At 41.5% G+C, this 130,850-nt stretch overlaps 1 protein-coding gene, 1 long non-coding RNA gene and 1 pseudogene across 7 annotated transcripts; 2 read left to right on the forward strand and 1 right to left on the reverse strand.

The window, feature by feature from the left end:
• Positions 1–2,016: 2,016 nt before the first annotated feature.
• LOC130707416 (uncharacterized) lies at positions 2,017–41,863 on the forward strand. Its single transcript, XR_009007313.1, has 6 exons — positions 2,017–2,221; positions 3,563–3,673; positions 7,100–7,142; positions 38,317–38,394; positions 38,653–38,708; positions 40,884–41,863. It is a non-coding gene; the product is annotated as an uncharacterized LOC130707416 (long non-coding RNA).
• On the forward strand, positions 11,493–12,425 carry LOC103004482 (olfactory receptor 56-like; annotated as a pseudogene).
• A 3,007-nt stretch (positions 41,864–44,870) lies between the features above and the next one.
• On the reverse strand, positions 44,871–66,731 carry BTNL9 (butyrophilin like 9). 6 transcript variants are annotated; one of them, XM_057541763.1, is made up of 13 exons: positions 66,537–66,731; positions 65,556–65,626; positions 63,307–63,493; positions 60,602–60,736; positions 58,526–58,873; positions 56,632–56,913; positions 54,009–54,137; positions 53,794–53,826; positions 53,494–53,514; positions 51,950–51,970; positions 51,690–51,716; positions 49,291–49,317; positions 44,871–48,345 (listed from the first exon to the last, which is right to left on the reverse strand). In XM_057541763.1, the coding sequence occupies exons 4-13, from the start codon at positions 60,708–60,710 to the stop codon at positions 47,720–47,722; spliced, it is 1,623 nt and encodes a 540-aa protein (XP_057397746.1). In that variant the 5' UTR covers positions 60,711–60,736; positions 63,307–63,493; positions 65,556–65,626; positions 66,537–66,731; the 3' UTR covers positions 44,871–47,719. The 6 variants fall into 6 exon arrangements, with proteins under 6 accessions (XP_057397746.1, XP_057397745.1, XP_007173541.1 ...); XM_057541762.1 differs by lacking the exon at positions 65,556–65,626; XM_007173479.2 differs by lacking the exons at positions 63,307–63,493; positions 65,556–65,626.
• Between the last annotated feature and the right edge of the window lie 64,119 nt (positions 66,732–130,850).

Here is a 130,850-nt window from a genome sequence, read left to right on the forward strand (position 1 = left end):
TTCATCTGTCGATGGACACTTAGGTTATTTCATGTCCTGGCTATTGTAAATAGTGCTGCAGTGAGCATTGTGGTACATGACTCTTTCTGAATTATGGTTTTCTCAGGGTATATGTCCAGTAGTGGGATTGCTGGGTTGTATGGTAGTTCTATTTTTAGTTTTTTAAGGGATCTCCATACTGTTCTCCATAGTGGCTGTATCAATTTACATTCCCACCAACAGTGAATGAGGGTTCCCTTTTCTCCACGCCCTCTGCAGCAGTTATTGTTTGTAGATTTTTTGATGATGACCATTCTGACATGTGTGAGGTGATACCTCACTGTAGTTCTGATTTGCATTTCTCTAATAATTAATGATGTTGAGCAGCTTTTCATGTGCCTCTTGGCCATCTGTATGTCTTCTTTGGAGAAATGTCTATTTAGATCTTCCGCCCATGTTTTGATTGGGTTGTTTGTTTGTTTGTTTTGTATTGAGCTCTTTGAGCTTTTTATATATCTTGGAAATTAATGCCTTGTTGGTCATATCATTTACAAATATTTTTTCCCAGTCTGTAGGTTGTCTTTTTGTTTGTTTGTTTATGGTTTCCTTTGCTGTGCAACAACTTATAAGTTTAATTATGTCCCATTTGGTTATTTTTGCTTTTATTTACATTACTCTAGGTGACAGATCCAAAAAAATATTTCTGCGATTTATGTCAAAGAGTAATCTGCCTATATTTTCTTCTAGGAGTTTTATGGTCTCTGGTCTTACATTTAGGTCTTTAATCCATTTTGAATTTATTTTTGTATACGATCTTAGAGAATGTTCTAATTTTATTCTTTTATATGTAGTTATCCAGCTTTCCCTGCACCACTTATTGAAGAGAGTGTCTGAATGAGAGCCTTGCTGAGTAGTATATTCTTGGTTGTAGGTTTTTCCCTTTCATCACTTTAAGTATGCCAAGCCACTCCCTTCTGGCCTGCAGAGTTTCTGCTGAAAAGTCAGCTGATAGCCTTGTGGGAGTTCCCTTGTATATAACTTCTTGCTTTTCCCTTGCTGCTTCTAATCTCTCTTTATCTTAATTTTTGCCATTTTAATTACATTGTGTCCTGGTTTTTTCCTCTTTGGGTTAATCCTGTGTGGGTCTCTCTGTGCTTCCTGGACTTGGACGTCTGTTTCCATTCCTAGGTTAGGGAAGTTTTCATCTATTATGCCTTCAAATATGTTCTCAGCCCCTATTTTCTCTCTGTCTTCTCCTTCTGGGACCCTTATAATGGGAATATTAGTGCACTTGATGTTGTCCCAGAGGTCTCTTAAAATGTCCTCATTCTTTTCTTCTTTTTTTTTGGTTCAGTTCCAGTGATTTCCACTACTCTGTCTTCTAGCTCACTGATCCGTTCCTCTGTATCATTTAGTCTACTGTTGATTCCTTCTAGTGTAATTTTCATTTCATTTATTGTGTTCTTCATCTTTGGTTGTTCTTCATATTTTCTAACTCTTAAAAACTTCTAACTTCTCACTCTGTGCTTCCATTCTTCTCTTGAATTCTTTCATCATCTTTATGATCATCACTCTGAACTTTTTCTTGTGTAAATTTCCTATCTCCACTCAATTTGTTTTTCCTCACAAGAGTTTTATCCCATTCCTTCATTTGGAACATGTCCCTGTCTCATTTTGCCTAAATTGCTATTTTCTATGTATCTCCTAAGTTAGTTATGTTTTTTGACCTTGGATAAGTGGACTTTTGTAGGAGATGTCCTATGCATCTCAGCAGTGCACTCCTGTCTTGTCAACAGAGCTGTATCTCTAGGGGTCCCCCTGTGTGGGCTGTGTGGGTTTTTCTGTACTGATGAACTGACTACTGGGTCTGGTAGTCTTGGTTCACTCCTGGCCTGGTTGGTTGCCAGACCCTGCTTTGTGCAGATGCTGCATGCTGCTGGTTGGCAGGGCCAGGTCATGAGGTGGCTGGTGCATAACCTCAAGGGACCCCAGGGCTATTTCTGGTTAACTGGTGGGCAGAGTCAGTGTCCAGGAGATCCCAGGGCTGGTGTCTGTTCACTGGTGGGTGAAGCCAGGCCCTGGGGCTAGTGCTGGCCCACTGGCAGGCAGAGCTGTGTCCTGGGGTCTTGCTGCAAGGCCCAGGGGTCCCAGGGCTGGTGCCAGACAGCTGGTCATTGGGGCTGGTTCCTGACACAGCTGCCTGTAAGGTCTGGGGTGTCCCAAAGCTTGTGTTGGCTTGCTGGTAAGTGGGGCCAGAGCCCAGCTAGTCCCTGAGCAGGATCTGGCCTGCTGATGGGTGGGCTGGGTCCACAGGCTGCAGGGCTGCGATTGTCCTGCTGATGTTGTTCCCTTGCTCTTGGGTGAGGCTTGTCCTGAGGCTAGAGCAGGCTTGCTGTGTTAAGTATCCTTTTTATCTTTATGCTTCAGTCTGAATATTTTCTACTGGTGCTAATCCTATATTCAGCTGTGTCTATTCTGGAGGTAAATTCATATGTTGGGTTTGCAATTTTATTTAATGTATTTTTCAGTTCTCAAATTTCCATTTGATTTTTTTTTATTGATTCCAAGTATCTAGTAAAATTCTCCACTATGTGATTTTCTCCCTTGAATATATAAATAATGGTTATTTCAAAATCCATTTCTTATAACTCCTAAGCCTGAATCTCCTTTATGTCTGCTTCTATTACCTATTTTGTTTGTTTGTTTGTTTATTTGGTCTTATCTTCTGAGATGCCTGGTAATTTTATAAACCATAGAAATAATTTGAAGGTTGTTACTTCCTAAAGAGAGGGTTTGCTTTTGATTTTGCTTTTGGATTTTGCTCTAAGGTGGACATTCACCTTAATATGACCTATGATTGAACTGATTTAAAGCTGCATTATGGTCTTTGTGAGAGCTCATCTCTTTCCAGCCCACCATTGCTTCTAGGGTGTGTTCTTTTCAACATTCCACCTGAAAAGTCTCTTTTCTTTTAAAAAAAATTTTAGAGGAGAATAACTTCCCATTGCTAAGCCCTAACACCTATTTTTGGATCTCCAGCACATCAGACTACCAAAAGGTCTACTCGACGCCTAACCTTTTCGTCTCTGTTTTATGCTGAGTTTCTCACCCTCTGAGCCTTATGCTACTTATTAATCAACAGACATCTCAAGGGGAAAAGGTCAGATAAAACTGAGTTCACCTTAGCATGCTTCCTTTTTCTCTGTGATTCTGGCCTCTAAGTCTTGGCTGTCATTTCTTTCTGATGCTTTCAAATTTCTCTTTTATCTTATCCAGGTCTTCCTATTTTTTTTGACAAACAGAAAGCTTCAACATGGAAAAAATTTTTAATTTAATTTTACTTAATTCTGTTAAACATTTATTTGATACCAAAGTTAAAAGTATCATTGGTGCCTGTAATTAAATGAATGTTTGTCTTCCCCAAATTTTTGAGTTATGCCATAATACCCAGTGTGACTGTATTTGGGGTAAGGAAGTAATTAAGGTTAATGGAGTTTATAAGGATGGGGTCCTTATCTGATAGGATTAGTGTTCTTATGAGAAGAGACACCAGAGAGCTCACTCTTTCCTTGCACATTCTCAGAGGAAAGAACACACGAGGACAAAGTCACTGTCTACAAGCCAGGAAGAGAGCCCACACCTGAAACTGAATCCTGCCAGAAACTTGATCTTGTACTTTCCAGCCTCCAGAACTGTGAGTTAATTAGTTTTTGTTGTTTAAGCCACACAGTCTTTGGTGGTTTGTCATGGCAGCCTGAGCAGATAAATACAACGTGCATCACTCAGAGACCATCAGGAACACATCTGTTGTCAAACAGAGTAGGAGGTTGCATTTTTGATCAAGAATTGATGTGTTTGTTAGGATTTCGTGTGCCTCAAGTTAACAGAAAACCATTCAACATCAAAATAGAAGTCATCTTATGTGACAAGTTTCATAACAATTTTATAACAAGCTCCTCTTACACCCTCCCACTAAACATCCCTTTTTTCTCCATGCTGCATCAAACATTAACTAGTCTAACTCAGTTTGACTATAGTGACATTTTACTTCTCTGCTGCCTGATTGATAAGGGATTCAAAAGTTCCCCTCCTTACACCCCTAGAAAGGGGACTGGCCCCTCAACTTCTGGATGGAGGCTCACTAACTACAGACACTTGTGGGCCTCATTGCATGGAGTTGACCAGATGAGGGATCGCCAAGGAAAGCCTGGCATGTGTTTCCAAGGAGACTGTATATGTAGGTGAATGTAGAACTTGTGCTTGGAGAATTCTGCAGTTGTGAGACACGATGGAGCAGCTCATGCTGGCAAGAAAAGAACAAAGTGCAGCAACAGTCCAGGGTCAAGATGACTAGATTGTTTGTTTGTCAAGTAGATGCTTTGTGAGACTACCATCTTAAGCCTTCTTGGAAAGCCCTCTCTTGAGAGTGGTCTGTGTGAGGGGCTGAAAGCAAAATGCCAGGGTCAGGAAATGAGGGGGTCACAAGAGGTCAACTGGAGAGAGCCTGCCCTTGTCAGGGAATTGTCACTGCAGAGTTCTCAGAGGGTGGGGAGGGCATTCAACTTCCATCAACATGCAGGGATGATAGATAGATAGATAGATAGATAGATAGATAGGTAGGTAGATAGATAGATAGATCACACAATGGAATTTGGATATCTCACTGCAGATGACACTGATATATACTACTCAACAGGGTGCCCCATTGCCCCCCACATCCATAATCCTTCCTTAAATCCTAGAAAACCAAAGAAGGAAGAGAGATCTCTAAGTATCAGAATGAAAGGAGCAGGAGAAAGAGTGAAAAGACAGAATCTTTCACCCTTCCCTGTGATAGGTCCCCAAACTCCCAAACAGATCTGAACTAGGCAGAGGCCACAGGGGAGATTTTGAATTTGGTGAGAGATTTAAGTCATGACTTGTATCAGGCTGGATCTTATCCTACCTGAAAGCTGATCTTGATTAGCTAAGTAGGAATAGACTTACACCTGAAGCAGACCAGACAGCTCTGAGATCAGCCTGATCTCCATCAAGGTGGTGAAGGATTTTTCAGGAGTGAAAGTGGTCCTAGCTAAACATAAAGCTCTTGCTTGGTTGTATGCGATCAAGTTTCACCCAATCACTATGTAGGTTAAATAAATAGTAATGTAACAGATTTCACACAGCAGAACAGAATAAATTGTCAATTGTACAGACAGTAGACTGTAGGAACTCACAGAGGCTGAAGGGATGTGGATTGAATCTTTGGAAGGTGAGAATAGTAATGATGAGCTTTAGATGGGTCTTTATAGAACAAATTGAGTTTCAGTAGGAAAAGACAAAGTAGGCAGTGCAAGTTTTAGTGGGAGGTTAACTTGAGAAAAATGTGGAAGTGGAAAAACTTCAAGTACCTATAGGGAAGCAGAGTATGTCAGCGGGTTGCAGGGAATGACAGAGAAGGAGGCTGGAGCAGAAGAGTGTGAGGTGGCTGTAAGGAGTTTCTTCAAAAACCTGTTTGTTGTGCCTGGAACTAATTTGACAGAGGCCTATTTTTTCTAGGTCCCTCTGTCTCCACCTCCTTGTGTTTTCCTGCCTCTCCTCTCAAGTCCCCTTCTCTCAGCCCTCTGATCTAATCTGTCCTCTCTGAGCATCAGTCTCCAACTGAAGGCCCCAAGAGCTTTGTATGGCAGGAAAACATGTTTTATTGCTGCTGTGAAAAAAAAACAAAAACCAGTCATATATCAAAGAGTTAAAAGAACAACATAAGTTGATGATCTGGCCATTTGGTTTCCAATGAATTGGCCATTTTGAAAATTGACCTCTTTCCATGGGACATAAAGCCAAAATTAAAGTGACTATTAAATTATCATCAAATCCAGGATGGGACTTCCCTGGTGGTCCAGTGGTTAAGACTCTGCACTCCCAATGTAGGGGGCCCGGGTTTGATCCCTGGTCAGGGAACTAGATCCCACACACCACAATGAAGATCCCGTACGCGGCAACCGAGATCCTGCGTGCCACAACTAAGACCCGGTGCAGCCAAACAAACAAACAAATAAATAAATATTTTTTAAAAATCCCGGGACATCCTTGAGAGTGAAAGGGAGTGTTATCCATGCTTACACTGGGATGAGGGGCATAACTGAAGGCCACAGGACTGTCCATAGCAAACTGTGAAAGGCACTGAGCTTACAGAAATGACTGACAGGGTTTGGGATGACACCCAGTCCCATGCCACCCTCTGAGTCTCGTGAATGTGGGTGCTCTTCTTTCCCTCCCATCAGGTTATAAGCTTCTCAGGGGCAGGATTGTGTTCAGTCTCCACCTGTGATTCAAGCATAACAGCCTCACCCAGTGCTCTATATATCATGGGTTCTCAATAAATGTATGTTGACTTCATGGGGCCGGCAAAAAACATGTGTAGATTGTAGGTGCAGACAAAGCCTATCAGGGAACCCAAGGGTGGAGACCCCATGAAGGCCCTTGGGGTCACTGGGGAAGTGTGGAATTTGTTTGTGGTGAGGGGTAAAGCACCAAGAAACTTGTCCCACTTCCTGTGCCCTGGCTGCTCTGTGCCCCTCCCATGACCAGGTTTCCCCACACTGTCCCACTGGCCCTTCTTCTGGTCCTGTCCCCAAGCTCCCTGCTTTAAATTTCTTTAATTTAAACTTGGGAGATTCTGCTCCAGGGCTAGAGTTTTTTGGGCTCCCCTGGGACTTCACAGCTTTACCTTCCTCACTCAGGTTCAGTGTTAAGCACCTGCATGGGCAGCGGGAGACAGTTCTGCAACCCAGGCTGGGAGGCAGCCCATGGAAGGGGGACGGGCATCAGGGGGTGGGCTCAGATACACGGATCCCGGCTCTGTCCCCATCTGCCCACCACCGTCTCCTTGGCTAAGTTCACTTTCTCCCCACCCCTTTTGCTGAGAGGAGGTTGTTGTCTGTCTGAGGCCCATTGTCTGAGCTAGAGAGTCACAGGGAGGCTGAGGGTGACGTGGACACCCACAGCTGGGCTGAGAGGTTGGTGGGAGCTGAGGAAGAAGGTCAGAGTCGGGGGGCTCCTCCCTTACCCTGCTGATCCAGTAAGTGCACACACATGGAAGGATGAAGAAATGATTTTGATGCTGGAATCTCCTCCACAGGGTATCTGCTGAATTGGTTTTCCTTCAGGGAACCCACTTAAAGGTGAGTGAGGGTCATTTCCTGTCACCCCCTTCTCACCTCTTTGCTGCATCTATTACTGGTTGCTGGACATTTCACATTTATATTTAATTATCAGCATTTCTACTGTTGGTGGGAATGTAAATTGATACAGCCACTATGGAGAACAGTATGGAGGTTCCTTAAAAAACTAAAACTAGAACTACCATACGACCCAGCAATCCCACTACTGGACATATACCCTGAGAAAGCCATAATTCAAAAAGTGTCATGTACCACAATGTTCATTGCAGCTCTATTTACAATAGCCAGGACATGGAAGCAACCTAAGTGTCCATTGACAGATGAATGGATAAAGAAGCTGTGTCACATATATACAATGGAATATTACTCTGTCATAAAAAGAAATGAAATTGAGTTATTTGTAGCGAGGTGGATGGACCTAGAGACTGTCATACAGAGTAAAGTAAGTCAGAAAGAGAAAAACAAATACTGTATGCTAACACATATATATGGAATCTAAAAAAAAAAAAAAAGGTTCTGAAGAACCTAGGGGCAGGACAGGAATAAAGACACAGACATAGAGAATGGACTTGAGGACATGGGCAGGGGGAAGGGTAAGCTGGGACAAAGTGAGAGAGTGGCATGGACATACATACACTACCAAATGTAAAATATATAGCTAGTGGGAAGCAGCCACATAGCACAGGGAGATCAGCTCGGTGCTTTGTGACCACCTAGAGGGGTGGGATAGGGAAGGTGGGAGGGAGACACAAGACGGAGGAGATATGGGGATGTATGTATATGTATAGCTGATTCACTTTGTTATAAAGCAGAAACTAACACACCATTGTAAAGCAATTATACTCCAATAAAGATGTTAAAAAAATTATCAGCATTTCTTCTTCCTGTTGTTGTCTGCCTCTTTCAGCCTTTTTTCTTTTTTTTTGGAGTAGGTGATGGGCACATACCTTTTAGTGTTATGTGTCTTTCCTTTCTTTCTTCTAGTCCTTTTCATTTGATCTATTTCTCTGTTTTTCTTTCTAAAGAAAAAAAAATGTATCATTGACCTTTTTCTTTCCTCTTTCCCTCTGTTTGGATTGGAGGCCATAGTGTTGGGTTCCTGGGTTGAAGAGTGGTTTACAGGAGGAAAAAAGATGAGTGGGGAGACATGGAGGTAAAGGAGCAGGAAGGAGAGGGCTGATATGTGACATAGAGTCACCTTGTCCCCCAAAGTATATTTTAGATACAAGGTGGCTTCTTTATGGTGTCATTTCTAGGAAGAAAAATGCAGCCATTAACTAGTCAGCAGAAAGGAATGAAGTTAATGAGCAGGAAATGAATATGTGAGATGCTAGAATAGTTTCTTGAGTTGTTTGCATATTACAATCAATCATTTGACAGTATTTACTGAGAGCATAATACATGCCAGTCACTGCTCTAAGAGCCGGGGATCCTCCCATGAGAAAAAGTGGAATCGGGGGATATAGGTTCTAGTTGGAAAGCAGAAAACAAATTCATATGAATTAAATGTAGCATGCCCAATGGTGTTGAATGTTAAGAAAAACATAAGGCAGGGAAGGAATGGGGAGGGAAGAGGGATTTCAACTCCAAATAGGTGTGAGGAAGCCCTGGCTGAGAAAGTTAGTTAAGAGGTGAGCGGACAAAGTGGAGCATATGTGGGAAGAGATTTCCATGAATGGGCAAGAGCAAGGACCAAGGCCTCCGAGGCTGCTGTGGGAGGAAACACAGGATGCTGGTGAGACGAGAATCATGGGAATTCTGGGGAGAGCGGAAGAAAAGGAGGTCTGGGTGGTGATGGAAGGTCTGCTGATAAAAGCATTCCTTTATTCTGCTTCAAGAACCCATCTTCTTATAGAGATGGGCTCACTTTAGTGCTGTGTGCAAAGAGACTGGGATGGGGGCAAGGATGGAATGAATGATGAGGCAAGTTCAGTTAGGGGCCACCATCAACCAGGGGAGTGGTGATGACAGTGTGGCCAGGTGAGATGGGCAAGATCGGGAAGTGGTCAGGGTTAGATACACTTCGCAGGAAGAACCAGCAGGGATTTATGACGTTGGGATGTGCGCGGGAAGGAGAGGTTCAATATGACCCATGTGTTGTATCTTTGGAAGCTGGACAGACCTGCCCTTAATTTACCTGGGAAGAAGGTTAGACCAGGTGTTTCTCCAGAGGAGACCAAGGACTCTATTTGGTCACTTTAGGTAGCATAAGCCCATTGCACAGCCAAGTGGAGGTGATGAGTACACAGTGGTATAAGAATTAGAATTCAAAGGAGCTTAAATGTCATTAATCAACTCTATGGTATTGTAGTATAAGGTGGTGGGAGTGTGGGGGGAAGAAGAGGACGTGTAGAGTGCATGTCTTTGAAGGTGCATGTAGCTGAATGATTCTGCACACAGTACGTCCTTAGCACAAGAGGAGGAATTCTCGTGTGAGGTCTATGGGACCTGGTTGGTTCAGTTGATTGGTTTAGTCTGGGGCTGATATGGCCAATATGGTATTTGAAGGCTGTAGGAACAGTGATTTGCTCCTGTAGGACCTCCCCGCTAGCTTCAACATCACAACTTTGTGTTGTTGTTGGCAAAGACACCTGGGCATGTCTTTTTTGGGCGTGAGTCAGGATGTGCTCCATTCTGTAAGATCTCAGCTCACAGAGCCTGCCTCCCTGGTGGTGGATCTGGGCAGGACTATCCTAGTTTTTGAAATTACTCTGTTTCTTCACACAAAGAGTGTGTTCTGTGGGGTTGACTTGTTTCCTCTTTGCAAGGAGGTGAGGTAGACATGAATACACCCCAAACAAATGTCTCCTGGATGCCACTATCATCCATTTGCAGAGAAGTCCTGTTCTTTTTTAAATACCTCAATATTGTTCTTACTATATCACTCACTGTCCCTCAGAGGAAGAAATATAGCAGTGAACTAGTATATTGAGGTCAAGAACAAGAGCTCCCATCAATTAAAGAGGGAGTCTCTCTACTTTCAGAAAATGGAAGCTGCAGCCATGTATTACTTCATCATGATTATTTTATTCAATCAACACATGTACTGAGGTTATACTATGAACTAGGCAACATTTCTAGGGGCTGCCAATGTCACGGTGAATAATAAATGGTGCTCTTATTCCAGTGGGATGAGACAGATCATAAAAGTTTTAAAATGTAAGCATGTGTGTGTTAAATGTTATAAGTGCTGTGGAGAAACCAAGAGCAGGGGAGGGCTTGAAAATGCAAGACATTTATAACTTCAGTGACTTTCACAGAAGCCATTTCTAAAGAGGTTGGCATTTGAATAAAAATCTGAAGCAGATGAGAGACAGAAATCTTAGGAAAGAGCATTCCAAAGAGAAGAAAATGCAAAGGTCCAAAGGTGGGTGTTTGTCCAGTTTGTCCAAGGAAATTCAAGGAAGCACAGTGAGTGAAGGGGACACGGTAGGAGATGAGGTCAGAGGTATCGGTGTATATGAGTGTGTGTGTGTGTGTGTCTGTGTGTGTGTGTCTGTGTTTGTGTATCATGTAGGGCCTTGTGTGCCACTGCAAGGATTTGGGCTTTATTTGGAGTAATTTGGGGAGTCACTGAGTTACTTTCAGCAAGAGAATTACATCATATGACTTACATTTTAAGCAGACTCATTTGAATAGTTATGAGAACAGACTCAAGGGATTCAAAGATAGATGTCAAGAGGCTGGATAGAAGCCTATAATAGTCCATCTGAGAGAAGATGGTGGCTTGGACCAGGGCAGTTGCAGTGGGGATAAGCATTCATTGGATTCTGAGGTATTCTGAATGTGTAGCCAGGAGGCTTTACTGATGGTTTGGATCTAGGGAATAAAAGACAGAGGAATTCAAAAATGATTCCAAGATATTTGGCCTAAGCAAAATAAAGAACATCTCAAGTCTCCATTACTTTCCTTTATTGTAACATATATGAATTATGTCTTGGGGATGAAATGGTCCAAGTCCTGCTAGAGATAGTTTACTGAGTCCATTTAATCCCAGCTAAAAAGAGTCAGTGCCTTATGGGAAAGCCGATATTTTGCCTATTGAAGAAGGATTGTCCAACAGTCCTGTGACACATAAAATAATTCAGTTTCTATTCTTCTTGGTATGGATATGTACAAATGTAGATAAATGGTTCAATTCTATTAGCTAGCAAAGATCCTATCATCTGTGTCATGGGAAAAATGAAAGTATATCCTCTTGTATGTCCCTAGGCATATCCTGTTGTGCTCTAATAAATTACAAAAGATACAGATGACTGAAGAATAATAATCCAGAGATAAATAAAGACATGTCACTCAATCTTAGAATTTCTCTGTCCATGTTCTCAGGTGACTGTGAACAACTGAACCATGGGGATATGGTTGAACCAATCATCTATAGATGGCTTCATCCTCTTGGGAATCTTTTCTCATAGCCAGGCTGATCTTGCCCTGTTCTCTGTGGTTATGGTGGTCTCCACAGTTGCTCTCTGTGGGAATGTCCTCCTCATCTTCCTCATCTACATTGATCCTCTTGTACACCCATGTACTTCTTCCTCCGTCACCTCTCCCTCATGGACCTCATGTTGGTCTGTGCCATTGTGCCCAAGATGGCAGTCAACTTCAGTCTGGCTGAAAATCCATCTCCTTTGTGTGTTGTGGTATACAAATTGTTTTTTTCATCTCTCTTGTGGGATCTGAAGGGCTCTTGCTGGGACTCATGGCTATGTGGCCATTAGCCACCCACTTCACTATCCCATCCTCATGAGTCAGAGGGTCTGTCTCCAGCTTGCTGGGAGTTCATGGACTTTTGGGATAATAGATGGAAAGATGCAGATGGCAGGAGCCATGAGCTTACCCTACTATGGCTCAGGGCATGTGGCCCACTTCTTCTGTGAGGTGCCAGCTTTATTGAAACTGGCCTGTGCAGACACATCCATTTTTGATACCCTGTTTTTTGCTTGCTATGTATTCATGCTGCTCCCGCCCTTCTCCATCATCGTGGCCTCTTATGTTCACCTCCGGGGATCTGTGCTCCCCATGCACTCTGCTCAGGCCCATAAAAAGGCTCTGGCCACCTGTTCTTCCCACCTGACAGCTGTGTCCCTCTTCTGTGGGGCAGCCATGTTTATCTATCTGAGACCCAGGCGCTACCAGACCCCAAGCCATGACAATGTGGTCTCTATCTTCTCCACAGTCCTTACTCCTATGCTCAACCCTCTCATTTATAGCTTGAGGAACCGGGAGGTGATGGGGGCCCTAAAGAAAGGGCTGGATCGTTGCAGGATTGGCAGTCGGCACTGACGGCCAGGGCATCTGGTACCTGGTGCTGCCACCTCCTGGTTGCATAATGTTGCAAAGTCATTCACCCTTTGGGAGTGTCTGTTTCCTCATCAATAAATGGGAATCATGACACCTGCCTTAACCTCACAGGGATTCTGTAGGGATCACTACATGTAAATCTAAAGCCCCATGAAGAAGCAATGCATTGTCATTTTTGTCATTATTGATCATTTATGAAGTCCTTGAAGTAAATTCACTCTATTTCTTAATTCTTCTTGGTTATAACTGTGTTTTGTTGAAGGCTTACTATGTGCTGGGCACTGTCCTTTTTCCTTTATGTGTCATCTATATTATTAAATTGATGATTTTACCTAATAAATATGGATATTTTAAATAAAAACTTTCTAGATGGCAGAAATTGAGTCTCTATAATTCTTTCTTGGGTGGTCCCTAGTCTTCTCCCATTAGAGGCTTTATAAAACTTCCTTTAAGAGATATAAATATACCCTTTACTGCTTAGAAATTATTTGTGTATTTCCAGTACCTGGCTCTGTGCCTTATAGACAGCAGTTGCTTAATAAGACTTTATTGAATGAATGCAGGAAGAGGCATCTAATGGGATAATATATATGAAAGCATTTTTAAAAGCACTATTCACATACCAAATTTGCTGTGGCAACTGTGATTACTTCTGTACTTCAAGTTCTGCAAAAGTAAAACTATATGTTTTGGAAGTTGAATATTAGAACAGAAATAAAGACAGAAATTGAGCCATTATTTTATATCTTATATATCAGACAGGGTCCAGCCAGGAATAAAACCATATCTATTATTTTAGCAGAAAAAAATGTAGTGTAAAGAGTTGTTAACCAGATATTTGAGATCTGAAATGACAAAACAAGAACACTAAGGATTGAAGAGGAATAAACAACCTGCAGAAAGAAGCTACTATTCCTAGGCCTGGGGATGTAAAGGGAGAGGTTAGAGTCATTAAAACCCGAAGTCTTAGAGTCCAGATGTCTGAGGAGTGAGCACTGACCAGCTGGTATTCATATCTCAGAAGGTACCTATGGAGGTGTCTCCCACAGGAGACATAGAGAAGCCTGCTCTGCCCTGACTTATGATGGTTCCTCCAGAGCCTAGAGGAAAAAGAGGGGATTGCAGAGCTCAGTCCTAGCCTTCTGACAAGTGGGGGCTATGCAGTTGGTTCTGACACCCCAGAAGTTCACAGGAGAGTCTCTATCCCCAGACTGCCAAGGAATAGGGGTTGGTCAGCTAGTGCTTGCGCCTCTGAAGGACAGGATGAAATTGGTTCTGTGAGTGTGAAAATAAACTGCAAAGTCAAACCAACTGCCAGAATGAAGAGACATTGCTGGATTGGTTGGACAGAAGAAAACAGGAAATCATGAAAGAGTTTTCTAGCTCCTCCCCTGGCTTACGGTCTCCTTCTAGTGGCCCTATTGGCAGATCCTAATGTGAACCTTGGAGACAAAGCAGCCCTAGAATAAAAAATTGGAGTGTAGAAATGTGAATTTTGAGCTGAGGCAATAGTTTAAGAACTGGCACAGTTCACCCCTTTGGCTACTCAGCATCCAGATCATTTTACCCATATTTGAACTTCTGTTAAATAGCAACAACAGCATAACAATGTGTTACTATTCTTCATATACATGTTATCCTTCATTAGTTATAGTATCTATCTTGGGCAATGTTAGTTATAGCTCATATTCAGTCACAATCTCTGCATATTAGCTATCAACAGCAATCAGTATACAAATAGTAAGAGGAAGGAGCAGAGAGAGAGATAAGAACAAACTAGCTCACGTACATGTACACATACACACACCACCAGGCTAATTGATCATGAAGCCATAATTGACATTTATAACTTTCTTCTTCCATTTTCCATTCCTTATTTCATTTGCTCTCAGCTAGAACCTCATGTCTTTGGGATAATTTATCTGGTGGTGTACTCTATGTCTTCATTCCAAAAAGGTCTGAATCCTCAGTGGTACTACCTGTATTTTTGGTGGCTGTACTTTTCCATTATCTTTTACTGTTGGACGTGGAAGTATTGAAAGATGCCCCAGAGAATCCCCTGTCTCAGGATTGTCCTCTATAACCCTTGTAATTGATATGAATCAACCCACCCCACTCTAGTGGAGCTGCTGTCTTATTTACCTATTAGTTCACTGGCATGAGAAGTCTAAAATAATGAGGTAAAATTTCAATTTCTATTGGATGGGACCATTGTTGTTCAGTTATGGGAGAAATAGCCCCATATATTGATTACTGAATCAAAGCACATATTGCATTATATGAGATAGAACTCCATATTTTCAGGGTCTTATTTCTGAAATGACACTGTAAATGAGTTGGTACCATAACTGAGGCCAACTGCTTCTGAGTGATGACACACATACAAGACCAGTCAGTTCTATGGACACAAGTCCATTGCTGCCATTCTTTTGCTGTGAAAAAATTTCCTGATCGGAAGCAATTTTGAGCAAGGTACTTTGATTATATCTGAGGCATTCTGTAAGTACATAGGCGGTAACAGCCACTGCAGTTAAAGTTACCATCTGATTAACTTTACAACAATCTATAGTAATTTTCTAAGGTCCATTCACCTTCTGTAAAGGCCAAAAAAAGATGTGCACATTTCAAGTTTATGGTAGCATTAATACATGCAGGTCTTCTAGAGATGCAGTATTAATTTTTGTTTACTGTCTGGTAGGAAATAGAAGTTCCTGAGCTTCCACTTGTTCTTTCTACCATAATAAAACTCCCACTACAGTTCAGAGAGCCAGTATGGGTTTCCTACTAGTTTCTGGGTATGCCTATTCCAAATATACATTAAGGATCTGGGAAACAGCTACGCGATAGGTTTACAGACCTACTTGGACCACTGTGATTTGAACTTGGGCCAAAACACCACTTATCACCTCATCATCATAAACCCCCACTTTGGTAGACTGCAGTGGAGTTTGGGGTCACAAGAAATTAGTATCAATTTAGAGCCACTATCTAGAGCAAACAAAGACCATCTGCATTCACATGACTTAATTATCAAGATTCAAAATGAAAGCCCTTACATTAATAAGACTTTTCTATATATTCCAGGAAATTCTTGCCCAGAATGATAAGGCTGTAAGTCAGAACATAACTTCATTGTTAGCTTTATCTGAGCAGTAGACTGTTCAATCAGTCCTCTTTTCTGGACGATGGATGACTCAGCTGGCCAAACTCAGCTTCTTACCAAATAATTGTTTTCTCACCAAGACTCCTCCCCAACTCATGCTCATGGTGACCATCAATCCTGTTAAATCATGGATTTTGACCAGTTCCAGTCAGATCCTTGCATTGTTAGAGCCACTTCAAACTACTCAAATCCAGTTCCTAAAACTATACACATTAAATATTGATCTTCTGTTATGAAACTAAGATTCTGTCAAGATGGTGTTTACCTTTTCTAATTAAGTAATAATCTTGGCCTTGTTTGATCTGCAGGTTATTCTGGTGTTATTTTGGGGGTAAGTCAACAGACAACACTTTTAATTCCTAAAATGTTTGAATATATCTGTTTTCCCCATGTATGGTCACTCTAGTAATTGGCAACACATCCTTCTGGGTGAAGGTTTAGAAGAAGACTTACAGTATATACTGTTGGTAGTGTTTTAGGGTTCTTCCACAAGGGGACCCAATTTAATTAGGAGGTTTCAGGTCCATGAACTGGCTTAGGTCTAGAAACTAGGTAGGAGGGCTTGACTCATCATTGTAAAGACTTACATCAAGTTTCTAGCTACCAGACCTTGATTTTTTCCAAATTTGTAGATTAAGGCTTCCCGTTTCATTCTGAGAGACACTGTGATCAATTCGCCACCAACAGAGGTTCTCAGGATCAAAGCATTCTATTTACCAGTCATCCCTGCTGTACATTATGAACACTGTATCCACCTCGTCTCTGGTAGCTCATCACTCTCACCTGGCCCCTGTTACTCCCATAACCCATAAATTCATTGAAAAAATTAGAGAGGCCTCTCTTAGTGGCAGCATCTTGCACCAACATACTTGGCCTGCAGAGAACAGTCAGCAAAGAGCTTTTAAAAGAAGCTGGTTTTCCCTTACTAATGTATTTCTCTATGCCTTAAGAAAGATTTGGGATTTTGTTCCGAAAATATAGCGGAGGTGAATGCATATCATAAGTTCACTCCAAAATTCCTACTTCACCTACTGTGGATTTATGTCTCTCATAATTCCACAGAAGTTTTAGCTTCAAGACTGCAGTGAAGGCCACAGTTAAGTCCAAATTTCAGCCAATTAATCAAGCAAGCTGTTAATAAGACTTCCAGTCACTTGAAATTACACATTAAATCCATACTCATACCAGTAATTTCATAGCTACATTCCTCCTTTTTTTTTTAACATCTTTATTGAAGTATAATTGCTTTACAATGGTGTGTTAGTTTCTGCTTTATAACAAAGTGAATCAGTTAGACATATACATATATCCCCATATCTCCTCCCTCTTGCATCTCCCTCCCTCCCACCCTCCCTATCCCACCCCTCTAGGTGGTCACAAAGCACAAAGCTGATCTCCCTGTGCTATGCGGCTGCTTCCCACTAGCTATCTATTTTACATTTGGTAGTGTATATATGTCCATGACACTCTCACCCTGTCACATCTCACCCCTCCCCCTCCCCATATCCTCAAGTCCATTCTCTAGTAGGTCTGTGTCTTTATTCCCGTCTTGCCACTGGGTTCTTCATGACCTTTTTTTTTTTTCCTTAGATTCCATATATATGAGTTAGCATACGGTATTTGTTTTTCTCTTTCTGACTTACTTCACTCTGTATGACAGACTCTAACTCCATCCACCTCATTACAAATACCTCCATTTCATTTCTTTTTATGGCTGAGTAATAGTCCATTGTATATATGTGCCACACCTTCTTTATCCATTCATCTGTCGATGGACACTTAGGTTGCTTCCATGTCCTGGCTATTGTAAATAGAGCTGCAATGAATATTTTGGTACATGACTCTTTTAGAATTATGGTTTTCTCAGGGTATATGCCCAGTAGTGGGATTGCTGGGTCGTATGGTAGTTCTATTTTTAGTTTTTTAAGGAACCTCCATACTGTTCTCCATAGTGGCTGTATCACTTTACATTCCCACCAACAGTGCAAGAGTGTTCCCTTTTTACATTCCTCCTTAATCTAACACTTTAGAAAGTATCTGCACAATGTATTTCCCATTTTCATGCAGCATAAGTCAGCAAAACATTACGATTCCTTTAAAGTGTAAGTGTTTTCTCTTGGGTCAGACTTTGTACCTGTTCCCTTGAAGCATACTGACATCTGATACTAATTAAGAGTCCAGAGGCAACAAAAGAGTGGTTTGAGTTTATCTACAGAAGAATAGGTATGCCCTTCAAGACAGCCAGCCTAGGTGAGCTTATTACAGGGTCTTTTCAAAAGTTTCTATTCTTTCCTGTATCCATACGCATAAGTTCTGCCTTCGCCTCTTGTCACTTATTTATTTATTTATTTTTTACTGAGGTGAAATTCATGTAACATAAAATTATTTTAAAATGAATAATTCAGTGGCATTTAGTACATTCACAATGACATGCAATCACCACCTCTCTCTACTTCTAAAACATTTCTGTCACCCCAAAAGGAAAGCCCATAGCCATTAAGCAGTGATTCCCCATTCCCTAATCCCCTCAGCATTTGGCAACCACAACCGGCTTTCGGTCTCTGTAGCTTTACCAACCCTAGGTATTTTGCATAAATGGAGTCATACAGCATATGACCTTGTGTGTCTGGCTTCTTTCCCCTACCATAATGCTTTCAAGGTTTAACTACATTGTAGCACATATCAGTAATTCATTCCTTTTACGGTTGAAGAATATTGCATTGTATGTATATTCCACATTTTGTTTATCCATTCATTGTTGATGAATATTTGGATTGTTTTTACCACTTGGCTATTGTAAATAATGCTGCTGTGAATCTAGTGTACAAGTATTTGTTTGATATCTGTTTTCAATTGTTTTGAGAGTGGAATTAGCTGAATGATATGTCATATGATTAATTCTTTTCTTTTTTTTCACACACACACACTGTACTTTATTTTTTCAAGAGATAAATAGACTGACACCAAGCATTGTACATGGATGACCACAACAAAAGCAACAATGATTGCAATTACCAAACATGAAACACACTCATGCTATGTCATAATATTGATATTCAGTCCAGTAATCCTCCACTGTAACAGCTCCTTTACTTTGCAGTGAAAATTGATTTGTATATTCTTTACCTCTGAGTCCTTGTGGGATTTTTTTTTTAAATTCAGACAGAAAGTCACAAAAATTATACTCATCCTCATCAGTTCACTCAGTCCCATGTAATTAATTTTTTTTCATCTTGATCTTTTGTTAGCACTTTTATGAGTTCATCAGTTTTTCATTAGAGTTCTGAAAATGCTTATTCATTCAGTTCAGCAGTACAGTCAGTTACCAGAAACCTGTACTTGTCAGAGTCTTTTCCATGAATTTCTTGTAGATGAAACCCTTTTATAGGAACATATTTGCAAAAGCATCAGAGTACACCCAGAACTGTCTGTAACTGACAAAAGACTTAAAAATGACCACAGTTAAAGATTGATGAAAGTTCATACTAATGCAGTTGACAAGAAAATTAGTTATTTCTGAGACATACATTTTAAAGTAATAACTAGGATTATGACTTATAACATTATACCAGAACATATAAGATTTTTAGAAATTTCATGTAATGTCTGAAACATTTATATTAACATATTTCCATACAAATAACCCAATGAAAGTTTAGTATTAGTTGTTTTGTTTGTTTTTTTATACTGCAGGTTCTTATTAGGCATCAATTTTATACACATCAGTGTATACATGTCAATCCCAATCGCCCAATTCAGCACACCACCATCCCCACCCCACCGCAGTTTTCCCCCCTTGGTGTCCATATGTCCGTTCTCTACATCTGTGTCTCAACTTCTGCCCTGCCAACCGGCTCATCTGTACCATTTTTTCTAGGTTCCACATACATGCGTTAACATATGATATTTGTTTTTCTCTTTCTGACTTACTTCATTCTGTGTGACAGCCTCTAGGTCCATCCACATCTCTACAAATGACCCAATTTCGTTCCTTTTTATGGCTGAGTAATATTCCATTGTATGTATGTACCACATCTTCTTTATCCATTCATCTGTCGATGGACATTTATGTTGGTTCCATGACCTGGCTGTTGTAAATAGTGCTGCAATGAACATTGGGGTGCATGTGTCTTTTTGAATTATGGTTTTCTCAGGGTATATGCCCAGTAGTGGGATTTCTGGGTCATATGGTAGTTCTATTTTTAGTTTTTTATGGAACCTCCATACTGTTCTCCATAGTGACTGTATCAATTTACATTCCCACGAACAGTGCAAGAGTGTTCCCTTTTCTCCACACCCTCTCCAGCATTTACTGTTTGTAGATTTTTCTAATGATGCCCATTCTAACCAGTGTGAGGTGATATCTCATTGCAGTTTTGATTTGCATTTCTCTAATAGTTAGCAATGCTGAGCATCACTTCCATGTGCCTCTTGGCCATCTGTATATTTTCTTTGGAGAAATGTCTATTTAGGTCTTCCACCCATTTTTTGACTGGGTTGTTTGGTTTTTTGATATTGAGCTGCATGTGCTGTTTCTATATTTTGGAGATTAATCCTTTGCCCATTGATTCATTCACAAATATTTTCTCCCATTCTGAGCGTTGTCTTTTTGTCTTGTTTACGGTTTCCTTTGCTGTGCAAAAGCTTTTAAGTTTCATTAGGTCCATTTGTTTATTTTTGGTTTTATTTCCATTACTCTAGGAGGTGGGGCAAAAAAAGATCTTGCTGTTATTTATGTCAAAGAGTGTTCTTCCTTTGTTTTCCTCTAAGAGTTTTATAGTGTCCAGTCTTCCATTTAGGTAGGTCTTTAATCCATTTTGAGTTTATTTTTGTGTATGATGTTAGGGAGTGTTCTAATTTCATTTTTTACATGTAGCTGTCCAGTTTTCTCAGCACCACTTATTGAAGAGACTGTCTTTTCTCCATTGTATATCCTTGTCTCCTTTGTCATAGATTAGTTGACCATAGGTGCATGGGTTTATCTCTGGGCTTTCTATCCTGTACCATTGATTTATATTTATGTTTTTGTGCCACTACCATATTGTCTTGATTACTGTAGCTTTGTCGTGTAGTCTGAAGTCTGGGAGTCTGGTTCCTCCAGCTCCGTTTTTTGTTTTTTGTTTTTTGTTTTCTCAAGATTGCTTTGGCTATTCAGGGTCTTTTGTGTCTCCATACAAATTTTAAAATTTATTGTTCTAGTTCTGTGAAAAATGCCATTGGTAATTTGATTGTGATTGCATTGAATCTGTAGGTTGCTTTGGGTAGTGTAGTCATTTTCAAAATATTGATACTTCCATTCCAAGAACATGGTATATCTCTCCATCTCTTTGTGTCATCTTTGATTTCTTTCATCAGTGTCTTGTACTTTTCTGAGTACAGGTCTTTTACCTCCTTAGGTAGGTTTATTCCTAGGTATTTTATTTTTTGTTGCAATGGTGAATGGTATTGTTTCCTAATTTCTCTTTCTGATCTTTCATTGTTAGTGTATAGGAATGCAAGGATTTCTGTGTGTTAATTTCATATACTGCAACTTTACCAAATTCATTGATGAGCTCTAGTAGTTTTCTGGTTGCGTCTTTAGGATTTTCTGTGTATAGTATCATGTCATCTGCTAGCAGTGACAGTTTTACTTCTTTTCCAATATGTATTCCTTTTATTTCTTTCTTCTCTGATTGCCATGGCTAGGACTTCCAAAACTATGTTGAATAAAAGCACCTTTCCAAAATTTACAAACAGCTCATGCAGCTTAATATCATCAAAACAAACAAGCCCATCAAAAAATGGGCAGAAGAACTAAATAGACATTTCTCTAAAGAGGCCAAGAGGCACATGAAAAGATGTTCAACATCACTAATTATTAGAGAAATGCAAATCAAAACTATAGTGAGATATCACCTCATGCCAGTCAAAATGGCTATCATCAAAAAATACACAAACAATAAATGCTGGAGAGGGTGTGGATAAAAGGGAACCCCCCCACACACACAAAAAGTGGTGAGAGTGGACATCCTTGTTTTATTCCTGATCTTAGAGGAAATGCTTTCAGCTTTTCACTGTTGAGTATGATGTTAGCTGTAGGTTTGTCATATATGGCCTTTATTATGTTGAGGTTCCCTCTATGGGTTCCCTCTATGCCCACTTTCTGGAGAGTTTTTATCATAAATGGGTGCTGAATTTTGTCAAAAGCTTTTTCTGCATCTATTGAGATGATCATGTGGTTTTTATTCTTCAATTTGTTGATGTGGCATATCACACCGATTGATTTGAAGATATTGAAAAATCCTTGCATCTGTGGGCTAAATCCCACTTGACTGTTGTATATGATCCTTCTATTGTATCGTTGGATTCAGTTTGCTAGTATTTTGTTGAGGATTTTTGCGTCTATGTTTATCGGTTGTTAGGGGCTGCTTTTATCTTTCCTGGCATTTCTTACCATAATTAATGTTAAAATAATTTGTTTACTATTTAGAAAATAAACAGACCTCTTTAATTATATTCCAAAATAAAGAGCAAGGAATTAAAAGTAAGCAGGCAAACCAAGGTATATGTTAACCTTCAGCTGACAGGGGAAGATCTTTCTAAATTTAAGAAGAAAGAAATTTCACAGATTGATCCTTGAATATAATATCTGTTTATCAAGACACCCATGTATAAAGCAAACAGATAAGTGAAAAATGGTAAATTTTGTTAAATTTCACCAAAAGAGAGATAGATTGACATCCCCAATATATAAAGAGAGCCACTAAAGAGAGACATACACTTTGACAGAAACATGGACAAAACCCCTGATTAGCAATTCATGGAAGAAATAGAAATAGCCAATAAAGATGAAAAACTAGTATGTTTATTGATTATTTTTTAATTTGAGATACCTTTCTACTTATCAAATTATTTCTGATTGAAAAACTAATTCTACCTGGAGATGGTGAGGGGATGGAGCTGGCTGCTGTCTTGATGGACCCCAGAGATACAGCCCATCTGGGGTTTGTGTTCATAACAAGTTTCCAGCAGATGTCGCTGCTCTCTGAAAATTATGAATGGAAGCAACAAATCATGGTAGTGTGTGTCTCACCAACAAAAATCACAGCCATTTACAGATTATATTGCAGTTGTTGCAGATACCTTGAAATATTGTTTATGTTTATCACTTCTTTGCAATTACATCATCTGTTAGTCCTACTGCTCTATCTTGTTATTTACTGTATAATAAGTACATGTTACTATTTGGTTGAACTATGTGGAATTACTAATGTTTGTTAGACCATTTTGACATAGAAAAATGGCCCACCTAAATAAAATTTGTTTTAGTTTTTGATAACCAAGTATTAATACAATAACTTTCCTTTGTAATACTATGTATTTTGAATGTACCTCAAACATTCTGAGAAGGTGTCCATGGTACAAAAAGGGTTAAGACCCCTCCTTTGGTGCAATGGTATTCCGCCTTGGCTGCCCATTACAGTCACCCACAAGCCTTAAATGCTTTTACCTGGCTCCCAACTGAGAACTTTTGATTTAACTGGTCTGGGGTAGGGCCAAAGCAACTTTTAAAAGATATTCATGTGATGGATAAAGAAGATGTGGTGTAGACAGTATTAGCCATAATTTTTTAAAAACTTGACCATAGAGGGCGGAGGGAATAGGATGGAGAAGACACAGATAGAAGCTAAATTTCTTTGAATATACCTTGTTCTGTAGCCTTGACTCTGAACCCGTGTAAATATTTTACATAATTATAAAAAAATTAAAATTTCTCAAAAAAAAGATGTGGGGTGTGTGAGTGTGTGTGTGTGTGTGTATACATATACATATACATATATATATATGTAATAGAATATTACTCAGCCATAAAAAGGAATGAAATATTGCCATTTGCAGCAACATGGGTGGACCTAGAGATTATCATACTAAATGAAGTGAGTCAGACAGAGAAAGACAAATTTATATCACATGACTTATATGTGGAATCTTAAAATATATATACAAATCAACTTATTTACAAAACAGAAGCAGACTCATAGACATAGAAAACAAGCTCATAGTTACCAAAGGGGAAAGGGGAGGTGGAGAGGTGTATTAGGAGTATGGGATTAATAGATACACACTGTTATATATAAAATAGATAAGCCACAAGGGTTTACTGCATAGCAGATGGAATTATATTCAATATCTTGTAATAACCTATAATGGAAAAGAATCTGAAGCTGCACACCTGAAACTAACACAATATTGTAAATCAACTACAATTAAATGCAAAATAAATAAATAAAATATATTCATGTGATTCCGATAGGCAGCTAAAGTTTGGAACCATTGCTTGCGATGACCTCTTCTCTACCCTCCTCAAATCCCGGGGCAGGAAGAGCAAATTGAAATGACCTGCTAATCCAGCTGGGAAAGCAGCAGAGTACAGTGTAGCCCTCTCTCCCCAGCACACTGTTAACAAACTGGAGAAAGGCCCAGACAGACTCTCTGGGCCTTGATCAGTGGGTCTTTTCAAGTTGACTGCTTAAAAGTCACCCAGGTTGCTTGTTGATGGAGCAGATTTGGGGGATCTACCTTCAGAGGGTCTGATTTAGTACATCAGCTGTGGGACCAGGAAGTCATTTTTCCAAAAAGCTGCTGGGAGATGGTGGTGCAGGTGAGCCACCCTCATTTGGAGAAGCACTGCTTTGGGGGTGCTTTTCTCTCTCTTCATGCTTGGTTCAGCCCCCCTGCAAAGCCTGCCCCAGTGCCTCCTACTCAATAAGCACCTCTCACTCTCACTTGGAAGCTGAGTCCCTCCCATGGCCATGCTGACTCAGTTGTCTCTCAACAGCTTTCTGCTGCCTTGGGGTGTGGGGTGCCTGGAGAAAGGAAAAGTACTAAATCCCAAGGGAAAAGCCCCATTCACCACTCCTTACTTCTAGTAAACACTGAGGAAGGTACAAAGCTAAGTTCTTCCATCCTCTGATCTCTCTCTAGCCCACCTGAATACCTTCTTGTCCTTTGCCTCCAGCCCCTCCCATCTCCTCCAGCCCTGCACTCAGTGACCGCCATCCCACCCTCTTCCCTGAGGCCCTGTGTTCTGCCCTCTCCTGCCTTCCATGAAACTGGGCATCCTTCCCAACTGTTTCCTGGAGAAAAAAGATCATCAGTGGTGCAGGAGAGGTGAGGAGTTAGGTACCATCCCTGCAGTTTGACATCCAGCAAGTTTCGGTTGTTGTTGTTGTTTTGTTTTATTTTTTATTTTTATTTTTTGGCTGCACCGTGGGGCGTGCAGGATCTTAGTTCCCCGACCAGGCATTGAACCTGCTGTGCCCCCTGAAATGGAAGCGTAGGGTCTTAACCACCAGGGAAGTCCCACACCCGGCAAGTTTTGACCTCACCTGGCCTTGAGGGTGCCTCTGAGACTTTTCTATTCCTTGTTCTGAAACTCTCTATGCAGGTTAAAAAAATTAAAATCCCCAAGGGCCATCCCCGGTGGGAGGTCTTCTTGTAGCTCAAAGAGCGGCAGCTGGTGGTTCTAAGGGTGAGGCAGGACCGAATTTGGAAGTCAGCGAGCCTTGTGTTTGTGCTGCGGTTGGGAAGCTGGTGCAAATGGAGAGCTGATGAAAACTGAGAACTGGACTGTTAGGTCCCAAGAACGAGGGGCAGGAAGGAAGAATTAATCTGTTCGAGAGAAGTGACTGGGAGATCCGGTGGCACTCACTGAATCTCCTCTGGAAGGTACACAGGACCTTCGCTCCTAGAGAACATTCGGGACAGTGTTCTCCTTTTACGCCCATCTTGGGACCTCTGTGGAGCACAGCTTCTCTTTATCCTCACTTGTCCTTCCCCATCTATACTCCTTGCACACCCCATACCCAGCCCCACTAGAATGGCTAGGAAATATACTGGGCCTCCAAACCTTCTCTGGCAGCGGTGATGACCATCAGCCCATTGCTCCCCTCCCCACAGCAGTCTGATTCTCCAGGCTTCTAAATTAGATCCACCTGAGTCAGAATCACCCAGACCCTGTTAAACCTGTGGGTTCTAGGGCTCCTCTCCCAACTTCCCGAATCAGAATGTTTTGGGGTGGAGCTCATGAATCTGCATTTGTGACAAGGCCCTGGGCAGTTCTGAAGCATCCTAAAGGGTAAAGACCGGCTCCAGCACTTCCTGCTGTGGGGGCTTCTGAAGCTCTGCCCACCCTGCCTTCACCTGTCTTGGGGCCTTGCCTGCTGATTTGTGATTGTTTCCAGCTGTCTCTTTGCAACTTGACCTCCTTGAGAACAGCATTCATCTTTGGTCTGCAGTGCCTGGCCCTTAGCGAGCTCTGATGCATGCTCCTCTTTCCTCCCACACCAACAGCAAATGCCTGATAAAGTCTCTCGTGGAGGCTAGTAGAGGAGGTAGGGAGAGAGGGCTGCAGGAGAAGCACAAGCCGCTGCATTTGTAACTGGTTGATGCACACAGTGGCTCGGGGTCCCTCTGGAGTGGAATTTCCAGCAGCCCCGTCCACTTCCACAGTCTGGAGGAGGTGCTGCGTCTGCAAGTAAAACGTGAGTGACCACAACTGGGACAGGGCAGGGCCCCTCTCAAGAGCAGAAATAGAATTCCTTGTGAAAACGGTTCAAGTTGGAGATAGGATGTGACAGGGTTCAGTCCGAGGGTCCACTGGTCCAAAAACCACCTGAACATCTCCAGGGAGATGGGAAGGCGGCAAAACAGTGGCCAGGGTAAGCTTTAATATACAAGCTCTAGTTGAGGTAGGTGACAGGCTTCACTGTTCCCCAAACAAAACACAAAGCTCCCCAATGTAAATCTGGCTGCGCTGGCCAGAGCACATTCTGAATGGTTTCGGAATGAAGTGATGGTGATCCTACTTTAGAGTCTGCAGGGAAGGGGCAGGCAGTGGGCTCAGCACTGTATTTCAGCATCCTGAGGGATAGCTTGTCAAAATGGACAAGCCCTAAGGCAGGCTAGGAGACTAGGGGGAGCTACTGCCCCAATCCAGTTGCCCATGATGGTGTCTCAGACCAGGTGATAAGAAGTGGTGCAATTCTGGGTTTATTGGGGAGGTAAAACTGATAGAATTTGCAGACAGACTAGGCTGAAATGGGACAAAGAGGAGTGAAAGATGGCACCAAGGACTTGAGCAACAGGAAAAATGAAGTGAGTTAGCATTACCTGCAAGGGTGGGGAGCAAGCTGGTTGGGGAGAGGGTAGGATGTCAGAGGCTCCCTTGTCTTCAGGTTATGTTTGCTGGGCCTCTTAGGTGTCCTGGTTACTCTCACCACCCATCCACGCCACCATTCCCTTTTGCCTACACCTCAGAAATGATCTCCTGACCTGTCTCCCTACCCTCACTTTTAAAAAAATTTTTATTTATGTATAGTTGATTTTAAATGTTGTGTTACAATGTTCGTTGCAGCACTATTTACAATAGCCAGGACATGGAAGCAACCTAAGTGTCCATCGACAGATGAATGGATAAAGAAGATGTGGCACATATATACAATGGAATATTACTCTGTCATAAAAAGAAATGAAATTGAGTTATTTGTAGCGAGGTGGATGGACCTAGAGACTGTCATGCAGAGTGAAGTAAGTCAGAAAGAGAAAAACAAATACCGTATGCTAACACATATATATGGAATCTAAAAAAGAAAAAAAGCGTTCTGAAGAACCTAGAGGCAGGACAGGAATAAAGACACAGACATAGAGAATGGACTTGAGGACATGGGGAGGGGGAAGGGTAAGCTGGGACGAAGTGAGAGAGTGGCATGGACATATATACACTACCAAATGTAAAATAGATAGCTAGTGGGAAGCAGCCAAATAGCACAGGGAGATCAGCTCGGTGCTTTGTGACCACCTAGAGGGTTGGGATAGAGAGGGTGGGAGGGAGACGCAAAAAGGAGGGGATATGGGGATATATATATACGTACAGCTGAGGCACTGTTATACAGCAGAGACTAACACAACATTGTAAAGCAATTACACTCCAATAAAGATGTTAAAAAAAAAGATGATACAAACAGATGGGGAGATATACCACGTTCTTGGATTAGAAGAATCAATATTGTGAAAATGACTACACTACCCAAAGCAATCTAAAGATTCAGTGCAATCCCTATCAAATTACGAATGGCATTTTTCACAGAACTAGAACAAAAAATTTCACAGTTGGTATGGAAACACAAAAGACCCCAAAGAGCCAAAGAAATCTTGAGAAAGAAAAACAGAGCTGGAGGAATCAGGCTCCCTGACTTCATACTATACTACAAAGCTACAGTAATCAAGAGAGTATGGTACTGCGACAAAAACAGAAATATAAATCAATGGAACAGGATAGAAAACCCAGAGATAAACCCATGCATGTATGGTCACCTTATCTTGGACAAAGGAGGCAAGAATATACAATGGAGAAAAGACAGCCTCTTCAACAAGTGGTACTGGGAAAACTGAACAGCTACGTGTAAAAGAATGAAATTAGAACACTCCCTAAGACCATATACAAAAATAAACTCAAAATGGATTAAAGACCTAAATGTAAGGCCAGATACTATAAAACTCTTAGAGGAAAACATACGCAGAACACTCTATCACATATATCACAGCAAGATCCTTTTTGACCCACCTCCTAGAGTAATGGAAATAAAAACAAAAATAAACAAATGGGACCTAATGAAACTTAAAAGCTTTTCCACAGCAAAGGAAACCATAAACAAGATGAAAAGACAGCCCTCAGAATGGGAGAAGATCTTTGCAAATGAAGCAACTGACAAAGGATTAATCTCCAAAATTTACAAGCAGCTCATGCAGATCAATATCAAAAAAACAAACAACCCAATCCAAAAATGGGCAGAAGACCTAAATAGACATTTCTCCAAAGAAGACATACAGATGGCCAAGAGGCACATGAAAAGCTGCTCAACATCACTAATTATTAGAGAAATGCAAATCAAAACTACAATGAGGTATCACCTCACACTGGTCAGAATGGTCATCATCAAAAAATCTACAAACAATAACTGCTGCAGAGGGCGTGGAGAAAAGGGAACCCTCATTCACTGTTCGTGGGAATGTAAATTGATACAGCCACTATGGAGAGCAGTATGGAGATCCCTTAAAAAACTAAAAATAGAATTACCATACAACCCAGCAATCCCACTACTGGGCATATACCCTGAGAAAACCATAATTCAAAAAGAGTCATGTACCAAAATGTTCATTGCACCTCTATTTACAATAGCCAAGACATGGAAGCAACCTAAGTGTCCATCAACAGATGAATAGATAAAGAAGATGTGGCACATATATACAATGGAATATTACTCAGCCATAAAAAGAAACAAAATTTAGTTATTTGTAGTGAGGTGGATGGACCTAGAGTCTGTCATACAGAGTGAAATAAGTCAGAAAGAGAAAAACAAATACCGTATGCTAACACATACATGTGGAATCTAAAAAAAACAAAAAAAGATTCTGAAGAACCTAGGGGCAGGACAGGAATAAAGATGCAGACATAGAGAATGGGCTTGAGGACACGGGGAGGGGGAGGGGGAAGGGTAAGCTGGGATGAAATGAGAGAGTGGCATGGACATATATACACTACCAAATGTAAAATAGATAGCTAGTGGGAAGCAGCTGCATAGCACAGGGAGATCATTCGGTGCTCTGTGACCACCTAGAGGGGTGGAATAGGGAGGGTGGGAGGGAGACGCAAGAGGTAGGGGATATGGAGATATATGTATATGTATAGCTGATTCACTTTGTTATACAGCAGAAACTAACACAATATTGTAAAACAGTTATACTCCAATAAAGATGTTAAAAAAATAAGAAAATTTAAAAAATTAAAAATAAAAATAAATAAGTAAATAAATGTTGTTTTAGTTTCAGGTATACAGCACAGTGATTCAGTTTTACATATATATCTATATTCTTTTTCAGATTCTTTTCCCTTCTAGTTTATTACAAAATACTGAGTGTAGTTCCCTGTGCTATACTGTAGCACAGTTGGTTATTCCTTGTTGGTTATCTATTTTATGATAGATCCCTCATTGGTTATCTGTTTTATGTATAATAGTGTGTATATGTTAATCCCAATTTCCTAATTTATCCCTCCCCCCTTTCCCCTTTGGTAACTATAGGTTTGTTTTTCATGTCTCTGACCTACTCTCACTTTTTATTTTCTAACTTCTGTACCCTGAAAGAATACTTAAAAGTGAAAAATCTGATTTTAATTGTGGGTGTGACCCATCTGCCATGGTCTCCTATTGCCCCTTGGGGAACACCTAGCTCTCTTCTTGTGTCCCCAAGGCCTCTCTGTCCTGCCCCCAAACCTCCTCCAGTCACTCATTTATCCCAGCCCTGCTGTAATTATCAAGTTCTTGGGGGCTCCCTTGGTTCTGTGGCATGGACTGCACCTTTCCTTCTCCCCAGCCCTTTCTCCTGGGCCTTGATGAGACATCTTTCAGGCCTCTCTTCCTTTCAGAGATCTTCCTTGTCCCCACCCCATCCCCTGCTCAGGTAGGGATCCCATCATGCACCCACTTGGCTTCTCAATTTCCCAGTTCCTAGCTCTCATGCTCCTGCCACATATAAGTGGTCGATGCCTTCACTTCCTGCTAGGCCATAAGACCCACACTGGATCCTCAGCCCCCCAGCATAGGGCCTGACACCCTCTGAGCTTGGAGCACATTAGTCAAATCTACCAGTGGATGATTTGCCAAGCACCTGCTGCAGGCGAAGCTTCCTGTTCTCTGAAAGTAGGACCACAGTGGCCTGAGTCTTAGTCCACCTGTGCCTGTCTCTGAGGTCTTGTGCAGGGCCAGTGGCTCTCCACGTCTATTTACCCTGCCTGATTTTGCAGAGGTCCTTGAGCTGCCACATGGGTCTCTACTGTTGCTCATTCCTTTTCTTTTCAATTAAGATCACTGCCGTATTTCTCTAGGAATTCTGCGGCGGCTCCCTTACCATATGGTTCTGGAGCTACTAACTTCATGAACGTGGGGACACAGGTCCTAGCCCTCCTTTCTCTGAGATTTTGGAAACCTACTTTCCCCAAATCTAGGCTACCTTTTTCCTTTTTTTTTTAATAGATTCCACATATAAGTGAGATGATACAGTATTTATCTTTCTGACTTATTTCACCTAGCATACATAATGCGCTCAAGATCCATCCATATTGTCACAAATGGCAGGATTTCCTTAATTTTTATGGCTGAATAATATTCCATTGTGTGTGTGTGTGTGTATATATATATATACGTATATATACGTATACCACATTTTCTTTATTCATTCATTCACTGATGCACACTTAGGTTGTTTCCACATCTTGGCTATTGTAAATAATGCTGCAATGAACAGGGGCGGGTGAAGATATCTTTTTAAGTTAAGTGTTTTAATTTTCTTTGGATAAATACTCCAGAAGTAGAATTGCTGGATCATATGGTAGTTCTGTTTTTAATCTTTTGAGGATCCTCCATACTGTTCTCCATAGTGGTTGCACCAATTTACATTCCCAAAAACAGTGCACAAGTGTTCCCTTTTCTTCACATCCTTGCCAACACTTACTATCTTTTGTCTTTTTGGTAACAGGCATTCTGCCAGGTGTGAGGTGATATCTCATTGTGGTTTTGATTTGCATTTCTTTGATGATTAGTGATGTTGAGTATCTTTTCACATATCTGTTGGCTATCTGTATGTCTTCTTTGGAAAAATGTCTATTCAGATTCTCTGCCCATTTTTAAATTGGATAGTTTATTTTTTTTTCAATTGAGTTGTATGAGTTTTTATATTTTTTAGATTAAAACCCTTTATCAGATATGATTTGCAAATATTTTCTCCCATTTAGTAGGTTACCTTTTCATTTTGTTGATGGCTTGTTTTGCACTACCTTTTTTCTTATTACTTTATGTTCCAGAGCAGTTTTATTTTTTATTTTGTATGTGTATATTTTTTAATTGAATAACTTTGACATATAACACTATGTAAATTTAAGGTATGCAACATGTTACTTTGATACATTTATACATTGTAATATGCCTGCCATTGTAGTGATATTTAACACATTACATAATTATAGTATAATATTATTGTCTATATTCATTATAATGTGCATTAAATTTCAAATGCTTATTTACTACTTGTTGCAAGTTTGTATCCTTAAACAACATCAGTCTTATCCCCCTAACCCCCATCCCCTGGTAACCACCATTTTACTCTGTTTTTTACCTATCAGACTTTTTTAGATTCCAAATATAAGCTATGTCATATAGTACTTGTCTTTCTCTGCCTGATTTATCTCACTTAGCATAATGTGTTCAAGGTCCATTTTTGTTGTTTCAAATGGCAGGATAGCTTCCTTTTCATGGTTGAATGATCCATGTGAATATATACCCCATCTTTTTTATCCATTCATCTGTTGATGGGCATTTAAGCTGTTTCCATGTCTTGGCTATGGTGAATAATGCTGAGATAAATGTGGGAGTGCATATAGCTCTACAAAATAATGTTTTTATTTCCTTTGGGTACATACCCAGAAGTGGAATTGCTGGGACATATGGTAGAGGAACCTCCATATGGTTTTCCATAGTTGTTGGATGAATTTACATTTCCACCAACAGCAGGATTTCCTTTTTACCACATCCTCACCAGCACCTGTTTTCTCTTGTCTTCTTGATGATACCCATTCTGATAGGTGGGAGGTAATATCTTCTTGTGGTTTTGATTTCCATTTCCTTGATTATTAGTGATGTTGAGCATCTTTACATGTGCCTGTTGGCCATTTTAATGTCCTCTTTGGAAAAATGCCCATTTAGTTTTTCTGTGCATTTTAAAATTGGATTTTTGTTGTTGTTGTTGTTGTTAAGTTGTATGAATTCTTCATATGTTTTGGATATTAACCCCTTATCCAATATATGATTTGCAAAATTTTTCTCCCATTCTATAGGTTGTCTTTTCATTTTGTTAATTGTTTCTTTTGCTGAGCAGAAGCTTTTGAGTTTGATATAGTTCTATTGATTAATTTTTGCTTTTGGTGTTTGTGTTTTTGGTGTCATATACAAAAAATCATTTCCAGGACCAATATTGAGGAGCTTCTTCCTTACATTTTTTTTCCCCTAGGAGTTTTGTGGTATCAGGTTTTATGTTTAAGTCTTTGATCCATTTTGAGTTAATTTTTGTGAGTGATGTGAGATAGTGGTCCAAATTTCTTTTTCTGCATGTGTTTCTTTAGTTTTCCCAGCATGATTTGTTGAAGAGACTCTTCTTTCCCCATTGGGTGTTCTTGGCTCCCTTGTCGAATATGAGTTAACCATGTATGCGGGGTTTTAATTCCAAGCTCTCTATAATGTTCCATTGGTCTATGTGTCTATTTTTATACTAGTACCATGCTGTTTTTATTACTATGGCTTTGTAATATAGTGTGAAATCAGGAAGCATGATACCTCTGGCTTTGTTTTCTTTTCTCAGGATTGCTTTGGCTATTCAGGGTCTTTTGTAATTTCACACAAATCTTAGGATTATTTCTTCCACTTCTGTGAAGAATGACTTTGCTATTTTGATCAGGATTGTGCTGAATCTGTAGGTGGCTTTGGGTAGTATAGCGATTTTAACAATATTAATTCTTCCAACACATGAACATGAAAAGTCTTTCCGTTAGTTTGATTATCTTTGATTTCTTTCAGCAAAATCTTTACTTTTCATTGTACAGATCATTCACTTCCTTGGTTAAATTTATTTCTAAGTACTTTTTTGTTTTTGATGCTATTGTGAATGAGATAGTTTTCTTTTTTAAAAATTTATTATTTATTTTTGGTTGCATTGGGTCTTTGTTGCTGTGCGCGGGCTTTCTCTAGTTGCAGTGAGTGGGGGCTACACTTTGTTGCAGTGAGCGGGCTTCTCATTGCAGTGGCTTCTCTTGTTGCAGAGCACGGGCTCTAGGCACGTGGGTTTCAGTAGTTGTGGCACGTGGGCTCAGTAGTTGTGGCTCACAGGCTGTAGAGCACAGGCTCTGTAGTTGTGGTGCACAGGTTTAGTTGTTCCACGGCATGTGGAATCTTTCTGGTCCAGGGCTCGAACCCTCGTCCCCTGCATTGGCAGGCGGGTTCTTAACCACTGTGCCACCAGGGAAGCCCTGAGATAGTTTTCTTTATTTCTTTTTCAGATGCTTCATCATTAGTGTAAAGGAATGCAACTGATTTCTGAATATTGATATTGTATCCTACAACTTTACTGAAACTATTGATTAGTTCCAATAGTTTTCTCTCCTTTTTTAAAAAATTTTTCCTTCATTTTTATTTTTTATTGAAGTATAGTGATTTACAATATTAGTTTCAGGTGTATAACATAGTGATTCAATATTTTTATATACTCTATTTAAAGTTATTATAAAATACTGGCTATGTTCCTTGTGCTGTACAATATATCCTTGTAGCCTATTTATTTTATACATAGTAATTTGTACTTCCTAATCACATACATCTATCTTGCCCCTCCTCCCTTCTTTCCCCCACTGGTGACCACTAGTTTGTTCTCTATATCTGTGAGTCTGTATCTGTTTTATTATATTCATTCATTAGCTTCATTTTTTAGATTCCACATACAAGTGAAAACATACAATATTTGTCTTCCTCTGTCTGGTTTACTTCACTAAGCATCACACCCTCCAGGTCTATCCATGTTGCAGATGACAAAAATTCATTTTTATGGTTGAGTAGACCACTCTTGCCACTCCTATTCAATATAGTACTAGAAGTACTAGTTAGGACAATTAGTTTTTTGATTGACTTTGGGTTTTTTAATATGTGAGACCATATCATTGGCAAATAGCAACAATTTTTCTTCTTTGTTTCCAGTTTGGATGCCTTTTATTTCTTTGTCTTGCCTAATTGCTGTAGCTAGGACTTCTAGTACTAAATGGGAGTGGTGAGAGTGGACATCCTTGTCTTGTTCCTGATCTGAGAGGAAGACCTTTCAATTTTCCTCCATTGAGTATAATGTGAGCTATAGGTTTGACATATATATAGCCTTTACTGTATTGAGGTATGTTCCTTCTATACCCAATCCATTAAGGGTTTTTATCATGACAAGATGTTGTATTTTGTCAATTTTTTTTTCCTGTGTCTCTTGATATAATCCTGATTTTATCTTTCATTTTGTTGATGTGATGTATTACAGTTATTGATTTGTGTATGTTGAACCATCCTTGCATCCCAGGGATAAATCCCACTTGGTCATGGTATATAATCCTTTTTATGTATTCTTGAATTCAGTTTGCTAATATTTTGTTGAGAATTTTTACACCTATATTAATCAGGGATATTGGCCTATAGTTTTCTTTTCTTGTGGTATCCTTATCCGGTTTTGGCATGAAGGTAATGCTGTCTTTGTAAAATGAGTTTGGAAGTGTTCTCTCCTTCACAATATTTTGGAAGAGTTTGAGTAATATTGCTGTTAATTCTTCTTTAAATGTGTAGTGGAATTCACCAGTGAAGTTGTCTGGTCCTAGAGTTTTCTGTGTTGGGAGTTTTTTGTTTTTTGTTTTTTTTATTTATTTTTGGCTGCGTTGGGTCTTCGTTTCTGGGTGAGGGCTTTCTCTAGTTGCAGCAAGCGAGGGCCACTCTTCATCGTGGTGCGCGGGCCTCTCATTATTGCGGCCTCTCTTGTTGCGGAGCACAGGCTCCAGACGCGCAGGCTCAGTAGTTGTGGCTCACGGGCCCAATTGCTCCGCGGCATGTGGGATCCTCCCAGACCAGGGCTTGAACCCGTGTCCCCTGCATTGGCAGGCGGATTCTCAACCACTGCACCACCAGGGAAGCCCTGGGGGTTTTTTGATTACTGATTCAATCCCTTTTTACTTATTATTCGTCTGTTCAGATTTTCTATTTCTTCCTGATTCAGCCTTGATAGAAATGTATCCATTTCTTCTAGGTTATGCAATTTGTTGGAATATAATTGTTCATAGCAGTCGCTTACGATTCTATGTATTTCTGTGGTATCAGTTGTAATGCCTCCTCTTTCATTTCTAATTTTATTTATTTGAGGCTTCCTCTCTTTTTCTTAGTCTAGCTAAAGGTTTGTCAATTTTGTTTATCTTTTAGAGCAGTTCTAGGTTTACGAAAAATTGAGCAGAAAGTATAGATGATTCCTTCATACCCCTTGCCTCCTCCACTCAAGGTTTCCCCTATTATTAACATCTTGCACTGGTGTTGTATATTTGTTACAACTCATGAACCAATATTGATACTTTATTATTAACTAAAATCCATAGTTTACATTAGGGTTCACTCTTGGTGTTGTATATTATATGGGTTTTACCAAGTGCATAGTCATATATCCTCATTACAGTATCATACAGAATAGTTTTGCTGCCATAAAAATCCCCTGTGTTCCACTTATTTATCCCTCCCTTTCTCCCCCCAAACCCCTGATAACAATTTTATCTTTTCATTGATTCTATATTTTATCTTTTCATTGATTCTATATATTTGCCTTTTCCAGAATGTCACATAGTTGGAATCTTACAGTATATAGCCTTTTAGATTGGCTTCTTTCACTAAGTAATATGCATCTAAGGTTTTTATGTGTCTTTTTGTGGCTTGATAGATCATTTCTTTTATTGCTGAATAATATTACATTGTATGGATGTATTACAGTTTGTTTATCCATTCACCTTTTAAAGAACATCTTAGTTGCTTCCAGTTTTCAGCAATTATGAATAAAGCTTCTATAAGCATTCACATTCAGGTTTTTTTTTTAATGTAGACATAAATTTTCAATTCATTTAGGCAAATACTGAGGGGTGTGATTGCTGGATCATATGGCAAGGCTGAATTATGGTCATAAGACTATGTTTAGCTGTGTAAGAAACTAAACTCTCTTTCAAAATGACTGCATCATTTTTGCATTCTCAACCAGCAGTGAATGAGAGTTCTTGTTGCTCCACATCCTTGTCAGTGTTTGGTATTTGTCAGTGTTTTGGATTTTAGCCATTCTAATAGGTGTGTAGTGATATCCTGATGTTTTTATTTACAATTCTCTAATGGCACATGATGTTGAACATGTTTTCATATGTTTATTTGTCATCTGTACATCTTCTTTGAGGTGTCTGTTTGGATCTTTTGCCCATTTAAAAACTGGATTTGTTGTTGAGTTTTAAGCATTCTTGGTATATTTTGGATACAAGTCCTTTAACAGATATGTATTCTGCAAATATTTCCTATCAGTCTGTGGCCTGTATTTTTATTTTTAACACTGTCTTTCACAGAGCAGAAGTTTTAAGTGAAGTCCAATGTATAATTTTTTTCTTTCATAGATCATGCTTTTGGTGTTTATCTAAAACCTTATTACCAAACCAAGGTCTCCTAGATGTTCTCCTATGTTATCTTCTAGAAGTTTTGTAGTTTTGCATTTTACATTTAGGTCTATGATCCATTTTGAATATTTGTGAAAGGTGCAAGGTCAATGTCTAAATTCTTCTCCTTTTTCTTCTTCTTCTGCATGTGATTGTCCAGTTGTTCCAGTACCATTGCTTAACAAAGATTAGGTGGCTATATTTGCATAGGTTTATCTCTGGGTTCTCTATTCCTTTCCATTGATCCATTTATTCTTTTGCCAGTGTCACACTGTCATAATTACTGTAGCTTTATAGTAAATCTTGAAATTGAATAGTGTCAGTCTTCTGACTTTTTTCTTCATTATGATTGTGTTGGTTACTCTGGGTCTTTTGCAGCTCCATATTAGCTTTAGAATCAGTTTGTTGATATTCACAAAGTAACTTGCTGGGATTTTGATTGGGATTGCATTGAATCTATAAATCAATAGGAAGAATTAACAGTTTAACAATATTGAATATTCTGTTCCATGTACATGGCATATCTCTACATTTATTTAGAATTTATTTGATTTCTTTTATCAGACTTCTTAGATTTCTTCATATAGATCTTGTATCTATTTTGTTAAGTTTTTTCCTATGTATAATACTTTGTGTGTGTGTATGTGTGTGTATGTGTGCGCGCTAATGTAAATTTTATTGTGATTTTAGTTTCAAATCCAACTTGTTCATTGCTGGTGTATAGGAAGGCAATTGACTTTTGTATATTAACTTTGTATCCTATAACCTTGCTATAATCACATCTTAGTTCCAGGAGTTTTTTTCAATTCTTTGGGATTTTCTACAAAGATAATTATGTCATCTTTGAACAAAGACATTTTTATTTTTTCCTTCACAATCTGTATGCCTTTTATTTCTTTTTCTTGTCTTGTTGCATTAGGTAATTTCACTGACTGTGGATTTCTAGGTTGGTGGTTTTTTCTTTCAATACTTTCAATACTTCACTCAATTCTTGCTTACATGGTTTGTGACAAGAATTCAATGTAATTCCTATCCTCGTTCATCTATAGGTAAGGTGTTTTTTCCCTCTGACTTTTTTTAAGATTTTCCTTTTTGTCTTTGTTTTCTGCAATTTGAATATGATATGCCTAGGTGCAGATTTTTAGTGTTTTATCCTGCATGGTGTTCTCTGAGCTTCTTGGATTTGTAGTTTGCTGCCTGTTATTAATTTGAGGAAATTTTTAGCCATTATTACTTCTAATACTTCTTCTGTTCCCTTCTCTCTTTCTCTTCCTTTTGGTATTCTTATTATGCATGTGTTACACCTTTTGTAATTGTCCTACAGTTCTTGAATATTCTGTTCTGTTCATTTTTTCTATGTTTTTCTCTTTTTATTTCAGTTTGGGAAGTTTCTACTGACATATTCTCAAGCTCAGAGATTCTTTCCTCAGCCCTATCTATTGGTGAGCCCAGCAAAGGTATTCTGCATTTCTGTTATAGTGTTTTAGATTGCTAGCAATTTTTTTTTTTATTCCTTCTTAGGGTTTCAGTCTCCCTGCTTATGTTATCCATCATTCTTGCAATGTTGTTCACCTTTTCCATTAGAATTCTTAGCATATTTATCATAGTTATTTTAAATTCCCAGCCCAATCATTCCAAAATCATTGCCATATCTGAATTCAGTTCTGTTGCTTTCTTTTTATCTTCAGACTATTATTTTTTTTCTTGCCTTTTAGCATGCTTTGTATATTTGTTGAAAGCTGAACTTGATGTATTAGGTAATAGAAACCAGGTAAATTGGCTTTAGTGTGACGGTATACGTTGATCTGGCTGGGAGTTATATTGTGTTTGCTGTTTGCTGTAGCTGTAGTTGTCTGAAGTGTCAATTTCCTCTAGTGTCCTTGTTTTTGTTTCTCCTAGCAAGTCCTTGTGTTTTTTTTTTTGTTTTTTAAAAAAATTTATTTATTTTATTTATTATTTATTTTTGGCTGCGTTGAGTCTTCATTGCTGCGCACGGGCTTTCTCTAGTTGCAGTGAGCAGGGGCTACTCTTCGTTGCGGTGTGTGGGCTTCAGTAGTTGTGGCTCGCAGGCTCCAGAGCACAGGCTCAGTAGTTGTGGCTCATGGGCTTAGTTGCTCCGCGGCATGTGGGATCTTCCTGGACCAGGGCTTGATCCCGTGTCCCCTGCATTGGCAAGCGGATTCCTAACCACTGCGCCACCAGGGAAGTCCCAAGTCCTTGTTAAATAGAGTCTGAGCCTTTCAGTATTTTTAACTATAATCCTCTGTCATTGTGCAGGGGTTCTGTTGCTGAGTTAGAAGAAGGCACTGGGGAGAGGGAACATTCTATAGTCCTATAATTATGTCTCAGTCTTTTTTGTGGGTCTGGGCCCCTGGGGTATGATCTTCACAAGTGCTTCTCAGCCTCCCCCTCCCCTCTTCTACATGACAGGAAGCCTAGAGGGGCTGGCTAATTGCCCTTCCCCAGGTCAGATAAAGTAGTTTCCCTTGAGTGATGGACTTTACAGAGAATTGGAGGAAGAACAGGGTGCTCTGGCAGATTTCAAAATGGTTGCTTTTACACTGTTCCTGCTGAAAGCATGAGGGGATTTTCCTCCAATCTTCACAGTGAGAACTTGGTGGGGCTCCTGGAGGTGAAACTCAGGAAAGTGGGAGAGGGGACTAAACTGGTCCCCCGCTAGAGTTTTGAACTCTCAAGCTAGTCCACACTCTGCCCCCAGCAGTCAGTTAATTATAGTTTGTGTTCCTACTGGTACTGTCCCCACCAGCAGGCTTCTCCTCTGGGGTTCCCTGTGAAACAGGAGGGAAGGGGGCAGAGCACAACCCTTAAAGAATGGCATAGCCATTGAGGATATGACATAAACTCATTAGAACCAACTATGCCCAATATGGTAGAAGATTTGACTTCCCTTAGACCTTGAGCCTCATTTTATGTGTATTGTAATGCATTAGCATTTAGAAGATGCACCCACAGGTGCCATGACTGTTCTGAGGCTGACCATAAAAGGCCAAAAAGTGGGTGGTGGCTCAGTTTCTGGAAATCTCTGCCCCTTCTCCAAGATGGAATAATCCTCCCATTTATTAGCCTACGGAATTACACAGCCCATAAAAACTAACCACCCCATATTTCAGGGCCCCTCTCACCTTTTGAGATGGACTGCATTCTATCTATAGAATGTGTATCTTACTAAATAAATCCACTTCTTACCTATCATTTTGTCTCTCACTGAATTCCTTCTGCTTTGAGACATAAAGAACCTGAGCTGCAGTAAGTCCTGACACCAGGTGAGTGATTTTAACTAAAAAACAGTGGGTTCAAGTCCCGATCTGAGTTTTGGCTGAGTAAAAGTCCTAGTTCGTGGGTTCAATTCCCAACCTGAGTTTTGGCTGGGTTTGAATCCCATCTGAGTTGTGTGGTTTCACCTATAAGCTATTATTCTCTGTATCTGCCTCTCTCTCTAGTTACAGTTTGCCTTGTGACTTCAGTTCTCTGATGGATCTAAGAAGAGATATTGTTTTTCAATTTATTCAGTTATTTTCTTATTGTAAGAATGGGAGTGATGCTTCTAAGCCTTTAACAGTGCAGAGAAGAAATCTGAAATCTAGGTTACTGTGCCTGAGCTTCCTTACCATGGCTGACAACAGAGGGACTTAATTCCACTTGAATGACCCATTTCTTTTCACTGACTTTGGTTTTTTTCATGCTACTGGTGTTTCTCTTGCATCTTTGACCTACTGAGAGCAGCAAAGAAGGTGACAGTTAAAATTGTGGTCAGCACCTGGCCCTACAATGAGGTTGTGAACTTCCAGATTAGTAGAAAGGCAGATGACAGGTGGCCCCCAGCTTGTGCGGGGTTTACCACTCTAAAGCCAGCTTCAGTCCCAACAAAGACTCTGGCCCGCACCCCCATGCGGCCCAGCTAACCTGCTACTTCTCTGTTTCCCAGTCCTAAGGTTCTCCCAGGTCTCTCACTGACCAGCTCTTCTCCAAGGGCTCCCTCCAGGGAAAGTCTAGAGAACATCCAGGGAGGCAGCAGCAGTGACATAATCAGAGTGCCAGCAGTGATGTGGATCTTTGTCTACAAAATCATCTCCAAATTGCTGCTGAGAAAGAAGACGACAATGAGAGTTCCTCGGCCTGATGTGGACTGTGGCAACCAGTATACAGGGGTCTGCTGGCTGGAGGAGGAACCCCCCAAGTCTCACCAGTGTTGGGGATGTCCTGAGCCTTGGCCGCTGTGGAACTGAGTTTCAGACCAAGACTTTGGGAGCAGGCACAGTCCCTGCACACAAAGCTGCCTGGAGCCAGAGTGGAGCTACCAGTAGTAGAACCAGGGAAGGAAGCAAGCAAAGTGGTGGGAGTGTGGTGAAGGCCCTGCCCAAGGCTGCAGATACAGAACCAGAGACGCCCATGCTGGAGTAAGGCTGAGAGAGTACCAGTATTATTGTTTGCAATGATTCTTTTAAATTATTTTTGAAGATCCTTTCCTAACCTTTAAGAATCAGAATAGTTAACATTTGAAATATTTTCTGTATCAGTTTTTAGGTGTTAGAAACTGGCAAGAAGCCTGAGAGGAGGCTTAATTCTGGAAAGTGTGTCTTTTACAACAATTTCAATGTGAAAAACGTTTTTCCAAATGAATTTTGACTCTCGTGGTGAACACACACTGATAAGCTGACGCATTCTAGTATCTGATATGGCCACGGTCTTCAAATGAAAAAGCAAGCACTTGCTGTCCTTTGAAATATCTGCTGCATCTCATGCTGCTATGTGTGTACGAGTGAACCTGCTTTTATGGTTGTATTTTTTGTGTTGAATAGCTACTTTGAATTTTCATGATTATGCTTTGATTATTCATAATTTTTCATTTTATAGAACTGATGTGTGTTGACAGTAAACTAAATAAAAGAAATAAATGTGTGAAATAAATAAGTGGTTAAAAGAGATCATTTCCTTTCGGGGACAGAGGATGGGAAGGAAACTGGAGAGGGGGGTCACCGAGGTCTGGGGAGTTTGAATGCATATGTTGAGAGGTAATTACCCTCCCTGGGGGTGGAGTCACTTGCCACTTCCCTAAGCCAACTCTCAAAGAATCATGTAATTTTCGATGATGCCTGCAAGAAGAGCTTGTCATCTTGTTTGCTAGGATTGTTGATCTACCCAGAGGAAGAGGAAACTGGGGGATGTGGTCCCTGAAGAGAGCATGGCCAGCCTGCACTCAGTATGCACACACGTGTGAGTTTCCCATGGGTCAAAAGAACATCTGGGAAGATAGCCAAGTTGAGCCACTTTGCTGCATCCTTCTCAAGCATGCTGTCTGCAGGTGAGGGAATCCAGAATCCAAGGAGCATTGGGCTGTCCTGGCAGGAACAGGATGAAACAGAGATTAGGGGTTCGGCCAAAGCTGAGGGAACTGAGGAATAGGGAGGATCTGGGGAGGTTGTGGCCGCACCACTTCTCTCATCTCCCCTTATTGCCTCATCGCTGAAGGAACAGCAAGAGCCTGTGAGAGGGATCCAGAGGAAGTTTCCGGAGGCAGAATGGCCCCCTCCCCACAGCAGGGCCCCAACCTGCTGGGATCAGAATTGGATACGAGGTCAGAGTTTGCAAACTGAACAGCATAATCAAAGTTGTATGAACACGATATGCTCTGTTCGAGAGGCTATGGAGGGACAATAAGGAAGGATTCCACAGAGGAAATCAAAGGCAGTGATTTGAAAACTATAACAGACATGACAACATGTCATGTTACTACCCTGTGGTGTTAAGAGTGTTCAATCAGATCAATTCAACGATACATTTAAAAAAGATTTTCTTGTGATTTTATTTTCCCATTGAGATGAGGCAGAAGGAAAAGAATCATCAGCTTACTTTCTAAATTTTAAACAGAAGCAATATATGCTCCCTGTAAAAATGTATGTGCACCATAAAAATTTATAGTGCCATAGTACCCCATAGTGTGAATAAACCATATATATCTGTTCTCCTAGTAGCAAGTAGGTAGTTCCAAACATCTGCTTTCACACAGCTGCTGTGAACATCCTCTTGTATCTTTAGGTATTGGTGTGAATATTTCTGTAGAACAGATTTCTGGATGTGGAATTCTTGGTCAGAGGACATTCATGTTTAGAAATTGGTACACATTACTGAAATTGACCTTGAAATGGCCCTGTCAATTTATAAGCCCACCAAGAATGCGCCCAATCCATGGGAATCTTTGTCTTTTCATGTAAGATTTCTATGGAGCCAATGATAACTTGACTTGCATGCTGTTGTCACAGTCTAGGTTGCTCTCTCAGCTCTGCCAGTTTTTGTGAGTTAACCATCACAAAGGCTGCCTCGAGCAGGGAAAGCCTCACATCATAAGTGTGTTTTGTACACTGGATTGGGATCCATACATAGATGCTGTGTTCACCCTTTCCCAGGTTGGAGGGATAGCTGCGTGGAAAATGTGAACAGTGGGGAGAACTGAATATACCATGTCCTATTTTTAGAAACTTGCCAGAGGGTCACTGGCTGTGGGCTGGAAGGAGACGGGTGTGTATTCTGAATGTTCCAGCCTCCTAGGTGGCCTCCAGCATGGCCTTTATGGGTCACAAAACATGTAGCTGAATGTCTAAGATCTTTAATGTTGCCTTTTGTACCAGCTATATACATAAATGTTTTAATACACAAAACTCTTAAAGCAATAGATGATTGCATATGGTCAAGGAACATATTTTTAATGTTATCACAAAACACCTGTGAGGACTCCAAAATATCTGCACACTAATGTAAATGTTTATAGAAAATAAAACTTTTCCTTTCTCTGAATATCATTCATGGTATGTAAATAAGGCTATAATTTTATTATAACAGGTGGCCGAGCATATTTTCATAAGCTCAAAAATGTTTGATTTGTTAGAGAAACCACAGGAGGTGACCAAATGCCTTACGTGAAATTGTATAAACTCAGTGATGGGCTGGAGCTGGTGTCTCACGAGAGCTGATCGAGGGCATCTCTTCCCAACTTCACCAATGAAGTCACATCAGCAGCTTGAAATCAGCCACAGTGCGAGTCAAAAAATGCTACAGATTTTTTTCCCCAGAAAGTCAGTTTTTAACTATTTATCAGACACCACTGCATTACTTTATCACTCCCTCTATATTACCATATTTTTAAATAAACCATTTGGGAATAATTATGTCCCATTATTCCTTAATACAGAAGTGTGTATTTTCTTAAAATAAGGACATTCTCCTAGATCAAAATCAGGAAATTAATATTTATCCAACATTACTATCTGATCCATAACCATTTTTGTTTAAAGATTTTTTTGGTTGTGGACCATTTTTAAAGTCTTTTTATTGAATTTGTTACAATATTGCTAATGTTTTATTTTTTTTTTTTGGCCACGAGGCATGTGGGATCTTAGCTTGCTGACCAGGGATCGAACCCACACTCCCTGCATTGGAAGGCGGCGAAGTCTTAACCATTGGACTGCCAGGGAATTCCCCGATCCATACCATTTTTTCAAAATGTCTCCTCTTCTTGAAATAGCGTCTTGTATAGGTCTGGGATCCCCCCCAGAGTCACCTGTTGCATTTAGTTGTCATGTCTCTTTAGTCTCCTTCAATCTGAGGCAATTCCTTAGTCTTGCTTTATCTTTTTTATGACCTTGACATTGTTGAAGAGTATCAGCCACTTTGTCTGATGTTTCCTCCTGATTTATGAATTTCGGGGGAAAGAATACCTCAAAAGTGATGTTGTTGTATATTCTTCTCACTGCAGTGTAACAGGGGACACATCGGGTGAATTTATGTCATATCTGGTGATGTTAACTTGTCACTTGGTTGAGGTGGCATCTGCCAGTCTCCTCCACTGCAAATTTTTTTTTTTTATAGCTACTTTATTTATTTATTTCTTTTTTATTATTTTTAGCTGTGTTGGGTCTTCGGTTCGTGCGAGGGCTTTCTCCAGTTACGGCAAGTGGGGGCCACTCTTCATCGCGGTGCAGGGACCGCTCTTCATCGCGGTGCGCGGGCCTCTCACTATCGCGGCCCCTCCCATTGCGGGGCACAGGCTCCAGACGCGCAGGCTCAGTAGTTGTGGCTCACGGGCCCAGCCGCTCCGCGGCATGTGGGATCTTCCCAGACCAGGGCTCGAACCCGCGTCCCCTGCATTAGCAGGCAGATTCTCAACCACTGCGCCACCAGGGAAGCCCTCCACTGCAAAGTTGATAAGTGTTTTGTACTTCTAAAATAATTAGTATTTTGTGTTGAGATACTTTGAGACTTCTTTGTAGGGTAAAGTTTTCTCTTCTTCCCCCATTTATTTGTTCATTGATGTGTATCAGTACAGATATACATAATCTTGGATTCCATTTTTCTCAATCTGTAACTTCTCTTAATTCTTTTGATGTTCAAATTTGGCTATTGGGTGTCCCTTCAAGTGGGCTTTTCTGTCCATTTGACATCTCCCCACTATTCTTTGAGGACTTCCTTGCATTCTGGTAAAAGATGGTTTAGACCCATTCTGCTATGTGTTTCTTCAACACCCTCAAGCTATTAAATCAATTCTGACACTATTTACCTAGAGATAGTGTCAGATCACACAGGTTAAGAGCTCAGTCCTATAAGACTGCCCCCACCCTTCTCACACCAATTACAAATCCAGGTTGCCTGTGTTTCTGTCCCACCCACCATAAATTGGAGATTCCCAAGACCCCTGCCTTGGGTTCTGTTAATTTGCTAGAGCAGCTCACAGAACTCAGGAAGAGTTTACTAACTAGATTACAGGTTTATTATAAAAAGGATATAGCTCAGGAATCAGATGGAATAGATGCATAGAGGAAGGTATGTGGGAAGTGGCACAGAGCTTCCTTGCTCTCTCTGAGCACCTGTCTGCCTGCATCTCCAAGTGTTCACCAACCTGAAAGCTCACTGAACCCAGTCCTTTTGGGGTTTCATAAAAAGGCTTCATCACATAGGCATGACTGGTTAAATCATTGGCCCTTGATGATTGAACTCACTCTCCAGCCCCTTTCCCCTCCCTGCGGTGGAGGGGGTGCGTGGGCGGGAGTTAGTTACAACCCTTTGGTCACACGGTTGGTTCCCCTGGCAACCAGCCCCATCCTTACTGGCTTTCCAAAAGTTATCTCATTAACATAAACTCGGGTGTGGTTGAAAGGGGCTTGTTATGAATATCCAAAGACACCCTTATGACTCTTATCACTTAGAAATTCCAAGAGTTTAAGAGCTCTGTTCTAAAATCTAGGTTGAAGACCAAATAAATATTTCCTAGTATAAATCAGAACATCACACCCTTCTTATATTTTCCCTGCCCCAGCCCTGGAGTCCACCATTTCTCCAAGGAGCCTTGGTTTCTTTCAGTGGTAAATAGTACTAAAAACTAAGTTCTGGTGCAAGGTGTGCTCAATGGTACAGGGGTGTTATTGTTTCTAAGCCCTCAAGGCAGGCAGAGCTAGGAACTATATGTATGTGCACACACTACCTATCTATCTATCATCTATCTAATCTATCTCTCTATATATCCATCTATGTATCATATGTGTGTTTCATCTATTACATAGTAAAAACCATGAGTTCACAAATATTCTTTCATTCTCTCCTATCGCTTCTGTTTTTCGTCTGTTGTTGTTTTTGTATTTCTTTTCTCTGGCTGAAGAGACAGCACACTTAGTGAATTTTTTTCTTTGATCAACCCCTTGTTGAGCAATTCTTGTCATTATTCATTTTAATGTTCAAATTGTCCCATGATTGGTCAGTGGAGCCCCTTCGACCTAGCTCCTATGTCTTTTTGTTATGTTCCCATCAGTTTTTTGACATTTAAAAAATTTTTATTTATTTATTTATTTTTGGCTGCAGTGGGTCTTCGTTGCTGTGTGTGGGCTTTCTCTAGTTGCAGTGAGTGGGGTCTACTCTTTGTTGCAGTGCGTGGGCTTCTCATTGAGGTGGCTTCTCTTGTTGTGGAGCAGGGGCTCTAGGCACACAGGCTTCAGTAGTTGTGACATGCAGGCTCAGTAGTTGTGGCACATTGGCTTAGTTGCTCCGCGGCACGTGGGATCTTCCCGGACCAGGGCTTGAAACCGTGTCCCCTGCATTGGCAGGTGGATTCTTAACCACTGTGCCACCAGGAAAGCCCCCCGTCAGTTTTTGAGCATGTTTGTACATTACAGCAAAAGATGTTCCAGATTTACCTGTACTTTCTCTGCTCCAGCCCTGGAACCCACCATTTCTCCAAGTTCATTTTAGTGGGAATTGACAGTGAAAACTAGGATCTGAGCCCTAGGTGAACTCATTGCTTACGAAGTGTCATTGTTTCTAGATCTTTCTAGAGCTAGAAAATATATACAAAACTATTAAAATACACAAGTTAACTGATACCTCTAATTTTATCCAGTGAAGTTTCTCCTCTTTTCCTCCCATTCCAGTTTCTTTCATGTCTTCCACAGTGACTACCCTGACTAGCAGCAACATGAATATATTTCTACTCATCAGCTCAAACCTACAACACGCACAAATAAGCTTTGGAATTGCCTTTTTTTTTTTTTCAAAGAAAATCATATTCATACATGTACACATACACATCTATTGATACATAGGCAAAGGTCTCCCTTTTTCCCATTTCTGCTATACTGAGCCTTTTAAGCCTTTGTTGGCGTTTTGGTTCATACACTGGGGTCGGTGTATTTGTTCCGTCTAGAGGAAGCGGGCGAGCAAAGCGCCGACTGGGTATCCAGGAAGCCGCCCAGGACCCAGTCCTGTGGCCACGAGGGCGCCTCACCACATGGCCAGGGCGGGGTCCGAGGGCTCATAGGGTTGTAACCAGGTGTCACTGTCCTCCTCTTCGGGGACGCGTTTCTCTCTAACTGGCAATGGGCAGATGGTAAGTGGATCTGGGTGTTCGCTGCCGTCATGGGCTCTAGGCCTGAAATACGCGCAGAGTGTCCCAGAGAAGGTGTCCGTGAAGGTGAAGATGTGGGAGCCATTGGATACGTTGAAGAAGGACAGCTTTCCCGCCTCGCAGTCCAGCAAGATGCCCACGCACCGGGGTGGCACGCGCACGGTGAGCGCGACGCGGTGCGGGTCCAGCACGAAGTACTCGCAGCCGTTCCACAGTCCCATCACCCAGTAGCCACCCGCCGGGCTCAGGCGCGCCTGCCCTGCGCGCGGCACCGCTGCCAGGCACGCGCCTAGGAACCAGCGGCTGCGGCGGCCCACGTGCACCTCCCAGTAGTGGCGGCCCGTGGAGAAGCGCTCCCGGCTTAGAACGCACATCTGCCCGGAGAACCGCTGGGGGTCACCCGCCGCTGAGCCTGGCGCCATCCTGCGGGAGGACACGCTCTTGCCATCCTCGGAGACCTCCAGGCTGGGGTGGGCGGAGCCAGGATCCAGGGTCACATCCACTGCGCAGAGGCATATGTTTAGTGCAGGTGAAGGACGGTTCTGCCCCCACTCCCACACCTGTCCCCTCCCCCGACAGGCAAACCCTCTAGTTCTCCCGATGGACCAATCAGTGGAATAGTCACGCCCTCTCCTGCAACCCCCTTCCCATCACCCTGGTACTGAAGGGGCATGAAAGTCACTTCCTAGTTTTTGAAAGTGATTGGAGGAATCCCATTTCTTTCCTGAACCGGAAGGTTCTTGAAATCCATAGTGCCATGCAGAGCAGAGAGAGCAAATGAGGTAGGTTTGTGGGGATAGAGGTGGGCTCACTTTCCCCAAGACCTGATCAACGGGAAGGAGCTTAGGGCTGATTCTGTCCCGGCTGCTCTCACCACCCTTTGTGACCATGAAATCACTAGTGAGCTCTGGGAGTCTTTTACAGCAATTTTAGGATTTTAAAACTGAAGGGGATCTCTGAGATCATCTAGTCCAGTACCCTGCACTCCAACACCCCATCCCCCCAAAAAAACCACACTCATTTGATGGATAGGAACCCTCTGTCAGATGATGTGGGAGGTTCCTTACAAACTCTGTATTCTCTGCTGCAAAGAGGCCCTAGTAGCAACCTTTCTGCCAGATGGAAACAAATCTAGTAATATCCTATAGTAAAAAAGTAATATCTAGTAATATCCTAATAGTAAAAAAGCTATGTGCGTGTGGGAGCATGTGTGTGCACACAAACGTGTGCATGTGTGAGTGCAATCACATTAGTGCATGCGAGCATGTATGTGTGCAGGCATATGTGTCATATTATGTGTTTTATAAGTGAGCTTGTGTGTCTGTATGTGGACTCTATACTTGGCTCCTGGACAGACCCTTCCTCTAATCTCAGTTCTGGATACCTCCCTTCTACTTAAGATCCAGCCAACCTAACTCACAAGGCACAGTTCCTTGGCTTCAGTTACCTGCATGTTGTTGGGCTGCTCTCCACTCTGAAACCAAACAGAGAGGAAAAAGAGGCTCAGAGATCTGAGTCAGTAACCCTAGAACCTTGAGGGAGGCTCAAGATGCAAAAGGGACGCCTACAAACTAAGTAACCTCATTCCCATCATGATAGCTGGCTTGGATCCAGACTGGCCTGGGTCCACCATGGCATCTTCCCGAGAATTTGGGATTGGGTAGGGGGCTGGTGTCAGTGCTGGCTTGTACCAAAGCTGTGTACAGGCTGAAGTTGTGCTGGGAACAGTGGGATGACAGAGTATGTGGGCAAAGAGAACCAATACAAGCAACTGGGATACCTTAAAGGATGGAAATGAAGCCTCAATCTCTGACTGGCTTAGTCTCCAGGAGGCCCAGCTGAGCTTGGCTCCTGTCCTAAGACATCCTCTGGACACCCTGTCTTGCCCTCTTTCTTACCATGAGCCATTCTGTGTGGATTTCTGTTTTGTTTTATCTTGTTCTATTTTACAACAAAGAGCGCCAATGTCACAAAATGCAAAAGCAATAGAAGACATTTTCAGAGCTCCATAAATTTACAGCAAGGCCTTGCAACCCTGATTTTGCATCAGAATAACCAGTAGATCTTTTAAAATATAGAGCTCTTGCATAGAATAACTCAATTCGATAAAGATGTCAGTTCTCCCTAAATTTATCTATAAATTCAAAGCAATCCCATGTAAAACTACTTTTGGATTTTTTTAGAAACTTCATAAATTTATCCTAAAATTTATATTTTAAAAAGGTCCATTAACTTTAAAAAGGAAGGGGAAATGGAGGAGGACTTGTACTTTCAGGTACTTTAAAAGCCAAAGTAATATGTGACCAAAAGACAGACCCATGAAGACATGGGAACTGAATATGCACTAAAGGTGATACCCAAATCAATGGGGAAATCATGGATGGTGTAGTAGGGGGCATTGGGAAAACTGACTCTTTATTCGGAGAAAAATTGCTGGATTCTTGTCTAACAACACCACATAAAATGGTGAATTTCAGATGGATTAAAAACCTGCACATAACACATATACAGTGAATAGAAGAAAGTCTAAGAGACTGTCATTGTGACCTAAATGTAAGGAAGATCTTCTTCAACAAAACTTCAAAAACACAAGCCATTAAGGTAAAAATGTGATGAATTAGCTTTTATCAAAATTGGTTATTTCTTTTCAATAAGGGGCACCACTGGACAAAGCGAATAGCAGGTGACAGAAGAGAAGAAGGAATTCACAATGTATAATAACAATGAGGGATTAATATCCTATATGTATATATCATATTCTATAATGATAATAATGTTGCATGAAGAATGCCTGCAAACCTAAAGGCTCCATTCCCCAGCACTGACACCAGCCCTGTCTTGTGAATCAACAAGAAAAAGATAGCAATGCCATATGGAAAATAGGCAAAGGACAGGAACTGGCAATTTTCAGAAGAGGAAGCCCAAAAAGCTAGCTAACATATAAAGAGATGCTCAAACCTCTTAGTGTCCAGAGGAGTGCAAACCAAAAGAACAATTACTCATCCCCACTGACTGGCAAACTTAGAAAGCTGGCTCACACGGGATGTGGGCACATGGCGCCTCCACTGCGTGAAGGATGATGGTGCTACCTTCAGGAGATCCTTCTATCCCACTTAGTGACACATCCCCCAAGGGCCAGCAGTTCCCCTCTTGGGTATACATCCCAGAGAAATCTCCGCACAGAGCCAGAAGGCAACCCGTTTTCAGATATTTATTCAGCATTGTTTGTGGTGGCATAGAGTTGGAAGCAGGCTGGATGTCTACTCCAGGAGGGTGGCTAGCTCAAATGGAGTGCTCTGCAGCAAGCAGATACAGACTAGATTTACATGCGGCAGCAGGGATGGATATTAAAGCACAGCGATGAGTGAGAAAAGCAAGGAACAGCATGAGGCTGTAAATGTCTTTACAGAAACTGAAGTGCACGTGCACAAAACAGAAATTCACCTCTTGCAAGAATACATACAAAATAAAGACACACATTAGACTGTTTGTTTTATGGGGGAAATGGAGGAAGGTACAGGGAGAAATATTTACGTATAAGGTAACCTGCCTTATATTTACATATAAGGTAACTCTCACCAGGAGTGAGGGTCTTTGAGGGGGGACACCAGGAATCTAGGTGATTCTGATGTGCAACCAGGATTGGCACCAATGATTTACCGTATGCTTACACTTCAGGACAATATAAAAGTAAAACTCAAATATAACCTATACCAAGCAACAGAGATTAATACATGTGTGTAGCTATGGAATAAACCAGAATGAAGCACAGTTGGTTAGTCAGAGCAGGTGACCGGGATGCTGAGATGTGACATGGACAGCAGGAGGAAAACGGGCTTCACTCACCAGCCTGGCCTTCAGCCCTTCTCCAGTCTGAAGCAGCCAAGGGAAAACAGAATTAGAACACCAGGTCCCTGCAGCTTCCTTGTTCACACGTCAAATTTTGCACCCACCCCTGCTCCTCTCCCCTCTCTCCTGCCACCCACACAGCCAGCAGAGTTCCAGCCTGGCCATCATACCTGGTTGGGAGATAAGAAGAACATATACGGATAACCAGATGCTACAAGGGGGACAACAAGAAATAGTTCTAAGGGGGGGTCACTTACCCAGCTCCACTTGAAGTTTCCCTGTAAGCAGAACACACAGAGAAAACATCAGCCTTTGGATGAGTGGAACCACCTTCCCAAGGCAGTTAGGCCACTGGGAAGAGGTTTCTCAGTCTTAAACCACTGCTCACCCCGATCCCATCCTGGATGCTGCATCACCCATCTGCAGGATTCTTACACCTCATCCTATCGTTTGCTCTAAGGCAGAAATCTGCACAGGGCTGGGAAGGGAAAACTGGTCTTGATACTGAGGAGCCTCTTTCAAGGGTTCTGGTCTGGTTTCGAGAGGCTACTGCTCACTTGCCCTGTAATACAAGCTTTTCCTGGGGAGGAAGTCCTGTGTAAGTCCAGGCACTGAGCACACCCTGCATGAGCCTCAGGGTCACTTACTGGGTACGTCATTTAAAGAACCTGGAGGACATCACACTCAATTATTTCCCCAGGCCAGATACCAAAACTCTGATATTTTGTCACTAGAAATGCATTCCCCTGATTTCTCTAATCTTTGTCCTCTTTTAAAAGTAAGACTGCGGGGCTTCCCTGGTGGCGCAGTGGTTGGGAATCCGCCTGCCAATGCAGGGCACACGGGTTCGAGCCCTGGTCTGGGAGGATCCCACATGCCGCGCAGCAACTAGGCCCGTGAGCCACAATTACTGAGCCTGCGCATCTGGAGCCTGTGCTCCACAACAGGAGAGGCCGCGATAGTGAGAGGCCCGCGCATCGCGATGAAGAGTGGCCCCCACTTGCTGCAACTAGATAGAGGAAGCCCTCGCACAGAAACGAAGACCCAACACAGCCAAAAATTAATTAATTAATTAATTAATTTAAAAAAAATTTAAAAGTAAGACTGGGAAAGGCAACAATATACACTAATTCGGCCTATGATGTTAATGACTTATTGTGGCTGTTTTTGTTGTTTGCTTGATTGCCTTTTTTGTTTGTTTGTTTTCCCCTCCATGACTACGTCGTAGACTGCAAGACAAGCTTCAACTTCACTCTTTTGTCTGGTGTTTTACTGGGGCAGACAAGGTGGTTCTCAAGGTCTTCCCCCACCCATGGTGGCCTTCTCCTCTATCCCCGCTTCCTTTGGATTCACTCTTCCCTCCTGCCCCCACATGGTTTCAAGGTGCTGAGTCACCCGGGAAGAAAAGTGGATTTGATAAATTGTTTTCACTTTGGTGCAAATTAAAGATGGCTTCCTTCCCAGTGACGTTTGCATTAAAAAGAGAAGGTTATCCTAGGAAGATGAACCAGAGGGAGTAGACCTTTTACAGTGGAATTGTAACTGAATTGTACAATTTGCAGGAGAGGGCCTGGCAGAGTCTTTCCAGAGGGTCTTGGGTCAGGCTTCCTCGGCAGGTGCGCACAAATCGGTTTCGGAGGGGGAAGGCGGGAGGCGCAGAGGGATGGATTTCAAATTAGAGTGCTGCCATCCATTGCTCTCCAAAGGGGGCCTAAAATCACTGAACCCCTGCTTCCACCGTGCGCCGGGGTTAACCCCCTAGCCCACAGCCAGCACTGTGGGCATGGCACCCAGAACTTACCCAGTTCTTCCGTGAGGTTCCCTGGAGAAAGAAACGAAGAAAAGAGGAAAATCTCCATGGATCACTGAGGCCTTGCATCTCCAAAGTGCACAGACTTGGAACCCCATGTGCTCTGGAGAACCAGTTTGAGCTGGACTCGAGGGAGGAGAAGTGGAAGGAAACTTCTGCCGCCCCCCCACCCACCCCCGTCTCTGCCCTCTCCCAACCCCCCCGCTGTGACCTACTCGTCTTCTTCACCCAGCGTCCCCACTTCTGCTAGTCAGGGATGTGCGCGAAGAGCGCCTCTTGCCCTCTGCTTACCTTTGTCCTTCTCCGCCTGCTTCTTCAGCTTTTCTGAAAGCAAGAAAAAAGAGGAGCAGACGTGAGTGTGCGCGCTCCCCTGCCTGTTTCCACGACCCATGCCAGCCCTGCCTCCGCAGGATGGCCCCTCAGCAGTGCCCCGCTATGGCCGCCTCCACCACTTTGCTCTTGGGCAAAGCCAACCCCAGGAGGGCAGCCCCCAGCCTGCCTGGTACCTTGGGACCTCCGTTGCTTCCGAAAGAAGTACAGCGCCAGCGTCGGGAGGAGAGCCAGGAGGAGAAGCGTTCCCACCAGAGTCCCGAGGAAAGCTCTCTTCCAGGGAGAGGTTCCGGGTAAAAATACGTCTGGAAAACACCCCACATGGAGTTGTCTCGATTTGGTCTTCGCTAAACATTGAGAAGACTAGTCTAGACACTGCGTGCCGGAAAACCTTCCCAGTGAGTGGTTGACGCTTCCTGGGCCCCAGCATAGCCCTCTGTAAAACGGGCCTGAGAACCAGTCTGCAGTGCTCTAGAGAGGTAACATCAGAGGACCAGCGGCGAACTTGAACTTGCTCAGCGCAGAGGAAAACACTGCAAACTGAAGGATGTGAAAGGAAGGCGCTGATGGGCTCTGCCCAGTCCTCCAGCTTAGAACTTCTGTGACCACAGCCCTGACCTCCCTCTACTTCTTCCTACTCTTGCTTTACATCTAAGGGCATGACAATCCAAGGTGCTGATACCTGAAACCCAGTGAATAACTGCTCTCTACCACTCTGACGAATCCATACGTCATCTCCCGCTTCTTGCAAACACCTGGCTTCTACTTCTCATCACACCTTTGGAAGAACTGTTAGCAAAGCTTTGTGGGGCTGACTGACGGTTCTCTTCCCTCTCCAGGCTTCCTAGGGAGGATCTGCCCAGAGGGAGAATGTGGGGCAGGGTTCGCAAGGACAGTAAAGAAATGAATGCAAAATAGAGAGCAACCCTTGAGAAACTCTTGCGGCAGTTTAACAGAATAATTTTGTGTCTGTTGAAGACAATAAGAAATTGGTGCTTTTATCTCAGTGGTCTTTAAATTTTTTTATTTTTTTATCGTAGTAAAATATACATAACCTAAAATTTACTATCTTAACCATTTTAAGCTTATAGGTCAGCAGCATTAAGTATATTAACATTGTTGTGCAACCATCACCACCAGAACTTTTTTCATCTTCCCAAACTGAGACTCTACACCCATTAAACACTAACTCCCCATTCCCCCCACACCCCCAGCCCCTGGTAACATCTATTCTACTTTCCCTCTCTATGATTTGACTATTCTGGGTACCTCATATAAAGAGAATCATACAATATTTGTCCTTTTGTGTCTGGCTTATTTCATTTAGCATAATGTGTTCTTTCGGTTCTCAATTTTATTTTTCTAGCAGTGCATTTTTATTGTCTTGGTTAAAAGTATTGAGCTACAAAGGATTGGTCCTTCACCACAGGTGTTTTTGTAGCACTGACTTAGGGGTTAAAGAGCTCAGGGTCCTTTGCCTCCCTGACCTGCAATTTCCAGCCTCTCCTGCATCTTCCCAGCTCCTCAGATAGCTACACACATTTCCATCTCAGGACCTTTGCACTTGAATGGCCTCTACCTGAATGGCCTCCTTGCAGATATCCATGTGACCCACACCCTTTGTCAAGGTTAAACACAAATTTAAAAATTGGATTTCCCCCGGTGCAAAAACGGAGGGAGATTCCCCTTTCCCTTCTCTTAGAGTATTTCCTTTAGAAAATTTGTAAATTCTTTCTCTATCCCCTCAAGATGTATACATATCTTTTTGAAAGTTAAATAAGCCCCTTGGCAATTTTAAAACCCAGGAATGTTTTTCTTAAGGAGCTCAGAGCCATCTCTTTGAAATGGAAACATCAAGGAGAGATTACCCCTATCTCCAGGTCTGCTGGGAGTTTCACTTAGGCACCTGGCTCCGAGTTGTAATTACATGCTTGTCATAGAGATAAGTGATATCTTGTTTCTCCTTTGGATAAAGACAATTAGCTAACACAGATGTTACTCATTACCCAATTACCAGGTAAATTTCGGGTGAACTATGTGTGACACATGGTGCTTATCAAGTCCTCTTACCTGAGGACAAGTTATCGCTTATAAGGGTGAGATTTCTTTCTGTTATGGTAATATAACTATTGATTTGGACCGATGTGAAACATGGCCCATAGGTTGGGTTTATCCTCAAGACTTAAAACAATCAGAGCCATGAACGTTAAATCCTTCAAGTGGGTGCCTCACAATAAAACTTTGATCCTAGATAATCGTCTTCCTTTGAGCTCAGTGCCTAACGGTCTTCTTCCCTGATCCACCACTTTTAAATCCATATATACACTCCACCCCGCCTTAGCATGCTTCCCTGCTTCATGTTTCTCTGTCTCAGATAACACCTTCTAACATGTGCTGTAATTTACTCTTTTGTGTATCGGTTTCCCCCACTGGAATGTGGACCTGAGGCCAAGGGTTTGGGGAACATTGTGGGTGATCAATAAATATTGTTTGAGGGATAAAATTAGGACCACACAGGCTCTCATGATGCCCTCCAATAACTAGAGTTTCTGGATTTTAGTGCCTGGTTTTTGGCTCATAATATTGGCTTTCTGGGTCCTCCCTCGATTACTGTTTGGGTTGTCAGTTGTACACTCAGTAGGTTCCTGATATTATGGCTGACTTTCAAGGTGTCAAGTTTAGCCCACCCCATACACAGCTAGGCTCCAGTGCCATTGTGTCCTAATAGATGGTCTTAGGGATGATGGACATGGAGAACTTGAAGACTAGGAAGATGAGGGTGAGCTGGCACCCACTGACCTGCTATCTGGACCACGAACTCTTTCTTCTGGCCCAGGAGGGGGTTCTGGATGGAGCAGGACACGTTGCTGTGGGCCCCCCCTTGGACGACCACAGAGGTTTCCAGACTGAACAGGCCTTGGGCATCCTTGACGATGACTTCAGTCTCTGGAGGCAGGCATCGTCCCTGATGGTCTCTCCACTGAGACTGTGGCTTGGGGTACCAGCCACTGGAGCTGCACCTTAGCTGAATGCCTCCCTGCTTGAAGCCCTCAAGGGAGATGTGAGGGTCCGAGCCCAGCCCTGAGAGAGGCAGGAGGAGTGGGAAAGATCAGGCTCCTTCCCAGAAGTGGTATGCGAAGTTCATGCCACCATTCACCATTTGCAGTCACCATAAGGCATCGTGACTGTGACTGCTCTTAACACACTTGTGGGCTTGCAGCCCTCCACCAATGGACTATAAATGACACGCTAAATCACCGGTGGCAATGTGGGGACAGCACTACCTCTGAAGGGCATTTTAAAATAGGGAAGGGCTACTGATATTTAGTCATATAATGCAAGGGACAGTCCCCCTAGAATGAAGAGTAATCCCACCCCAAATTTCAATAGACTGTCTTTTCTCTCTCTTGAATCCCACCGACACTCAAGTGGCTTTGTTATACATACTTCTTTACCTCTCTATCCAAGTAAGCTAGCTTTATATTTTGAATATGTAAAACATTAAGATGGTTTAAACATCAATACTGTAAAAAACAGTAGATCAAAAAAGCCCCAGGCATTTCTCCATCCTTTCCATCCCATTGCACCCTCTCCTCCCTTAAGTAACCAATTTCATTAGCTTCTAGTTTATCCTTCTTGTTTCTTTTGTGCCATGTTTCTCCTCCTTTCTTGCACAAAAGTTAACATGCTATAGAACCTCTTTTGCATCTTCCTTTTTTCTCTTAAAAACATCATATAAATCACTCCACATCAGCTTAGAGCTCTTTCTCATTTTTTTAGCTGCAGAGTGTGATAGACCACGCTCAGCATCTATGCTTGGACATTTAGGGAGTTTCCACTGTTGTACAATGTAAACTTATACATATGCCTTTTTTCATATTGGAGCTGTGGGAGGTGTATCTTCAGGGTTAACTCCTAGAGGTAGAATTGCTGTTCAAAGGGTAGATGCACAGGCAGTCCTGTTAGCCATTGCCTAATCCCCCTGACCTGGAGCTGCAGGACTTTGAACTCCACCAAGAAGGTAGGCGGGGGCTTCACTGGTGGCACAGTGGTTAAGAATGTGCCTGCCAATGCAGGCAATACGGGTTCGAGCCCTGGTCCAGGAAGATCCCACATGCCACGGAGCAACTAAGCCCATGTGCCACAACTACTGAGCCTGTGCTCCAGAGCTTGCATGTCACAACTACTGAAGCCTGCGCGCCTAGAGCCCGTGCTCCGCAACAAGAGAAGCCGCCGCAATGAGAAGCCCGCGCACTGCAACGAAGAGTTGCCCCCGCTCCCCGCAGCTAGAGAAAGCCCGTGCGCAGCAACGAAGATCAAATGCAGCCAAAAATTAATTAATTAATTAATTTAAAAAAAAAAGGTAGGAGGGGGCCTGCTTCTCCACCAAGAGTGTGTGATCCAAATATTGAATGTTTGCCAATCTGATGTGTAAAAAAAATGTATCTCTGTAGCTTTAATTTGCCTTTTTCTCACTATGAGTAAAAGTAATCATCTTTTCTTATGTTTCAGGGCCATTTGTGTATCTTTTTTGTGTGCATTTTTTTGTTTATTTTCCAATGAATCTTTCTTTTTAATACTTTTTTTAAAATTAGAGATATTTTCCCTTTCTCTGTTCTTTTCTATCTACTCTTGACCTGTTTCCAAATGGACCATTTTCTCCTCTCTGTTGGGGCTTGACCAGGTCACGCACCTGCCACCTCCAGCTCCCAGACCGCTTCCCCAGTGAAGTCGCTGGAGACGAAGCGGCACCCGTACGGACCCTCGTCAGCGGGGACCACGGGGTGGAGCCTCAGGGTCACGCTGCCATCAGCGATCTCGTCCGTGATGAGTTCGGTCCTGTTCTGGAACTGCGCCATCTGCTGGCCATAGAACTCCTGCCGCTCCCGGTACAGGTGCACCACGTCTGAGGCCTGGCTCCGGAACCAGAGGATCTCCATGCGCTCGGCGTCCCGGTACGGCGACAGGTGGCACGAGAATTCCACCTCATCCCCGACGTGTGCCAGAATGGGCTCCCCATGGCCTACCACCCTGACCTCCTCTAGGACGAGAATCCAGACAATGGCCCAAATCAGCGCTCCTCAAATATGTTTTTTTGCAGTAAACCATTCAAATGACAAAGGTGAGACACTCTACAGGATGACCGGTCCGGTTGCATGAACAAGTAATTGTCATGAAAAAGTTGAGTGTGCCTCATTAAAAAATACACAAGGAACATTACAACCAGATACAAATGTGTGGTGCCGAACTGGTAGCTGGTTTGAACCAACCAACTGCAAATATTATTTGGGGGACAGTTATGTAAATATGGCCAGGGCATTAAATTAAATGGACTCTTCGGCAAAAAAAAAAAAAAAAAAAAAAGCAAGTTTCAAAACCATATGTACACTATCCTCTTATTTGATTAAAAATTTGACATATTTGCATAAATGTGCAGAATAAAAGATCGGAAGGGAAATAGACCAAATTATTGATAGTGATAATTTCTGCCTGGTGGGAATAGATGTTTTCTTATTTTTGCCTTGTCTGATTTTCTAATATTTTATAATGCACATGGACAGCTTCTGTAATAACAAAGGGTATTAAAATAATCTAGGGGGGGTTCCTTGTTTCATGGGTTTTCCTATCTAAGGCCAAATCCTGCTTTCAAGATTTTAATTTATCTGGATCTTTCATTTGATTGTTCTCTGCAGTGATGTCTCGGTATGGCTCCTCTACTCCCTGTTTTCTGCAATTTCCATGAGAGTTGCTATTCCTGCTGCAGTGCCTTTCTACCCAGCATGACTTCATTCTTTTTTTCTGCCTTCCGTACACCTCCTTTCCTTCTTTCAACGCTCAGCTTAATCCCACCCTAAATTCTTCCTTTATGAACCTCTCCCATCCTTCACTTCGCGCATATAGCATGGGGGCACATTTCTTCACTCCATTTGAGACCCCTTGTTGCCCACTGGGTGTAGCCCTGACACCATCCCTACCAGCTTTCCTCTCCAGGTTCTCTCCAGCTGTCCCTGCCCCCATGCCTGATGCCTGGCCCTCTTCCTGGGCACACCCTGCCTCAGTTTACTCTCCATCTGTCATCTTCCTGGAGAATGTGCATCCTGCAAGGCTCTACTCAAATAATACCTCTTTTCTATGGCCCTTCATGGCTTTCTGGAAAAAACAAACTGGTCTCTTGATTGTGCTCCCAAATCCTTGGGTACATTTCTCTTGCAGCTCTGGTCACACAGCTGGACAGCCGTCTATGTCATGTCTGTCCCCTTCCCTTGAATGACTGAGGATCTGGGCTGTGCCTAGTCACCTTGGTATCCCTGGTTTCCAGCTCAGGGAATTAGGGACTTGTATTTGCATAACTAGTTTACACTCTCTGTTAGTTGCTTCTTTCATGAGAGATGGTAAGGTTAGGATCCTTCCTGCCGTTCAAAAGCTATGGCTTATATGCAGGAGAGGAGTTAAAAATATTTTCCAACTGGTTCAGCCTAAGCACAGACCAATAAGAATTTCCTGGCACCCTGCTGCTATGCCTTCTGCCATGCTTGTGAGCTGTGGAGTTGTGGGTGGCTGCAGGGATGGTGGGGGAGCACTGTGGGGCTGGATGGTGTTTGAGGGCAGTAGCTCTTTAACACCTGGGATGGAAATCTTATATTTTAGCCCCTGGCACAGCCAGGTACCAGGCTACAAGATCTCAGCCCTGGGATCACCTGCAGGAGGGGTGGGCAGAAGCTGAGGTGCTCACGTCCTGGCTGTCTGGGCTGTGGATTAGACATGTTACCTGAGTGCATCTCCCCGGGCTGAAGGAGGAGGAGGAGGTGAGTGAGGAAGAAGAGACTGCTGGGAAGACGTACTCGCTGGTAGGAGTCCAGGGAGACTGGGAAATCCATCACTTTTCCTCAGCAGTGGGGGCCACCTGGAGAGGGACAAAGAGGTACTGGAGTGACGCAGGAGAGCTGGAACTCCATGCATCAGGCCTGACGTCTGTCACTGCCTCAATTATTTTTTGTCTGGTTCTTGCAAGCTCCAGTGCCTGGCTTCTTTTCAATCATAGCCAGATGTGAGAGCTGCTTCTAATTTTAACAGGCGACACTGCTTATGGCATTGTTGGCCTTGCTTGGACTCAGAGCTGAGAGAGGACAAGGCCAAAGTGTCCCAGAGGAAGCAGCTTCTGAGCTTCTCATTGTTTAGAGCCAGGAACAGAGCCATGCATTGTGTTGGGGCTGAGCTAGGATTTAGTGACTTTGCCCAAGCAAAGGGAAACCTATAAGGATTCCCAGATGCATTTTCCTTCTCTCTGCCCAACCTTGCTCCCAGTTCCCTTTGACCTGGAACATCAGGTCCACAAAACAGAGGAACAAACACAGAGTTCTAATCTTTCCGAAGCAGGATGCACGCCTGGGCTGCCTTTTAACTCCAGCCACATCTAGGACACCTTCTTCCATCCCTGAGACTTCAAGTGGAGCTCCCAGGAGGTCAGCTGGTGACTGTCACTGAGTCAATAGCATCTTTGAGACCATAGTGACGGTGCCGTCCCATCTAGCCCTCCCCATGCCTCATCTGTGGCACTGGAGACCCAGCCCCAGGCAAGAGCTGTTCCCTCTTCACTCCTGATGCCCCTTTGGGACCTGAAGTAATGCCTCACAGTGTGAGAGCCAGTGAGCCTGGGCAGCTGTACATCTTGGGAGATATATAAGCCTCTCCACATTTCTCCTCTATTTAGTTGTGAGACTTTAGACAGATTATGTAACTTGCTGAACCTTAATTTTTTTGCTTAAACAATGGAAGAAACCAGCCCAATCAGAGGGTTGTTAAGCTTAAGCCTCCTATGGGTGGGATAGGTGCTCTCTAAAGAAAAGTCAGGGACTTCCCTGGTGGTCCAGTGGTTAAGACTCCATGCTTCCAATGCAGGGGGCCCCCGGTTTGATCCCTGGTCAGGTAACTAGATCCCGCCTGCATGCTGCACTAAGCTCTCTCATGCCACAACTAAAAGATCCCACATGCCACAACTAAAAAGATTCCGCATGCCCTAACGAAGATCTCGCATGTGGCGACAAAGATCCCGCGTGCAGCGACTAAGATCCGGCACAGCCAAACAAATAAATAAATATTAAAAAAAAAAAAAGTCAGCTCCTCTCTCTGCCTCCATCTTCCAAACATCTGCTCTCTGCTCTCCATCTTCTTCCAGAGGCTGCCTCCCTCTCCCTTCATGCCATCATAGCACCCCCAGAGCAGAAAGCCCCATGCAGTTTCTACTCTCCAGCTCCCCCAGTCTCCCTTCTCCCTCTGTCTGCCACCCCACTCCACTGTTTGGTTTTCCTTTTCCCACAGACCTGCGAGGTGGCACGTGTTCCTGGGGTCCTGTGGCTGCAGAGTCCCAGCCACACCCTCAGCAATAGCACTAGCGGGATGTAGATGAAGGACTTTATTTTTTTATTGAAGTATAGGTCAGTATACTTTATTGAAGTATAGGTCATTGATTTACAATGTTGTGTTAATTACTGCTGTACAGCAAAGTGATTCAGTTATACACATATATATTTTTTTAATGTTTTTTTCCATTATGGTTTATCATGGGATATTGAATATAGGTCTCTGTGCTCTACAGTAGGACCTTGTTTATCCATTCTATATATAAAAGCTTACAGTAAAAAAAAAAAAAAAAAAGTTGAACTCAAAAAGAGTAGAATGATGGTTACCAAGGGCTGGGAAGGGGAGGGGGGAATGGAGTAAATATTGGTCAAATGGTACAAACTTTCAGTTATAAGATGAATAAGTTCTAAAGCTCTAATGTACAGCATGGCGATCATAATTAATAATACTGTATTGTATACTTAAATTTTTCTAAGAATAAATTTTTAGTGTTCTCACCACACACAAAAAAAGGTAACTTTGTGAGGTGATGGATATGTTAATTAGCTTGATTGTGATAATCATTTCACAATGAATGCACATATCAAAATATCACATTGTATACTTTAACTATATACAATTTTTATTTGTCAATCATACTTCATAAAGCTGAGAGAAAAAAGTATTAGCTTTTAGTAAATTATTTTTCTGCAACTATTGTGGTAATCATTTCACAATGAATGCACATATCAAAATATCACATTGTATACTTTAAATATATACAATTTTTATTTGTCAGTCATACTTCATAAAGCTGAGAGAAAAAAGTATTAGCTTTTAGTAAATTATTTTTCTGCAACTATTGTGATAATCATTTCACAATGAATGCACATATCAAAATATCACATTGTATACTTTAAATATATACAATTTTTATCTGTCAATCATACTTCATAAAGCTGAGAGAAAAAAATATTAGCTTTTAGTGGATTATTTTTCTGCAACTATTCAGGTGGTCATATACTTTTTTCTTCTTTATTTCCTTTCATCTGTTTTTCAATTGATTTATTTAATTTACCTAAATTGACAAAATTCTTAGACTAAAATTGTTAACAATAAAAAAAGAAAGCTTACAGTAGATGAAGGACTTAAAAAGCTGCTGCTCGGGGGCTTCCCTTCCCTGGTGGCGCAGTGGTTGAGAATCTGCCTGCCAATGCAGGGGACACGGGTTCGAGCCCTGGTCTGGGAAGATCCCACATGCCGCGGAGCAACTAGGCCCGTGAGCCACAACTACTGAGCCTGCGCGTCTGGAGCCTGTGCTCTGCAACAAGAGAGGCCACGATAGTGAGAGATCCGCGCACCGCGATGAAGAGTGGCCCCCGCTTGCCGCAACTAGAGAAAGCCCTCGCACAGAAATGAAGACCCAACACAGCCAAAAATAAATAAATAAATTAATTAATTAAAAAAAAACAAAAACAAAAACAGAGCCCTGGGATTAAGAGGTACAAATTAAAAAAAAAAAAAAAAAGCTGCTGGTCATGCAGCAGAAGACTAGTCTCAGGAGGTGTGCAGGTGAGTTAATGGAAGGGAGGCTCCCTGACTGACCTCTGTGCTGGAAGGACATTGGCTGACAGGACTACAGCAGGAGGGAGGGGCAATGGCCTATGAGTCGAGTGGGCCGGGGTCTGCGGGCCCTGCCCTTCCACACGCAGGTGGGAAGACAGAGGGGCAAGTTGGGATGGCTCCCTTCATGTTTCAGAAGGGAGCCCTCAGGGAGGAGATAGGAGTCCCCTCTGAAGTGTGCCCGGCTGATAGCCAGCAGCTATTGGAATCATTATTCACACAGTAACCAGCAGAACAGAGCCCAAGCTTGGGCCAGGGGCCAGGCTCAGGCTGGACAGCCCAGCCTCTTGACCTTTCGGCTGATGGCAGGAATGTGTCTGTGACAGGCCTAGAAACTGGCAGCAAAGGACATAGAGCCCCATGGGGTGAAGCCATGAGGGTTTATCAGCACCAGCTAATGCCTTCCAAAACAAGAGGGGCTCAGAGAGTGTTTCTGGATCCATTTGGATCAGCCAGACTCTGAGGAATTGGTCAAGACTTGTGCTAGGTGGTAACTTGAGTCCTTCCCAAGGCAGCAATGGGGCATTAGACAGGCCCGCAGCAGGGGGCAGGGGCCCCTCCCAGCAGGAGCACACCCTCCAATATTCCCAGGCAGGGGGAGGCTGCCACCTGTCAGTCAGTGTGTTCCAGACACAGGAATTACTATCAGGGCTGCAGTTCTCTGCTGTGATACATTCATGGGATTTCAGTCACTGAGGCTGCAGGGGGAAGAGGTCATAAACACACATGTACACATGCATGTGCCCACAGTAATAAAAACTAATATAAATTGAGCACTTACTATCTACCAAGTACTTACCTATATCAGAAGTATTATTACTATTATTATAGGACCAAATTACAGGCAAGGAAACCGAGGGGCAGGGAGGCCAAGCGACTTGCCCTGCACACACGGCTAGAAGGTGGTGGAGTAGGGGTTCCTCCCAAGCTCTGCCCTTCTCTTGATACAGATTCCACACCAGCTGTCGTGTGTCAAAGTTGGGTGCACCCTCAGTTTTCCTGTCCCCCAAACTGTGACCCCTGTTAGGAATCGCCTGGTCACAGACTGCAGTGCTCACCCTGACAGCATCTCACATGCACTGAAGAAGTGGCTTGGGCTTCCCTGGTGGCGCAGTGGTTGAGAATCTGCCTGCCAGTGCAGGGGACACGGGTTCGAGCCCTGGTCCGGGAAGATCCCACATGCCGCGGAGCAACTGGGCCCGTGAGCCACAATTACTGAGCCTGCGCATCTGGAGCCTGTGCCCCGCAACAAGGGAGGCCACGATAGTGAGAGGCCCGCGCACCGCGATGAAGAGTGGTCCCCGCTTGCCGCAACTAGAGAAAGCCCTTGCACAGAAACGAAGACCCAACACAGCCATAAATAAATAAATAAATAAATTTTTTAAAAACCTCATTAAAAAAAAAAAAAAAGAAGTGGCTTGAGCCCCCATATGTCAGCCACAAGACTAACCAACCAACAAATGCGTAAAAATTTAAAAATCCACTTCTGATAAAACAACTTAAAACTGGAGTTTCCTTTAGACCTTATCAACAGCATCTTCTCTAGCAGGAGGTAATGCCTTGTGGTACCTTTCCTTCCAACACTCAAGGACCTGACTTTAAAGACTTTAATAGGAAGGAGACAGTCTGGCAAATTCTTGAAGGGATTTCAGAAGGGCTGAATGCCCCTTCCTGATCTAAAGGCCACCCTACTCCCCACTCGCTGCCTGAAGTTTGCCTTTTCCAACCTCCCTTTGCAGTTGAAAGTCTCTGCTCCTTACCCCTCTGAAGGGAAACACTTTCTGATTTCAGCTATTCTCATCACAGTGTAAATGGATTTCAGATTCTCTTTCTGAAAAGAAAAAGAATGGGGAGGTTTTGCGGGGGAAAGTTGAGACTGGCCACGTTGCATATTTGGGGAAGAGAGAGGACCCAGTGAGGGGAAGGACAGCCAGAAAGGGGGTCTCAGGCTGGAGCTAAGCTTTGCTGGTGGGGTACATGCTCCCTGCTCTCCAGGGAGCCTCTGAAGACGCAAGGAGGAATAAGCGTCGTGCACACCGATGCCAAAGAAATGCTGCTGAAATGCGGCTACCTTCCACCCAAGCCTATCTTTCCTCTTCCTTCTTCTTTCCTTCTCATTTTTTCCCTGGCCTCACTCCAACCCCATTCCAGTTTTCTCCTCTTGCATCCCCGATTCCTAAACAACATTTATGTTCCCTTGATTTCCAGTTTTCAGCTCTTGAGTTTCTCTTTAAAGATTATTATATTTTGCTTTTGCTAATTTGTAAGCTTGGGCTGTGTGTGCTTTGCCCTTCTCCCATTCTCCGTATCCTAAGCTATGAGCCCCCAGCCATAGGGCTTTCGCACTCTTGCACCCGCTCCCCTTCTACCACCTGCTGCAATTCTTTGCCCTTCACAAGCTGTCAATGAATGCTCTCTGGCTTGCTTTGGTTTTTATTTCAATAAGTCCACAAGAGGGTTTCCACCCCTTGTCTCTACAGGAGATGAATTGTCCCAAGGAGGGACCCTCTTTGAGGCTTCCCATGGCTTGAGGGGGAAATGGGATGTCAGAATCCTTCCTCTTCAAGTGGAGCTGCCTAAATGGACATCTCCCCTTGGGCACACTGACATCCCTATCCTGCAGCCAGGCTCAGCTGATAAGGTGGTGCCAACCCATCTTGCACTCTCACCTAAGCCCTCATTTCTGCCTCCCATTTCTGAAAGGTGGAGGTTTAGACAGGCATTGAGAATGAGGCACATACCTGGCAAGTAGCAGCAAAGGGTCCAAAATGGCGGATGAATCCTGGTGATCTCAATTTCCCTGCAAGGGAGACAACTGTGAAGTATCCAGATTCCAGATGCTAAGGTCCGCTAGACATGGGCTGGCAGTTCAGTTGAGGGGGACCAGCTCATCTTTGACAAAATTACCCACCCACCTTCCACCTTAAGACACACGCTGCTTGCCCTGCCCTTTGCTATAAAAACCAAGATAGATAGAACAAAACGAGGAAGTCTCTGTCACATCCTGCCTGTGTGAGGAAAACCATGAATTGAATTTCCATGGAAAATGTCCCTCCAAGGTCTTAGAAGGAGGGGAAAGGTATCTGGGAGGTTTGTAGAGACTGCAAACTACAGAGGCTCAGAGCAGGGAAAAAACGCTCCAGCTGGCTGCCCGGGATATCTGGGGCTCCAGGGAGGCAGGATGGCCATACCTGGCTAGCCCCTCTCTCTTCACCATCGCAGCAAAAGATACAGAGACAGGACAGGAATATCCACTAACTAAGGGTTAGGAAAGGTCTGGCGCTCAACTCTTAACCAGCTATACCCTCCTCTGCAGGGTAAGGACAGTAAGAAAAATAACCCGGTAACTTTGCCATAAGTAAAAACCTGCAAGAGCTGTTCACATACAACTTGGAAATACAGTGGGGTGCTGTCCTGGGATTTCTCTAATGGAGTGGAACTCAAAAAATAAGAAGCAATGACTACCCCACCCCACCCCATTTTGCCATATGCCACTGTGCAACTTTGGTGTTCGTGGGAGAGAAGCACAGTGGACCAAGGTGCCAGCCACCTGGCTGTACCCCGACACTGACATCCTTCCTAGGGGACAAGTCAGATCTGTGACACGGGGTAACTCAAGCACATGGAAGACTCCCAGAAATGCCTGTTTGGGGAGGGGGGGTCTGTGCAAGTGCTAGGGTTCTGGGTTAGTGGATGGAGGTGAAAACAGTGAGCTTTGCTTTTTTTTTTTTTTTTAATAATTCTTTATTTTATTTATTTATTTATGGCTGTGTTGGGTCTTCGTTTCTGTGCGAGGGCTTTCTCCAGTTGCGGCAAGCGGGGGCCACTCTTCATCGCGGTGCGCGGGCCTCTCGCTATCGTGGCCTCTCTTGTTGCGGAGCACAGACGCGAGACGCGCAGGCTCAGTAGTTGTGGCTCACGGGCGTAGTTGCTCCGCGGCATGTGGGATCTTCCCGGACCAGGGCTCGAACCCGTGTGCCCTGCATTGGCAGGCAGATTCTCAACCACTGCGCCACCAGGGAAGCCCCTGGGGCACCAATTTGAGGGTAATGCTTCATATGCAGGCAGGCTGGTGCATGCATCCCAGGCTTATGCATGCACACAGACATCCCAGGACAGCAAAGGGGGCTGAGTGGTGAGCTCAGGTCCCTGGGGCTGGGGAGACAGAGGGGTGCTCAGGGACAGATGAAACATCAAATTGACACAATAAAGGGCAGGATCAGGGAGATGATGGGGGCAAGGGGAGGGGGACAGAAACTCTGAGTGGAGGGAAGTGGTCAGCACATATGGGGCAGGAAAAGCTATGGGCTTGCCACGAGCATTTATGAAAGTCCTCAGTGGAATGGAAGGCTGGACAAAAATAGATGGGACCAGATTGCAAAGGACTCTTCATTCCACACAGCGAAGTGAAACATTGATCTACTGGGCAGTCAAGAGCCATTTTGAAGTTCAAAGGACCTGAAGTGATTCAGGCTAGAGAAGAAAATGATGGTTGTATGGAGGGGTTGTTTGGAAAGGTTCATCCTGAGCTTTTCATTGGCCTTCCCCTGTGGTCCTCCATACCACCTGGGGAGAGGGGAGATTGTTACAGCAAGAATGCAAAGGCAGCAGGCAGAGTTCACTTCTGTGACTTCCAGAAGTCACAGAAGTCACTGCTGGGATATGGGAGGGAGACCCCACCTGCCACTTTCTACACCTCAGGGTGCATCCTCTGGCAGGGACACGGCCCAGTGCCCCTTCCCGCCAGCTGCATATGGGCACCTCCATTCCAAGGCCTCAAGAAATGCGTAAATGCCTGTATCCAAAAAGAGAGTGAGCTCTGGACTCCTGGAGAACTGAAAGTGAAAAGGGAAGGACCCTCACCTGCCCTTGGACAGTGGGGAACTCAGAGCTACTCCGTTGGGTCACTTAGGCCAATTCTCCTTGATGTACACCGGCCCTCACCATGAGGTTGTCTGAGGGGATTCAGGAGTGTGGGGGCAGGAGAACACCCCAAGCACAAAGGCCATTCTCACACATAACATGGGGAGATGGAACAAAAAGTAATGCCAAACTCTCAAGCATATGAATTAATCATTCTCCTCTGCTAAGGAAAAATAGCAAAAGAAATGGCGGTAAGAGCAGCTTAAGATAAGCTTGTGAGCACAGATGCAGGTTTGGGGGAGAGAGGGGAGTCATGGTCTCTCCCGAGTTTGAGAATACATAAAATGTTTTCCCTCATCTTCAGTCCATGCAGAAATTTGTATCACCCCTCTCTCTACCTCTCAGTGCTCATTCTAGCTTTTCCAAACTTCTTTCTTTATATTCTTAGCCCCTAATCTTTACAAGTCAAGCACCCATGGTGGTCACTTCCACCCCCATGCATTTTCACCCCGCGTCCTACCCACCTCTTCTCTCTGCCAATCTCTTTCCCCAAGTTCCTGCTAAAAACTTCTTCCAGTGTCTTCATGGATGAATTCCGCCACCTCTCTCTGTGTACACACTTCCTCCTTCTCACTCTTCAAGTTGCCCCGCACAGTTTGAACTTGCATAAATGTCTAATGGGGCCACATTTACAAACGTCTTTATGTGACCATATTTTCTTTTCATCTACAATTCTGGCTCCTGGTGTTCAGTGCCAAGTCTCCTTGACCCTTGGCATATTCTTGGGTACCAGCAGAGATTCCTCCTCATGAAGGATACTAGCTAATCGCATAAGTTGATACACAAAAGAGGACACGGTCATTAAGGGAGATGGCTTTTGCTCTGCACTGCTCAGGGGCAGAAAGATTTGCTAATTTCTTACCAAACTTCCCCCAGCCCAAAGCGTGGCCTCCTGAGCTTTCCTCAGTACATACCTTCTTTTCTTGTTTTCCAGGAAACTCAGACTGAAAGTCCTGTGCCTGTCAGCTGGCAGGGCACCCACCATTGTGCTTTTGTCACACATACGATGAAGTGCACACATGCATTGAGAGACAGGGAGAAGCACACTACCTGCTCTCTGAAATGCAGGCGCTCATCTTTAGCTGCGTCCTGGAAGGTGTAAAGGGCTGCAAGGGCTGTACACACCCTTCCACTGCCCAATCACCAGTCTCCAAGGTCAGCAGGCATTTCTGGGGTGACTTGAAGAGTATTGCTCAAAGGCATCAGCATTGGGCACTCCAGCCTCAGAGGAATTCCTCTCCGGTAAAGAATTAGTCAGCATCCTCTTACAATGTGCAAAACCATATAGAATGAAAACTGGTTGTAAAGAAGCCACCAGCTGAATGCAGATCCTGTTGAGAACTGCCTGAGGGGGGAAAAAAGGGGGATATCATTCAGAGTTGACCTCTTCCGGGGACTACTAAAATGTTTGTCCAGTACTGAGTTGGAAGAGGAGAGGAGATGGCTGGGAGATGGGGAAGCTGATGGTGGATTGGGGTGGCCAGCCCTTTCCTCTGCATGCGGGCTGCAGTCCTCAACAAGCACAGCTGGGACAACACACCAACTCCTGAGCAGACCCCAGGAAGGAAAATGGAGGAGGGAACGAAGAGACTAAGATTAGAAGTAAGTTCCTCCACAGCAAGTAGAAGACAGAATATCTTAGAGATCACCTCTCCCAAGCCCCTCATTGCACAATCCAGAACTCAAGTTGCAAAGTGCGTGAGTGACTCCACCAGTGTAATAGGAAGGCAGAGTTTCCATGACACCACATCCCTTGGGAGGTGCACACCCTACGGCCTGGGTGCAGTTCTGAGAATCTGCCCCAGGTGAGGCCGAGAGCTGGTCATGGACACAGTATCTCTGTTCACACTTGGCTTTCAAGCCTGCAAGGGTTCACATCATCCCACTCTTGTTGCTATGTGCACCTTTTCTATCTTGTCTGTCGTGGCTTCTGATGGGCAGAAATTCATTATTACACACACAAAAAGCTGCACTGAATGTGTTCTGTGCATTTGTGTAATGATTTCCTTAGAACAGAAGGGGATTTCTGGATAACAGAGAACATGCATTTAAGGTTTTGATGACTACCCTCCAAAAATGTTACACCTATTGCCACTTTTAGCAGCAGGATATAATGGTGCCCATCTCTGTGCACACTATTAATAAATGCTGAAGTCATAAATCTCTTGCATTTTGCTATATTTATTTTAGTGTGTCTTTTCCTATCTCTCATTCATGTTTATGGTCTACTTGTATTTCAGGGCTGTGAGTTGTCTGTTCTATCTCATTTATATTGGATTGCTTACCTTTTCTTACCAATTTGTAGGTGTTCTTTAGATATTTTGGATACTGACTAGAATTATTTTACCCATTGTTTCTGTTTTAACTTTACTTATGGCATCTTTCATCTTAGAGAGATGTAAAGTTTTAATGCAGATAAATATGCCAATATTTTATAGCTCCTGGGGTCTGTTTCATGTTTTGAATATCAATATAATTTTAAATGATAAACACGATACAAATATTTCTAGTATCTTCTAATCATTCTATAGGTTTTATTTCACTGATGTTCATCAGCAGTGTGTGAGCGTGTGTGTGGTGAGGGAATATAAAATTTCCAGTGAAAAGTAAATGTCATATCACTTGTTAGAGAAAACTGCAGTTTTTCCCATGATTGAAGTGGCATCTTTATTAATTACTACATTTCCATACAATATTGGGTCTGTTGCTAAAGTCTCTGTTCTGTTCTGTTTACCTATTTATCTCTTCCCACATCAGAAACACATTGTTTAGTAACATTTTGGTATTTGAAAGGCATCTCACTTCTGATTTTGCTTCCTTTTTTAAAGTGTCTGAAGTATATTTACATATTTGCTTCTCCATATGAACTTCAGAATCGTCTTCTCTATTTTTCAAAATAAACATCCTGGGATTTGGGTTAGAATGACTGACATCTTTATAATATGTTAATTTTCCATCCAAGAATATTGTCCACTTTTTGTCCTTCAGTATAGTCTTTTCGTTTGCTTCTTCAGGCACATTGTTAAAATTTTTTCTCCTAGATTTTATTTCATAGATTGTGTGGCTATTATGAAAGGGGTTTTAAAAAGTGTTTTTATTCCTTATTATTAGTGTATGGGGAAAAATCATTGTCTTCTTGTTTATATCTTGCACCTGACCACCCTTTAAAGCTCTCTCATCAGTTCAAATAATTTTTCAGTGGATTCTCTTGGGTTTTATAGGTAGACAACTTTATCATTTGCAAGAAATAAATTTTTCTTTCTATTTAAATATTTATGCCTTTAAAATCATATTTATATTCAAAACATGAAACAGACCCCAGAAAGTATAAAATAAATTATTAGCATATTTATCTACATTAAAATTTTATATCACTCTAAGATGAAAGATACCATAAACAAAGTTAGAACACAAACAATGGATAATATATCTGCCACAAGATGAAGTCTCTGTATTTTAATAGGAGAACTTAATTTGTCACATTTATTGTGGCTACTGATTTGCTTTGACTTATTCTTGTCCCTTTACTTTATATTCCTATGAAACATGCTTTCTTCTTGTGTATTTTCTTTCCTGACTGGTTGGATCATACAGTTTTCTTTCTTGTGCCCCCTCTAGTGGTTTCAAAGTTCTAGAACCTACTTCTATTTGTAACTACTTTAAAAATGTATAAACCTGCATTTTTTTCCTCAGTGTCTAGAAGTCCTGGTTACTTCTGAATGAGATAAAATATTGGGCATGCTTTACCTCTCTTCTCTTCCTTTCTACTCATCCCCCTCCAAACTCCCAGGTTTGATTGAAGTAATCTGGAAGTTTTGTTTCAGATGTTTTCAAATACACTTTTTCCTTCTTCTATTTTAGGAACTATTTTCTAAAAATTACATTTAAAAATCATGAGTGCATTAGTAGCAATTACAGTAACAACCACAACTTTGGGCAACTTTATTGCACATCACTGTTTCTTATGTTACATGTCTCATCTACTTTATCTTTCCTTGGCTTCATCTTGCTTGAAATATCCTCCAGTATTTTATTTCCATAAATGTCCTTCGCTAGTGTAATTTCTCTGATTTCCTTCATTTCTGAAGATCTTCTTTTATTTTCTTAGTTGAAAGATTATTGTTCAAAAATGTAAATGTGTGTATGGGAGGAAATGAAGCTGTAATAGTCCCGTGGGAAGGGGGGTGAGGAGGTAGAAGGTGGTGTAAATGACTTAATCCTGATGCCTCCGAGTAGAGTCAATAGACAGGGACTGGTGGTGTTAACACATAATTTAGACGTCAGGAAGTAACTACCGAAAAACCAAACCCAAAAGCCACAAAGTTCTCCCTCTGGCGACAAAACTAGGATGATTAGGGAAGAGATGAAGCAGGGAGGGAGGTTAAAGGACTATTGTTTTTTTGTTTGTTTTTAAAGAAGCCATCCGTGCTTGACTTTTTTTTTTTTAATTAATTATTTATTTATTTATTTATTTTTGGCTGTGTTGGGTCTTCATTTCTGTGCGAGGGCTTTCTCCAGTTGTGGCAAGCGGGGGCCACTCTTCATCGCGGTGCGTGGGCCTCTCACTATCGTAGGCTCCCTTGTTGCGGGGCACAGGCTCCAGACGCGCAGGCTCAGTAGTTGTGGCTCACAGGCCCAGCTGCTCCACGGCATGTGGGATCTTCCCAGACCAGGGCTCGAACCCATGTCCCCTGCATTGGCAGGCAGATTCTCAACCACTGCGCCACCAGGGAAGCCCCAGGACTATTGTTTTTTTATTATGTTTTTTGTCCAATTTTACTCTTTAAACATGAGCCTGCATTACTTTGATAAACTTAGGTTTTTAAAAATGCAAAGAAACTTAGTTCCAACCAAATCTGGGATGTGAAGTCAGGTTTTATGTGTGAGTGACTCAGTTTATTGGCCATATAAAGAGAGAATAAACCACATGGGAGCTCACAAAATGAACCTCCCCGCTCCCCATCTCTTTTTTATTACACACACACACACACACACACACACACACACACAAATACATCTGTGTGTGAGGAGTGTGGGGATGTGCATGTGTGTAGCCAGGCTTCTCCATGGCTCTCTCTCTCCTTTCCTCCCAGGAGATGAGTTTTTGACCTCTCCTTCCACAGTGTCGTCCCCTTAGCTATTTTGTTTCTAGACAATAACTCCTCAGCCCAGCCCACCCCCATACTCCTCTCAGTTCTTGGTTTCATATCTCCTACCCCTTCGGGACACACAGAGAACCAGCCCTCACCTCTACCACTCACCAAGTACTCCTAGACTCTCTGCTCCCTCTGGCCCCCTGGACTCAGTCCCTCCTCCAACACCAGCCCTGCCCCCTCTCCTGAGGCGCCTCAGGATCCACGCCTCCATCCCTAGGCACAGTGCATGGATCTGGCTCCTGATTTATGCCCTACGACCCGACCCCCATCACTGTCCTAACATGGGAAAGCTCAGAAGGCTACCCCAGGAGACAAGGTCCCGAGAGCCTCCACTAGCCTAGGTCTGCAGTGGTTTGACCCTGACCCCATCCTGGGTTTGACTAACAGCCCCTGGAGCCTGCAGTCCTGTCTATGGCTGCTTTGTTTTGCTTTTCGTGTTTATTATGAAAAGCAATATGGTGGTTGGCATTTTGGAGGCAAGATGTTCATTAGCACTCATATTCCTAGTCTGACTACCGCTTTACGTGAACGTTAACTTTTTCACTTATTCATGAGGTTTAGGCAAAGACTCCTTGACCAAATTCAGGTTCTTCTGAGCCCTATTCTTGACTACTCCTCAGCCTTGTAGTCTCCCAGCACAAATGATTTCATCTACCACCCAACCAAAGAGACTTGAACAAACTCTAGCATCATTTCTAACAACTCAAGGCTGTGTCCCTGGGGTGACCCAGCCCCCTTTAAAGTTCCTGCCTGGGAAAATTCAACGCAGACAAAAGAGTTTACTGTTTGTATCAGTTGACATTTGAAGATAGGATCCCTGTCTCCTAGTCTCTGTAGGAGGGCAGGAGCCAGCTTCCACAAGTGCCTCTTCTTGTAAATTTCCATTTTTCTGACTCTACTTGAGCCCCTGTTTACCCCCTCCCTAGTCCCTCATCCTCCCTTTCAAACAGCCGGTCACCTCTGCACAAGTCAGAGTTGAGCTCCGTTTTCCTATTTCAATAAAGTATTACTCACTCAGGACCCCAGCTGCACAACTCTGAAGCCTCTGTCTTCACTCCTGACTTACTGATCAGGAATCCATCGGTGAGTCTGACTCCTGACCCAGTGCTCAAAAAAAAAAAAGTCTGTCGAAGCTGATAATGATAAATTTTGACTCTTGAGATTCTGAATATACTATACAAGCTCAGTTAGAATCCCAGGCAAACAGAGGCTGGGTTATGGTCCCAGAATTCTCTGTTCATAAGACATGAAGCCTGGGTTAAAGGCAGGCTTCTTTGTTTGCAAACTACCATTAGTTAAGAACATGGGAGAGGGCTTCCCTGGTGGCACAGCGATTAGGAAATCACCTGCCAATGCAGGGAACACGGGTTTGAGCCCTGGTCCAGGAAGATCCCACATGCCGCGGAGCATGCGTCACAACTACCGAGCCTGCACTCTAGAGCCCACGAGCCACAACTACTGAGCCCTCATACCACAACTACTGAAGCCCACATGCCTAGAGCCTGTGCTCCATAACAAGACAAGCCACCGCAATGAGAAGCCCTTACACCGCAACGAAGAGTAGCCCCTGCTCACCGCAACTAGAGAAAGCCCACACGCAGCAATGAAGACCCACCCAGCCAAAAATAAATTAAAAAAAAAAAAGAACTTGGGAGATTTTCAGCCAACTGAAATCCCCCCCTTTTCAAACCCTTGCAGCCAATACACTTCACCACAGTGGCATTCATTCTGTTCATGTCCTTTCCTGTGGGCTGATTTTACTAAAGATAATTTGGAATTTCAGTGGCTTCTCTGGGAAACTTAATATCTCCCCCAAACAATCTCATCTGAGATGTATCCTTTCCCATCTCCTCTGCTCCTCCATCCTTTTACCACCTTAAGTTTCCCCTTCAGCTCCCTTAAATCTTTTGCTAAGTCTCCCCTCAAACCCCTATCTCCTGTATGCCTCTGTTCACACACTAGACCTTCCCTTCCCACTCCAACTCCAGCCTCCAATTTTCCTGAGGTCACTCAAACTTTAGGCCCCCTGCTCTCCCATCGGAGGTTCTCAAGGGATCCAGGGACCCAAAAAGCAACCACCTGAGGCTGAAGAAGTAAAAAGAGCTAATGGGAAACAGACTAGATATTTTATCCACTCATACAGGATTTGGAGATACCCGGATTGCCATTTACTGTCTCCTCTGTCCCTCACTTCAAATTTAGCCCCTGTGAGGTTATACGTCAGGGCAAAAGAAAATCTTAAAAGTCTCCCCCCAGAAATATGATGAAATGTTTTAGTACCTATATTGAGCAGGTAACTTTAACTTGTTCCATCTGCCAGAAACACAATTCTGATAAAAATATAAAGTGGGCAGAGATGAGGACCAAATCTGACATAGACTAGTGAGTTTTGTATCATTTTTATGGTTGACTCATAGCTAAAATTTCAGGATGAAAGCCATAAGATTTCTATTTATATCTGTCTGTATGTTTATGCATGTATGTTATGTGATATTTTCCTACCTGCAGATGGTATTACCAAATTCACGTATATGAGCCCTTAAAGAAATTCTATTTGAATTGGCTTAGATAAAAATAAGTGATTATAGAAATTAAATATTCCTAAAACTCCCAAAAATACAGAAATATTTCTCAAGTTCACTTGATTTAGGTAAATCTTTGATAAATAAGACCACTCTGATATTGTAGGTTTAATTTTTAAAAAGACATGTCTTCACAATTGTTAGAATTAAATGTAATAGTCATACATTTTTATTCTACTTGAGTTTACTAATCAAATAAGCTAATATTATATTTATTAGATGTATAAGATTATAAAAACTATAAATTTGATTTTAATCAAATTGAGTCATTATTCTGACAAACTTTATTTCAACAATAATTACATTTTATAATGTATTTACTTAAAAGTAGTTTCCAAAATCTCTTTAGTAACTTGCAACCTTAGACTTATGCCAACTTAAGCAATAGATATTCACTAAATATATAGATCATTTCTGAGTAAGATAAAATACTGAAACATTCATTATTAAGCAAAAGTTTAAGTTTATATACTTTTGGCTTCTTAATTTTATATGGTACAGAAAGGCTAAAGATAGTCTGTGTCTGTTAATAAACATGTTCTTTTTTGCCACACTAAAAAAATTGTTCCACAAAGAAACATATACCTATAAAAATTGTATGTTATATTTATAAAATTTGCTGGTCTGCTGCAGAATGCTGATATATGACAGTTTACAACTGTCTACTTCCTAGTTTTCTCCATAATGATTAAAAAGTATAATCAATATATGTAAATAAAACTACTAGAAACAATAAGCGTGAAAGAAAAATATTTTACATGAAATGTATGCAAGGAAAGTAGGACAGGTTTTTGGGGGGGCTTTTTTGGGTTTTTTTTTTTTACACCTTTATTGGAGTATAATTGCTTTACAATATTGTGTTAGTTTCTGCTGTATAACAAAGTGAATCATCTATATGTATACATATATCCATATACCCCCTCCCTGTTGAACCTCCCTCTCACTCACCCTATCCCACCCTTCTAGGCAGTAACAAAGCACCAAACTGATCTCCCTGTGCTATGCAGCTGCTTCCAACTAACTATCTATTTTACATTTGGTAGTGTATATATGTCAATGCTACTCTCTCACTTCGTCCCAGCTTACCCTTCCCTCTCCCCATATCCTCAAGCCCATTCTCTGCATCTGCATCTTTATTCCTGTCCTGCCCCTAGGTTCATGAGAACCATTTTTCTTTTTAGATTCCATATACATGTGTTAGCATATGGTATTTGTTTTCCTCTTTCTGACTTACTCCACTCTGTATGACAGACTCTAGGTCCATCCACCTCACTACAAATAACTCAATTTCGTTTCTTTTTATGGCTGAGTAATATTCCATTGTGTATATGTGCCACATCTTCTTTATCCATTCATCTGTCAGTGGACACTTAGGTTGCTTCCATGTCCTGGCTATTGTAAATAGTGCTGCAATGAATATTGTGGTACATGTCTCTTTCTGAATTATGGTTTTCTCAAGGTATATGCCCAGTAGTGGAATTGCTGGGTCATGTGGTAGTTCTACTTTTAAACTTTTAAGGAACCTCCACACTGTTCTCCAGAGTGCCTCTATCAATTTACATTCCCACCAACAGTGCAAGAGGGTTCCCTTTTCTCCACACCCTCTCCAGCATTTATTGTTTGTAGATTTTTTTATGATGGCCTTTCTGACCAGGGTGAGATGATACCTCATTGTGGTTTTGATTTGCATTTCTCTAATAATTAGTGATGTTGAGCAGCTTTTCATGTGCCTCTTGGCCGTCTGTATGTCTTCTTTGGAGAAATGTCTGTTTAGGTCTTCTGCCCATTATTTGATTGGGTTTTTGCTCTTTTGATATTGGGCTGCATGAACTGCTTGTATATTTTGGAGACTGATCCTTTGTCAGTTGCTTCATTTGCAAATATTTTCTCCCATTCTGGGGGTTGTCTTTTCGTCTGGTTTATGGTTTCCTTTGCTGTGCAAAAGCTTTTAAGTTTCATTAGGTCCCATTTGTTTATTTTTGTTTTTATTTCCATTTCTCTAAAATGGGTCAAAAAGAATATTGCTGTGATTTATGTCATAAAGTGTTCTGCCTATGTTTTCCTCTAAGAGTTTTATAGTGTCTGGCCTTACATTTAGGTCTTTAATCCATTTTGAGTTTATTTTTGTGCATGGTGTTAGGGAGTGTTCTAATTTCATTCTTTTACATGTAGCTGTCCAGTTTTCCCAGAACCACTTATTGAAGAGGCTGTCTTTTCTCCATTGTATATTCTTGCCTCCTTTGTCAAAGATAAGGTGACCATATGTGCATGGGTTTATCTCTGGGTTTTCTATCCTGTTTCATTGATCTGTATTTCTGTTTTTGGTCCAGTACCATACTGTTTTCATTACTGTAGCTTTGTAGTATAGTCTGAAGTCAGGGAGCCTGATTCCTCCAGCTCCGTTTTTCTTTCTCAAGAGTGCTTTGGCTATTCGAGGTCTTTTGTGTTTCCATACAAATTGTAAAATTTTTTGTTCTAGTTCTGTGACGAGTGCCATTGGTAGTTTGACAGGGATTGCATTGAATCTGTAGATTGCTTTGGGTAGTATAGTCATTTTCACAATGTTGATTCTTCCAATCCAAGAATATGGTATGTCCCTACATCTGTTTGTATCATCTTTAATTTCTTTCATCAGTGCCTTATAGTTTTCTGCATACAGGTCTTTCGTCTCCGTAGGTAGGTTTATTCCTAGGTATTTTATTCTTTTTGTTGCAGTGGTAAATAGAAGTGTTTCCTTAATTTCTCTTTCTGATTTTTCATTGTTAGTGTATAGGAATGCAAGAGATTTCTGTGTATTAATTTTGTATCCTGCTACTTTACCAAATTCACTGATTAGCTCTAGTAGTTTCCTGGTAGCATCTTTAGCATTCTCTATGTATATTATCATGTCATCTGCAGTGACCGTTCTACTTCTTCGTTTCCAATTTGGATTCCTTTTATTTCTTTTTCTTCTCTGATTGCTGTGGCTAAAACTTCCAAAACTATGTTGAATAATAGTGGTAAGAGTGGGCACCCTTGTCTTGTTCCTGATCTTAAAGGAAATGGTTTCAGTTTTTCACCACTGAGAATGATGTTGGCTGTGGGTTTGTCATATAGGCCCTTTATTATGTTAAGGTAGGTTCCCTCTATGCCCACTTTCTGGAGAGTTTTTATCATAAATGGGTGTTGACTTTTGTCAAAAAATTTTCTGAATCTATTGAGATTATTGTATGGTTTTTAATCCTTCAATTTGTTAATATGGTGTATCACATTGATTGATTTGCATATATTGAAGAATCCTTATATACCTAGGATAAACCCCACTTGATCATCATGTATGATCCTTTTAATGTGCCGTTGAATTCTGTTTGCTAGTATTTTGTTGAGGATTTTTGCATCTACGTTCATCAGTGATATGGGCCTGTAGTTTTCTTTTTTTGTGACCTCTTTGATTTTGGTATCAAGGTGATGGTGGCCTCATAGAATGAGTTTGGGAGTGTTGCTCCCTCTGCTATATTTTGGAAGAGCTTGAGAAGGATAGGTGTTAGCTCTTCTCTAAATGTTTGATAGAATTCACCTGTGAAGCCATCTGGTCCTGGGCTTTTGTTTGTTGGAAGATTTTTTAATCACAGTTTCAATTTCAGTGCTTGTGATTGGTCTGTTCATAGTTTCTATTTCTTCCTGGTTCAGTTTTGGGAGGTTGTACTTTTCTAAGAATTTGTCCATTTCTTCCAGAGTGTCCATTCTATTGGCATATAGCTGCTTGTAGTATTCTCTCATGATGCTTTGTATTTCTGCAGTGTCAGTTGTTACTCCTCCTTTTTCATTTCTAATTCTGTTGATTTGAGTCTTCTCCCTTTTTCTCTTGATGAATCTGGATAATTGTTTATGAATTTTGTTTATCTTCTCAAAGAACCAGCTTTTAGTTTCATTGATCTTTGCCATTGTTTCCTTCATTTCTTTTTCATTTATTTCTGATCTGATCTTTATGATTTCTTTCCTTCTGCTAACTTTGGGGTTTTTTTGTTCTTCTTTCTGTAATTGCTTTAGCTGTAAGACTAGGTTGTTCATTTGAGATGTTTCTTGTTTCTTGAGGTAGGATTGTATTGCTGTAAACTTCCCTCTTAGAACTGCTCTTGCTGCATCCCATAGGATTTGGGTCATTGTGTTTTCATTGTCATTTGTTTTTAGGTATTTTTAAATTTCCTCTTTGATTTCTTCAGTGATCTCTTGGTTATTTAGTAGTGTATTGTTTAGTCTCCATGTGTTTGTATTTTTACAGTTTTTTTTCCTGTAATTGATATCTAGTCTCTTAGTGTTGTGGTCAGAAAAGATACTTGATATGATTTCAATTTTCTTAAATTTACTGAGGCTTGATTTGTGACCCAAGATATGATCTATCCTGGAGAATGTACATGTGCACTTGAGAAGAAAGTGTATTCTGTTTTTAGATGGAATACCCTATAAATATCAATTAAGTCCATCTGATCCAATGTGTTATTTACAGCTTGTGTTTCCTTATTTGTTTTCATTTTGGATGATCTGTCCATTGGTGAAAGTGGGGTGATAAAGTCCCCCACTATTATTGTGTTACTGTCGATTTCCCCTTTTATGGCTGTTAGCATTTGCCTTATGTATTGAGGTGCTTCTATGTTGGGTGCATAAATATTTACAATTGTTATATCTCCTTTTTGGATTGAACGTTTGATCATTATGTAGTGTCCTTCTTTGTCTCTTGTAATAGGCTTTATTTTAAAGTGTATTTTATATGATATGAGTATTACTACTCCAGCTTTCTTTTGATTTCCATTTGCATGGAATATCTATTTCCATCCCCTCACTTTCAGTCTGTATGTGTCCCTAGGTCTGAAGTGGTCTCTGGTAGACAGCATATATACAGGTCTTGTTTTTGTATCCATTCAGCCAGTCTATGTCTTTTGGTTGGAGCATTTAATCCATTTACATTTAAGGTAATTATCAATATGTATGTTCCTATTACCATTTTCTTAATTGTTTTGGGTTTGTTATTGTAGGTCTTTTCCTTCTCTTGTTTCCCGCTTAGAGAAGTTCCTTTAGCATTTGTTGTAAAGCTGGTTTGGTATTGCTAAATTCTCTTAACTTTTGCTTGTCTGTAAAGGTTTTAATTTCTCCGTCAGATCTGAATGAGATCCTTGCTGGGTAGAGTAATCTTGGTTGTTGGTTCTTCCCTTTCATCACTTTAAATATGTCCTTCCACTCCCTTCTGGCTTGCAGAGTTTCTGCTGAAAGATCAGCTGTTAACCTTATGGGGATTCCCTTGTATGTTATTTGTTGCTTTTCCCTTGTGCTTTTAATTTTTTTTCTTTGTTTTTAATTTTTCATAGTTTGATTAATATGTGTCTTGGCGTGATTCTCCTTGGGTTTATCCTAAATGGGACTCTCTGTGCTACTTGGACTTGATTGCGTATTTCCTTTCCCAGGTTAAGGAAGTTTTCAACTATAATCTCTTCAAATATTTTCTCAGACCCTTTCTTTTTCTCTTCTTCTTCTTGGACCCCTATAATTCGAATGTTGGTGTGTTTAATGTTGTCCCAGAGGTCTCTGAGACTATCCTCAATTCTTTTCATTCTTTTTTCTTTATTCTGCTCTGTGGCAGTTATTTCCACTAGTCTATATTCCAGGCCATTTATCCGTTCTTCTCCCTCAGTTATTCTGCTATTGATTCCTTTTACAGTATTCTTCATTTCATTTATTGTATTGTTCATCATTGTTCGTTTGCTCATTAGTTCTTCTGGGTCCTTGTTAAACGTTTCTTGTATATTCTCCATTCTATTTCTGAGATTATGGATCATCTTTACTATCATTACTCTGAATTCTTTTTCAGGTAGACTGACTATTTCCTCTTCATTTGTTTGGTCTCGTGGGTTTTTACCTTGCTCCTTCATCTGCTGCATATTTCTCTGTCTTCCCATTTTGCTTAACTTACTGTGTTTGGGGTCTCCTTTGCACAGGCTGCAGGTTCATATTTCCTCTTATTTCTGGTATCTGCCCCCAGTGGATGAGGTTGGTCCAGTGGCTTGTGTAGGCTTCCTGGTTGGGGGGTCTGTTGCCTGTGTTCTGGTGGGTGGGGCTGGATCTTTTTCCTCTGGTGAGCAGGGTCATGTCTGGTGGTGTATTTGGGGGTGTTTGTGAACTTAGTATGACTTTATGCAGACTCTCTGCTAATGGGTGGGTTTGTGTTCCTGTCTTGCTAGTTGTTTGGCATGGGGCGTCCAGCACTGGAGCTTGCTTGCCATTGGGTGCAGCTGCGTCTTAGTGTTGAGGTGGAGATCTCCAGGAGGGCTCTCACTGATTAATATTACATGGGGCCGGGAGGTCTCTGGTGGTCCAGCATCCTGGACTCAGCTCTCCCACCTTGGAGGCTCAGGCCCGACACTCGGCCTGAGCACCAAGACCCTGCCAGTGGCACGGCTCGGAAGAAAAGGAAGAAAAAAAAAGAACAGACAGAACCCCATAACAAATGGTAAACGCAAAACTAAACAGACAAAATCACACGAAGAAACATACACACACACACTCACAGAAAGAGAAAAAAAGAAGCAAGAGAGCAACAAAACCAATAAACAAACCCACAAATGAAAACAATCACTAAAAACTAAGATAAACATAATGCCAAAAACAAATCAAACGCAGAAAGCAAACCCCAAGTCCATAGTTGCCCCCAAAGTCCACAGCCTCAATTTTGGGAACACTCGTTGTCTATTCAGGTATTCCACAGATGCAGGGTTTATCAAGCTGACTGCAGGGATTTAGTCCACTGCTCCTGAGGCTGCATGGAGAAGTTTCTATTTCTCTTTGTTCACACAGCTTCTGGGGTTCAGCTTTGGTTTTGGCCCCGCCTCTGCATATAGGCTGCCCTCAGGCATCTGTTCCCCGCCCAGACAGGAGGGAGTTAAAGCAGCAGCTGTTTAGGGCTCTCTTGCTCACTCAGGCTGGGGAGAGGGAAGGGTACAGTAGTCACAGTTGGAATGTGGGGCATACCTGTGGTGGCAGAGGCTGGCGTGACGTTGCAGCAGCCTGAGGCGCCCTGTGTGTTCTCCATGTGTTGGCCCTGATCATGGGACCCTCGGCAGTGGTGGGCTGCAAAGGCTCCTGGGAAGGTGTGGGTAGAGACCTGCAATTGCACACAGGATCCTTGGTGGCAGAGGCAGCAGCAGTAGCGGTCCATGCCTGTCTTTGGGGTCCAAGATGATAGCCACAGTTTGCACCTGTCTCTGGAGTTTGCTTAGGCGGTGCTCTGTTGTCTGTGGGCACGCAGAGCAGGAAGCCCCTCTCCTCGTGCACCCCGAGACAATGTTTTCTTGCCTCTCCAGCAGGTCCAGACATTTTCCCGGACTCCCTCCCGGCTAGCTGTGGTGCACTAGCCCCCTTCAGGCTGTCTTCACACAGCCAACCCCAGTCCTCTCCGTGGGATCCGACCTCCAAAGCCCAAGCCTCAGCTCCCTGCCCCCACCCGCCCCAGCACGTGAGCAGACAAGCGTCTCAGACTGGTAAGTGCTGGTCGGCACCAATCCTCTGTGCGGGAATCTCTCCGCTTTGCCCTCTGCACCCCTGTGCTACACTCTCCTCTGTGGCTCCGAAGCTCCTCCCCGCACCGTCCCTGCCAGTGAAGAGGCTTCCTAGTGTGTGGAAACCTTTCTCCTTCCCAGCTCCCTCCCATCCCTACTCTTTTGTCTCCTTTTTTCTTTTGCCCTACCCAGGTATGTGGGGATTTTCTTGCCTTTTTGGAAATCTGAGGTCTTCTGCCAGCGTTCAGTAGGTGTTCTGTAGAAGTTGTTCCACGTGTAGATGTATTTTTGATGTCTTTGTGGTGAGGAAGGTGATCTCCACGTCTTACTCCTCCACCATCTTGAAGGTCTCCTCTAGGATATGTTTTGTTCAGAAAAAAAGAATAATTTTGTCCTAAAGTAAAATGACTTATTGTTCCAGAACGAGAAAGAGGAAAGTGTAGGATAAAACCTGAATAGATAGGGAGAATTTTAGAAGGATTGTGAAAAAGGAATCTCATCTCTTGTGGTCCAAGCTGGCTAAGATTGGATGGATTTATTTAAAGTGTTTTTAAAAATGATCTTTAGTATCATTACTGATACAAAGCTAGAGTTTGGTTTTCCTCTGTTAAAATGACAAAGTTTTCTTTAATTGTTGGTCAGCTCTTAAGAGATCGTATTTTTTGCCTTTTAAGTAATCTGCCTAGGAAACAAAGATTCTGTGCCTTAACTTTTTTTCTGGTGTTGGCTTTATCATGTACTTGATTGTTTGAGAGAGCCAAAGTTTTCTCAGTTTTGAAAGAACAAAAGTTTTGTTTTTTCTTTTAATCATGTTACCGCTTATATTTTCTTTTGAAGTACTCTGTTGTTACTTTAAATAGGTAGCTTCACGTTGTTTCACAGTGACATCCTATTTATCCAAGTGTTCAAACCTTTTGACATTTTTGACAACTTTGCTGTCCCAAAGTCAAATTCTAAATAAAATATTCTGGATCTCAGACTGACTTTGAGATTTCCCAGAGGTCCCAAAGGGTTTGTTCTTTCACCAGGTAAAAAGAGAGATGTTAAGACTAATTAGGTTCATTTGATTTATTAAATTACATAAGAAGCATTGTCAAGAAAAGATGCTTAACCTTCCCTAGGTTATATTTGTATGGGTAAAATGTTATTAATATAAATATTTTGAATTGTATAAAATTCCTAGAAATTTGTCAATGCTCTTGCTGTCTATGAAATGTCCTAGTGCTCCTTTGCCTAATACTAAGCAACAATGTAATATTATCTGTCATAATTCCAGTTACTATTTTAAAATGTTGTATGTCACAGAAACAGCCAAATTTCCTTGTCAATTACATTTTTTTAATAATAAATTTTCATGAGATTTTTAAACACAGACTTTTAAAGTCTTTTTACATTTTACATCCTCAGATATTTATTGCTTTACTGTGAAACTGTTTTCAGTTACAAGCAAGAGTGCTCGTTTTGAACAGAAAAAAAGAAAGAAAGAGAGAGAAAGAGAGAGAGAGAGAAAGAGACAGAGAGAGAAAGGTGTCATGCACCTGGTCGATTTCCTGCACCACATTGTTGGGCTCCATGGAGCTTATGATATACACGCTCCATGAAGCGCAGGGAGCACAGCTTGACCACCCCGTTCTTTCTTGTGTTAGCTGCCCACCATTGGGTGTTTGATTGACTCCACTCTGCTCTGAGCTTCATGCAGAGTCTTTTCTGACTGACCTGAAACATAAGTGTCTGCCTATGAAAACCACTGATTTTCTGCAATAGCTATGCTGCTGAACTTCTACCCTGACTCCTGGTCCTCTTCTGGCCATTGATTTTCTGTGTTGCTTTTTTTTTTTTTTTTTGGCTGCGTTGGGTCATCGCTTCTGTGCGAGGTCTTTCTCTAGTTGCGGCAAGCGGGGCCCACTCTTCATCGCGGTGCGCGGGCCTCTCACTATCGTGGCCTCCCTTGTTGCGGGGCACAGGCTCCAGATGCGCAGGCTCAGTAGTTGTGGCTCACGGGCCCAGTTGCTCCGCGGCATGTGGGATCTTCCCGGACCAGGGCTCGAACCCGTGTCCCCTGCACTGGCAGGCAGATTCTCAACCACTGCGCCACCAGGGAAGCCCCAGCAGACACTTTTCTTAATTAAATTTTTCATTTTGAAATAATTGTAGATTTAAGCTGCCGCCTTCCCTAGTTTTGACACAGTGGTCTTGTGTAGGCCATGAACCTCGTCAATCAGCCTAGTTCATGCTCCCGGTTGTGTCTCAAACCCTTGCGATTGGCCAAGCCACCTTTTTTCTTAGTGGCTCCCGGTAGCTCTGGGTGTGCCAATACCTAATAGTGTCCTAAATGGGAGGATCACAGTCAGCACCCAGATGCAGACCAGTTGGAAGCAGGACCCTCAGGCAGCATCTGGGGACACGCTATGACCTACTAGGGAAGAAATTGGGAGGTAGGATTTTTTTACCTGCTCCCTCTGTGTTGAGCTGGGGTGTTATAACCATGGGATGGTTGATCCTAAGCCCATTAAGAACTGCTTTTTGACCACAGTCCTGTGGGACTCCTGAATGCATGCCCTGCTGTCTATCAGAGCCAGTGATCCAGGGGCACTTCCCTCAGGCAGCAGCTGCAAAAGATCAGGTAGCAGACATGTGTATAAGATTCTTCCATGGAGATACTGGTGACTTGGAGTGAGCTAGAGAAAGAGGGCAAGGGGGATGTTCCCACACTTCCCTTGTCTCCCTGGAGGATTGCAGTCAGCCCATAGATGCAAGCTTGAATAGAAGCCTGACCCTCAGGTAGCAACTTCTGAAGTATGCAAATAGACCCCTTTAAGGGAAAAACCGGGGAGATGGGAATTTCTGCTCCCTCTACAATGAGCCCTGGGGAGATAGCCAGTTAAGAACTGCTTCTTTGTTTGTTATAGTCTGTGGGACTCCTGAATGGAAGCCCTGTTGGCTATCAGAGCCATGTGACCAGGGGAGATGTCCCCTTGGGCAGCAGCCACAAAAGCTGAGGCAGAGACATATGTACAAACTCCTTTCAGTGGGACAATGGCTACTTGGGGTGGGCAGGAGGGAGAGGGTGATGGCGAGTGCCGGCAGGCTTCCCTGGTCTCTGAGGAGGCTTGCATCAGCCTTGAGATGTGTGCTAAATTAGAAGCCTGATCTTCAGGTAGCAGCTTTTAAAGTATGCAGATAGACTCCATTCAGGAAAAGACTGGAAGATGGGCCCTTTTTTCCTGCTCCCTCAGCCCTGAGCACTGGGATGATAGCTGCAGTTAAGTGTTCGCGCCCATTAATAACTGCTTCTTTGTTTGCTCTAGTAGTTTGTGGGTCTTGTGCACACAAACCCCATGACCTGCAGAGCTAGGTGTTTTGGAGGCCAATCCCTCTGATGGGAGCCTTAAAAGTTGAGGTGCTAGTTGTGTATTCCAAACCCTTCACTCTTCAGACAGAAACTGGGAATTGGAGGGGATGGTCCCACTCTGAATTTTTGGCACTGTGCCAGGGTTGGGGTTTTTGGCAAGAGTGTGTCCCAGCCTTTCCTACCTGTTTTGATGTGGGTATTTGCTCATTAGCCCAATGTGTAGGAGTCACTCAGCCAGTTTCTGGATTTCTTTCCGAGGGGGTTGCTTCATGTATAACTACTTCTTTTGTGTGTCCATGGGAGGTGGGGACATGGTAGCAAATGTAGAAATGAGACTTTTCTGACAAACAAGGAAAATAAGCAAAAAATGGATAGGCTGGGGAAACAACATAAACAGGCCTGAAACAGTTAAGCAATCCTGGTTATTCTTTAGCTGTTACTACTAACAAACACTTGTCGCTAGACTTGTCCTTCACAAAGCTAAACAAAGCTAATTAACTCTGACTCCGTATGAATCGTACAATCCACCTGGCATTTACTCTCGCTGCATTCTTTTGTAGCAAATCACCCCTTGTAGCTGTTTACATCTCAGAAAAAGGTCGCAGGCCGATAACGCAGAGATGAACGGAACCAGTTACCAGGCTGCCTGATGCCAGCAGCTGTTACCGAGTCCAAGCTCGCTCTGCTCGCCACGCGAAAAGCCGGCGAACCGAGAAGATGGTAGACTAATGTCTGAAAAACCATCTTTTCAGGGCTTGGATGCCAGTTTCTTTTAAAGCACAGAGAGGAGGAGGAGGAAGTAAAGTAAAAAGGCCATAAGTTTTGCAGATATCCCCTGGCATGGCCAGCCTCTGGGAGGGGATGTGTTAATTTCTTCTTTCTTGCAGCCTTCCACTGGTGGGCGGGGTCAGATTATCTCACTGTGAGCTGAACAGAGACACTTTAGTTTAACATTCAGGCAGAGGGGCAGGGTTCCCTGAGGCAGGCCATTATGTATGATTAAAATAACAAAAGCAAGGAAAAGCAAAGGTTAAAGTCAAAGAAACAGATCAAACATGGAGTCCGATTTAGCTCTTCCTTGTTACAATGTGACTGTTTTAAAATATTGCAAGAAGAAGAAGCAGAAGGCAAGACCTTCACCACTTTGATCTTATCACTTACCCTGGACAGAGAGTTCCACCTATAAGACCCCCAGTAATTCCCCAGGACAGGGAGACACAGTTCTTGAGGTGCTAGCCTGCTGTGTCTTCCTTTTGCCTGGCAAAGAAAATAAAAAACCTCTCTATTTCTTAGCTTCCAAATCTCTGTCTCTGTATTTTTATTCAGCATCGGTGCACAGGGAGCCAAGATTTGGCAACAGGGAGTTTAGAAGCCTCCAATGTCACCACCTCTGGCACTTTACTCTTTTGGTGCCTATGGTTTCACTCATTGGGCTATTACAACAGCTGAATCTGGAATATTGACATCAGATGCTGGTGAGCATGTAGATCTGTATAAATCTTGATCTGTGTGTATTTTATCTTTTTATGTAAAATGAGCTACAAGATCAATTTCAGTTTCTTCTAAATGGATAACAACTGTGCCAGCATCCTACGTGAATGGACTGTGTTTTAACACACAATGTCAACTCTGTCTACATCAAGTTTCTGTTTAACCTTGGATTTGTTTCCTGGCTCTCTGTTCTTTACTATTGGTCCACTTGGCTATCTCTGCGCCCAAAATGTTGGCTGGCTTAATCATCACAGTTCTGGGATATGTCTTGATATATATGAGACTAAGATTCCCAGTCTTGTTCTTATTCTGCTGTGTCTTGTCAATTCCTGGCTATTTGCTCTACCACATAAAATTCACTTACCAAGTTCTAACAAAACTCCACTGAGATTTTCAAAGAAATTGTTTTGAATCTATAGATTAATTCTGGGAGAAATGATGTCTTTAAATTACACATATTTTATCTGAAAGATTTTATGTCTCTCCTCATTTCAGTTTTCTTTAGTGTCTTAATAAAGTTTCATAATGTTCTTTAATAAGTTTGCAAATAATTTATTGGACTTATTCCTAATTTACACACTTTTGATATTGTACATGGCATGTTTATTTTTCTGTCTTTGCTGTTTCTCTGCTGTTGTATAGAAATGCAGTTTGTTTGGGTTATTAATCTTAAGTCACATGAATGTGATGAAGTCATCCGTAGATTCTTCTAGATTTTCTGTGTAGTGGCCATTCTATTTATTCCTTTCTAAAGTTATAACTTTTTCCTATTTTATTCCTTATTGAAATGACTAGTACTCCAGTATAGTTTTGGAGAGCTATATTTAATGCAATCATCTTTATTATGTTCCCGATTATGTGTGATATTTGCTATGATGATATACAATTTGCATGATGTTTGCTAAGTTTTTTTTTTATCAGATTAAGGAGGTTCTCTTTTAATTCTAGATTCATAAGCAATTTTCTTCTATTTTGGATTCACTAAAATTTTAAAACATGAATGGATGTTGAAATTTATTTGTTTTTCACATCTGTTAAAAAATTATAGTTTTAGTCCTTTAATTCATTAAGATAATAATTACATTAACACATATTCCAACATTGACCTAATCTTTCATTCCAGGAGAAGCTCAATTTGGTCACCATGCATTATGGTCTTTATACCCTTTGGTTTGAGTTTGCAAAATTTCTGTATTACTTTTATATTTTTGTTTCTGAATAATGTTGATCAATACTTTTCCTTTTCCAAACTTTGCTTGTCTGTTTGATATCAAAATTATGGTAAGCTAACAAAAAGACTTTAGTATTTCCTATTTTTCTATTTCCAGGAAAATTTGCTGTAAGACTGAAATTTTCTGTTTTCTTGGACGTTTGGTGGATACTGTGTGTAAAACAATATGCTAAGGTGTCTCCTTTGTGGGAATAGTTTTAAATAGTGATTCAATTTCTTTCATGGTTATAGAACTACTTAGGTCATTTATTTTTCCTTGAGTTAGATTTTGTATTTTATATCTTTTTCTAGGAACTTTTAATTTTATCATTCTTGAATAGAAAAAGGCAGTCATTCAAAATCGTTTATTGTATACCTCTCTGCTGAATCTTTGGCTCTTCCTCCTTGTTATTTCCTACACTGCTTAATTGTGCCATCTCTCTTTTATTCTTTTTTTTTTTTTTTTTTTGGCTGTGTTGGGTCTTCGTTTCTGCGAGGACTTTTCTTCGTCTGCGAGGGCTTTCTCTACTTGTGGCAAGCAAGGGCCACTCTTCATCGTGGTGCGCGGGCCTCTCACTGTCGCGGCCTTTCTTGTTGCGGAGCACAGGCTCCAGACGCGCAGGCTCAGTAGTTGTGGCTCACGGGCCCAGTTGCTCTGCGGCATGTGGGATCTTCCCAGACCAGGGCTCGAACCCATGTCCCCTGCATTGGCAGGCAGATTCTCAACCACTGCGCCACCAGGAAAGGCCCCTCTCTTTTATTCTTGATTGATGTTGCCAGATGCTTATCTATTTTAATAGTACTTTGAATCATCTAACTTTAGCTTTTTTAATCTGTACTATTTGTCTTTTTATTTCTACAAATCCTTCTCTTTATAATTTCTATCCTTCTATTCTCTTCCAGTATATTATGATTTAGATATAAATGACAAACAGATAAATGTTCAACTTTTTCATTTCTAATAATAATATTTAAGGATATAACTTTCACTCAAACCAAATTAGCTCCATTTCATACATTATGATATATTGTGATTTCAATATCATTCAGTTCTAAAAATTTTATAAGTACTATTATAATTTTTTCTTTGAGTCTTCAGTTATTTTAGAAGTGTGTTTAAAATTTTTCAAATATATAAGAATTTTACACTATTTTTATTATTGTTATTTAACTTAATTATATTGTATTTAGATTAGAGAACATTGCCTGAATGACACCAATTATTTGAGATTTTCTGAAAACCATTTTATGTGCTTGTACATGGTAAAAGTTTGTGAATGGTCCATGTGTGCTCCAAAATAATGTTTTCTGAGGAATCAGTATTCTAAGAATGTCTACTTGATCAAACTTATTAATTTGTAGTTCAAATATTATATTCTCATTAATTTTGTCTACTTATTTAGCCAGGTGCGAAATGCACAGTATGTCAATTTTTCCTTGTATATGTATCAATATTTGCTTTGTGAATATTAAAGATATAAGGTGCATATACATTAAATTTTTAAATATTTTCCTAGTGAATTAACTTTTTATATTGATGGAATAATTATCTCTAATAGTGCTTTTTATTAAAACCTCTTTTTATTTTATTATTTGACACTAACATTATGGTTCTCCTTTGGTTAATATTTGTCTGGCATATCTTTTACCACTTTTTATCTTCAATGAATAGTTCATATATTTTATGTTTTTCTCTTATAATTGCAACACTGGAATTTTTTAATCCACTCTGATATTTTTGTCTTTTACTGGCAAATTTTGTTATTTTACACTGGTTGTGATTGCTGATATATTTCAGTTTACATTAGTTATCTTATTATTTTTCAAATTCCCCCTGAAATTATTAATAACTTTTGTTCTATTCTTTGTCATAGTGTAACAATGTTTTCTAAAAAATGGGTAAACAATTTTTTCTTGTTCCTCAAGTTAGTTTTCTTAAGTTTTGTATGTGTTACAGACTTAAACAACAAACTTACGGTTACCAAAGGGGAAAGGCAGGGGAGAGGGATATATTAGGAGGTTGGCATTAACATATATGCACTACTATATATAAAATAGATAATAAACAAGGACCTACTATATAGCACAGGTAACTCTACTCCGTAATACTCTGTAATAACCTATATGGGGAAAGAATCTGGAAAATAGATATATGTATATGTATAACTGAATCACTCTGCTGTATACCTGAAACTAACACAACATTGTAAATCAACTATACTCCAATATAAAATTTAAAAATTTTTAATGTTTTGTATGTGTTAAATTTGAAAGGGTGCACCATGGGGGTGAAGGAAACACTTCATTCTACCACTCTGGAATTATAAACAATTTTGTTTCCATCTACTAATAATTAAATGTTTATGATTTTATTTTTTATACCTCATTGACTTTTTTTTTTTTTTTTTTTTTATGGCTGTGTTGGGTCTTCGTTTCTGTGCAAGGGCTTTCTCCAGTTGCGGCAAGCGGGGGCCACTCTTCATCGCGGTGCACGGGCCTCTCACTATTGTGGCCTCTCTTGTTGCGGAGCACAGGCTCCAGACGTGCAGGCTCAGTAATTGTGGCTCACGGGCCTAGTTGCTCCGTGGCATGTGGGATCTTCCCAGACCAGGGCTCGAACCCGTGTCCCCTGCATTGGCAGGCAGATTCTCAACCACTGCACCACCAGGGAAGCCTTACCTCATTGACTTTGATTTTCAAAACTAATCATTAAAACAAGGCAGTACTAAACAACAATCCTGAGATAGAGGCTTCTGTTTTCCCTCTGGTACTCAAACATCCACCCCTTCCCTGCTCCTCCATCTCCTCCCCACTCGCCTCCTATCCATACCTCGGACTCCACCTTGAGGCTCAGATCAGGATGCTGGATAGAGCATAATATGCTCCTGGGATTTTCCTGGACTGTAAGGGAGGTCTCCACATCAAACAGACCATGCCTGTCCACATTTACCTTGGAGCCTGACAACAAATCATGTCCCTGTGGACTTCCATTTCAGTGTGGGCTGGGATAACCATCCCAAGGACTGACAGAGTGGATGAATGCCTCCATCAATGTATTCCATGATAGAAATGAGATCAGTTGAGCCCAGTACTGAGGAGAAAACAGGGAAGGAATGAAAGCAAAGATTATATTCCAAGGCCACAACTCTTCTGATTCAGGTTCATCAAGCCCATAGCTATAACACCTACTCACCTCCATCTCTCTCTCACTCTCTTATATAAATATAGACTGATAACACTGCTGTAAGCCCTTTCATGGACTTTGTTCATTCAACATACATTTAACAACTACTATATGCCTGACTGCTCCTAAATACTAAATATGATGAAGTGAATAAGACAGAGCCTCTGTTTACTCACTAACTAAACATGGAAACAACTGTAAACAAAAATATTTCATTGTGAAAAGGGCAAGTATGGAAGCATAGTAAAGTTAGCACAGAGTAGAGAGTAATTAAATATCAGGGGAAGTCACAGCTTCCTGTAGGCATCATTTACACCCTGTGGTATCAGATAAATAGGTGGGTTTTGTTTTGTTTTATCTTGTATTTGGTAGACAATTGGATGAGAGGGAGAAGCATGATAGGCATAGGGTCAAGTACACACCATGATAAGGAGAGCTGATATGCTGTGATGTGTTCAAAGACATTTGGTAGTTCTAGACTGTGATGTGTAAGAGGGAATGGGTGTGAGGTCTGATGAAACCAAGATGCAGACCATGGAGACTGTGCATATACTGAAATAAAGGTGTAGACAGTTTCCCCATAGCCACTGAAGGAATTGTAGCTCTGTAGAGTTGTTTACTGACTTTTGGCAGGAGGAAGTTACAACCAGACCTGCATCTTAGACAGACTCCAAGGCAGCAGCATGGAAGAAGGATGATTGGAATCTCCCAGGTGTAGAGTGGCAAACTAGGCAGCACTAAAGTCATACAAGTAGAAGAAGAGAGCTAGAAAAGAGGAAGGCTACAATAAGGGGATAGATATTAGGGAAGTTGATTCAACAGAAATAACTGGAATCCTGAGTAGAATTTAGTCTGACCGCCACTCTTATGACTTGGGACGCTAAGGTGAGCACTCTCTACACAGGTGACCTCTATTTGATCATTTGTTTTTGCTCATCTCTCCTCACCAGACAGAAATTAGCCTCCATGTGATGTTTTCTGACATTCCCTGGGGTTTTTATCAGTGCACAGACCCTAATATATGTTTGTTGGTTGAATAGATGAAAAAGAAATGATGGTGTAAGCACCAGAGAAAGGGGTCTGGATAGGATAGCATAGACTTATCTCCCCTTGAGCGTCCATCTAAGTAAAATTACAAACCCTGGAAATAGCATGAGGCAACCATAAGGAAACATTGAAAATTTGAAAGAAGAAGATGTACTGACTAGGGGCATAGGTCTGGAGGAACAACATAGCAGCCAAGCATCTTATGATTCACCCCCTTACTCAGCAAAGGAATGTGGCCCAAGTAGGCTCACTCCACACCCACATCACTGACAACATCAGGTGGGCAAAGTGGTACTAGCCAAAGGATTGAGCAGGAGCCTCCACTGACAAGAGGCCAGGGGAATCATTCTTTTTCTCTATGGGCCAGGGACTCCCCTCCATCACCTAGAGATACCAGGAAGTCTGACTTAGGGAAGCATCTCTACTTGCACAGGAAACACCACCAGAAGGGATCAGTAAGAATCTCTAACATCACCAACTAAACCAAGCGGACCAAAACAGCACAGTGAAGTCTCTGAAAATTAAATAGTTCTTGAAACCACTACTGTAAAAAGTGGATGAGGACCTGAGTGCTAAACCCAAACAGTGCGACTGCCTGATAAAACAGAAGCATCTTTGACTAGGATCTGGGATTTACTAATGTAATATTAAAAATATCCAATTTTCAATTTAAGAATAGGCAATTGACTGATGCCAACACCGGATTGAATCAGATGTTCAAAATGAGGAGGAAATGAAGACCTTCTCAGATGAAAAAAACTAAGAATATGTTGCTAGTTGACTTAGTCTTAAAGAATGGCTAAAGAAAATGATTAGGGCTTCCCTGGTGGCGCAGTGGTTGAGAATCTGCCTGCCAATGCAGGGGACACAGGTTCAAGCCCTGGTCTGGGAAGATCCCACATGCCGCGGAGCGACTAGGCCCGTGAGCCACAATTGCTGAGCCTGTGCGTCTGGAAGAGTGGCCCCCACTTGTTGCAACTAGAGAAAGCCCTCACACAGAAACGAAGACCCAACACAGCCATAAATAAATAAATAAAATTAAAAAAAAAAAAAAGAAAATGATTAAAACAGGAAGAAAATGATAAAAGGAATCTTACAACATCAAGAATGAAGGGAAAAAAACGGAATGATCACAAGTAAAGACAATAGATTGCCCTTCTCATGAGTTTTTGAAATTATCTTTCATGATTTAAACAAAAGTTATAATTCTATCTGATTTGATGCTCAATATAGGTAGAAGAAATACTTAAGGAAATTTTACTTCAAATGTGGAGAAGGTAAAGAGCACTAAATGGAAGTAAGTATTCCACATTTTATTCAAAGTGATAAAATGTCAGTACTAGTAGGTTGTGGTACGTATATTTATATCTAATACCCAGATGAAATGCTAAGGTGACTATACAAAGTGATGTACTCAAAAATAGTGGAAATAAATCTAGATGGAATTCTAAAAATGTTCTAGTAAGCCCTAGGAAGTCAAGAAAAGAGAAACAGAGGAAGGATAACAGAGGAAACAAACATAAAACAAATAATAAAATGACAGACTTAAGCTCTAAATACCAATAACTACCTTAAATTAAAATGCTATAAATACGCTAATGAAGAAATTGGCCATGGGAATTCCCTGAATATTCCATTGGCACTGGGAATTCCAGTGGTTAGGACTCCGTGCTTTCACTGCTGAGAGCTGGGGTTCAATCCCGGGTCGGGGAACATAGATCCCACAAGCCGCATGGCACGGCTAAATAAATAAATAAATAAATAGGCAGAATAGATTAAAAAAAAAAAAACCACATCCCAGTTATGTGCTGTCTATAGGAAACTCATATCAAATACAACGTCATTGGTAGAGTGAGTGCAAAGGATAGAAAAATATATACTGTAGTGGTCACACTTCAGAGGGCGAATGGATCCTCCTCCTGCCTTTCACAAAATTTGGTTCAGTTGTTGAGACTGATGATGTCATACATGCATCAAAAAGATATGAGGAAGTTTGTTAGTCACATAATGAGGCTTTCTGGGGAAAGCAAGGCAGGCTCCTAAGCAGATGTGAAAAATGGCATAAGAAAGCAAAGAAAGGAAACTGACTTGGGTTTCACTACAGTTAGGGGAAGCGGATGGGGTGAAAATTCCTTCACGCATGAGGCAGCGTTTCCATGGTTTGAACTTCTCTCTGATGCCAAAAGAGGGAGTGTTCAGGCTCTGTTCTCAGCTTGCCTAGAGGCGAGGTAAAAGGAAAAGGGGTGGTGGTAGTATAGACTGGAAGCTGTCTGCAGTCAAACTTTAAAAGTGAAGGCATGGGACTTCTCTGGTGGTCCAGTGGTTAAGACTCTGCGCTCCCAAAGCAGGCGGCCCAGGTTCAATCACTGGTCAGGGAACTAGATCCCACATGCCACAACTAAAAGATCCAGCATGACGAAATGAAGATCTCACACACAGCAATGAAGATCCCACATGCCGCAACTAAGACTCAATGCAGCCAAATAAATAAATAAATAATTTTTTTTAAATAAAAATGAAGGCAGGGTAGTGTAGTAAAAAATATGGTGGAACAGGAAGTTCCACTTCTCATTCCTTCAAAGAGACACTAATTTAACAACAATATATGGACCGCAGTACATTTATAGGAACTCCAGAAACCAGCTAGGAAGTTGCAGTACCACAGGTGAGTGCAAAACTGAGTACAGCTGTTTTGAAGTGGAGAAGAAAAACAGTTGCATTTTAGCTACTACCCCCCATCCCCCTGCCAGCAAAGCGCAGTTCAAATGCAAGAAAGCACCCAAACTGTGATTTCTCACTTAGGGGGGAGGGGAAGAGGGAAACATGTGTCCAATATTCTGGTTCTTTGCCGGATAGACTGAGGGACTGGCTTCTGTCTCTCCTGACGTGGAGAACCAAAGGGAACCAGCATAGTCTGGATGCCTAAGGGCTGCTGAGAACAAAGAACGGGGCATTTGGCAGCAGTGTCATAAATTCTGAAGTGCTGCAGACAGACACCAGAGGGAGCAAGAGATTATGAGCTCCCGAAAAAAGAAACAGAGAAACCTTCCTAACTGGGGAAATACACACACAAACCCAGAGAAGAAATCACCAGAAAAGATTTGAGATGCCCCAGACTCCATAGCAGAGGTGACTGGTGAAGGTCTTCCCCTGCAGGAAGCCAGTCTTCAATTGTCTCTGTTTGCAGATAACATGATCTTATATACAGAAAATCTTACAGACTCCACCAAAAAAAAAAAAAACTGTTAAAATTAGTAAACAAATTTAGTAAAGTTGCAAGATAGAAAATCAATATACAAAAGTAACTTACATTTCTATACACTAATAAACTATCTACAAAAGGAATTAAGAAAATAATTGCATTTACAATAGCATCAAAAAAATAAAATATTTTAATAAATTTAAGCAAGGAGGTGAAAGATGTGAAAACCATATGATATTGATGAAAGAAACTGAAGAAGACACAAACAAATGGAAAGATATCCTGTGTTCTTGGAGTGGAAGAATTAATATTGTTAAAATGTCCATACTACTGAAGTGATCTACAGGTTCAATGCAACCCCTATACAAATTTTAATGGTTTTTTTTTTTTTTTTTTTTTGGCTGCGTTGGGTCTTTGTTGCTGCGTGCGGGCTTTCTCCAGTTGCAGAGAGCGGAGGCTACTTTTTCGTTGCAGTGCGCGGGCTTCTCATTGTGGTGGCTTCTCTTGTTGCGGAGCACAGGCTCTAGGCGCGCGGGCTTCAGTAGTAGTGGCTTGTGGGCTCTAGAGCACAGGCTCAGTAGTTGTGGAGCACGGGCTTAGTTCCTCCGCGGCATGTGGGATCTTCCCGGACCAGGGCCCGAACCCATGTCCCCTGCATTGGCAGGCATATTCTTAACCACTGTGCCACCAGGGAAGTCCCTTTAATGGTATTTTTCACAGAAATACAATAAACAATCCTAAAATTCATATAAAACCACAGAAGACCCTGAATAGCCAAAACAGTCTTGAGCAAGAACAAAGCTGGAGACATCATACTTCCTGATTTCAAAATACACTACAAAGCAACAGTAATCAAAATACAGAACACTAGGGGAATTGCCATGGCTAGACTACCTGGGAACATCTAGAAACAAACAAACAAACAAATGAACTAGGTAGTTAGTGGTCTGCTCACTCAGACCTTTGTGATAGTTTCATGTCCTCTGTGAGTAGCCATGCCGAAATGTGGCCCCTGCCTAACCACAGAGTCCTTCCAGCTAGCCTTACCCAACCATGGAGCCAATCCCACTGACCATGCCAGCAGCCCAGTCTGACTAGAAAGACATGCCAGCAGCCCTGCCCAACTGAAGAACCTATGGCTGGTCCTGCCCAACCATACAGCACCAGTAATGGGCCCCACTTGACCATGGACCCCACAGACCCCACCATTAGGCCCCAATTACCTAAGGATGCTACCAGCTGGCCCACCTAGATTCCCAGGTGAGACTGACTGGTGAAGGTCTTTCTCAGCTGAACTAGCCTGGAAAGACTGAAAGGGGTGATTACTTCCTCAAATGACAGACACCAATGAAAGGATACACAGATCGTGAAGAATCAGGCAAACATCACATTACAAAGGAAACTAATAAAGCTTCAGTAGCAAAAAGTAATAAAAATGGAAACCTACAAACTACCTGACAAAGAATTCAGAGTAATTATTTTAAAGTAGCTCAGTGCACAACAAGAGAACACAGGTAGACAACTAAATGAAATCAGGAAAGCCATACATGAACAAAATGAGAAGTTATTACAAAGAAATAGATACCATTAAAAAAGCACAGAAATTCTATGGCACAAGAATACAATTACTGAACTGAAAAATTCAGTAGAGAGCTTCAACAACACACTTGATCAAACAGAAGAAAAAATTAATGTCCTCTAAGTAAAGTCATTTAAAGTTATCCAGACAGAGGAGCAAAAAGAAAAAAGAATAAAAAATCATGAAGAAAATCTGAGACTTATGGGATACCATTAAATGAAACAATGTATGCATTATTGGAGTCCCAGAAGAAGAGGGTGAAAGGGGGCAGAAAGCCTATTTTTAAAAAGAAAGTCTGAAAACTACCCAAATTTGGGGATGAAAATGGACATCCAAATTCATGAAGTCCCAAAATCCCCCCAAATAGGTTAATCCAGAAATCTACACTGAGACACATTATAATTAAGCTGTCAAAGCTCAAAGACAAAGAGAGATTTTGAAAGCAACAAGAGAAAGTGATTCACCATATGCAAGGGAACCCCCATGAGACTATCAGTGGCTTTCTCAGGAGAAACCTTGCAGACTAGGGAGAGTGAAATGATATATTCAAACTAATGAAAGGAGAAAACTGCCAATCATGAATATTACACCTGGAAAACTGTCCTTCAAAAATAAAAGAGATACAGACTTTTATAGATAAACAATAACTGAGGGAGTTTGTCACCACTAGAAGTGCTAAAGAGAATTCTTCAAGTTGAAATGAATATACACTAAACAGCAACATGAAATTATATGAGAGTACAAATTTTCCTGGAAAAGGTGAATATATAGACAAACACAGAATATTATAACACTGTAATCGTGGCATGTAAACTACTTTTAACCCTAGTATAAAAATTAAAAGAAAAAAAGTATTAAGAATAACTATAACCACAAAAAATGTTAATGGATACACAATATAAAAGGAAGTAAATTCTAACAACAGTAACATAGAGTGTAGGGGAAAGAGGAGTAAAAATGTAGAGTTTTCATACGTGATTGAACTTAAGCTGTTATTAGCCTAAAATAGACAGTTATAACTTTAAGAAGTGCTTTGAAAACCTCATGGTAACCTCAAAGTAATAATCAAAGAGAAAAGAATAAGGCACATCACTACAAAAAATCATCAAACTACAAAAAGCAAGAAAGTAAGATAGGAACAAAAGAACTAAAAATCAGAAAACAAATAAAATGGCAATAGTAACTCCTTACATATCAATAATTACTTTAAATGTAAATGAATTAAACTCAGTAAACAAAAGACAGAGTAGTTAAATGAGAAAAAAAACAAGATCTAACTATACCCTTTCTACAAGAGACTTGCCTTAGATTTAAGAACACAACAGGCTGAAAGTGAAGGGATGGAAAAACATATTCCATGCAAATGGTAACCAAAAGAAAGCAGGGTGGCTATACTCATATCAGAAAAAAAAATGGCTTTTAGTCAAAAACTGTCACAAGAAACAAATAAGGTCATCATATAGTGATAATAAGGTCAATTCAACAGAGAGATATAACAATTATAAATACATGTACACCCAGGATGAAAGCATCTATATGTAAAGCAAATATTGACAGGTGTGAAGGGAGAAATAGAGAGAAATACAGTTAAGAGTAGAAGATTCAATACCCCACTTTCAATAATGGATAGATCATCCAGACAGAAAATCAATAAGGAAACAGCCAACTTTAACATTATAGACCAAATAGACCTCACAGACATACAGAACATTCCATCCCAAAGGAACAGAATCCACATTCTTCTCAAGAGCACACAGAACATTCTCCGTGATAGATCATATGTGAGGCCACAAACAAGTCTTAACAAATTTAAGAATATTGAAGTCATTCCAAGTATCTTCCAAATACAATGGAATGAAGCTAGAAATCAATAACAAAAGGGAAATGAAAAAATTCATGTGGAAATTAAATGACACACTCTTGAACAACAACTGAGTCAAAAAAGAAATCAGAGGGAAGTTAGAAAATATCTCGAGACAAATGAAAATGAACTCATAACACAGCAAAACTTATAAGACACAGCAAAAGTAGGACCAAAAGGAAAAATCATAGCAATAAAAGCCAACATTAAAAAAGAAGAGTTCTGGTTCAAGATGGTGACATAGGAGGCTCCTGAACTCACCTTCTCCCATGGACACACTGGCTCTACAGCTCCATAAGCAACAATTCCCTGAAAGACACCTAGAAACTAGATGAGCAAATCCTACACGTTCAGACACACAAGAAAATAACCAGATCAAAATGTGTAGGAGAGACCAAGACACAGTATCACCATAAAACCCACCCCAGGCATGGTGACATGCAACCAGGAGGGAACTCACAACTCACAGTTTCTCCCTGAGGAGCAAAGGGTTTGGACACCACAGACCTTAAAAGGTGTCCCACCTTTCAAGTCTTTCACCTGAGAGGTGATCTTAACAAAACATTTAAAAATATAAGCAATATATAAAAAGAATTATACACCATGACCAAAGGGGATTTAATCCAGGGATAAAAGGCTAGTTCAATATCTGAAAATCAATCAGTGTAATCTACCAAGTCAACATGCTAATGAAGAAAATTCACATGACCATACCAATCACTGAAGGAAAAGTATTTGACAAAATTAAACACCCACTCATGATTTTTTTAACTCTCAGAAAAAGTAGAAACAGGAAACTTTCTCAACTTGATGAGGAGTATCTACCAAAACAAAAACATCTATAGCTAATAGGGTTCTTAATGATGGAAGGCTAATTTCTTTCCCCCAAGACTGGGAACAAGGCAAGCATCTTCACTCTCACCACTCTCATTCAACATGATAATGAGGGACTTCCGTGGTGGCACAGTGGTTAAGAATCCGCCTGCCAATGCAGGGGACATGGGTTCGATTTCCTGGTCCGGGAAGATCCCACATGCCGCAGAGCAACTAAGCCCATGTGCCACAACTACTGAGCCCACATGCCACAACTACTGAAGCCCGCACACCTAGAGCCTGTGCTCTGCAACAAGAGAAGCCACCACAATGAGAAGACCATGCACCACAATGAAGAGTAGTCCCTGCTCAATGCAACTAGAGAAAGTCTTCGCACAGCAATGAAGACCCAATGCAACCAAAAATAAATAAATAAATAAAATTTTATTTAAAAAAACATAATAAGGAAAGTTCTAACCAGTGTAATAAGGCAAGAAAAGGAAATAAAAGACCTAGAGATTGGTAAAGAAAAAATAAAACTGTCCCTATTTGCAGATGACATGATTGTCTATGTAGAAAATCCCAAGAAATCCACTAAAAAAAATCTCCTAGAAATAATAAGTGAGTTAATCTAGATCACTGGGTACAAGAAAAACATACAAAAATTAATTGTGTAATGAACATGGGAGCACTGAAATTTAAAATACTATACCACTTATAATTGCTCAAAAAAGGAGAAATACTTTGACTTAAATCTCTTGAAACATGTACAGGACTTGCATGCTGAAAAATACAAAATACCGATAAAAGAAATCAATGAAGATTCAAATAAATGGAAAGACATACTGTGTTCATGGATTGAAAGAATCAACATAGGGGCTTCCCTGGTGGTGCAGTGGTTGAGAATCTGCCTGCTAATGCAGGGGACACGGGTTCGAGCCCTGGTCTGGGAAGATCCCACATGCCACGGAGCAGCTGGGCCCGTGAGCCACAACTACTGAGCCTGCGCGTCTGGAGCCTGTGCCCCGCAACGGGAGGGGCCGCGATAGTGAGAGGCCCGCGCACCGCGATGAAGAGCGGTCCCTGCACCGTGATGAAGAGTGGCCCCCACTTGCCGTAACTAGAGAAAGCCCTCGCACGAACCGAAGACCCAACACAGCCAAAAATAAAGAAATAAATAAATAAAGTAGCTATAAAATTAAAAAAAAAAAAAAAAAAAGAATCAACATAGTAAAGATACCAATTCTCTCCAATGTAATATATGAGTAAACCTGTGCATTTGTATCAAAATCCCAGAAAAACATCTTGTATACATAGACAAGATTATTCTAAAATTTATATGGAAAATCAAAGAATAGCTAAAATCATTTCAAAATAGAAGAATGAAGTACAAGGAATCAGTCTATCCAATTTCAACACTTTGTACTTAGCAACAGTAATCAAGACTGTGTGGTATTGGCTGAAGCATAAACACATAGGTCAATGGAACACAATAAGGACCCCAGAAACAGATGTATACAAATATTCCCAACTGATTTTTGACTGATGTGCAAAAGCAGTTCAATGGAGGAAGGATAGCCTTTTCACAAATTGTGCTAGAATAATTGAATAGTCAAAAAAAGAACCACAATTTAAACCTCACATCTTATATAAAAATGACCTCAAAATGGATCACAGACTTAAGGGCAAAATATGAAACTATAAAATTTTAGGAAAAAAAAGAAGAAAATCTTCAGAACCAAGGACTAGGCAAAGTTCTTATACTGGATACCAAATTCATAACCCATAAAAGGAAAAATCAATAAACTGGACTTCATCAAAATTGAACAACATTTTCTCTGTGAAAGGCCCTGTTAAGAGGATGAAAATACAGGCTACAGACTAGGGGGAAAATTCTGTAAACCACATATCCAAAAAGGACTATTATTTAGAGTCTGTAAAGAACTCTCAAGACTCAACAGTAAAAAAAGCAAACAATCCAAGTAGAAAATGGGCAAAAGACATGAAGAGACATTTCGGAAAGAAGATATATACATAACAAATACGCACATGAAAAGATGTTCAACATAGTAGTCATCAGAGGAATGCAAATCAAAACCACTATCACCTTATACCACTACACACCTATCAGAATAGCTAAAATAAAAACTAGTGACACACAGGGAACTCTGCTCAATACTCTGTAACAACCTAATTGGGAAAAGAATTTGAAAAAGAATAGATACATGTATATGTATAACTGAATCACTTTGTTGTACACCTGAAACTACCACAGCATTGTTAATCAACTATACTCCAATATAAAATAAAAAGTTAAAAAAAATTTTTTTAATGGTGACAACACCAAATGCTGGTAAAGATGCAGAGAAACTAGTGCAATTCACTGCTGGTGGGAATGTAAAATGCTACTCTGGAAAATGGTTTGGCAGTATCTTAAAAACTAAACATGCAATTACCATACAACCCAGCAATTGCACTCCTAGGCACTTATTCCAGAGAAATGAAACTTATATTCACACAAAAACTTGTACACAAATGTTCATAGCAGCTTTTTTTTTTGTAATATCAAAAACTGGAAACAACCTTGATATGATATTTAAATGAATTTTGATACATCACTACCATGGAAAACTACTCAGCAATAAAAAGGAATGAACTGCTAATAAATGCAACAACTTGGATGGATCTAAAGGGAATTATGCTGAGTAAAATAAAAAGCCAATCCCCAAAGGTCACATATTGTATATTCCTCTTATGTAGCAGCCTTTTTGTAAAAATAATTTCCATGCTTAGCTATTTCTTTCTTTTTTTGTAGCAGCTTTATTGAGGTATAATTCACATACAATTCACCCATTTTAAGTAAAAAATTCAATGGTTTTTACCATAGTTACTGATATGCACAACCATAACTGCAGTCAATTTTAAAACATTTTCATCACTCCCAAAAGAAACCTCATACTCTTTCGTTGCCACCTCTCAATCCCTTCATCTGCCCCTGCCATAGGCAAACACAATCTACTTTCTGTCTCTATAAATTTGCCTGTTCTGGACATGTGGTCTCTGTGACTGAGTTCTATCACTTAGCACAATTTTTCAAGTTTCATCCATGTGGTAGCATGTACCATTCCTTCTTTATAGCTGAATAATATTCCATTGTATGGATATACCACATTTTGTGTGTCCAATTATCAGGTGATGAACATTTGGGTTGTTTCTAACTTTTGACTATTATGAATAATGCTACTATGAACATTCATGTACAATTTTTCATGTGGACATATGTGTTTATTTCTCTTGGGTATATATTTAGGAGTAGAATTCCTGGGTCATATAGCAACTCTATGTTTAACCTTTTCAGGAACTTCCAGCCTGTTTTCCAAAGTGGCTACATGATTTTACTTTCCCACCAGCAACATAAAAGCGCTCCAATTTCTGCATATCCTCACTAAGACTTATTATTATCTGTCTTTTTTTTTTATAGCCTCCTAGTGTGTGTGAAGTGATATTTCATTGTGGCTTTGATTTGCATTTGTCTGATGACTAATGCTATGGAGGATTTTTTTCATGGGCTTATTGAACATGCATATATCTTATTTGGGGAAATGTCTATTTGGATCTTCTGCCCATTTTTTATTTGGGTTATTTGTAAGAGTGATTTGTTAGAGTCCTATATATATTCTAAATACAACTCTCTTATCAGTTATTATTTGCAAATATTTTTTCTCATTCAGTGTGTTGTCTTTTCACTTTCTTGATAGTATCCTTTAAGAAACAGAATTTTTCAGTTTTAGTGACATCACATTTACCTGTTGTTTTCTTTGGTTGTTTGTGCTTCTGGTGTCATGGATGAGAAAACACTGCCACATCCAAGGTTATGAAATTCACCCATTTTTTTCTCTAAAAGTTCTATAGTTTTAATTCTTACATTTAGGTATTTGATCCATTTTGAGTTAATTTTTTTATATGGTTGGAGGTAAGGATCCAAAGTCATTCTTTTGCTTGTGGATATCCAGTTGTCCCAGAACCATCTGTTGAAAAGACTCTTCTTTTCTCATTGAATTATTTTGGCATCTATGTAGCATTCTTGAAATATCAAAATTATGGAGATGGAGAATAGACTAGTGGTTTCCAGTTGTCGGGGAAGGGAGGGAGGTGAACATAGCTATGAAAGGACACAGGAGGAATCCTTGTGATGATAAAACTGTCCTGTGCCTTGCCTGTATGAATGTTACTAAAGTGTGCTATTTATAGTAGATACATATAGGTTGTGATATTTTACCATAGTTTTGCAAGATGTTACCACTGGGTTCACTGGGTAAACTGTACATGTGCTACCGCTGTATTATATTTTTACAACTACATGTGAATCTACAATTATCTCAAAATAAAAGATTATTTAATAAACATTTTAAACATGCACACATGTAGACACAAATGTCCCCATCTTTTCACTAGACCATTGTCTTGAAGCCTCAAGGATGCCTGAGAATACCAGGAATGTGCTGTTTCGGGAACTGGTATCATTTTATGATGCAGCTTTGCACTTCACAGAAATGGAAGGGGAGCTTTGACCTTGGCTCAGAGGAGACCCTAGGGATACATGAGCCTGGAGAATTACAGAACATAGTCTCTCTGTGTTTCCAAAGTTGAATCAGGGGCCCCTGGGATGGTGGTTGCAGCACCTCAGCTTAGCAGTTTGTTCTTTGTCTTGAAGGTTTTCCAAGGATCAGGCTGGAGTGAAGAATCAGGCTTCCTACTCTGACTTTGCAGTGACCTTTGTCCATGAGTGTGGGGCTGGGTTCTGTGTGCATATACAAATATTACCTTCAGAACATTTGTTCCCAGGATGCAGAGAGCACCTACTGTGTGCCCGTTTTTTGTATGGACACTGGAGAAACAGTGGTGAACAACACAGGCAGGTTGACATTCTAGTGAGAGACAGAAAATAGGCACATGAACAAAGACAGAACATCAGAGACAAATACATGCTATGAAGAAAAAATAAGGGAGGGTGAAGGGATGGGGGCTCTATTAAATAGGGTAGTTCTAGAGGTTTTTGAGCAGAGATCTCCAAAAAGTGAGAGAATAAACTGGCTTGCAAAAACTTTGGAAAGATAGCTTCCAGGGAGAGGGAACAATGAGTGAAAACACTCCCTGACCCGACAAGCACGCCTAGCACTTCTGGGGGAATGTGAGGGGAGGGGCAATGTGACTTGAGCTCAGTAAACAGGGCAGGAGGCTGTCGGGGGACAGTAGGGGTGGGAAATGAGATTGAGAGGTGGGTAAGGCCAGATCATACAGGGCCTTGGAGAAAATGATAAGAATCTTTTGTTTCATTTCAAGTGTCACAGGAAGCCAGTGAAGGGTGGAGAGCAGGACAGAAGCATAATCTAATTTATATTTTTAAAGTATCCCTCTGGCCTTTGTGTGGAGGATGAGTGTTTTGGGGCTCTAGAAGGGAAGCAGAGATCCTTAAAAAACTGAAAGTAGAACTACCACATGGATCCAGCAATCCCACTCCTGGGCATATATCGGAAGAAAACCATAATTCGAAAAGATACATGCAGCCCAATGTTCATTGAAACACTATTTACAATAGCGAAGACATGGAAGCAACCTAAATGTCCTTCCACAGAGGAATAAAAAGAATGAAATAATAAAAGAACGATCTACTCAACAAATTTCAAGTATATACAGTATTATTAACTATAAAAAAAAAAGAGGGGAAACGGAGACCACTATGAAGGCTGTCACGGTTGTCCAGGTGAGCTGTGAAGATGGCTCTGAATAGTGTAATAACAGTGCAAAGGCGAGAAGTGATTGGGCCAGAATGGTTTTGCAGGTAGAGCTGATACCTTGTTTCTGTGGATTTGACTTTGGGTACGAGAGAAAGGGAGTCCAGGTTTGGGCCCTGAGCAACTGGTTCAACAGTAGTTCTGTTTACTGAAGACTGGGGGAAAGCTAATAGACAAATATCTAATATAATGCTAGGTAATGATATATGCTAAGGAGGAACTAGAGTAGGGTCAGAGTCTGGATCACGGTAGAGCTGGGTTGGGGAGGTGGGCAGGGGCAATTTTAGATAGGACGCCCATTGGGGCAAAGAAATATTAATAGGTGTTCCATGTAAAAGGGGGTTCCATGGGCAAAAAAACATTTTGGGTAACAGTAGGTTAAAACAAATTGAAATTCCTGCAGAATTCCTCAGAAACATCAATAGCCTAATGACATCATGAATCCAAAGGAGGGCAGGGGGAGGGCAGAATGTAGCACATAAAGGCTATACTCCTGTGATCATGGGTGCCCTCTGGGAACAGGGTTCCAAGGAATGCTGGTGCAGATTGAAGAAGAATACTGTTGATACACCAAGGTCCCTGCACCAGGAGCATGGGGCTCTGCTCTGGGAACCCCTGTGGCCCCTCAAGCCATTTATCATCTTGTGGTGTTTTCCTTCTTGCCTAGATGGAGTGCCAACTCCCAGCTGGAGCCCAGAGAGCACCCCCTGTGTTTTGGATCTGCAGGGGCTGTGAAAGCAGAGGCACAGAGGCCCACCCTGGAGAGTAAAGCTATGCAGCCTGTCTATGCACCCACTAAATGCCCTTACTTTCTTCCTCTCTCCAAAACATGATCAAAGCCTTTCTCACTTAACACACTCTCTGAGGCTCCTAAACTTAACAAAGCTCTGTACCCTCTGACCTTTACCATTATCTGATTGAGAGTGACCTGAACTCTGCACCTTCCATTAGCTGACTGAGCAGCAATTGCTGTGACAAAGTCCAAGTGTGTGCGCTTCCTCAAACTCTGCCTTCCCTCAGCTTTTTTCAAACTTTCAATTTGGAAATGTTCAAACACATACAAAGTAAAATATAAGAAACCCTGATGTATTCATCACTAGCTTCAAAAATTACCAACTCCTGGTCATCTTCTGCCATCTAAATTCCCACCTACTTCCCCTCAATCCTCCACATAATTTTGAAACAAATCTCAGACATTTTATTATTTCATCCATAAAGACTTCAGTATAAAAAAAAAAAAAAAAAAAAGACTTCAGTATAAATAATACCACAATACTGTTATCGTGTCTTAAAAAAATTAATAACATTTCATATCATCAAGTATCCAGTCATTGTTCTCATTTTCCCAATTGTTTCACACAAACAACATATAGATATATTTACTTTCTGTGTTTTATCAACATCCAAATAAATTAGAAATATCATCATTAGTTGAAACATGTCTTAAGTATCTTTTAATATGACAGTTCTCTCTCTTATTTGTCCTTGCAAATTTTTGTGAAGAGACTGAGTCATTTTTCTGGTAGTTTCCCACAGTTTATATGTTGCTGGCTGACTCTCTTTTAACATGCTTCTCTGTTCCTATATTTCCTGTAAATTGGTAACTGGATCCAGAGAATTGATCAGATTCAGGGTTTTTTATTTTTTTTGTTTGGTTGGTTGATTAGTTGATTTTTGTTGGATTATTTGGGTTTTTTGTTTGTTTATTTTTTGTTTTGCTTAGATCCATTCTTTCATTGGGAGTGGCAATGACATCCTAACCCCATGGTTACCCACTGATTATCAGGAAAGCTTTTATAAAGGAGATTTCTCATCAAGTATTTGGTTATACTCATGTATGTACAGAATAAATGCTTGATTTCACATCCCCTCCCCCCACACACACACACTTTATTTGCCAGTTTTCAAAATAATAAAGTGGTTCCCTAGCAGTAAATGAGGTTGTTACCAAACTCAGGTTTGGCAGCTCACCACTAGAAAGCCAATATTTGAGAGGCAAGTGCTGGTAGAAAGAAAAGTTGGTTTAATCGGAAGGCTGTCAATCTGGGGAGAAGGCAGACTCTTGTCCCCAAAACCAACTCCAAAGATTCTGCTAAGCCATGACAGTTTTTAAAGAGAAAAAGGAGAGAATCTCAGTGAATCATCAAGGCAGGTGGTCAACCTCTGCATCATTTTCCATTGCGTGCAGGCTGGCTGACTCCTTGTGATCTTTCTTTAGGATGTTATCTCATCGGCGTGATCTGCCTGCAGGATTGCTAAGGGGGCTGCTAGGGGTAGAGAGCTAGTCATACTTTATTTAATTCTTCATTCCTACTTCTTTTAATTTTTTTTTAATTTAATTTTATTTATTTATTTTTTATACAGCAGGTTCTTATTAGTTATCTAATTTATACATATTAGTGTATATATGTCAATCTCAATCTCCCAATTCATACCACCACCACCACCATCCACCCCCTCCCCGCTTTCCCCCCTTGGTGTCCATACGTTTGTTCTCTACATATGTGTCTCAATTTCTGCCCTGAAAACCAGTTCATCTGTATCATTTTTCTAGATTCCACATATATGCGTTAAGATATTTGTTTTTCTCTTTCTGACTTACTTCACTCTGTATGACAGTCTCTAGGTTCATCCACGTCTCCACAAATGACCCAATTTTGTTCCTTTTTATGGCTGAGTAATATTCCCTTGTATATATGTACCACATCTTCTTTATCCATTCATCTGTCAATGTCATTTAGGTTGCTTCCATGAGCCGGCTACTGTAAATAGTGCTGCAATGAACACTGGGGTGCATGTGTCTTTTTGAATTATTGTTTTCTCTGGGTATATGCCCAGTAGTGGGATTGCTCCTACTTCTTTTAATCTAGGGAAAGAGTCAACAGATTCAGCAAGTTATTGTGTGCATTTAGTAGAGCGTAAGTCAGGAGTTAGGTTAAATGTTACCTAGTGATCTCATTTCTATAAGGTTTAAGGGGAACAGAAATAGGCAAAAAGGGAAGGGGCAAAAGAGCTGCTTATAAATCTCCACTGTTAGACATCATTCCATTTCTATAGGATTAGGGGCGAAGGTCCATCTTCTGTAACTTCTTCATGCTAACATAGAGCGCCACACACTTAGAGTGGAAGATGTCGACCTGGGTCTGTAGCATCTCTTTGCTGACAATTTTAGTTGTTCACTTACATATATGGGCAGAGTAAGCTGCAATTATTTTGATGCCCACACAGATATAGGTTATTATGAGCGATAATGTTAATCCCATTCTCTTGAGGCCAGTTCGTGGAATTGTGCTAGCCATAGACCCCGTACTGCTCAAGATGGAGCAGCTTATGTCATGGCTACAGTCTGGTCATCATGCAGTTAGCTTTTTCCCTCTGGTGGCAGTTATAGCATCTGTAAAACAACTCAGGAATGTGCATCAGACACTGAAAGATTCTGTGACTCTATTGTCCTAATCATTAACTACTGGAGCCCGCTCTTTTGTGACTCAGGGAGGCCTGGGAGATTTCAGCTTTTCTACAAACAAGAAGCAGGGGACACGGAGGGGCCTTTGTACTTGGCAAAGGGGGGGAGGGTTTTGCTCAGTTTCAAGGTGTTGGATATTTTTTGATGCCTTTATCAATCCGCGGATTTAAATTTATTAGATGTGTTTGGTCCACTGCAGTTATAATTCTCACTGAAGTGCAAATCAGTTTGCCCAAAGCGGGTAGCTTCAGGTTGGCCCTGGATTCCTCTTGCCTGGCCCAGGTGTTTCAGGTTCACTCCCTCCCCAGTCAGCCATTTCTCCAAGGACCCCTAGTTTCTCTGCTTCGCTAATGGGATTTATATATTTACCAGCCTTTTTTGCTCCTGGCCACGACTGGGGAGCTCAGAAAATGCTTGTTTCATTCTGCAGGAATTTCAATTCATTCCTAAAGGTCTACAGCCACCCCCGGTTTTAGGTTTAACTTTGAAACATGGTAAACTAGAGCTCCGAAAGAGAACTTAAATTCTGTGGGTCAGCAGGGCGGCCAGAACCAGTGAGACGCGGTCCTCCCGGCCTCCTAGAGCGGAACCAGAACTTCACTAGAGGGCCTGTACAGCGCAGCGCCCCGGCGGCCTCTCTGTCTTGGTTCCCTTTGCTCAAAGGTTGGGGTTACGGCCGCAGTTGTTGCGGGTACAGGGCAGGGGCCAAGCAGCTGTAGACTCCGGGACGTCAGATAGGTGCGGAGAGGTAAGGGCTGGAAGAGAACGTGTTCCCCTGCCTCTGGCTGCTGCGGAGGGAAAGGGTGGGCAAGCGCCTGTTCGCCTGGCGCGGTCCACTGGCTGCGGGAGGGCGGAGCGAGCGGTGGCAGAACTCGCTTAACCCCAAGGAGAAGTGACAGGGAAGTGGTGGGAGCTTGGCTAAGAGGCTTGCTCTGCGCCCTCTCTCAGTCTCCCCGGTTGGGATCTGGGAGGTCACACCTGCAGCGTGAGCAACACGGTGTCCTCTCCAGAATCGAAATTTCCGCGTGGCATGGTGGATTTTTTTTTTTTTTTCCTGGAACGGTGAAGAGTTATTTAAGTGGGGGTAAAATGTAGGAAAGATCATTGAATTAACCCTTCTTTGGGTGGCCCTTACTACCTCTGGCAGGGACCAGACTATGCCATCCCTAAATAAGCCCCTTCCGCATAAGGTTCGTTTTGAGCTAAAGGCAATTGGGAATCACCAGGTACAGAAAAGAGTTCTCTGCCCCTATCTGCCTAAAAACAAGGCATACATTTCCCCATGGGAAGGCGGTGCTCTGTTTGTGGGTACCTGGAAGAGGAAAGCCACTCTTATCCCCAAAGACAGAGTCTGCACCCCAGATAAGTCTGCAAAAAGAAGCCTTAGTAAAATAACCCTTATCTTGTGTTGGTTCCCACATATGTTTCCTAGTCACCTATCCAGAAATTGTCCTTTGCTACCCAAAACCTCTTACGTTTGTTAAGAAGGGTATATAAGCCCTTGAGTCTAATCTTTCCTTTCAGTTTTGAAACTGAGTCCCCCTAAACCGAGTTTCTCTGCCTAGTTTACGGTTAACGTCTCTATCCAAAGCTTTTTTCTTTCTCTTATCCTGTACCTGTTCCCCTTTTGGAATGAGGAGTATCAAGGAAAAGAGGAGATTGAAACTGAGCAGGATGCTGCAGGGCCTTTCTTGTGCAAAAGCCCTGCCAGACTGCACCCCCCACCCCTTGAGTTTGTAGGAAAAGGCTTTAGTCTCCTAGCCCTTTCCTGAGTTCCAAAGAACAGATTCAAGCAGTTACTAATTAGGAAAGTGAGGGAATGCAGAAACAAAGGAAAAGCAGTCCAGAATTAATAGTTCAGCATAAAAACAGTCCTAATTCCTCCTCAAGTGATATATATATATACATATATACATATATGTCAATCTATATGTATATAATAATCTGATACATATCTTTGAATATTCAGCAGGAACTAAGGCCCCCACTCAGGGGGCCTTAATTTAACTTAACTACATGCTGAGACCCCAAACTGGTCTGAACCAGAAGGTTGATGATTGAGATTCCTGGAATACCACCCTGTTACCTCACCACCAACCAATCAGAAGAAAGTCATGCACCCTGCAGCCCTCACCCCAAATGTTGCCTTTAAAAAAATCTTCCTTTAAAAAAGCTGTTGGAGAGTTTGGGTCTTTTGAGCACAAGCTGCCCATTCTCCTTGCTTGGCCCTGCAATAAAGCTTTCTCTGATCCAAGCTTCAACATTTTGGTTTGTTTGGCTTCACTGTGGGTGAGGCATATGAACTTGGGTTCGACAGCAGTTTCTTGTCTCTTCTGTGAATTCCTGTGCATGTAAAATTTTAATAGAATTATATACCTTTTTTTCCTGTTAATCTGTCTTTTGTTAGTTAAATTTGTATGCCCTCAGTCACTGAATGTAAAAGGGTAGAGGGAAAGTTATTCCTCTTTTACACTTTTAAGTAAATACCAGTTCAAAGTGAGTCTTAATCCTTTTTAAGCTCATGGGATAACTCTCTCCCTTTACAATGCTACTGTTGTCCTAAATCAGAAATAAATCCCAGTAAAGGGTCATGGTTGTCTTAAAACAAAAGGACAGCTTTGTTGTTTAAAGGTTTGCAAACTGGGGATATGCAGCCTTTGGCTGTGACTGAAAGTACATTTCCCGGGAGTGGAGGAGGCGATGGATTTTTAAAAGCAAAAACTGCAGAAGACACAGTTGGGAGGCTTGTAAGAGACTTGGATGGCTCTTGAAGCCTGACCACAAGTCCTTAGAGCTTGACTGAAACTGCTTAATGATTTGTTGTCATTGGAGCTTCTTGTTAGGGGCTTTCCAGGCAGGATCCTTAGCAGAATCAGAAGTCCTTATAGCTGTGTGACTGTGGTTTTTCTAAGAATATGGAATACATGACTGAACCCCCAGCCTGTCATAACCTCCTGGCTCCATTTTATTTTGGGTCCCTGTTAGCCACGCTGGGTCCATTTTGTATGTTCCTTCCACAGGGGATTCCTCTTAGTTTTACTTTTCCTTAGGGGATTTTATTTTATCTTTACACTAAGGAGCCCCCCCCCCATACCTGCAGAATCGCAGGCTGCATTTCCCCCCAGAACCTCTGTCCAGTCTCTAAACACTTTTTATTTCTGTAGCTTTAACTTTTCCTAGGATATTTTATCTTTCTTTCCACCCGAATCTGCACCTATGAGTTGGTGTTCCTAATAATTACACCTAGATCCATCCTCTCTGTTCCTCCTGGTTTTTGTGCCAACAGTATTTACCTCACAGGATTGTTCTGAGGATTAAATGAGATGATCTGTGAAGTGCTAAGCCCCACACTTGGCACATAGTAGGTGCTTAAAATGTTGGTTGCAGTTAATGTGGATGCTGGTGTGTAATTTTCTCTTGCTTGGTCCTGCCAGCCCTGCCAAAGGGTCCTGCCACAAGCCAGGGTCTAGATGACACAAACTCAGTTTTGTCTGTCTTATCTGATTCACATTATCCAGGCTCACAGTTGACAGAACAACACAAATGCTAACTTGTTAATTTACAATGGGAAATCTTATGTGTCAGGGACTGAAATATGCACATGAACAGGCATCATGAGATGCCTTGGTAAGCAGGAAGCTGAATTTGTAGTCAGGAGATCACCAGGATGGGCAAGGACAACTAAGAGAAGGATGTTCTTTTAAGTACATGTATGTTCTCCCCCACTAAAACTACTAAGGCAGGCTTTGTTTACAGAAGTTTTGAAAAGTTTTGAAAAGCTAACAAACAAAAATGTCAAAATCCCACCACTAGAAATGAATTTCTTTCTAGCCTTTTTGCCCCACTGTAGAGAATGTCCTTTTGCATGTCTCTTTAAATAGGTAAATCATTTACAGTATAATGCTTTTTATCCTGCTCTTTCTTTCAATAGGAGTATTTTCCACCTTACTATTGATATTATGCCTACTCCCTCCCTATTTTCTGCAGTTCAGTGTTTCTCAGAGCCTAATAGAATTCCTTGGAAGCTTGTGACAAATACAGTCTTAAGTACCACCCAGAGCTATTAAAACAATTTCTGGAGGGTGGATCTTCCCAGGGTGATTATTTTGTACACTGGAGCTGAGAATGAAAGACAGTTCATATCCATTAACCAGAACTAGTTAGGAATGCTTTTGCTGCAAGTAATGAAAGACTGACTAAATGGCTTGAACAATGAGAACATTTCATCTTGTCGTGTGTCAAGAGCATGGTGATGCAGACCAACGTCAGGACTGGTGCAGCAGACCAGTGGCATCGTTGGAGACTCAGGCTTACCCCATGTATTTGTCAGAGTACTCCAGAGAAACAGAAACAATAGGGGGAGAGAACGAGAGAGATTGACTTATTATAAGGAATTGGCTCTCACAGTTATGGACGCCAGCAAGTTTTAAGATCTTCAGGGTGTCAGCATGCTCGAGATCCAAGAGAGCCAATGTTTTAGTTCCAGTCCAAAGGCAGGAAAAAAGCCAACGTCCTAGTTTGAAGGCCATCAGACAGGAAGAATTCTCTCTTACTTGGAAGAGGGTAAGACTTTTTGTTCTATTCAGGCCTTCAATTAATTGGATGAGGCCCACCCACATAAGGGAGGGCAACCTGCTTTACTCAGTCTATCAAGTGTGAATCTCATTCAGAGGTAAAGAAAATGTGGCATATATATACAATGGAATACTACACAGCCATAAAAAAGAATGAAATATTGCCATTTGCAATGACATGGATGGACTTGGAGGGTATTATGCTAAGTGAAATAAGTTGACAGAGAAAAACAAATACTATATGATATCACTTATATGTGGACTCTAAAAAAATTTTTTTTTAAAACTAATGAATATAACAAAAAATGAAACAGACTCAAAGATATAGAGAACAAACTAGTGTTTACCAGTGGGGAAGGAGAAGGGGGAAGGGACAATATAGGGATGGGGGATTAAGAGGTATGAACTATTATGTATAAAATAAGCTACAAGGATATACTGTACAACATGGGGCATGTAGCCAGTATTTTATAATAACTATAAATGGAGTATAACCTTTAAAAATTGTGAATCACTATGTTGTACACCTGTAACTTATGTAATATTGTACATCAACTATATCTCAATTTTTTTAAGTTTTTAAAATGTGAATTTCCAGAATAGAAATATCCGGGCACCAGTCAGTTGACAAAAAATTAGCCATCACACCCTATCTTCTGCCCCACACTCATCAGCTGTTTGCCTTTGGATTCTCCTGTGTGCTGCTTCATGGTTACAAGAAGACTGCAGGTGCTCCAGGAATCATACGGACCTTTAAGCAGGAAGAAGAAGGAGGAACAGGCAGTATCAGCCAGCTCTCTTCTGTGCTGGTTTCCTTTTTTTAATTAAAAACAAAATCTTTCCTAAAGCCCACAGCAGACTTCCCCTGAACACCTCAGTGGCCCAAATTGGTTACCTGGCCTCCTTTGGCTACAAGGGGGAAGGCTGGGAAATTGAGTATCTGAAAAAACAATAAGAATCATTACACCAATCCTGAACAGTCTGGGCATATTGCTGTCCCTTATAATTTGGGGGCTCTGTTAGCCAAGAAGAAGGGAGGTAGAAACTACTGGGGAAGCGTCCAACAGTATCATCCACAGTCCACAAACTGAAATCCCATCCCAGAGTGCCTCTCTGAGACTGCACTCTTGGCATCATTGGGATTTGGGATGTTTATAAGCTCAATCACATTTGTATAGACAATTTCTTGTCTTATCTCCTCAAAACTGATTCTCTTTATTATACTGAAGTTTAGTACTTTAATTCCTAGATGGTAGCCTTCTTCCTCCTGTTTCTGTGTCTCTTGGGGTTGAGGGAAGGTGCCTTGCTGTGGACCCCATATGTGGCCAGATTGAAACTTCTCAAGGTGGAGGATGGAGGTCCTGGCACTGACTATCAGCGTCAGTGGCCGTGTGGTGCCCAGATCCCAGGGGCAAACAGCTCAGCTCCAGAGTAGCCTCCCACCCCTTCTGCAATCAGAAGCCTCCCCCTCTCCCCTTCTCCTGCTGGTTCTGACAGATGTCCTGGATGTGCTCACAGGTGATGCCTGTGCCACCTCCCTCCCCCCAACAGCCCATCTTCTTTTCTTTTTTTCATTTATTTTATTTATTTTTATTTTTGGCTGCTTTGGGTCTTTGTTGCTGTGCGCAGGCTTTTCTCTAGTTGCGGCGAGCAGGGGCTACTCTTCGTTGCAGTGTGTGGACTTTTCATGGCGGTGGCTTCTCTTGTTGCAAAGCACGGGCTCTAGGCTCACGGGCTTCAGTAGTTGTGGCACTCGGGCTCAGTAGTTGTGGCTCATGGACTCTAGAGCGCAGGCTCAGTAGTTGTGGTGCACGGGCTTCATTGCTCCGTGGCATGTGGGATCTTCCTGGACCAGGGCTCGAACCCATGTGCCCTGCATTGGCAGGTGGATTCTTAACCACTGCGCCACCAGGGAAGTCCCAACAGCCCATCTGCTGACCGAGCGCCCCATGCTGTGCCATCTTGGATTGGGTGGAGTGGGGGGGGGAGTGCACATCTCTACAGGATGCAGATGAGATGTTGCTGCTTCCATGATTCAGTTCTTTCAGCAGATGGTACCCCACACCTGCAGAATGAAGTCACAGGACCTGAGAATTTGGGATTTCTAAAAAAAAGATGGGGTCTAGCTGCAATTCTTACTGCCACCTCCCCCCAGTCTGATCTGTAAGGAAGTTCCTGTTCTTGAACTCTCCCTTCAAAATACACACACACAGGGCTTCCCTGGTGGCGCAGTGGTTGAGAGTCTGCCTGCTAATGCAGGGGACACGGGTTCGAGCCCTGGCCTGGGAAGATCCCACATGCCGCGGAGCGGCTGGGCCCGTGAGCCACAACTGCTGAGCCTGCGCGTCTGGAGCCTGTGCTCCGCGGCGAGAGAGGCCGCGGCGGTGAGAGGCCCGCGCATCGCGATGAAGAGTGGCCCCCGCTTGCCACAACTGGAGAAAGCCCTCGCACAGAAACGAAGACCCAACACAGCCAAAATCAATCAATCAATCAATCAATCAAAAAAAAAAAACATACGCATCTGATTCAAGATCCTCATTAAAAAAAAAAAAAAAAAGAAAGAAAGAAAATACACACACACACACCTGGTTTACCTCACCCTCAGCATGATCACTGCCTGGCCTGAGACAGGGTCTCTATCACTCTAGTTGCTGCTCCCTCAAGGATAGATGCTGTCAAATCCTCTTTTGAGGAGCCTTTACTATCCACCTCCACGCCCCAACCACTTGATTGTTACACTTACTAGACTATACTGTAATCATTTATATGTCTAAAGTCTGAAGCACAAGGGAATTTGTGGCTTAGTTTTACGACCACTGCAATAATTAGTGCTACTTGGATACGGGAATTGCAGACAGGTCATTGCAACTAAATAGATGCCCCATAGCAGAACTTTTTCTATGTAGTAATGTATATGATAAAGTATTACAGGGACTTCCCTGGTGGCACAGTGGTTAAGAATCCGCCTGCCAATGCAGGGACACGGGTTCGAGCCCTGGTCCGGGAAAATCCCACATGTCACAGAGCAACTAAGCCCGTGTGCCACAACTACTGAGCCTGTGGTCTCTAGAGTCCGTGAGCCACAACTACTGAGCCCATGTGCCACAACTACTGAAGCCTGCGTGCCTAGAGCCCGTGCTCCACAACAAGAGAAGCCACCGCAATGAGAAGCCTGTGCACCACAACAGAGAGTAGCCCCTGCTCGCCGCAACTAGAGAAAGCTGGCGCGCAGCAACGAAGACCCAATGCAGCCAAAAATAAATAAATAAATAAAATATTACATATCAACTGGGAAGGTAAATGAGTAAATGGTAGTGGGACAATCAGTTCTTTGCAGGGGAGGGAAATTTTCTCTCTCTTTTTTTTTTGGCCGTGCCACACAGCTCATGGGATCTTAGTTCCCAGACCAGGAATTGAACCCTGGCCCATGGCAGTGAAAGTGCCAAGTCCTAACCACTGGACCGCCAGGGAATTCCCAGGAAAGTCATATTTTAAAATAAATTCTAGGAAGACTGTTGTGGTTTTAAAATATGTCCACAAATTCTTTTATATTCTTCCTTTCAAGAGATGCGGTTTATATGCAATATTTTGGTATGGTGACATATCATAACTAGACTTATCATAGTGATCATTTTGAAATGTATAAAAATATCAAATCACTATGTTGTGCAACAGGAACTAACATAATATTGTAGGTAAATTACACTTCAAAAACAAACAAACAAATCATAGAAAAAAGATCAGATTTTTGGTTACCAGAGGTGGGATGTGGGGGAAGGTGGAATTGGATGAAGGTAGTCAAAAGGGTACAAACTTCCAGTTATAAGATAAATAAGAACTTGGGATGTAATGTACAACATAAAAAATAAAATTAACACTGCTGTATGTTATATATGACAGTTGTTAAGAGAGTAAGTCCTAAGAGTTCTCATCACAATGAAAAATTTTGTTTCCATTTCTTTAATTTTTTATCTATATGAGATGATGTTCACTAAACCTATATGTGATAATCATTTCATGATGTATGTAAGTCAAATCATTATGCTGTGCACCTTAAACTTATACAGTGCTGTATAATTGTATTTCAATAAAACTTGAAGAGAAAAAAAAAAGATGGAGTTTAATTCCACTCTCCCTGAATGTGGGCCGGCCTTAATGATTGCTTCTAAATAGCAGGGTGCAACTTCAGAGACTAGGGCATAAAAAAAAAACCTTCAGCGACTAGGGCACTGTGGCTTCTGCCTTGCCCTCTCTCTTGGATCACTTGCTGCCATGCCATGAGGACCTTGGAAGGGAAAGCCCCCCACCCCCAAACTTTAAGGGAAGACTCCTATGTCAATTGAATATAAGTTTTGCAAACTTGTGTAACAAGTAAGGCCATGTTTTGACCACATCGTTGGATCATGCCAACTGATGGTGCAAGAGCTCAGTGTGGCCATAGAGCCTTTCTCTTTTCCCCTTTTTGAGGTCCCCTGACTATGGCAAGACTATTAGTGTTCACCAAATATCCACAAGCTCCCCCACTTCCCCACCACCTTTACAGTTAGAATGGAGCTCCTGTGACTTGGTTCTCTGCAAAGAGATGTGGGCGTCAGTGATGTAAGGCACTTCTAGGCTTGCCCCTTGAAACACTCCACAGGATCTTCCAGCTTCCTCTTCTTTACAGTGACAACCCTGAAGTCTACGTATTCCAGATGTTATGGCTACAAGATGAAGGAGGGCAGGCTGATCTGCACTGAACTTTACACGAGCAACAAATAAATCTTCTTATGTTCAGCCACAGGGGTGGAGGGTTTATTTGTTAATGCATCCTAGTCTAACCCATCCTGACTAAACCATTGCCTCTTTCTAGTATCTCTCTCTAGGTCTTTGGGGTATTCCATGTATTCTCCAGGGCAAGTCCAGGTTGTATGTGTGTCTACACTGCTGTCCCCTCCAGCTTAGTTAGATTGCTTTGTACAAACAGATCATCTCCAGAGTTTTAGGAACACTGGTGCCCACCACGCAGGTAAAAATATGGACCTCAGCCTTTTCTGTAATTTTCTCTAGCCCAGCCAAGAACAGGCCGTGATGTTTCACAAGACCTCACTATTGGGAAAAAAAACCTATCACTGGCTATACTTGATACCCACAGATCCTAGGCAGTCTGGGTCCCTTACAGATACCCCCGTGCTAGAGGCAGGCCTGCTCCCGTAAGTCCTTCTCTGGGCTCCAAGAGAGCCAGACCCATGGAGAAGGAGACAACATTTGACCCTGCATAAAGCTGCACTTCCACGACCTCAGGTCCTGTCTAAATATCTTTCTCTTCCCTGAGGAATGAAGGAGGATGATCTACTCCCCTTAGGAGCCAATGCCTATAGGAATGTGACCCCAGTAACAATAGTAGTTAATACTGATATAGTGCTTATTATATGTCAGGCCCTGCTCTAAATGCTTTATATATACTAATTTATTTTTCACAACAATTCTATGAAGTAGGTACTGTTATTACCTATTTTCCAGATAAGGATGCTGAGACCCAGGGCAGTTAAGTACCAGCCCAGGGTTACACAATTACCTAGAAACCCAGAGCCCAACACTGATTCAAGAGAGATACCTTGGAGCACAGTTCCATTTTCTGAGAGCTGGCTCTCCAAATTAGGGAAATACAGAGCTCCTTTGATTTTCAACTTCCCCAAAGTCTTATATAACTGTGAGTCAATCCATGTTTACAACAGGAAGTCTAATTATCTCTCTAAAAAAAAAAAAAAAAGGCCTCCTACTTGGTCTTGTTGTCCTGTGGTCTGTGAGCGACAAGTGGAGAAAAATGGCATCTCCAAGAAGAGATCAGTCAGCTGGGCTTGGACCAGCAGGTGCCAAAGATGTTTTCAAGACAATGTTTCAAAGATGTTAAAGAGGGCTTCCCTGGTGGCGCAGTGGTTGAGAATCTGCCTGCCAATGCAGGGGACACGGGTTCGAGCCCTGCTCTGGGAGGATCCCACATGCCGCGGAGCAGCTGGGCCCGTGAGCCACAACTACTGAGCCTGCGCGTCTGGAGCCTGTGCTCCGCAACAAGAGAGGCCGCGACAGCGAGAGGCCCGCGCACCGCGATGAAGAGTGGCCCCCGCTTGCCGCAACTGGAGAAAGCCCTTGCACAGAAACGAAGACCCAACACAGCCAAAAATAAACAAATAAATTAATTAATTAAATTAAATTAAAAAAAAAAAAAGATGTCAAAGATCATAGCTTCTAAACTGCCCAGCTGTGTATCCTTGGGTGATTTGCTTACCCTCTTTGTTTCCTCATCTATAGGATGCGAGGTGGTATATACAGTGCCTTCATCATAAGGTTGATGAGAAAATTCAATATATCACTATATGTAAAGCACTTAGAACAGTACCTAGTACAAAATACACACCATAAGAGTGCTCAATATTGTTGATTATCACTGCAGATACAAGTTTCAGCCAGGACTTCTGAAAAAAAAAGACATCTACTTTTGCCCCCAAAATGAGAACAGTAGGAGAACTACTGTCCCTTCCAGATCTTTTTCCAGGGATTGTGAGTTATCCCTTAAGAGTCCCTGATAACTGATGTTTCTGCAGGTTCCTCCCTGTCTCTCTTGCAGCTCAACAGTGCCACATAGGAATTTTACACATCCATTTAAAGCTTCCATGTGTGAAAGGAAATCACTGACATTAAAAGGCAAACAGCAAACAGAATAGCAACATTTATAGCAAATTCAAAAGGTAAATTTCTTTAATACATAATGCATTCCTACAATGTATAAAAACTCCACAAAAGGTGTCAAGATGATACTTGATCTAAGAAGGGCCAGTGGTCAATGGAGGAGATCACTGTAAGGGTAAGAAAATTAAACAAGATATGATTTTTTGCCTGGAAATTTAGAGAAAAAAACACATCTGTTAAAACTTAATCCTGGGGAGGTGTGTATGTAAAGGGCTCTGTATTTATGGCTGGGGGCCTCGTAAATTGATATAATCCTTCTTGAGAGTAGTTTAGCAGTCTGATTCCATTTAAGTTTTATTAAGCTTAAATTAAAATTTTGAATAAATACTACACTCTCATGATTCAAAATGCAAGGAGTATAAGAAGGATATGCACTGAAAATTCTCCTTCCCACTTATCTCCTCCAACAACCCAGGTACCTCCCCACAGACAGTCAATGTTACTGGTTTCTGGTGCAAACTTACAGGGATATTTTTATATATACAAATATGTACATATTCTTTTCATCCTTTCTTACACAAAGTATAGCATATGATAACTTGGAACATTGACTTCTTGCATCTTAGAGATTTCCACACCATTTCATAAAGAGCTCCCTCTTTCTTTTTTATGGATGAATATTAGTCTGTTGCATGGTGTTAAGGGTTGTTTTGTATCCCCTTGAAAATTCTTCTGTTGAAGTCCTAACTCCTGACCCTGAGTAGCTCAGAATGTGATCTTATCTGGAAATAGGGTCACTGCAGACATAATTAATTAAGATGAGGTCACAGTGGAGTAGATGTTTCTAGTTCCAAGCTAGTACTGCTCATTGCAGGACAGGCCAATAAATTGAGAGATAAGTTGTTGGGGCAAGGAATAGCGACTTTATCTGAAAAGCTATCTGAACAAGAGGGGGTGGACTAGTGTCCCAAATAACCATCTTAGTTTTCAGGCTTCTTTTATACCAAAAGGAGGGTGTGTAGCTGATTGTTGCAAACTTATTGGCACTGGAATCCTTTGTTCATGCAACTGTCCAAGTATGTCTGGTCACAATGTTCCTATAAACCTCCAACAAGACAAAACCTGTTCTCTGTTCTGCAACTTTTTAATGGAAAAATGTTATATCTTTAAAGGTCAGATCCTTAAGAATGGGCTATCCTGTATATTTCCGGCTATGGGCAACATTTTTTTACAGAAGGTGCAGAGCCAGCATGACTAAGCATAGGCAACAGAGCACAAAGGTTAGAGCTAAAGGAATAGATCCAATGTAGAGTCAGGTTTGTTCTCTGTTACATAGGTTGGGCCCTAATCCAGTATAACTGGTTTCCTTACATAAAAGGGAAATATGGACACAGACATGCACACAGGGAGAATGCTATGTGAAGATTAAGGCAGAGGTGGAGTGACGCGTCTACAAGCCAAGGAACACCAAAGATTTCAAGCAAACCACCAGAAGCTAGGTGAGAAGCATGGAATAGATTCTCTTTCACAGCTCTCAGAAGGAACCAACCCTGCTGACACTGATCTTGGACTTCTATCCTCCAGAATTGTGAGACAATAGATTTCCGCTGTTTAGGCACCCCAGTTTATGGTACTTTGTTATGGCAGCCCGAGCAAACTAGTACATGTGGATGTACAAGAATTTATTTAATTACTTTCCTACTTTGGACTTTTTAGGTTTTCTTCAATCTTTTACTTTTAAAAGTGCTGCAGTGAATGACTTGCACACACCGTTTCATGAGTGCATGACTACACCAGTATGGTGAATTTCTAGAGCGGAGTTGCCAAGGCAAAGGATGTATGCGTAATACTGTATGATATTACTTATATGTGGAATGTAAAAAGCACAACAAACTAGTGAATATAACAAAAAAGAAACAGACTTACAGATATAGAGAACAAACTAGTGGTTACCAGTGGGAAGAGTGAAGGGGGAGGGGCAAGATAGGAGTAGGGGATTAAGAAGTACAAACTAGTATGTATAAAATAAGCTACAGGACTTCCCTGGTGGCTCAGTGGTTAAGAATCTACCTGCCAATACAGGGGACACAGGTTCAATCCCTGGTCCGGGAAGATCCCACATGCTGTGGAGCAACTAAGCCCATGTGCCACAACTATTGAGCCTGCGGTCTAGACGCTGCGAGCCACAACTACTGATCCCACGCACAACAACTACTGAAGCCCATGCACCCTAGAGCCCACGTGCTGCAACTACTTAGCCTGTGCTCTAGAGCTTGCGAGCCACACCTACTGAGCCCATGCACCACAACTACTGAAGCCCGCTTGCTCTAGGGCCCACGTGCCACAGCTACCGGGCCTGTGTGTTGCAACTACTGAAGCCCACGTGCCTAGAGCCCGTGCTCTGCAACAAGAGAAGCCACCGCAATGAGAAGCCTGTGCACCGCAATGAAGAGTAGCCCCTGCTCGCCACAACTAGAGAAAGCCTGTGCACAGCAATGAAGACCTAACACAGCCAAAAATTTTTTTTTAATTTTTTTAATTTAAAAAAATAAAATAAGCTATAAGGATATATTGTACAGCACAGGGAATATAGCCAATATTTTATGAAACTATAAATGGAGTATAACCTTTAAAAATTGTAAATCACTAATTATATATCTGTAACTTATATAATATTGTACATCAACTATATTTCAAATTTTTTGCAGGTATTGACATTTATTTTATAAATGAGACAATGGGTATCTGTAATATCCAATGTCATGGTCAAGCCATAGCTGACCTGAAGAACTAGTTTCTCTCTCTCTTTTTTTTTTTCTTTAATTTTTATTAGAGTGTAGTTGACTTACAATGTTGTGTTAATTTCAGGTGTACAGCAAAGTGAATCAGTCATATACATACATATATACATTCTTTTTCAGATTCTTTTCCCATGTAGGTTATTATAGAATATTGAGTAGTTTCCTGTGCAACACAGTAGGTCCTTATTAGTTATCCATTTTACATATAGTAGTGTGTATATGTTAATCCCAATCTCCCAATTTATCCCTCCATGCCTTTCCCCCTTGGTAACCGAAAGTCTGATTTCAAGATCTGTGAGTCGGTTTCTGTTTTGTAAACAAGTTCATCTGTATCATTTTTATTAGCTTCCACATGTAAGTGATATCACATGATATTTGTCTTTCTCTGTCTGACTTACTTCACTTAGTATGATAATCCCTTTGTCCATCCATGTTGCTGCAAATGGCATTATTTTGTTCTTTTTTATGGTGGAGTAATATTCAATTGTATATATGTACCACATCTTCTCTATCCATTCCTCTGTCAATGGACATTTAGGTTGCTTCCATGTCTTGGCTATTGTAAATAGTGCTGCCATGAACATTGGGGTGCATGTATCTTCTCAAATTACAGTTTTCTCCAGTATATGCCCAAGAGTGGGATTGCTGGATCATATGGTAGTTCTATATTAGTTTTTTAAGGAACCTCCATACTGTTCTCCATAATGGTTGTACCAACTTACATTTCCACCAACAGTGTAGGAGGGTTCCCTTTTCTCCACACCCTCTCCAGCGTTTATTGTTTGTAGATTTTTTGATGATGGCCATTCTGACCAGTGTGACGTGCTACCTCATTGTAGTTTTGATTTGCATTTCTCTAATACTTAGTGACTTTGAGCATCTTTTCATGTGCCTCTTGGCCATCTGTATGTCATCTTTGGAGAAATGTCTATTTAGGTCTTCTGCCCATTTTTTGATTGGGTTGTTTGTTTTTTTAATATTGAGCTGCATGAGCTGTTTGTATATTTTAGAGATTAATCCCTTGTTGGTCACATCATTTGCAAATATTTTCTCCCATTCTGTGGATTGTCTTTTCATTTTGTTTATGGTTTCCTTTGCTGTGCAAAAACTTTTAAGTTTAATTAGGTCCCATTTATTTATTTTTGTTTTTATTGTCATTACTATAGGAGGTGAGTCAAAAAAGATCTTGTTGTGATTTATGTCAGAGAGTGTTCTGCCTATGTTTTCGTCTAAGAGTTTTATAGTGTCTGTCCTTACATTTAGGTCTTTAATCCATTTTGAGTTTATTTTTGTGTATGGTGTTAGGGAGTGTTCTAATTTCATTCTTTTACATGTAGCTGTCCAGTTTTCTCAGCACCATTTATTGAAGAGGCTGTCTTTTCTCCATTGTATATTCTTTCCTCCTTGTCATAGATTAGTTGACCATATGTGTGTTGGTTTATCTCTGGACTTTCTATCCTGTTCCCTTGATCTATATTTCTGTTTCTGTGCCAGCACCATACTGTTTTGATGACTGTAGCTTTGTAGTATAGTCTGAAGTCAGGGAGCCTGATTCCTCCAGCTCTGTTTTTCTTTTTCAAGATTGCTTTGACTATTCGGGGGCGGGGGGGTTCTTTGTGTTTCCATACAAATTGTAAAATTTTTTGTTCTAATTCTGTGAAAAATACCATTGGTAATTTGATAGGGATTGCATTGAATCTGTAGATTGCTTTGGGTAGTATAGTCATTTTGACAATATTGATTCTTCCACTCCAAGAACATGGTATATCCCTATATCTGTTTGTGTCATCTTTGATTTCTTTCATCAGTATCTTATAGTTTTCTGAGTACAGGTCTCTTGCCTCCTGAGGTAGGTTTATTCCTAGGTATTTTATTCTTTTTGATGCGATGGTAAATGGGATTGTTTTCTGATTTTCTCTTTCTGATTTTTTGTTGTTAGTGTACAGGAATGCAAGAGATTTCTATGTATAATTTTGTATCCTGCAACTTTACCAAACTTGTTGATGAGCTCTAGTAGTTTTCTGGTAGCTCACTATACCTCAATTTAAAAAAAAAAATTTTTTTTAAAGGATGCATGCATGGTGATCCGCACTGCCCAGTGCCTTCCTGGGCGTTAGGAGAGTCTGCACTTCCTCCTGCACAGCAGGAGAGGGCTGCTTCCTCCCTTTTCCTATCACCACAGTGTGTTCTCAAACTTTTGGATCTTTGCCATTCTGATAAGAGAAAAATGGCATCTCCGTGAAGTTTGGGTTTGCATGGCTATTATGAATCATTTGTACATAAATTTCTGTGAATCCACTTTTCTATCAGATTGTTGGTCTTTCTTTCAGTTTTGGAAGAGCTCTTTGTGTAGCAAGGAAATTTACCCTTTGTGATACAAAATGCAAATACTTTTTCCCAGTTAGCCATTTGATTTTTCACTTTTCTTATGGTGGTTTTAAAATAAAATTTATTTGTGTGTATTTGAATTGATTACTCTTCACTTTTATGGTTTCTGGATTTTGTGTTAGAGCAACAACAACAACAAAAAAAACCCTTCCTCATTCCAGTATGATCTAAAAAATGTCCTGTGTTTTTTTTTTCTAATATTTTTATGGAGGTGCTAGCAGCAGCAGTGATGGTTAGTGTGGGCAAGTTTTACATTTAATTCTTTGACACATCTGGAGTTTATCCTGGTATAAGAACAGAGGTTTGAATCCCAACATGCTTTTCTAATGCTTGACAGTTGTCCCCACACCATCTTTTCCCCACTGATTTGAAGTGCAACATTTATCAGACACTAAATACCCATGACTCTTTAGCCCTATTTTCAGATTTTATGTCTCATAATTACACCAACTTAATTGTTGATATTCTGTAACAGTGCTCCCCCATCACATTTTCTTTTTCTCAGGCATTTTCTAGCTAGAAACAAACAAGCAAGAGCTTGTTCATTTTCCCACATGAACTTTAGAATCAATGGTATGTTGCTAAAGAAGATTCGGTTGCTATTTTTTATTGGGATTAGTTATAATTTACAAATGACATTGTTCTGATGCTGAATCCATGTCAGCATGGTGCAAATGGTGCATCTGAGAATCTTTCCATAAGTTTAGCTAATCTTTTGTGACCCCAGGAGCAATGTAACTTTTCTTCACACAGGTCTTGCACATATCTTGTTAATTTCTGGGTATTTGGCCTTTTGTATATTTGTTTCTACTGTAAACATAATCTTTCCTTCCATTATTCTAATTCTAGTTTGTACATAAGGAAGTGATTGGTTTCTGTGTGCTAATTTGGAACCACACCCCTTACAGAATTCTCTTCCTGTTTATTCTAGATATTTTTTTTTTTGGCTGAATCTCTAGGGCTTTTCAAAAATGAAATCTTTTAATCTACAAATAGGATAATTATACCCCTGCTTTCCAGTGTTTATATTCTGCTTTCTTTTCCCTTATCCAGCTGCAGTGGGAAATAATGGTAGGAGGGGGTAACATCCTTGTCCGGTTCTCTGCTCTGATTGCTTCCAATGCTTCTTGACTCTTCTTACTAACTATTCCAAGGAAAACATAGAAAAAGCTTTTGCACACTACTATGTATTACAGCACCGATTTATTTTTTTTTAAAAAAGACTTAGTAAGAACTTAAATTATTAAAAGCAGAAAAGTTGAAGAGATTATAGGTCAATAGAATATCACAAAGAGTAACAACATGGAAAATGATAATGTATAATTTTATTTGTAAAAACACTACCTAAAAATTGGAGATATAGTACTATTATAACTATCTAAAACTGAAAATTGGCGATAAAAAGGGAAAGAAGTTTACCAAGATGTTAACAGTGGTTGCCACTGGGTAACAGGATTAAAAGTGATTAGTTTTCTTTCCAAATTTTACATAATGAGTTGATATTATGTCACAGTGGGAGAAGGACTTTTGACCAAATTCAAGGACTAAAAGTGGAGTTGTAAGCAAGCTCCTTTGGGCATAGCTCAACATTAATCTGTACTTGAACCACTCCAAAGGGGGCAGATGAACCCTAAAGGAAGGGCAAACTCTGGGCAGTCATTGCCGTACCTTTCGGCCTTCTAGAGCAGCATCTAGAAACGTAATCTAGAAATGTAATGCCAGCCATGTATGGGATTTCTGATTTTTTGGTAGACACATAAGTAAAAAGAAACAGGTGAAATTCATTTTAACAATATATTTTATTTAACCCAACAAAACCAAAATATTATCATTTCATTATGTAATCAACATAAATAATAATATTTTACATTCTCTTTTCCTACCAAGTCTGAAATCCAGTATGGATTTTACATTTACAGCACATCACAATTCAGACTAGCTGTTTAACATGCTTACCATATGTGGACAGTGGTTAACATAGTGGACAGGGGAGGTCTAGACACTGCTCTAATTTGTAGATTTCCGGCAGAGACAGGTGTTGGAAAAGGTGCACGCCCGTGCGTGTGTGTAGACACAAGGCCGAACAAAAGGTGCCTGGAGTATAGCAAAACTCATGGAGTAAAAAAATTACCTAAAATAAAAATCAAGGGCTTCCCTGGTGGCGCAGTGGTTGAGGGTCTGCCTGCCAATGCAGGGGACACGGGTTCGAGCCCTGGTCTGGGAGGATCCCACATGCCACGGAGCGACTAGGCCCGTGAGCCACAATTGCTGAGCCTGCGCATCTGAAGCCTGTGCTCCACAGCCAGAGAGGCCGTGATAGTGAGAGGCCCGCGCACCGTGATGAAGAGTGGTCCCCGCTGGCCGCAGCTGGAGAAAGCCCTCGCACAGAAACGAAGAACCAACACAGCCATAAATAAATAAATAAATAAATAAACCCAAAGTAAAAAAAAAAAAAAAAAAAAAATCAAGATCATGCGGGCTTCTCAATGATCCCTGTCTCCCACTCCCCACCCCACCAAATACCTTTCACTGAGCAAAGCCACCCAGCCTGGACATAAATATTTTTCTACTTTGCTACATAAAGGATGAAAACAGTCTTCCTCTGCCATGTATGATAGGCAAGCCCAACATAGCAACCTTCAATCTAGAGTGTGAATCTTTCTGGAGGCATGTGAGGACTGCCCAAAGCAACATCTACAGCCTTGCTATCCAGTAAGGGGCTATTAGCCACATGTGACTATTTAAATTAACTGTAATTAAAAATTCAGATGCTCAGAGAACTAACCACTTTTCAACTGCTCAATACCTACATGTGTTCTAGGCTACTTTTGGGGGTAGCTCAAAATCCCAGTCCTCAACATGTGCATGTGCTTTTGCCTAAAACCACGCAGCTGAAAAAGTCCTGGGACTCTGCTCCCAGGGTTTGAAGCTGCCTGGGTCTTTTCTATGATAGAGCACACCTCGTACCGATATGGAGCCAAATGGATCAAAGACCCATTGCTACAAGGAATCCCCTTCTATTCCCACTATTTACCTGCATCTATAAAAAATGTAAAAGAAGTGTGGAAATGATGCTGAACATTTGCTCACTCAGAGCAGGCAGACAGCTAGATATGAGCAAAGAAAGGAGGGGCACAGGCCAAATGGCAGGAAACCATATATCTTCTGAACACCGGGGCTCCTTGGGCAAACAAAGAAAAGCAGGAACCTCCAGACTGACAGGAAACCACATATTTTGGGGTGATGTGTCCTGGAGGCAAAGAAAGGTGAGAAAAGGTGGGAATCTCCAGTGTCCAAATGTAACTTTTTGCTCAATATGCCCTCATTACAATAAAATTAGCCTTGCAGATAAAAAGTTCCCATCATGCACCAATGCCATGACGCTACGGATCAAGGCTAAATAAGGACAAAAATCACTCCTCCCCTCGGGAACGTG

This window comes from Balaenoptera acutorostrata, chromosome 2, assembly GCF_949987535.1.
Source record: "Balaenoptera acutorostrata chromosome 2, mBalAcu1.1, whole genome shotgun sequence".
Taxonomy (NCBI): Eukaryota; Metazoa; Chordata; class Mammalia; order Artiodactyla; family Balaenopteridae; genus Balaenoptera; species Balaenoptera acutorostrata.

Coding starts and splice junctions, on each gene's coding strand:
- BTNL9 (XM_007173479.2), bottom strand. CDS start 60,710: ATGGATTTCCCAGTCTCCCTGGACTCCTACCAGCGAGTACGTCTTCCC. Junction 58,874..60,601: donor GCCCGGGGAGATGCACTCAG/GTAACATGTCTA, acceptor TTCTCGTCCTAG/AGGAGGTCAGGGTGGTAGGC. Junction 56,914..58,525: donor CTGGGAGCTGGAGGTGGCAG/GTGCGTGACCTG, acceptor TGCCTCTCTCAG/GGCTGGGCTCGGACCCTCAC.